Source organism: Heptranchias perlo, chromosome 4 (genome assembly GCF_035084215.1).
Source record: "Heptranchias perlo isolate sHepPer1 chromosome 4, sHepPer1.hap1, whole genome shotgun sequence".
Taxonomy (NCBI): domain Eukaryota; kingdom Metazoa; phylum Chordata; class Chondrichthyes; order Hexanchiformes; family Hexanchidae; genus Heptranchias; species Heptranchias perlo.
Genome location: NC_090328.1, coordinates 104,002,668 through 104,146,846, shown reverse-complemented (window position 1 = coordinate 104,146,846; position 144,179 = coordinate 104,002,668). Strand labels below are relative to the sequence as shown.

Below are 144,179 nucleotides of genomic sequence, written 5' to 3'. Positions count from 1 at the left end.
TAATTTCAAGTCTGAGATTAATAGATGTTTGTTATCCAAGGGGATTAAGGGTTATGGGGCTAAGGCGGGTATATGGAGTTAGGTCACAGATCAGACATGATCTTATTGAATGGCGGAACAGGCTTGAGGGGCTAAATGCCATTGCCACTCACTGCCTCCTGTTACGCGCCACCTTCTCCTGCAAAAAAGCAGGATATGTGTCGGTGAGTGTCCTGCAGGATGTTGGGGTGATGTGACTGTGATTGTTGAATAGCTGCCAGTGCGTGTAACCTGTGAGTTGTGGGTGTGTGGCTTGCAACAGTGGTAATGTGTGAGGGAAAGCATCTGATTGGAAGAGTTGAGTACTGATTGGAAGAGTTTGTCGGTAAGTGGGTGATGGGGGGTGCAGTGCTTTGTGCAGTAGATGAGGCTAGTGGTGCAGTTGGTAGCAGATGCCACTTGTCGGTTGACCTCACTCACCTTGACCACTCATGTCAAAGCATTGAACTTCTTCCTGCACTGCGTCCATGTTCGTGGTGCTATGCGCCTGGCATTGACTTCGTCCCCTACTGCCTCGAGAGCATATGTCTGGAGGGCCTCTTGCGCCCCCCCCCCCCCCCCCCCTACTGCGGATATAGGATGCTCCTCCTGCTGTCCACCTCTTGCACCAAGGCCACTAGTGCATCATCAGAGAACCTTGGTGCACGCTGTCTCGCAGGCCTAGTACAGACTCAGACTGGCAGATTGGTGAGGTCTGGCATGCAGATTGGAGGATGTGGGATTTAGAAGTGCGTAACCTTTATTCAATGTTTTAACATAGCTAAACAGTCTGTAAACATAGGGACGGCACCTGCAACTGTGTTTTACCTGTGCGATGTCTGATCTCCATTTAGACTCCCTTTTCTTATTTTATGCAAATAAGAGGTGCAGCCTGCCTTTAAGAGGAGTGAGCAACTCACCCAAGATTTGGGCCCCTCCCTGTTGGTGAGAAGTGGAGAGAACAGAGAAAATGGAGAGACGAACGCAGCTAGGGCTCCACGGGGCGCATCTGTCAGGTAAACGAAGTTGCAGCGCCAAGCTAACGTACTGGCTGCATTGGTACCTCCAGGAACAGGCTAATTGCGCACCTCAATGCCCGCGCTCGGATACGGGGGTTAACCAATTTAATCCCCCCTGTATTTAGTCTTTTTCTACTGTCACCAGAATGAAGTCTTGGCTGTATTTTTATTAGGATAAACGACACAATCAGCAACTTAATGAAGCTACAATTTTTGCTTTTTTAATTTAAAGGAAGAGAAAAATTAGAAAAACATAAACTTATAAAATGAACAATGTGAAAAATGCTCTCACTCCATCTCCCAGACCTGGTTCGATGGGATGAAAATTTCCTTTCTCTGCTGACTGGAAGGGTCCCAAGTAAAATAAGCTTGATCAGCCAACCCAATTTCTTTATAGGCATGGGACCACATCACAAATGAGTTTATAATTTAGCACTAATTGACTACGTTGGCATTCTTGCTTAGAGGGGTGATAAGGAAGGCTGGTTGCGAGATGGAAAATTATGAACTAGTGCAATAGAGGGTGCTTTTCTGAGGCTAATGCTGAAGTACATTGCTCAGGCAGGCCAAGGGTTTTTTAATCTGCATCTAACCGTGGCATGACTGATCGGGGAGTGCCTGATGCTGACACAGAGTGACAAAAGTGGAAAAAACATTCAATTCCCTTATAAAGACATTCCTCACTTTGATGAACAGAGAACTTCCCCTCCCCCCTTAAAAGAAAGACGAAGACTACAGCAAAAGAAAAAAGCTATAAAGCAAAACAAGAAATGACAGCATGACACATTGGGACTCATTTTTACCTTCACCACTCGGGCTGTGAACTGGCGGAGTGGATTGTCCATGTATTATCGAACCCACATGATTTTCATTACATTAATTTCAACAAAACGAAAATGGGGGGTGTTCTATAACGGGCAGGCGATACACTCTGACAATTTACAGCCCAGGCAGTGAGGTTGTAAATTAACCTCCATCGGATCTGCCAGCGTCTAAAAGCGAATGACAGCTCAATTTTTTGGGTGCAGACGTTCAACAATTACACTTGAAGCGCCGGCCCTGAATTTCCTAGGACGTGCTGTCGCTGCGCCACTGTAACTCCGTCGTAAGTGCGCCGTTTAATTCAGGGCCCTTATCTTTCTCCTTCAGAAGCTGACTGGCCTGTTGTGCCTTTCCAGCACTTTATGACAACAAGTTAGCCTGCCTAAAAAAAATCCCCGATACGGCTGAACCAGCCCAGCAAATCAATGGTCATTTCCCATTGGGATTGATACTGTAAATATACAACGACAACAACTTGCATTTATATAACACCTTTAACATAGTAAAACATCACAAGGTGCTTCACAGGAGTGCAATCAGACAAAAATTGACACCGACCCAAAGAAGGAGACATTAAGACAAGTGACCAAAAGCTTGGGAGGGAATTCCAGAGCTTAGAGCCTCAACAGCTAAAGGCAAGGCCACCAGTGATGGGGCGAAGTGAGTGGGGAATGCACAAAAGACCATAGTCTGAGGAATGCAGAGTTCTCGGAGAGTTGTAGGGTTGGAGGAGGTTACAGACATAGGGAGGGCGAGGCCATGGAGGGATTTGAACATGAGGATGAGATTTTTAAAATCAAGACCTTGGTGGATTGGGAGCCAATGTAGGTGAGTGAGCACAGGGACTTGGTGTGAGTTAGCATACGGGCCGCTGAGTTTTGGATTAGATCAAGTTGGAGAGTGGAAGGTAGGAGGCCGGCCAGATAGGAAACCGGCCAGGGAGCATTGGAATAGTCAAGTCTGGAGTTAACAAAGGCAAAAGGGGTCGGAAGCTCATCTCAGGGTTAAATAGGAATGACTCAGCCTGAGACAATGGTCAGACAGGGGAATGGAATCAGTGCCTAGGGAATGGAGTTTGTAGCGGGGGCCGAAGACAATGGTTTCAGTGTTCCCAATGTTTAATTGGAGGAAATTTCAGCTCATCCAAAACTGGATGTCAGATAAGAAGCCTGATAACACTGAGGCAATGGTGGGGTCGAGAGAGGTGGTGGTGAGATAGAGCTGGGTATTGTCAGCGTACATGTGGAACCTGACGTCATGGGAGCAGGTGAAAAAAAGGAGTGATGACTGCATCTCAGTCATAACATTGGAAAACAGTTGGCTGCCAGGTCACTGACGGATTGCCTGCACTGCCAATAGTCCCGTTCAAAATAGCTGCTGAGCTTTGCACTTACGAAAGATAAAGAGGTTTGAAGTCGTCCTGGGTTTCAAATCCTAGTTGCAGAATCCTGCACCAGCAGGAAACTGGCAAATGTCCAACACGGATTCAACTCATTATTGACTGAACTGAAAAATGGGTTATCTATGAGCGGAGGGATCATTAAATTCAATGAAAGATAATTTGTCAAGAGGCACAAGATGTGTCAAGTGAGATTACCTAGACTCTGTCTCACTTTCAAAAGGAAGATGATGAAAGGCCTAACTGCTGTGAGAAAATAAAGTTGTAGCAGGAAGAGATGCCACGCGAGTAGACAGGCGGCAATGATTACTTTTATCTCTGCTACCTCTAGCCACTGGGGACATTTTACTATTCCTTGCTTGTTCTAACATCAAAGGAGGGAAGAACTGCCTGACCTGGAAGTAGGGCTAGCACTGATTTAAAGGAGAGGCCCAAATGCTAACCCACCATGAAACATCAGAATCTAAAAATAACTGTGGTATTTTTGACTGAAAGTTGTTCTTAAAAATATGCCGATCTTCTCTCCCTAATTAACATTCTACTTTTGAGCTTTTCTTGCAATCAAATTTTTGAATGCAGTCAGAAATACTGTAGATTAATTCTCCTGGTGAGTTAGTAGTTGTATTTTAGAGTAATTTTGCTTTCAGGTGTTGCACAGGTATTTTGAAATCGAAATGTGACATTAACCCCTCGAAAAGTTCGTACTGTTAACTAATGGATCCTATGGTCTAGTTTATCGTATAGGAGTGCCTCTAAAACAACATAGCTATAGCTAACACCTGAGCATTTCCTGATGGTTCGGTAGATAAATAAACTGTCAAGAGTTGAACCAAGTCATGTTTTGATTCCCAGTCTATGCTGAGCTAGCTAGTCTCAATCAAGGCAGTGATGGAGGAGCTGGAATTGTTTTTAAAGTTTGTGATTTTCATTTGGTCTCGCAATGTAGGCGACGCTGGCAAAGTTGTATTCATTCCCCATCTCTGGTTGCCCTGAGAAGGTGATGGTGGGCCTTCTCCTTGAACTTCTGCAGTCCTTGTGGTGATGATGCTCCCCACAATGGTGTTAGATAGGGAATTCCAGGATATTGACCCAGTGATGATGAAGGAACAGCAATATTCATCCAAGTCAGGATGGTGTGCGACTAGGAGGGGAATCTTGGAGGTGACGGTGTTCCCACAACTTGCTGCTCATGTCGTAAGGGAGGGAGGGGCCAGTGAAGTAAGCTTGGTCTCAGTGCCTCCAAAGAGATAAAAAAGAGACAGAATTTCTGCTCCTGATTGCTAACCAGCGAACCCTGCTTGGAATGTGCATGCACCTGGATGTTGGGTGATGACCCATGTGGGTTCAGCTGTAATTGCCTTCCCCCCCTCAATTATTGAATAGCCTCACATTTAAGTGAGATAGCAGAAGGGAGCTGGCACCAATGGATTCATACAGCAGCATTAGTCAACACCCTCAGTAGAACAGAGGAGAAAATTAGGGGGGAGAGCAGAGACCATCTGAAAGGGAGACAGAGAGGTAGGTTTCATTACACTGAAAGAAAATCAAACGAACGTTCTCGAAATTAGATTGGGAATAATTCCTCATTCTGTACGTATATCAGTAGTTTTATTCAGCATGACAGACAAGCAAGCCCAACATTAAGTGTCAACATTGACTAATTACAGACCGTCATTTTGGTTTTTAATCAAAGTGGATTTTGTCAATTTAGCATTATTGCTGTGGGACTGAAACGTTAGCAGAAGCTGATAGCCCATGTAAGAGTTTACGTGCAGCTTCTCGTCGCGCTGTGTGTAGGTACTCACGCAATTGGATGCTTTGCAGAGCGAATCAGACTCTCAGTGCTTTCTGATGGGGGCAGATGGTAATTGCAATATAGATGCCGTCAGTCGTAAAGCAGATCTTTCTCGCTGGACGGTACATGACAATGTTTGTTTAGGAGAAGAATGAGAATCAGATGTGGCTATTGGGTTCCACCACAGATTCCATCAATACTTCCTTGGTGTGAAACACAGTCCCAGTTTTCTAGTTTTTATGGCACCTTTTCATGTTTCAATTGTCATCAGAATGTTTTCTAGTTTATTAAATGAAAGAATGAAGAAATGTTTCCCATTCCCAGCGGTAACTAGTATGTTCTATATACTTTTGTGCAAAAATATCCCACTGGGAGAGAAATTTGCCTTGTGCTCAAAACGGGCGGCAAGTTGGCAGAGCGATTGCTCCACCTGCCGGTCCTGAGGCTCAAGTCAAATTCACCATCTGGCCTCATTTGCTTGGAAGCGGCAAGCTGACGGCGTCAAACTGGAATCCCGATGTAGCTCTCCAGCCAAGCCAGCTCACAGGCAGATCATGGCGGAGCTGAAACCGAGGCAGGGAGGCCAAGCCCGGGCCAACAACGTCCTGCAGTATTTTTGTGGAGCCAGGAGCTCTCCTGAAAATGTTTTGTGATTGTTTTTTGAGCAGCCTCCATCGATCCCTTTAAGGTTAGGCCTTCAAGTTTGGCCACTCAAGACCTAGTTGGCCTTAGGTACAACTAGGCGGCGCCCATTTGTACCTAACTTTTGCATAATGGTCCTACAACCGGCGTTGAACCGCGATTTACATAGTAAAGCAGCCTTATGCCTGTTTCAGGTGGGCAGTCTGCTTGTCAATTTACATGCCCGCCTGAATATTGCACCAGGCGTGACTAGGACGTCAATGGGGTGGTCGAGGTGCCTCACCCTCCCACCCCCCACCCCCGATTTTCAACACCTGGTCGCCCGTCTTTCAGGCACAAAATGGACAGCCGTAAACTAAATTTCTCCCCTATTGTTATTTCCACGATAACAGAACAAAAAACAATCAGAAAACTGACATTTTCGGCTCGATTTTAGCACCCGCAATCGGGTGCGTTCGTGGCGGGGGGGGGGCTGCGAAAATCGGGGATTCCTGGGGCGGGTCTGGAGCCCAGCTCCAAACGGCCCACTTCCGGGTTCCCCAGTGACGCGCTGACATGCGCGCGCAGCCCCCGCAGGTGGGACTCCCGCCAGCAATTAAAGCTGGCGGGGTGCCACTTAAAGTACTTGAACAGGTACTTCAGGTTGTTTACAGACCTGACTGACCTGATATTTTAGGAGGGCTGGGATTTTGCAATGAACTGAGACTGTTTCCCGTACTGGGGGAAACACTCCCAGTTGAAATGAACGTGTTGTAGCCACCAGCCTGTGGCAGCTGCAAAGGTCCATTTGACAGCTGGGGGGGTGGGGGGGGAGACCTTTACTCATTGCAGGAGGCCACTCTGTCACTTTGGACAAAGTTTGGCCTCCACCACCATCCTCCTAACAATAAAATTCACCAACTTGCACACTTACCCCGGGGTCCAGAGACATGTACCTACCTTGCGGACCCCCTCAGATGTACATCTTCCGGATGGGGGCCGCCGTAGCTGCAGTCATGACCTCCTCGGAGGGCGAACAGCATCACCAGCCTCGCCGGCCACGCCACAGAGCTCCACAACACAGTGCTGTGACACATCCACCTGCACAGCAGGAGGGAGGGCAACCGCAGAGAGAGATGGGTCGCAGAGGGCACTACCTTCGGCACAGGGTCTACAGACTAAGGCTCAGCTTCCTGGACCTCTTTGAGCAGCAGTGCACATAGAGGCTCAGTGCACATTCGACATGTAGTCGTGGACATCTGCAGCCTCCTTCATGCCGAACTGCTCCCGGCTGGCCCGAGCACCATCTTCTTACCTGTCGCTGTCAAAGTCACCACTGCCCTCAACAACTTCTCCTCCGCACCCTTCCAGGGTGCCACCGGGGATATCGCCAACGTCTCTCGGTCGTCTGCACAAAAGAGCCCTGCAAATACACCTACACCCACTCTGCAGTGACACAATGGGTGGCATCAGTTGTGAGTCTTCATAGTGATCCTCAGGAAAGGGCATTATTGCACAAACCAGACAAGATTCGCAAAGACGTGGCAGTGGTGGTGCCAATATAATATGTGATGTGAGTTGATCAGAAATTAAATATAAGTAAACACCATGACAAACCCTCAAACACCCTTGTGCATCTCCTTCATGCTCACGACACGTTTGCCTTACGCTTCCTACTGTACATATGTGATGCATGCCCTGTGGCTGCAGCACAGGTAGTGGCAGGTTGAGTGAGGCTGACTGTGAAACAGATGCACGAGAGGGTGAGTATGAGATAGAGCCATGAGATTGTATGAGGATTGGGTTGGGTGGTAGTGGTGGGATGAGTACTGGCGAGGTGAGTAAGTGCAGGTAAGATGAGGATGAGCTTTGAGTGGGTGTGAGGGGTGATGTGATAGAATAGTGTTGGCAGTGCAGAAGGAGATATGGGGTGGGGGCGGTGATGTGTCAGACGGAGGGGAGGGGAATGCGTAAGTGTACTCACTTCGGCTGACCTACTTAGGTGATTGAAGCGCCTCCTGCACTGTATGCAGGTGCGCGATATGTTGGTGGTGTTGGTGACCTCCTCTGCCACCTCGAGCCAGGCCTTCTTGGTGACAGAGGCAAGCCGCTTCCTCCCGCCCGCCGGGGGGAAGATCTCTGTCCTCCCCCTCCTCCTCACCCCATCCAATGATACCTGGAGTGAGGCATCATTAAACTGGGAGCAGCCTTCCCCCTGGGCTGCTCCATGCTGTAATTTTTCCTATTTTCTGCAGCATCAGTCAGTGGAGGACTGCCCCTTTAAATAGAGCTCCTCCAGCTGACAGACCTTGCTGCGCATGCGCAGTCCGCCCGCCACGCAGCGTTCCAGCGGGAAACCCGGAAGCACAGGTAAGTGGCTCCAATTAGCCTGCGATTGCGTCCGGAGCACACTGATTTCACCGGGCACGTTACCCACTGAGAACCCGCCGCCCTGCTAATATCAAGCCCTTTGTTTCAGTAAAGATTATTTTATCCCCTCCTGTTCCCATCTCGAGTTCCTTACATAAGAAAGAAAAAAAGAAAGAACTTGCATTCATATAGCACCTTTCATGACCTCAGGAAGTCCCAAAGCACTTTACACCCAATGAAGTACTTTTGAAACGTAGTCACTGTTGTAATGTAGGAAACGCGGCACCCAATTTGCGCACGGCAAGGTTCCATAAACAGCAATAAAATAACCAGATTATCTGTTTTAGGTATTGGTTGAGGGATAATATTGGCCAGGACACCAGGGAGAATTCTCCTGCAATTCTTCGAATAATGCCGTGGGATTTTTTACGTCCAGAAAGGTGTCCCTGCCAGACTCTATTAGCCTATGCTTTCCTGACATTACTCCTAGTTCACTTTCCGAATACTCTTCTCACATCTTCTTTCTTGACACTTTTTTGCACCTTAATTTAAACTGGAATTACACAATATCTTGAGTCTACCTGCTAAAACTGTAAACTCAACTTTGTCCCGTATTTTCAGCAAAGTATTTCCAAACTCTGTTCAACACTAGCACTTGTAGAGTTTTATTGAGGGGCTGAAACCTGTCACATTTCTGTCACAGAAACTCTACATTCCAAAGTCCATTCACCTGCCACCAGTTTAGTAACAGTGCAAAGGCAGAACCATTTCCTTTTAATACTAAACTTGGAGTGTAAATCAGGCACCCAGGCTTGAACTGAGTCCAAGGTGATGGAAGACAACCTTCCCCAGGGAGTCTAACTCAATTTGGTTCATGCGCCAGGTCGGGCCCTGGAAGTGCGACGAAAACCCCATTTACACGTGTAAAGCAGGGTTACTATCATACCTCCGGTGAGGTTAAGATGGTGGAACGTCAGCAGCTCTACGGGATTTTCTGCCCAATGCCACAATAATTCAATAACACACACACAATGTATGCATACACACATCACACATGCATGCGCGCACATATACATGCAGCATTTTTAAATGCAAAAATACAATTTACCGGAAACCGTGCTGAAAACATCAACAGCGGCAAATGACAAGTGTTTTTTTTCTATTTTACTCTTGTTGCCCTAATATAGATGGTAAGTTGACAACCTATTCAGTTGTTACTCGAGTGCCTGCATGACAGGAGGTATAATCTCTTTACAGCAGTCAAAATGGTTTAATAATGCATGTCTCAAACCTGCATTTTGTCAGATGGTTGATGAGCTTTCTCTCAAGAATTAAAGGAGTTGCTGACAGCCCCTTCATTTGTCAATCGCACATTGTTAATGCGGAGCCAAGCACTGTCCTTTTCTGTCAGAAGTGATTTTATTTTAATTGATATGTTTAAAAACTAAAATACAACCAATTTGTTTTGTGCATTTGGAAAGAAAAAGGGGAGATAGAGCACCTAACAAGCAGCTAGAAGATTCATACAACAGAATGGATGCTTTTTACCAGATTTTCCTCTGTTTATAGTGAAAAGGTCCAAATATACTGAAATGGATTAATTTATCAACCGTTTCAAATCAGGAGTGTTCTTCTGTGTGAAAAAAGGAAGCTGGACCAGAGTGATATCAAGTGAGGATTGCTTCTCAGGGCACGTTTATCTATATCAAATATAAACAGAATGTTACACAAGTTTCCTCTAATAAGCTTGACCAGACACAGAGCAAAATAAGACCGGTCTCTTTGGGCTCGATTTTCCCAGGAAAATGCGGGTGTGTTGGGGGCCGGGGGCTCCAAAAATCACAGAAATCCTGTTCGAGTTCGGAGCCCGACTCCAACCCGCCAACATCCGAGTTCCCCATGGACGCATCTGTGTGCATGCGGGCGTCCTGAGTCCGGAAGTCCCGCCGGCAATTAAAGTCGGCGGGGTGATAGTTAAAGAGCCAAATGTAGCTCATTGAGGTACATAAGGCATTTTACTTGTGACAGATTACGAACTTAGAATGATTTTTAACTTACCTGGACGGCTTTCCCACCGCTTCTGATTCACGCCTGAACGCCCTGATGTCTCCCTCTCCGATCTCCCCTCCTTCACCACCACCCCCCCCCCCCATATCCCCCCGATCTCTCTTTTCCACCCCCTCGATATCCCCCCGATTTCCCCTTCTTCACCCCACCGATCTCCCCTTCACCCTCGCGCTCCCCCCGGATTTCCCCTTCTTCACCACCCCTCCCCCGATCTCCCCTCCTTCACCCCCCCGATATCCCCTGATCTCCCTTTTCCACCCCCCGATATCCCCCGATCTCCCCTTCTTCACCCCCGCTCTTCCCCTGATCTCCCCTTCTTCACCCCCGCTCTCCCCTCCTTCACCCCCCGATCTCTTCAACCCCCCGATCTCCCCTTCTTCAACCCCCTCCCCCGATCTCCCCTTCTTCACCCGCTCCCCCGATCTCCCCTACTTCACCCCACGATCTCCCTTCTCCACCACCCCCCCCGATCTTCCCCTCCCCCCCCAATCTTCCACTCTCTCCCCCACCCCCGATCTTCCATTCCAGCGCCGGATGATGTCTAACTCTCTCTCTTTCTCTCCCCCCGCCCCTCGTGCTGCAGCTCCTGACGGCAGCCAGCCTGTCAATCAGGCTGGTTGCCAGGTGCAAAACCCGGAGAGCACCTTAATCATCATCAATTACGATGCGATTGCATCGGAAATGGTGAGGTTTGTTTATTCGGGTTTGCCACATGCACCTTCAACTGCCCAACCACTGCCAACGCGCCACCATTTCAAAATTGAGCCCTATGACTCCAATTTACAGATATTTTCATTAATAAGTTTGGCTAGCACCAATACCAAGTGAGTCCAATATGCATTGCTGATGGGATACTCTGTTGGGGGCATAATGCTTGTTGCATGCATGCAACAAATAAAATTAAAAAAGAACATACATTTCTATGGCATCTTTCACAACCTCAGGACGTCCCAAAGTGCTTTACAGCCAATTAAGTACTTTTTAAAGTGTAGTCACTGTTGTAATGTAGGAAATTCGGCAGCCAATTTACAGATAGCAAGGTCCCACAAACAACAATGAAATAAATGACCAGATAATCTGTTTTAGGTGTTGGATGAGGGATAAATTTTGGCCAGGACACCAGGAGAACTCCACTGCTCTTCTTTGAAAAGTGCAGTGGGATCTTTTACATTCTTTGGAGTGGGATTGGATCTATGACCTTCTGACTCAGGGCGAGAGTGCTACTACTGAGCCATGGATGACACTTTGGGCAAATGGGCATTCATTTGATTTGAGTTTGCACACTATAGGCATCCATACTCTCACTCAGGTCAGAAAACTTCCTCCTCATCTATTCCTAGATCTATAGATGTGGGTGACTCTGTGGGGAATCTCCTGTCATGCTTGTGGCACATTGGCTCTGACAGGAAAGTTTCCCTCTGCCTCAAAAATGAAATCCTTCCTCTGATGCGCCTTCTCAAGTAACACGTCCACCTTTTCCTGACCGAAGAGGGCAGTTACATAGGAACATAGGAACTGCTGAACGAAAAAGGACCAAGGTCCATCTAGTTCGCCTTCTACCATCCTAGTAGTCGCATGATACAATGATAATGGAGTAGTTCTAACACTTGATCCTTGGTGACACTTAATCTTCTCTGCAGCATTCAGACAAAACAGCATTGTACACTAGGAAGGAACAGCAGCTCTTTAAGAGCTGCTGCACACTTCATTCCCTTATCACTTGCTGCCATAGTGCTTCCTGTGCAGTGAGTGTGTTGAAATGGCCAAATTACCAAATCTAGTGAGATCAGCTCCCCTCTACACCATTGCGAAAGCATTGATGTATACCGCGATCTTGGTGCCATTACAAATTGTCGGGGTAGAGGTATCACAATGGATAGGTTCGGAGCCTGAGAACTTCTATCTCAAGTGCCTCCCTACTGACCACTATCGCTGGCAAACCAGACTGCAGTTCACTAGCCAGGGAGGGGAGATTCATGTCTTAGGCTCGAGAATAGTTAACCACACCAATAAATAGATTAGTTTAAATAATTAATTGTTTATTTAGCATCAGATTTCTCCACATAAATCTCACTTCAGGTGGCTTAGTTCAGCAAAAAGGCAGGCATATAACAGAACAGTTTACATACACAGCAGCAATATAGCCAATAAATATGTAAGCTCACCCACAATCAATCTATTGTCTGCCAAGCAGGCAGCTACAGATCATCGGCAGTTACAGTTCATCTTCCACTAAGGGTTCATCACCCTAGGGATTTGGTTTATATCCCCTTCTGATTCACAGCGAAGTCCTCTCCTCCTGCAATGTCACTTCATTATTATATTTGCCCCTCTTTTCTAAGTAAGCTGTCATTTTCTTTTCTTCCCCTTCCATAACACCTACTTTCTTCTAAGTCGCGTCCCCTTGTGCCTAGAACCGTCTGTTCCCTTCCAGAGGCAATGGCCCATTAAGCAGGAAGGGGCCCCATTTTTCTGCAACAACGTTGCAATAGTAGGGACAGTATTCTGGAAGAGGTGGGGGGGTGGGGTCAAATGATCTGAAGTACCTTCATCAAGATACAAACCTATCTTGTGATCTTGAGTGACATGTCTATGTTTATACACTTGTACCAAGTGTATAACTGACTGCTTGGATGGACAGTCAACAAAAAAGCATTTGGATATAGGAAACTGGCAACAGAGGCCATAGAGGATGTAGGCAAGAGAGAGTTTAGTAGCTTTCGACCATCCCAACGAACTGTCCTCTCTTCCACGTCTTCTTGCTTGGTCTTTAAGCTCAATGATTCAGAAACGTTCTCACACATCCACCCAGCAGCAGCATGCCATTATATTGGCCTTGCCAGTATGCACAGAACCATTTCCTGCATATGCCATGTGAACACATGTTCCTTTTCTTTTTGTGGAGGAGCCTCCCTAGATGATGTCCCTGACAAGAGAGATTGAGAAGGAAGCTGGCACCTCACGCAAGCACCCGTCAAGTGGCACCAGCCCCCCCACCTCATTCCCAGTACTACCTCACATGCATCCACCTTGCTGGGATTTGAAAGAAAAGGTCCCAAGGTATCAACTGGTGAATCATCCTGTACGAATAAGGAGGAGCAAGTCAAGGTGGCAGAAGCAGAAGAAATTAATGAAAAAACAATAATCCAGAACCAGCAGTGAGAAAAGCCAAACAATGAGCCAAATTGCAATGTGGTGCAAATCTGAACAGCATTTATACAGGCGAGCAGTACTGTAAGAGAGGCCAGAAAACTCACAGACTTCAGTGAGGAACCTTATAATGTACCTTAGTCTCAACCTCAGAAGAGCACCCATACTTCATCATTTTCGTGCACCATGCATCCCTGTGGTCATTCTAAATTAGGAGCATGTTTCAGCTTTGGGCAGATTGAGACTGTCTAACTTCACATCATATAAAACCCTCACCACTGGTACTGAGATCAGTCTGGGTTTGATTTGAACTCAGGTCCCAGATGAGGAAGACTAGTAAACTATCTTGCTCTGCCACCCAGGGCCCTCATTATTCTTGTGGCAAGATCATGATCGTACTCTTTCTTACCACCATTAGAGAACAAGTCGGCCTGTGGGCATGCACCTCCCAGATTGCATCTTAAAAATGTCATTGCTGTAGACCTGAGAGTAGGTAATTTCCCCCAAGGGGTGGTGTGTTGGGACTTAAAGCAGGGAGAAAATAACTTGAAGGGATGAGAAAAGGAAAAAAAATCACCAAGGCCCCTTGTAAAGCCAGTGGCCAATGCCTTCTGATCCTTAATTCCAAGTTTCTGATCATCCTGGGCTAAGACTTCGAATGTGTGCCATTCAAAATATATGCAGCCAGCAAAATGAGTTTTACATTCAACCGCCTGAATCGTAAATTATCATTCTGCATGCACAAAGGAATCAGATTTTGTTATAATTCAAATTAAAGTCATAGCCATGTAATTATCACAGTATAATTGCAAACCCTGCAACCTTACCTCTTTGTAACTACACATAGCATTCTGCTGATATGGTTTGCAGAAAAGGCATTCATTGCACAACCAATGCTCATATATAAATGAACAATAGCAGCAAATTACTCAGCTAACATGTAATTACAGGTTGTTTCGCTGCTGCAGCTTCACAACTGTATTTTAGGGCAAATTATCTCCTCAAAGAAACACCCAGAGGTACATGGATAATTAGTCCGAGAACAAGTTGAATAATTCACTGCAGCACTGCTCTCTAAACTAATCCTCTCGCGCTGTCTTGGCAGAGCAACAAAATTTCAGGTCAAATTGTTTGTGAACCACTTCCTTCATCTTTATAATGCACTTATACTCTGTACTCCCACCTTCGCCTATTGCTCAGTTCAATCTTCCATCTGCCTTGGAGAGGGTGCAAAGGAGATTTATCAGAATGATACCAGAGAAGGAAAAAAAGGAGTGGGGGGTGGCAGTATTGAGTAAGGAGAATATTGCAGTGCTGGAGAGAGAGGATGTCCTTGAGGGGGTCAAAGACAGATTCTATTTGGTTAGAGTGGAGAAACAATAGAGGTGCTATTACCCTACTGGGTGTATTCTATAGGCCACCAACTAGTGGGAAGGAGATAGAGGAGCAAATTTACAGGGAATTTACAGAGAGGTGCAAGAACTTTACAGTAGTGATAATGGGGGACTTCAACTATCCTAATATAGACTGGGATAGTAATAATATAAAGGGCAAAGAGGGGGAGGAATTTCTGAAGTGTGTTCAGGAGAACTTTCTTGATCGATATGCTTCTGGCCCAACGAGGAAGAAAGCATTGCTGGATCTAGTTCTAGGGAATGACATGGGTCAAGTGGAGCAAATGTCAGTGGGGGAACATTTAGGGAACAGTGATCACAGTATCATAAGGTTTAGATTAATTATGGAAAAGGACAAGGAGCAATCCAGAGTAAAACTACTTAATTGGAGGAGGGCCAATTTCAGTGAGTTGAGAACGGATCTGGCCCGGGTAAATTGGAATCAAAGATTGGCAGGCAAAACTGTAATCGAACAATGGGCAGCCTTTAAAGAGAAGATGGTTCGGGTACAGTCTAGGTACATTCAAAAAGAAGAAGGAGGCATATGACATGCATAGGCAGCTGGGATCAAGTGGATCCCTTGAAGAGTATAGAGATTGCCGGAGTAGAGTTAAGAGAGAAATCAGGAGGGCAAAAAGGGGATATGAGATTGCTTTGGCAGATCAGGCAAAGGTGAATCCAAAGAGCTTCTACAAATACATAAAGGGCAAAAGGGTAACTAGGGAGAGAGTAGGGCCTCTTAAGGATCAACAAGGTCATCTATGTGCGGAACCACAAGAAATGGGTGAGATCCTGAATGAATATTTCACATCGGTATTTACGGTTGAGAAAGGCATGGATGTTAGGGAACTTGGGGAAATAAATAGTGATGTGTTGAGGAGTGTACATATTACAGAGAGGGAGGTGCTGGAAGTCTTAACGCGCATCAAGGTAGATAAATCTCCGGGACCTGATGAAATGTATCCCAGGACGTTATGGGAGGTTAGGGAGGAAATTGCGGGTCCCCTAGCAGAGATATTTGAATCATCCACCGCTACAGGTGAGGTGCCTGAAGATTGGAGGGTAGCAAATGTTGTGCCTTTGTTTAAGAAGGGCGGCAGGGAAAAGCCTGGGAACTACAGACCAGTGAGCCTGACATCTGTAGTGGGTAAGTTGTTAGAAGGTATTCTGAGGGACAGGATCTACAGGCATTTGGAGAGGCAGGGACTAATTAGGAACAGTCAGCATGGTTTTGTGAGAGGAAAATCATGTCTCACGAATTTGATTGAGTTTTTTGAAGGGGTAACCAAGAAGATAGATGAGGGCTGTGCAGTAGACGTGGTCTACATGGACTTCAGCAAAGCATTTGACAAGGTACCGCATGGTAGGTTGTTACATAAGGTTAAATCTCATGGGATCCAAGGTGAGGTAGCCAATTGGATACAAAATTGGCTTGATGACAGAAGACAGAGGGTGGTTGTAGAGGGTTGTTTTTCAAACTGGATGCCTGTGTCCAGCGGTGTGCCTCAGGGATCGGTGCTGGGTCCGCTGTTATTTGTTATTTATATTAATGATTTGGATGAGAATTTAGTAGGCATGGTTAGTAAGTTTGCAGATGACACCAAGATTGGTGGCATTGTGGACAGTGAAGAAGGTTATCTAGTATTGCAACGGGATCTTCATCAATTGGGCCAGTGGGCCGATGAATGGCAGATGGAGTTTAATTTAGATAAATGTGAGGTGATGCATTTTGGTAGATCGAATCGGGCCAGGACCTACTCCGTTAATGGTAGGGCGTTGGGGAGAGTTATAGAACAAAGAGATCTAGGAGTACAGATTCATAGCTCCTTGAAAGTGGAGTCACAGGTGGATAGGGTGGTGAAGAAGGCATTCGGCATGCTTGGTTTCATTGGTCAGAACATTGAATGCAGGAGTTGGGATGTCTTGTTGAAGTTGTACAGGGCATTGGTGAGGCCACACTTGGAGTACTGTGTACAGTTCTGGTCACCCTATTATAGAAAGGATATTATTAAACTAGAAAGAGTGCAGAAAAGATTTACTAGGATGCTACCGGGACTTGATGGTTTGACTTACAGGGAGAGGTTAGACAGACTGGGACTTTTTTCCCTGGAGAGTAGGAGGTTAAGGGGTGATCTTATAGAAGTCTATAAAATAATGAGGGGCATAGATAAGGTCGATAGTCAAAATCTTTTCCCAAAGGTAGGGGAGTCTATAACGAGGGGGCATAGATTTAAGGTGAGAGGGGAGAGATACAAAAGGGTCCAGAGGGGCAATTTTTTCACTCAAAGGGTGGTGAGTGTCTGGAACGAGCTGCCAGAGGCAGTAGTAGAGGCGGGTACAATTTTGTCTTTTAAAAAGCATTTGGACAGTTACATGGGTAAGATGGGTATAGAGGGATATGGGCCAAGTGCAGGCAATTGGGACTAGCTTAGTGGTATAAACTGGGCGACATGGACATGTGGGCCGAAGGGCCTGTTTCCATGTTGTAACTTCTATGATTCCCACAAGAGGGAAAGGTAGGGCAATCAAAGCCAAAACTCTCTGGATGGCGAAAGAGATAGAGAGTATGATGAAGCAGAAAAAGGGGACGTATGACAGATGTCAGGTTGATAATACAAATGAGAACCAGGCTGAATATAGAAAGTACAGAGGAGAAGTGAAAAAGGAAATAAGAGGGGCAAAGACTGCGGCCAACATAAAAGGGAATCCAAAAGTCTTCTATAGGCATATAAATAGTAAACGGGTAGTAAGAGGAGGGGTGGAACCGATTAGGGACCAAAAAGGAGATTTACACATGGAGGCAGAGGGCATGGCTGAGGTATTAAATGAGTACTTTGCATCTGATTTTACCAAGGAAGATGCTGCCAAGGGCACAGTAAAAGAGATGGTAGTTGAGATATTGGCTGGGCTAAAAATTGGTAAAGAGGAGGTACTAGAAAGACTGGCTGTATTTAAAGTAGATAAGTCACCCGGTCCGGATGGGATGCATCCTAGGTTGCTGAGGGAAGTAAGGGTGGAAATTGCAGAGTTGCTGGTCATAATCGTCCAATCCTCCTTGGATATGGTGCCAGAGGACTGGAGAATTGCAAATGTTACACCCTTGTTCAAAAAAAGGTGTAAAGATAAACCCGGCAACTATAGGCCAGTCAGTTTAACCTCGGCAGTGGGGAAGCTTTTAGAAACAATAATCCAGGACAAAATTAATAGTCACTTGGATAAGTGTGGATTAATAAAGGAAAGCCAGCATGGATTTGCTAAAGGCCAAATCGTGTTTAGCTAACTTGATTGAGTTTTTTGATTAGGTAGCCGAGAGGGTAGATGAGGGCAATGCAGTTAATGTTGCGTATATGGACTTTCAAAAGGCGTTTGATAAAGTGCCACATAATAGGCTCATCAGCAAGATTGAAGCCCATGGAATAAAACGGGCAGTGGCAGCATGGATATGAAATTGGCTAAGTGACAGGAAACAGAGAGTAGTGGTGAACGGTTGTTTTTCGGACTGGAGGAAGCTATACAGTGATGTTCCCCAGTGGTTGGTACTAGGACCATTGCTTTTTTTGATATATATTAATGACTTGGACTTGGGTGTAGAGGACACATTTTCAAAATTTGCAGATGACGCAAAACTTGGAACTGTAGTAAACAGTGAGGAGGATAGTGATAGGCTTAAAGAGGACATAGACAGGCTAGTGGGATGGATGGACACATGATAGATGAAATTTAACGCAGAGAAGTGCAAAGTGATACATTTTGGCAGGAAGAATGGGGAGAAGCAATATAAACAAAATGGTACAATTCTAAAGGGGGTGCAGGAACAGAGAGACCTGGAGATATATGTGCACAAATCTTTGAAGGTGCAGGACAGGTTGAGAAAGCAGTTAAAAATGCACACGGGGCCCTGGGCTTTATAAATAGTGGCATTGAGTACAAAAGCAAGGAAGTTATGTTGAACCTTTATTAAATATTGGTTCAGCCACAACTGGAGTATTGTGTCCAATTCTGGGCACCATGCTTTAGGAAGGATGTGAAAGCCTTAGAGAGGGTGCAGAAAAGATTTACTAGAATGATTCCAGTGATGTGAGAGACTTCAGTTAGATGGGTAGACTGGAGAAGCTGGGGTTGTTCTCTGTAGAGCAGAGAAGGTTTAGAGGAGATTTGATAGAAGTGATCAAAATCATGAAGGGTTTAGATAAAGTAAATAAAGAGAAACTGTTCCCATTGGCTGAAGGGTCGAGAACCAGAGGACACAGATTTAAGGTGATTGGCAAAAGAACTAAAGATGACATGAGGAAAATCTTTTTTACGCAGTGAGTAGTTATGATCTGGAATGTGCTGCCTGAAAGGTGGTGGATGCAGATTCAATCATGACTTTCAAAAAGGAATTGGATAAATACTTGGAGAGAAAACATTTTCAGGGCTACGGGGAAAGAGCAGGGGAATGGGGTTAATTGGATTGCTCTTACAAAGATCCGGTATGGGCTCAATGGGCCAAATAGCCTCCTTCTGTGCTGTAGCCATTCTATGATTATATGTGGAGAGATTGGTGAAGTTAGGATTGTTCTGCTTAGAGTGGCGAAGGTTAAGGAGGGAATTTAATAGAGGTGTTCAAAATTACGATGGGTTTTGATGGAGTAAATAAGGAGAAACTGTTTCCACTGGCAGTTGGGTCAGTAACCAGAGCACACAGATTTAAGATAATTGGCAAAAGAACCAGAGGGGAGATAAGGAGAAGATTTTTTACGCAACGAGTAGTTATGATCTGGAATGCACTGCCTGAAACGGTGGTGGGAGCAGATTCATTAGTAACTTTCAAAAATGAATTGGATAAATACTTGAAAAGAAAAAAATTGCAGGGAAAGAGCAGAGGAGTGGGACTAATTGGACAGCTCTTTCAAAGAACCAGCACTGGCATGATGGGCTGAATGGCCTCCTGTGCTGTATGATTCTATGATTTGTTTGAACTTTGCTACTATATGCCATTTTGTGTTTAAAAATCAAATAAATAAGCATAGCGATAGGTTCCTCACCATGCAAGGGATAGAGCTTTCACCCCTTCTGAGTATTCTAATTCATGAAGCTTTGGTGCCACAAGCAAATTTCATCAGAGAGTGTGTCTATGGGGAACTGCAGCAGTATATCCCAACACTGCCATCACTGCCCACTCAGTCCTCAATAGAGGGGTCAGCACATGGTGATTCAGAGCACAAGTGAGCAGGGACAGGTGCAAGTAGAAAGGACAGCCTATGAAATGACTCATTGGAGGACAAGTTTGGGTCCTTGCTCTACTGAAGAGGACAAAGATGCAGACTTTAGGGGCCCAACCTTTAAACATAGAATTCTTTCTGTGCACCATCAATTGATGAATGTATTGGTCTCTCTGCCAGGGAGCTACCGCAACATGTTAGAGATGGCAGAGGAGTCCACTACCAACTTGTGTGGAGTTCTGGTGCACGGTATTGACACTCTGCAGTCAACCATGGAGAGTGTGGTCACCTCAATGGACACTACCACTGAGCTCTTCTTGCAGGAGTCTGTGGCATTAGTAGTAGCATCTCTCAGGGAAAGGACTATGGATTCCACCATTTCTTCTGCCTTGGACAGGCTGGGAGACTGAATGGATAGAGGCTTCAACGGATCACGGATGTCCTACTGTCTACACTCATACAGATAGCAGGGGGAGTCGTGCAATGGGAGTGGAACGTATTGGCCTCTCTCAGGATGACAGATGCACGTCTGCACCCTGGCCACCTACTCAACCAATGCGCAAACTGGTGCCAGAAAGCCAGCTGGGCTGGTTTGCCCCAGCAGCCACTAAGTTGCTGCAGTCTGCAGCTAAGCCCGCTCAGGCCCGATCTCCTAGAGATCTCTGACCCAGAGCATCTCAAGAGCCCTTGACTGAGCCACAGCAGCTTCCCTCTGCCCATGCTGCAACCACTGGGAGCTTCTCATAGAAGGACTAGAGTAGGTAAGACAGCACTTAAGACAGGCACTTGGGGCTCACACCAGGGTGATAATGAGTGTGTAGGAATTTGTGTAAGCCAGTGAAATAATAAAGCTTTTTGAAATTTTTATGTGCAGAGTGTTCCTGTGGTAGCTGGTGACTGTGCAATGTCAAGTCACATGAATATCAATGTTGGTCTTTGGGCAGATGTAGGTTATTGGCAGTGGAAGAATTGGGACAGATGTTGAACATGACTGTTAATGCAGGAGAGGGATCGTTCAACTGAAGTGCTCTTCAATGAGCTGCTGCCGAAGAGCTCTGGCTACAGGCAGGTGTTGGAGCACTCACCGGCTTCTTCACCATCCTCTATCTCAACAGGGCCCTCTCCGTCCTCTTGCTAAAGGTCCTCCTCCAATGGTGGCTGCATGTATTATCCCTGTTGCAAAGCAGTGTTATACAGCATGCAGCAAACCACTATCATACGGGAATTCTTTCTGGCCTGTATTGCAGGAAGCTATCAGACTGTCCAGGCAGCAGAGTCGTTGGTTAAAGACTCCAATGGTCCACTTGACAAGGGCTCTAGTTGACCCGTGGATCTGATTGTGGCATGTTTCAGTCGCCAAGCATGTCTTCCTGAGAGGCTGCCTTTATCCCCCAGCATCCAACCTCTCACTTGATGTGCAGTGGCAAAGAGTGGGGGTGGGGGGTGGGAGGGGGCGCAGGGAATGGAGGATTGCCACAGTATAAATGCCTCAGGGCAGCTGCCAGGAGAGCAGGAACAGACCCGCACAATACATTGCTGGTCATCACACACAGTTGGACGTTAATGGAATGGAAGCCCTTGCAATCCATGAAAGCAGCAGAATTATCGGAAGGACCCTGGAGGACAACATGGGTGCAGTCAATAAAGCCCTGGACTTGAGGGAAGCCTGTAGTCTGCACGAACTCCAGATCCCTGTCCTGCTATTTCTAGTTGCCCATGGGGAAAGTGATGAAAGTGTTTGCATTAGCGAACATAGCATCAGTCACCTGCTTAATACAAGCATGAGCTGCAGATTGACTGATGCTGCTGATCTCCCCTGTGGCAGCCTGGAAGGAGCTGGGGGCTGCAGTGACCTTGACTGGAACAGGCAGTGCTGTGCTAACTGTGGCAGTTGGTTGCAGGTCTTGGTGCAGGAGGCGACACAATGCTGTGACAGCCTCCCACTAGAGAAGTGCAGCCTTCTTATGCACTGCTCCCCAGAGAACTTCAGGTACATTATTCTGGGCCTATAGACTCTGCTGGGAGAGTAAGGACTCCTGCAAGAACACACCCTAGCTGGCTCCCCTGCATCTGCAGCTCCACATGCTCCTTCCACCTGTTGCTGTTGCTCCTCTTCCTCTAGCTAGTATGGAATTGCGAGAAGGATTCTCATTTTGCTAGTGGCCCCTTGAGATTCCTGAAGATTGTCCCACCACTGCAAGCACTTTAAAATGAGTAACTTTCCAAAAACCACTACAAACTACCAGCAAAATGATTCCCAAACCTTTGCAGTATTTTAGAAATAAGAGCAGGCGAGGATCCCTTTAAGTAGAGCTAAAATGGCTGCCTCCTGACCTGTGCCGCACGTGATTTGTGGGCGGGTTGAGGAAGTAACTGAGGCAGCGCTGATTAACATGAAAATCATGTTGGGGTCGTAACTGCGTCATCTGACTCCTATTTGAATATATTAATTAGGCCCCCGCCTGTTTCCGGCAGGGGCACAGGTCACCTAAATTGAGATCCACCCAAAAATTGGAACAGGCAGATCTGGAGCAATAAGTAGGCTTTTTTTTGTAACCTGATTTTTGTCTCACTGTACACAGCATTAGAGTAAAGATCAAAAATCCGCAGATCACAGGTCTGTCCTAACAGTTCCCTTTACGATAGCACACAGCAACAAGCCTGTGGATTGGTCACTATTGCAAAGATTAGTTTAAAGGTTAAACTCGTGTCATGTAACTAGCTTTATTTCAACGTGTAATTTACAGCCTTTCGCCCGGGACGTGCTGCACAAGAATATTCCAGCTACGGGAGTTCCGACCATGTCAGTTTCTGGCCAGTTTCACAAATTCAGAATCAACCGCCCATTGATCCCCGTACACAAGAGCAGACAACATGAGAGGCAAATCATCCCCGACATCATAACTACACTTTACAGAGAGAAATGAACAGCAAGTCCATCAACTGTGCATCCTGTTATAGATTGCTACTTTTTTAAAGGGCCGTTTCAATGGATTATTTTGGTAATTGAATATTCTATTGATTGTAGTAATGATTTATTGAATTTGGGGGAAAAAAGTAAACCCAGATATAGATGTCAGCTCCCTGTTAAAATGTGCATTCCGGATCTGACGCAGCTGTTCATTGGCAACACACTGGATCCACTCCTTGCTTGTTCAGATGAAATATTTTCATCCCGTGCACTTGTTCGTTGCCTCATGAGCAAATGGAAAGACACAAATCACATTCCAGACTGTTATAAAGTGGAATTGCCCTCAGTTTGTTTTACTCATAGACGTAATCACTTCAGTGCGGTACTGAAGGAGTGCTGCGCTGTCGGAGGTGTCGTCTTTCGGATGAGACGTTAAACTGAGGCCTTGTCTGCCCTCTTAGGTCTATGTAAAACTGGGTACAGTAACGTAGTGCTTATGTTATTAGACTAGTAATCCAGAGGCCTGGACTAATAATCTATGGAATATGAGCTCAAATCCCACCATGCCTGTTTGAGAATTTGAATTCAATTTTAAAAATCTGGAAATAAAAAGCTGGTATCAATAAAAGTGACCATGAAGCTGTTGGATTGTCCTAAAAACCCAACTGGTTCACTAATATCCTTTAGGGAAGGAAACCTGCCATCCTCACTCAGTCTGGCCAATATATGACTCCAGTTCCACACCAACATGGTTGACTCTTAACTCCTATCGGAAATGGCCTAGCAAGCCACTCAGTTGCATCAGAGCAACTAGGGATAGACAATAAATGCCAGTCTTCCCAGCAACGCCCACATCCTGAGACTTAATACAAAAAGACATGGCACCATTCGAAGGAGAGCAGGGAGTTCTTCTGGTGTCCTGACCAATATTTATAGAGCAAAATGGCTGCGTGGGGGAGGTTTCAGAGCACGGTTTGTGCCCACAGAACTGTACGCAGCATGAATCACCACTAGGAGAGGAAGAAGCATTCGGCGCGAAGATGGTGTTTTTATATGTGCAGCAATGAAAATCAGGTTGAGCATTCTGTGATTCTCAGCTAAAGCTGTATTCCTGACCTGAAGTTTACAGTTCATTGAAACTAAATGAGACCAGTCAGGCAGTGGTTAGATATTAAGCAGAATTTTTCCTTTGGTTTATGCAAATAGGATTTGCATAACACTTGCATTGAAGCAGATGGGAGTAAATCAGCACTTTTTTATCCAAGTTACATGCAAAGGGATTAGACTCGTACTATATATGTGTGTGTGTTGCAAGTGTGTGTGTTTGGGGGGGGTGTGTGGGTGTGCGTAAGCATGTACACGTGTGTGCTATTTTATGTGATCGTGTGCTATTTTATGTGTGTGTGTGCCTGCATATGTATATATATCACACATTGTGTAATTCTGAGCACTCACAGTACTTCCAACGACCTCTGTGTGTGGGTTGTAGAGAGAACTCCGGTTGCTGATATGTCTGTTCAAGTGCTTTAGCCTTTAGCGAGGTGGCTGTGTGGCAAATCCTGGACTCAAGGCGCCATCTTCCCCGCATGTCTCCCTCGTTATGCTTTGTCCATTGGATGTTGGTTCTCTGATGCTGTCAGATTATGTCCTGTCCTTTTTCCTCCTCAGATGCTAGAAGAAGCAATTCTTCACCCAGAAACTGAGAAACTTGTGTAGGACGCAAGATGAACCACACCTGAAAATATGAATGTAGGAATTTTGAATGTGTAGGTTTACCATCTACTGAGGGTGTTTTTAAACTGAGATTTTTGAACTCTATTTCCTGTACTTTAGGAACGTAACAAAAGAAGACAAAGAATATTTTATGCGCATCACAATATATTACACAAAGTGAAATGGACAATCAGCTCAAGGCTTTCTGCACTACGTGTTGCTTATATTTATAATAATGAACAAAATACAACAATGTAACTCACCCAGCCCTCAGTAGATATGGGGTTCACCTCTCATGTTAAAAAAATGATTGCTTCTTCCCACTGATAAGCAGGTAATTTTTCAACTCTTGGCATTCTTCTTTAATTATCATCTGTCTTTAATTGCCTTTTTAAGATCATCCAGGCAGCATTACATTCCACAGTCCCATTGGTACTCTCGGAAATGCTCAGATAAATCAGCTGTTTCAAAGCACAGAACACGACTGTACAGTACTTTGCTGGAATGTTCATAATTGTGCACTTGTTATATTTTGTTGGACAACATTTATAGTTCATGAAAGATCACAATTCATTCCTATAACTCAGTTTAGGTGCTATTTTCCACACTTTCATTATGTGCTTACTGTAAACCATACATGTTATCAAATGTTAAATGGCCCTTTAGCAGTTAAGCAATTACAAAATTTCACCTATCTTACCATTGGATATTTTACATTACCGCTGCTGTAAGTTATTGTGGAAACAGTTGGGCACTGATGGCAGAGTGTCATTTATCCACTATCTGCATATAGTTAGTACTAAATTGCTTTGAAATGTTTAATTGTATCATTAACATTGTGCCAAATTTGTTTATTCACACTATTGAGACACATGTGAATTGAGTCATATGTGTAAATATGAGGAAAAGTTTAATGTGCAACTGTAAGATATGTTCTTGTGAGATGTGTTCCTGACCTACATTGGCTCCTGGTCCACCAACGCCTCGATTTTAAAATTCTCATCCTCATGTGCAACTCCTTCCTATCTCTGTAACCTACTCCAGCCCTACAATCCTCTGAGAGTTCTGCGTTCCTCCAGTTCTGGCCTCTTGTACATCCCCCACTCTCTTTGCCACACCATTGGTGGCTGTGCCTTCAGCAGTTTAGGCCCTATGCTCTGGAATTCCCTCCCTAAACCTCTCTGCTTCTCCACTTCTCTCCTCCTTTAAGACGCTTCTTAAAACCTACCTCTTTGACCAAGCTTCTGGTCCCTTTTCCTAATATTTCCTTCTTTGGCTCAGTGTCAATTTTTGTCTGATTACAGTCCTATGAAGCGCATTGGGATGTTTTACTATGTTAAAGGCGCTATCTAAATGCAAATTGTTGCATGAAGTACATTGCAGGCTGCACCCGTGTAAGCCTTGTTCATACTGCCACCTGCTGAAAAGTCAGTGTTAATAACCCTACCTAAATTGAGCCTAGTTTATCATAACAATTTACCTCAGGTACAGTTGTGATTTAACACAAGTCAGGCTCCTTATTATAGCCATTGGGCCAAGTTAATTGCATTTGGTCAGGTTTCTCCTGCATTATTTTGAGGGGGGGGGGGAAACGGTGGGGGGGGGGGAGGAGCATAGTGGAGTTGAGATTTTCTATCCTATTAAAGGTCTATACATGAAGGACATCTACTGTTTCAGCCTGTGATTAAGTTGCTGAAACTGGAGGTTGCCAGTATTTGTCCAGCTTACATACACCTACTTGTTTGTTGATTAAAGTTAATATTGTCACCAAAAGTCAGCTAACCTTTGATTTGCACGATGTTCCGAAATATTCTTGTATCTTGGCATTTAACACTGTAACTAGTCATTAGCTACACAGTGACAGCTTCACTGTCAACCCTGTAAATCTGACTTTTGAAGGGTTGGGGGAGAGCGATGTGCAAACCTACTAAAGGTGACCGGATCTTTTAAACTTTTCATTGTCAGTTAACAGTTCCCTCATATTCTAGGGGGAAACATACTTCTGTGAATAAACTTAAGTCAAATTTACAGGCAGAATAAGCATATATAAATATTAGACTACTGCAGGCATTCACATGACACAGAGGACTAAAAGATTATTTAAAATTATCCAGTAGCACAGCTACACAAACAAAATATGTTTGTCAAGCATTGAGTAATGATTTATTTTCCCAATTACTGTGCAGTTAAAGGTTACACCTAGCCATCTTAGAGAATATGCAATGTATAAGTTATGTCTGTGGTATTTACAGGATTATATACACACAAGCCTTGTATGCTCATCACACCTCAAAGTGTCACAAACTCCCCCTTAGCCTCGAATTGAACTCTGTATGTACCTATTTACATAATTGCTGTAATCCAGCACATGGGTCGGAGCCCCGATTTTAACACAATGCACCCGGCGAGAACACCCGATTTACACCCCACCTGATTTTACGCGCCACTGACTTCGATGGGACCGAAAATCGAGTGGGGTGTAAATCTAGGCAGACACTTCAGTGCGGTATTGAGGGAGCGCTGCATCATCAGAAGTGCCACGTTTTGGACGAGACATTAAACTGCCCTCTCAGGTGGACGTAAAAGATCCCATGGTACTATTTCTCCTTCAGCCAGGATTCAAGGCTGTCCAGTTTCCATTTCCAAAGCTGCTGTCCTCCTATGACTGTCCCACAGAAAAGCTTCTATGGAATTAGACTGCTTCTGACACTTTTTTAATTTTGCCTATTACACAGCTGTCTGCAAGTGTTAGGTAAGTGCTCCACCTGGTGGTCAGTTCAAGTAGTAGCATAATCTACCCAATGAGGATAATGAAGTGAAGGTTGGTGTTCAAACCAACATCCTTTAGCTGAGGCGGGGAAAATTACTGCTGGAAGCACCAGGCAGGACCTACATGTTTTACTAATCATCTTATTGATATTGTGTTTATTGCAAATTACTGATGGTGCTACTTTAATTAGCTGATATTTTGTTAGCAGTGCATGTTGTGATTGTTTAAAAAATGTTTGTGACACATTTTCATATATTTTCTCTCCTGCTCTATATGTTTTACAGCACCGTTCCCCAAACTGAGAGCTTGTAACTAGCTGCTAACAAAACAGGAGAAATCAGTTGTCTCACTCTTAATATTCCTTCCTTCTGAATGAAGATCAAAAATTCCCTACACAGAGAATCACAGAGATAACCCCAATAATTGGTTGGAATGCATTTAAAGTATTAAGAAAAGCTATGATCAGAACTTCATATAACAAGAAAAGTTAAAGTACACCAGCACTAAATCTCAGAGTCTTTGGTCACACTTTGCTTATATCAAGTACACTAACAAGTTGACTCAATTGTGATAAGCTTGTATCATTCTAATACCATTTTATCCAATCCTGTCTAAACATTCAAACTGATGAAAGCGATGACTAGATATATCACTGCTTAAAAGTGAGCCTTAAGCTATTTAAGCAATATTGGTATAAAAATAACAGAATTTACATTACTGATACAAAACAATCATACAATCTTCCTCCCTCAGACTTGGCATAATACAGTTATTCATACAGAGTAAAGTTCTAGGAATTAGACAATGTAAGAAGAGGATAAAGTACACTGGCTCAACCCTTCAGACTTCAACAACCAGGACAGAAGTACATTGACCCATGAAACTTGGTGAGGTTCTTTAATGACTAGATCATAGATATCGGCATACCAAAAACCTGGTGCACACATCTTGCTTGTATTTTCAATGTTGAGCAGTCAAGTAATAAAAGATCACAGCATACAAATCAACAATTTGCCTTTGATCTAGAAAAATCCCAAAACACTTCATAGAGCAAGGGGAACGGGGACATGGAGCCAAGGAGGGAATGATTAGGAGAGGCGACCAATAACTGTTCAAAGAGATGGATTTTGTGAAAGACTTTAAAGGTGGAGAGAGAAATGGAAGGGTGGGAGGAGCTTCAGAGGCAGCAATAGGTTCTGGCACTATTTGACATTTCCATTTCACACACCATTCTAACTAAAATGGCTAATTTAATAGCAGTTTCTGCACTGGTGCATACTCATTGGCATTGAGACCGTCCACATTCATTTCTTGGGGGAAAGTAGGACTTTCATCCTATCGCTCTGAGCTGGATTTATAGCCAAATCCCAGAAGTAAAAAGCTAGGGTCTAATTCCACTCTGTCACAACCAGTCACTTCTTCTCAGGCCTGTCCTTTCAACTAAGAGATCAGGCAAGCAACTTGCTGTAAGACCTCTGCATGCAAGACGGGCACTTGCGTGCATTAAGATCTATTACCACATCATTCTGATTCCCTTTCTATGTTCCAGTCATCAAGTCAAAACTGTGTAGAGTTGATTACACTGAGTAAAATCTACTGACCTCGGTGCACATTTGGAATGTGATTTCTGAGATTCTCTTCAGCCTGCTAGCTTTCTGTACAGTTAATGCTGGATTACATCAGGTTCAGATCATGCTACCAGAAAAGATTCATGTCCGGATAACATCTTAACGTTTATAAAGATTCCACTTAAAATAAAACAAGAAATCAAATACAAAACTCTTCCACATCAGCATCTTGATCAAGTCAAAGATAATTAAAACCAATTATGTACAGGTGGGGTTATTTTATAACTCAAAAGCTAACTTCTTAAATGGAACGTTTACCAAACCTTTGTTAAAAAAGAGATATCTAGAACTTTAATCAGTTTCTTAATTTCAAGCAAACTCCAACCATTGTGAATAAAAGAGACATGTAATTCAAGTCTGTATTTCCAACAGTTATGGCCCATTTGTACAATACTGTGTGTAAAATCATTTAAGGATTGTGTTTGGTGTCAAAATGAGCAAAATCATTTCAAAATGATTTGCCAGTGGTAATTTCTTCCAAATTACATGCACATTATTCAACAAGAAAAACCTTACAATTAAAATGGAGCAGTTGGAAAAAGGAAAGATCTCATTTGAAAAAATGGGTAATAATTAAAATTCATGTGGACAATTTCATCTCTGAGACTAGGGAAGTTATACTGACCTGGTGGATTTAATTGCTTAACAAGGAGGAACCTTTATTTTCAGATTTCTTTTGAGGGCATGTGTGAATCTCTCATGACAGTTAAATACATATTTTCAATTCCAAAGCTTTGAAATCCATTCTAATATCCAACGAGTACAAAATGAATATGTTCATTGTATCTAGACTAACTCCTTTTATACTTCAAGGAATTTCCATTATTTTCCAACCCCTGGAAGATAAGAATGTAATTCAAGGAAAATAAGATTTCTAGTTGCAATTATAGGAAGATGGCTCATTATATGGAAATAATATCACCTTTAATGGTCATTAGGTTTCCTGAGATCTATGAACCTATCAAGAATTCATTAAAAGTTGATAGCTGAATGCACCATGTAGTGTGGTATTGAGTCATACTGATCCCTGTAAGGGGTTTTGTTTCAGGGGCTTATCGTAGGTCAGCCAGTTATGTTTTCCTGAGCTGCCCTGCTCGCTGTGCGGTTTCGAATCGCTTTCCCCTTCCTGATGCTGAGCTCAGGACTTATCGAGTGGTAATAAGGACAGACAAACAGACCAGTGGATTGGTGCAAGGAAAACCAATGTTTATTAATAAGAAAACTAAAACTACTAAGTAAACAGTATTATACAGAAGATAAACTGAATCGCTATGGATGCAATACAGTCTTACACTTAACGGGGTGGAAGAAACGGACACATCGAGGGAAAATTCTAAAATCACAATTTTAGCAATACCCCTTTAACTCCCACCCTTACACCTAGCTAGGTTGTCTTGTGGCGGCCAGAAAAAAAAATAATGCTCACCGTGAAACAGATGAAAAGGCCTGGCCCCTGTGTCCTGCTGCTGCCTTCGACATGTGGTTGCGATGTATACTGGACGGCCTTCCTTCTTGGTTGCTAGCAGGCAAGCAGGACACTGGGCCAAGGCGAAGAGAAAAGAGAGAGAGAGGTTCTGGGATGCCTCCAGTTATACCCTCCCCGGTAATGGGTTAATTTCGCGCCTCATCAGTTTGCTCCATTGTCCGATTTGGCCGTGAAAACGTAAGACAAAAGGGGTCCCAATCTTGGCCCATTTACATTAATGGCCGGTACCTGTACTGATCTGTTCCATAACTGCTTTCCATTGTTCCGAATGTTCCTTGATGGGCTATCTTTAGTCCTGGGATTTCTCCTGCTCGAATTTTGATGTGTAGGCCGGCAACGTTGATGGCTTGCCTCAGGGTGTGAATGCAACTGCATTGTTCAAAGAGCCCTGTCTGAAACACGGAGCCTGCCAAGCTGTTAGAGAATCCAATTTTAAATCTGCCGGCCCTTGGCCATGTGTCTGACCGCAGCCATTTTGAAAGACCCTGGATTTTTTTAAAACACAGTCACACCAGGGTTTCTTTAATAACTCCAATAAATCTTTGGTGGGGGGTGGGGGGGGACATGTGAAATTTTGCGAATCGCTTCATCCCAGGCTAGCTTGTTTAAAACTAACAGTTGCTCCAGGTAAACTGAGCAGTGTAGACTTTATAATGTAAATGAAACTGCAATAATAATCATGGGAGATTTCAACTACCCCCAAATAAACTGGCCAGAAGAGGTAGGGAAAGTGGAAAGGGGAATGGAGGTTTTACAGTGTGTACATGACTTCTTTCTTACCCATGTGAGAAGCCCAACAAGAGAAGAATCACCGCTTGATCCAGTAATGGGAAATGAACCGGAGCGGATAAGAAAAGTAAGCATAGTGGAGTATCTAAGCAATAGCGATCATAACATAATATGGTTTAAAATAATGATTGAGAAATCCATAAGTAAGACAAAGACCAACGGAATAGATTGGATAAAAGCTAATTTTGAGAGGATGAGAATGGAACTAGAGAAGGTAAACTGAAAAAAAATTTTGACAAAGAGATAGAACAACAGTGGGAAATATTTAAAATGATGATCAATAGAGTTCAGGAGAAATATATTCCTCTAAAAAACAAGAACAAACTAGCCAATAATGAAATACCATGGATGAATAGAGATAAGGTAAAATTGAAACTAAAAAAGGCATACTCTAAGTACATAGACAATAAAGGAAAAGATGACAAAAGGGAATACAAAGAGGTTAGGAAGGCTGTCAAAAAAACAATTAGGAAAGCAAAGAGGAACTACGAAATTAAATTATCGTGGAATATAAAAAGAAATAGTAAAGTATTCTGCAGACACATAAATAACAATAGAAAAATCAAGATAGGGATAGGGCCACTAAGGGATACACACAATAAACTCACAGGTAATGACAGCAAAATGGCAGAAATATTGAATAGTTACTTTGCCTCAATATTTACCAGGAAGACCAATATGGTGGGTATGACACTAGAAGAGGAAATCAAAAAAGGTATAAACTCATTTAAGATAGAAAGGGGGAAATAATTGAACAACTAATCAAATTTAGAGAGGATAAAACCCCTGGTCCGGATGGATTGCATCCACGCATATTAAAAGAAGTTAAGGAAGAGATAGCAGAGGCTCTATTACATACATATAAAAATTCATTAGAAACGGGAATAGTGCCAGAGGATTGGCGGACAGCAAATGTGATTCCTATATTTAAAAAGGGAGATAGAACAAGCCCAGGGAACTATAGACCAGTTAGCTTTATGTCAGTGGTAGGAAAGATAATGGAATCTTCACTCAAAGATGTTATAGAAAAATATATAGAAAATGAAAATATAATAAAGAATAGTCAGCACAGATTTCAGAAGGGAAAGTCATGCTTGACCAACCTTAATGAATTCTTTGAAGAAGTAACAGAAAGAGTAGACAAGGGTAATGTAGTAAATGTAATATATTTGGATTTTCAAACGGCCTTCGATAGGGTACCGCATTGTTGACTCATAACTAAGGTTAGAGTAGGTGGAGTCAGGGGACATAGTCAGCACAGATTTCAGAAGGGAAAGTCATGCTTGACCAACCTTAATGAATTCTTTGAAGAAGTAACAGAAAGAGTAGACAAGGGTAATGTAGTAAATGTAATATATTTGGATTTTCAAACGGCCTTCGATAGGGTACCGCATTGTTGACTCATAACTAAGGTTAGAGTAGGTGGAGTCAGGGGACAAGTAGCAGAATGGCTAGCAAGCTGGCTACAAAACAGAAAACAGAAAGTAGGGGTTAAAGGTAGCTACTCAGACTGGCAAAAGATGGGAAGTGGTGTTCCACAAGGATCGATGCTGGGACCACTAATGTTCACAATTTACATCAACGCTTTGGACTCGGAAATCGGAAGTACAATTTCAAAATTTACAGACGACACAAGATTGGAGAGTGTAATTAATACAAAGAATGCGTTGAAGTGCGAGAAGACATTAACAAACTTGCAGAGTGGGCGTGTAATTGGCAAATGAATTTCAATATAGATAACAGTGAGGTGGTGCATTTTGGTAAGAAGAATGAGATCACATACTGCTTGGATAATAAGTCTAAATGGGGTAGAGGAGGAAAGGGATCTCGGGGTACAGATACACAAATCACTAAAAGTAGCGATGCTGATTAATAAGGTAATTAAAAAGGCAAACCAAGCACTGGGGTTCATTTCTAGAGGGATAGAATTGAAAAGCAGAGACGTTATGTTAAACTTGTATAGAACCTTGGTTAGACGATACTTGGGAGAAATGTGCACAGTTCTGGTCTCCATATTACAGAAAGGATATAAGAGACATTGGAGAAGGTGCAACAAAGATTCATGAGGGTGAATCCAGAACTGAGAGGATATACTTATCAGGAAAGACTGACCAGGCTGGGCGCTTTTCTCTAGAAAAGAGAAGGCTGAGGGGTGACCTGATAGAGGTCTTTAAGATAATGAAAGGGTTTAATAGGGTAGATGTGGAGAAAATGTTTCCACTTGTGGGGGAGTCCAAAACTAGAGGTCATCAATATAAGATAGTCACTAATAAATCCAATAGGGAATTCAGGAGAAACTTCTTTACCAAGAGTGGTAAGAATGTGGATCATGTTACCACAATGCAGTTGAGGCAAACAGCATAGGCGCATTGAAATAGGAAATAGGAAGAGGAGCAGTGGGCCATATGGCCCTTCGAGCCTGCTCCACAGGGGAAGCTCGATAAGCACACAAAGGAGAAAGGAATAGAAAGATATGCTGATAGGGGTAGATGAAGTAGGAGGAGGCTTGTGTGGAGCATAAACACCGGCATTGACCAGTTGGGCCGAATGGCCTGTTTCTGTGCAGTAGACGCAATGTAAAATTAATAGTAACATTTTTTTTATTCGTTCACGGGATGTGGGCGTCGCTGGCAAGGCCGGCATTTATTGCCCATGGTCAAATGCTACCACCTCACAGGTTTGATTTGCTTTGCAGCACATTATATGTTCAGTCCACGATAATTATCACTTGTTGCACCCTCATAGACAACCATCAGCCCACTGCTCCCAAACTAAAATCCTCCTACACATCTGTTATATGTTCCTTTAAATCTCTCTCCTTCCCCCTTCCATTTTTTTTCCCTGAAGGTGCTAATTTCTCCTAAGGTACCAGTCCACAGGTCTTGGTAGTGCTCCAGTACTTTGCCATTCTTCATGTATAAACCGAGCCCGTGAGTACAAGCAGGCTTTTTTTTTCAGGGAGGATTTTTTTCCCTGGCTGGGGTGTCCAGAACGAGGGGTCAGTTTCAGGCTTCGGGGTAGGACATTTAGGACTGAGATGAGGAGAAATTTCTTCACTTAGAGGGTGTGCACCTATGGAATTCTCTACCACAGAAGGCTGTGGAGGCCAAGTCACTGAATATATTTAAGAAGGAGCTAGATAAATTTCTAGATACAAAAGGCATCAAGAGGTATGGGGAGAAAGCGGGAATATGGTATTGAGATAGAGGATCAGCCATGATCATATTGAATGGCAGATCAGGCGCGAAGGGCCAAATGGCCTCCTCCTGCTCCTATTTTCTATGTTTCTATGTTTATTCGTTCATGGGATGTGGGCATCGCTGGCAAGGCCAGCATTTATTGCCCATCCCTAATTGCCCTTGAGAAGATGGTGGTGAGCCGCCTTCTTGAACCGCTGCAGTCCGTGTGGTGAAGGTTCTCCCACAGTGCTGTTAGGTAGGGAGTTCCAGGATTTTGACCCAGCGACATCGAAGGAATGGTGATATATTTCCAAGTCGGGATTGTGTGTGACTTGGAGGGGAACGTGCAGGTGCTGTTGTTCCCATGTGCCTGCTGCCCTTGTCCTTATAGGTGGTAGAGGTGACGGGTTTGGGAGATGCTGTTGAAGAAGCCTTGGCGAGTTGCTGCAGTGCATCCGGTGGATGGTACACACTGCAGCCACGGTGCGCCGGTGGTGAAGGGTGTGAATGTTTAGGGTGGTGGATGGGGTGCCGATCAAGCGGGCTGCTTTGTCCTGGATGTTGTCCAGCTTCTTGAGTGTTGTTGGAGTTGCACTCATCCAGGCAAGTGGAGAGTATTCCATCACACTCCTGACTTGTGCCTTGTAGATGGTGGAAAGGCTCTGGGGAGTCAGGAGGTGAGTCACTCGTCGCAGAATACCCAGCCTCTGACCTGCTCTTGTAGCCACAGTATTATGTAGCTGATCCAGTTAAGTTTCTGGTCAATGGTGACCCCCAGGATGTTGATGATGGGGGATTCGGCAATGGTAATGCCGTTGAATGTGAAGGGGAGGTGGTTAGATTCTCTCTTGTTGGAGATGGTCTTTGCCTGGCACTTGTCTGGTGCAAATGTTACTTGCCACTTATCAGCCCAAGCCTGGATGTTGTCCAGGTCTTGCTGTATGCAGGCACGGACTGCTTCATTGTCTGAGGGGTTGCGAATGGAACTGAACACTGCAATCATCAGCAAACATCCCCATTTCTGACCTTATGATGGATGGAAGGTCATTGATGAAGCAGCTGAAGATGATTGGGCCTAGGATACTGCCCTGAGGAACTCCTGCAGCAATATACTGGGGCTGAGATGATTGGCCTCCAACATCCACTACCATCTTCCTTTGTGCTCGGTATGACTCCAGCCACGGGAGAGATTTCCCCCTGATTCCCATTGACTTCAATTTTACTAGGGCTCCTTGGTGCCACACTCGGTCAAATGCTGCCTTGATGTGAAGGGCAGTCACTCTCACCTCACCTCTGGAATTCAGCTCTTTTGTCCATGTTTGGACCAAGGCTGGAATGAGGTCTGGAGCCAAGTGTTTCTGTCGGAACCCAAACTGAGCATCGGTGAGCAGGTTATTGGTGAGTAAGTGCCACTTGATAGCGCTGTCGACGACACCTTCCATCACTTTGCTGATGATTGAGAGTAGACTGATGGGGTGGTAATTGACTGGATTGGATTTGTCCTGCTTTTTGTGGACAGGACATACCTGGGCAATTTTCCACATTGTTGGGTAGATGCCAGTGTTGTCGCTGTACTGGAACAGTTTGGCTAGAGGCGCGGCTAGTTCTGGAGCACAAGTCTTCAGCACTACTTCAGCCGGGATGTTATCGGCACCCATAGCCTATGTTTTATCCAGTGCACTCAGCCGTTTCTTGATATCACTGGAGTGAATCGAATTGGCTGAAGACTGGCTTCTGTGATGGTGGGGATATCGGGAGGAGGCTGAGATGGATCAGCTACTTGGCATTTTTGGCTGAAGATGGTTGCAAACGCTTCAGCCTTGTCTTTTGCACTCACGTGCTGGACTCTGCCATCATTGAGGATGGGGATGTTTGCAGAGCCTCCTCCTCCCGTTAGTTGTTTAATTGTCCACCACCATTCACGACTGGCAGGACTGCACAGCTTTGATCTGATCCGTTGCTTGTGGAATCGCTTAGCTCTGTCTATAGCATGTTGCTTCTGCTGTTTTGCATGCCTGTAGTCCTGTGTTTTAGCTTCACCAGGTTGGCACCTCATTTTTAGGTACGCCTGGTGCTGCTCCTGGTATGCTTTTCCACGTTCCTCATTGAACCAGGGTTGATCCCCTAGCTTGTTGGTAATGGCAGAATGAGGAATATGCCAGGCCATGAGGTTACAGATTGTGCTGGAATACAATTCTGCTGCTGCTGATGGCCTACAGCGCCTCATGGGTGCCCAGTTTTGAGCTGCGAGATCTGCTCTGAATCTATCCCATTAGCACTGTGGTAGTGCCACACAACACGTTGGATGGTGTCCTCAGTGTGAAGACGGGACTTCATCTCCACAAGGACTGTGCGGTGGTCACTCCAATACTGTCATGGACAGATATATCTGCGACAGGTAGATTGGTGAGAACGAGGTCAAGTAGGTTTTTCCCTCGTGTTGGTTCGCTCACCACCTGCTGCAGGCCAGTCTGGCATCTATGTCCTTCAGGACTCGGCCAGCTCAGTCAGTAGTGGTGCTGTCAAGCCACTCTTGACGGACATTGAAGTCCCCCACCCAGAGTACATTCTGTGCCCTTGCTACCTTCAGTGCTTCCCCCAAGTGGTGTTCAACATGGAGGAGGACTGATTCATCAGCTGAGGGAGGGCAGTAGGTGGTAATCACCAGGAGGTTTCCTTGCCCATGTTTGACCTGATGCCATGAGATTTCATGGGGTCCAGAGTCAATGTTGAGGATTCCCAGGGCCACGCCCTCCTGACTGTATATCACTGTACCACCACCTCTGATGGGTCTGTCCTGCCCGTTGGACAGGACATAGCCAGGGATGGTAATGGAAGAGTCTTGGGTGTTGGCTGGAAGGTATGATTCTGTGAGTATGGCTATGTCAGGCTGTTGCTTGACTAGTCTGTGGGACAGCTCTCCCAATTTTGACACATGTCCCCAGATGTTAGTGAGGAGGATTTTGCAGGGTCGACTGGATTTGGTTTGCCTTTGTCGTGTCCAGTGCCGAGTGGTCCGATGCTGGGTGGTCCGTCCGGTTTTATTCTTATGACTTTTTGCAGTGAGATTGTACAACTGAATGGCTTGCTAGGCCATTTCAGAGGGCAATTAAGAATCAACCACATTGCTGTGGGTCTGGAGTCACATATAGGCCAGACCAAGTAAGGACAACAGGTTTCCTTCCCTAAAGGACATTGGTGAATCATTCAATCATGAAGGACTTCACTGCTGATCCCAACTTCCATGTGGCAGTGTCACTGGAAAGCAACAGGTGCCAGAACACTGGCTGGCTCTTTCTTCTCTAGCCATAGGAACTGAGCCAACTGCAATGTCCTCCATCACTCCCCTAGGTGAAATCAATTCATTCATCAAACCGGGATTCTTCTCATCCAGTAGTTCGTGTAATGCGGAAGGCAGCCGCCATTATGCTGAAGTGCGTGGGGTGATATTACCTACAATTGGTAAAAAAGCAGTTGAAACTGCATCCAACAACAAAATTAAATATGCCTTGGTTACGTAGATCCATTTAATCTAGTGCTGTGGCAATTGAGATGTCACATTACAAAGTGAAGAGAAATTTATCACCCAATGTATCATCACATCTAAAACTCCATCTCCTGGAAACTCAGCAGTGCCCCCTGCAACATTACAGGTGTCATCATCGCTTAATTCAATCAGCCATCATATTCAGTCAGCTCTTCCACCAATACTGGATAGCTGCTACATTGCACCCGTTTATAGATGTGATTTCGTGAGGGGGAAGAAAACTAAAATTTTAAATCTTTGCACCTATTTATTCCAACAAAGCACTTCTGGTCAGATTTTTAAGAATTAGGTAGTATGATAGCACAGTAAAATGGGGCTGAAACATACTTTTGCAGTGTGTGAGAATACTAACCAATGCTTGCAGTTCTGCACAAGGTGCATTTCCATTAACATAGAATCACACAGCACAGAAGGAGGCCATTCAGGCCACTGCCTGTACGGGCTCTTTTGAAAAAGCTAGCCAATTAGTCCCACTCCCGTTCTTTCCCCATTGTCCTGCAATTTTTTCCTTTTCAAGTATATATCCAATTGCCTTTTGAAAGTTATGATTGAATCTGCTTCCATCACCCTTTCAGGCAGTGCATTCCGTTTCATAACTCGCTGCATTAAAAAAACCTCATCTCCTCTGGTTTTTTTGCCAATTATCTTAAATTTGTATAGTCTGGTTACCAACCCTCCTGCCAGTGGAAACAGTTTCTCCTTTTTTACTCTATCAAAGTCCCACATAATTTTGAACACCTCTATTAAATCTCCCCTTAACCTTCTCTGCTTTAAGGACAGCAATCCCAGTTGTGCAATTTAGAAGAGGTGCTCAAAACAATCAGAAACTTCACCCTCAGGAAGCCAAACTTGGACTGCAAGTCACCGCAGGCCATGATGGGCATCCTACTATACAGGACCAAAATCAGCCCAGGCAGATGACTGACAATAGATTACCTGACTGCCCCTTCAGTCAGCAAGTGGCATAAAAAAACAAGGATGGGGAAAAATAAAATTGAACGAGACACAAAAATATTTAACTACCTCAATACTTCCATTGCTGTTTCCCACAAGCAGACACCACTGTTCTAAAGTTCACATTATGCCATGGAGCAATTTCCAGCTGTAAGGGAGGCTAAGCAATCTGCTCCAAAGCTTCCACCATTGCCAGTCCAGGTAGGAAATGGCACAGTAAAACAGCCCAAGGTGATGACCTGTGCTCCAGTACCTGTCCATGACAGCGCACAGTGAGAACCCAATACGGGAACACCTATGCCCTACTACAGCATGTCAGCAATGCAGTATGGCACCATACTCTGCTGGTGAGTGGGGAAGAACTAAGTGCAGGCATCCAATCTTCAAGGAAAAAAATAAAATCCTAGATAAAATCCTGGCATGTAAAATTCAATGACATGATTAACTGGAGCACTTTGAATTAGGAGGGATTAAAAAAAAACTTAGCTACACTAGAGGAGATACAATAGCAAAATGTCTTCAACTGAATAGAGGATGAATGGTGAGGCTTCATGGGTTGAAACTGGACAAATCCTGAGCAGACCGTATCCCACTGCCAGAGCCACAGCTGCCGATGAAGGAAGCTGCTCAATGAGTAAGCTTATTAAGTAGTTTGAGCCTGGGGGAGATTATGATTCCCAAGTGACATCACAGAATTTAAACCTCTTTATAAAGTATTTGCAGTCAATTTTCAAAACAAAAGCTAAGGAAAGAAATTCATGGTACATGACAAAGATTCCATCATGATGCAAGATCACAAAAAGAAGAAAATAATTCTGGAGTTCAGCAGAGAAATCACATAATCCTTTATTTCCAAATGTAGAAGTTACTTTTTTAGGCAAAGTACTTAGAAAAATGGTAGCCCCTGCAATTATTCTGTAGGTGGGTTAAACTCATTTTGTACATATATACTTCAGCATCTTTTTACTTTGTTTAAGTGCTTGCATATCAAACAACCATTTTTTCAAATAAACAATTTTTTTTAATAAAACAGAAACAAATTTACTAGTTGTTGCAAGTAAGTACTGGTTTACAAACATTTTCTGCATGGAATTTCTGCTTTACATTTGACAGAACTCAATTACAACGGGTGAGATGAAGGAAAATACTGGGTTATGTTTTTTTCCTGTTCAGTGGATACTAAATGGGGAACATAGTACAGAATTTATTCCATGAGTGGCAAAGAACTAAGAAGCGCAGTTATATTAATTGTGTGAGAGATAAAAACAGAAAGGAGGCAAAGAGAAACAGAGAGAGTAATAGAGAGAAGGAACTTACATTAATATATTGCTTCACCACGTCCTCAGGACGTCCCAAAGCACTTCTAAACCAATGAATTACTTTTGAAGGTACTGTTGTTACCTAAGCAATGTTGCAGCCAGTATGCACTACTCTGGATGTATAAACGCCTCTTGCAGTTAGAATGGCTCAGTTGGCAGCAGTGATGGAATGTAAATCTCTACTTTCCCTTACTGTGAGGCTGCTACGTAACATGAATTTGGGCAGTCTTAACCCATGGACAGCGCTCCAAAACACAAAACTATCCTAATTCAGCATTAAATGGGCACTCACTCGGAAGGAACACATCTGTCTGTGCGAGAAATGGAAGCAACACAGCTGTCCAGCACAGGTCACACTTCGGAGCTTGGGAGTTAAAGCATTGTTTGGTTAGTTTTACTCTGCAGCTAATTGTTCTAAACCTGAACCGGGAGCACCTGAATTGGGGAAGTGTTTCCATTTTTGAATATGAGCATTCCTTCATTGTGATAAACACTCAAACATTCACCAAAACAATTGCCAATCTGATGCCAAATTTTGGATCATTTACTGCTGCAGTTTGATGCCTGGTAGGAACTGGGTTGAATCTGCCCAAACTCTTCACATGCAATCCACACAGCTAATGGACAAAAGAAATCTTTGTTCCATTAGGCTGGATCAAACTCAATCCCAAGTCCCAGAAGTGAAAGGATATTTTCATTTTCACTCAGTTTTCTACTCTCTCCTTTCACTAGCTGCCTACCCGATAGCTTAACTAAGATCAAGAGCTCCAATATAGTTAAACATAGTCATGAACATGCATACTTCCATGCCGCTTAAGTCAAGACATTGTACGAGCAAGGATTTATCGTTTGTTTGGCATATATTATCCTTATTACCATAAACAAATATACCTTACAATGAAGGTACACTTAAGACGATTTAGACTCGCATTTCCTCTTCTATTCCTGTACTTTTTCCGAGTTTCTCGAGGTTTTTGCTGAAATTGGATTATATTCTGTATTCCAATTTCCTCCCCTTTGTTTACAGAAATTTTGGGCCCTAAAACACTGAATTACATAAATGAAGGATAAGTTTCATCACATAATTATGTTTATCAGTCTTTATGCCCCAAAGTCAATTATACAGATAAAAATTTTCAAAGCAGAGCACGTTGGTAACAGCACAGTAATTCATTAGAGACAACTAACATTTTAACTATTCCAAAAAAACTCTTAAATTATTCTAACAAATGGTAAAAACTAGAAAAGTTTTATTGCATGTGAAAAGGTTTATCAAGCTGTGTGTCCAGATACATCAACTGCACTGGATACAAATTTTCAAAGCAGGATACTTTTAATATATTTCAAAAACAGAATAGCACTAGTGGTGCATAAAAAAGCAGGTTAATGTTCCAACTATTCCAAAATGCTCTAAACTATTATGAAAAATACAGTACAAATGTACAAAAAACACTACTGGCACAAAAATTGCTCCTCACAAATACCGTTTTCTCATCAAGCTGTTTAATCCATTTTGGCTCCTTTCAACTGTGTAAAAAGCAGAACAGCCTCAGTATCCAGAAGATTTGTAACATTGTACGTGTTACCTGCAAAAGAGGAAACAAAGATTATTCAGGCAGTAGACTAATTTTTCACATTCTAAGTGTAAAGACGTTAGATTTTGAAAATTTACTTTTGAAAATTACAAAAAACCCTGCTCTGGCTAGATCTGTCGGCCATCTTGTGGCCTGTCCTTCATCTTTTAATTACTGGAGCAATTTAATCAAGTAGTAAGCAGCTTTTGAAATCTTGTGCACTAATGCATGCCAGCAATCGGTTGGCATAATCAAACAGTGCTGAGGTGCTCAATTAACTTGGCTACTGATTCAACTTCTGGCAAATCTCACGTGCGATTACAATCCCACAAAATCAATTTTGTGCCTCAGTGACTCAGCTGCTGTTTCAGCTCCTTGGTGAAATATGTAACCCCTTCAATCTGCAGAGGTAGGATTTGTGCGGGCATATGTTTCATTTAGCTGTGAATCTAGGGGGTACTGTAGTGTGCATACTGACCAGGATTGTCAATGTGTGTATATTTTGATTGACTGGCATTTAGATGATTCTAAAATGAAACATGGTAGCTCTTTGTAAGGCACAAATTTTTAAAAAATCAAAAGAAAAAAGATCATTTACCTGAAGGCACGAAGAAGTAATCCCCTTCTTTGAGATGGTATGTGGTACGGTATATTGTAATACCTAGGTCTCCTTTTAGGATATGAAATATCTGTAATACAATTAACATGTATCAAAAAAAAAAGCTAGGTTCGAGCACAAAAGCCACACCCAGAATTCTTGCAATGCTAAAAATCTGCTGATGTGATATTATGGCAGCTTCATCAATCCAATAAAGAACCAATTTGTGATTCTGGAAACAGATTGCGTGCAGATCCTGTGCACGCAGACTGAAAGTTTGTAATCTAGAGACCATGTACTGAACTGTAGTTGAACCTCAAAGTACTGCATTTTCACACAGCTTAAATAGAATCAATGCTTTCAAAAAGTGCCACTAGAGATTTTAATGTTTAATAAAGTTTGATACAAAATTTGGAAAACAATATAGCTCCATTGTATAGTATAATTATCTATTTAAGTAACCACTAGCAGTCAAAAGGCTGGGGACATCTTAAATATTGGATCCAGAATTGAAATTTGGGAGGTTCAAAAACTGGATCTTAAAAGATCAGCAAGGTTCTGTTTGCCACTGGCCCTGGCAAATTCAAACAGGTGAACCCACTGCTGAATGTTCAAATTCCTACTTTCACACTGACTAAGTAGACTGAGTAGGAGACCGACGCTGACGAACAGGCAGCTACCACAACACTTATGCTAGGCCTTATTAGGTAAGCTTTTGTGTGCTTGTTTCAGCAAAATAAAAATCAATCAGATTGGCATAGTACCCAGCTAATCAAAAACCTCGACATGTTGACTGGGAGATTGGAAAATCCAGAATAGATAGGAGAGTAGGATTGGGCTAGAAGCAGGTAAATGCAGCTTGAAGACAGAGTCACATCAACTGGATCATCTCCTTTCCTGAAGGTGTTTAGTATCGACGCAGCTGGTCAGTAATATGACTTCTGATATCCTGGCAGAGCCCATGAACGCTAACTACATAATACAAAAATGGCCATGTAGTTAACAGGAACCAATCCGTTTTGAGATTTAAGTCATGTGGTTCACACAAATCAATAGGTCAGCAATGATGGATACTAAATATGCTCACATTGGAATATTTTTTTCAGTTCTATGTGAACAAACAGCAGCATTTGTATTGCAGCTCATATAAAAGAACTTTATAAAGAGAAGAGCTTTAAGGAGGCTTCTAAAGTAAGGGAGAAAGATGGGAAGGTCTTGGAAGACATTTCTGAAGGATGGGTTTCTGATGGTTATGTGGAGTATGAGAAGGAGATCGAGTCAGAGGACTGGAGAGTGCAGGCTGGGACATACAATTATAAAAGATCACTCAAATAAGGCAAAGCAAGACCTTGAAGTCGATATACTGGGAAACAGGCATCTACTGGAGTTCGGCATGGGTGGGAGCGTGAGGTGCATGGGGCTTTATGCCCAAGAGGATTCAAGTCAGAGTGGAGTGGTAAATTGGGGATTGGGCAGGAAATCGGAGTTGAGGTCAAAGATCAGCCTTGGCCTGATTGAATGGCGGAGCAGGTTCGAGGGGCCTTATGGCCTATTCCTGCTCCTATTTCTTATGTTCTTAATTAATAAAAATGTTAATAATACAACACACCCAAGGTTTCTATGAAGAATAAATCATTACAAGCAAAAACTTACTCACCATGGTATCTTTATAAACCATCTGACAGCCCTTTTCTTTGTAAGGTCCCAACACCAGTTTGCCACAAGAAAATGTCTTCCAATTTAAGCTCTTGCATATGGCAATGGACCTATTATCCTCATACTCTGTCTTTAAGGGATAGAAGAAATTACACATTTCTGAGGTTCTAACGCAGTCTGAAAGTCCAAAAAAAAACATGATTAGAAGATGTACAATACATTGACACCAAATTCAAAATGGTGATTACTGGGCACAAGAAAAGAAACACTGACACATTATTGCCTGAGCCTATTTGTTGTACATTTTAATTTATTAATTTAAACAGCAATCATCTGCTTTCTACTTCCACTCTTTTTATGGTTTCTCTCATGCACACTACAACCGACAAGGCCAAAAGGAGATGACCAGAGTGAAAGAATTGACCAAAATAACGCAGCTCTCAAATCAAGTGACTTGAATGTGACAGCAATAACATGCATTCCAAGACCAGAAGTTGACTATCAGCGAGACTAAAACAAATGTGTAATTTTTTTTAAATATAAGACTGGTAACATGAAACATAATGTATTAAAAAGGAAACTGTTTTAAACAGTTAATGGAACTTGAAGTTAGTAAGTTAGTAAGTCAACAGGCCCCGAGGGATCCTCTGAAGAATATTTAGAGAGGTTGGTGATGAAATAGCAGCACTAATCAGAAGTTATCAAAATTCTCTGGAACAAGAATTGTTCCAAAGGACTGGCTATGAGTGTTATACCCATTCAAAAATGGGGGAAGGACTAAGCCAGCTAACAAGTTAGTAGCAAAAATAATGAAGGATGACATTAACGAATCCTTGCAACAGTATGGGCTAATCGAGGAAAAACAGCACAGAGACTTGTAAAGGGCATGTCACCTTTGACTAGCTTACATAGAATGTACAGCACAGAATCAGGACATTCAGCCCAACAGGTCCATGCCGGTGTTTATGCTCCACATGAGCCTCCTCCCTCCCTACTTCATCTAACCCTATCAGCATATCCTTCTATTCCTTTCTCCCTCGTGTTTTTTTTTTAATTCGTTCATGGGATGTGGGCGTCACTGGCAAAACCAGCATTTATTGCCCATCCCTAATTGCCCTTGAGAAGGTGGTGGTGAGCCGCCTTCTTGAACCGCTGCAGTCCGTGTGGTGAAGATTCTCCCACGGCGTTGTTAGGAAGGGAGTTCCAGGATTTTGACCCAGTGACGATGAAGGAACAGCGATACATTTCCAAGTCGGGATGGTGTGCGACTTGGAGGGGAATGTGCAGGTGGTGTTGTTCCCATGTGCCTGCTGCCCTTGTCCTTCCAGGTGGTAGAGGTCGTGGGTTTGGGAGGTGCTGTCGAAGAAGCCTTGGCGAGTTGCTGCAGTGCATCCTGTGGATGGTACACACTGCAGCCAGTGTGCGCCAGTGGTGAAGGGAGTGAGTGTTTAGGGTGGTGGATGGGGTGCCAGTCAAGCGGGCTGCTTTGTCTTAGATGGTGTCGATCTTCTTGAGTGTTGTTGGAGCTGCACTCATCCAGGCAAGTGGAGAGTATTCCATCACACTCCAGATTTGTGCCTTGTAGATGGTGGAAAGGCTTTGGGGAGTCAGGAGGTGAGTCACTCACTGTGCAGAATATCCAGCATCTGACCTGCTCTTGTAGCCACAGTATTTATGTGGCTGGTCCAGTTAAGTTTCTGGTCAATGGTGACCCCCAGGATGTTGATGGTGGGGGATTCGGCGATGGTAATGCTGTTGAATGTCATGGGGAGGTGGTTAGACTCTCTCTTGTTGGAGATGGTCATTGCCTGACACTTGTCTGGTGCAAATGTTACTTGTCAGGTGCAAATGTTACTTGTCACTTATCAGCCCAAGCCTGGATGTTGTCCAGGCCTTGCTGCATGCGGGCACGGACTGCTTCATTATCTGAGGGGCTGCGAATGGAACTGAACACTGTGAAATCATCAGCAAACATCCCCATTTCTGACCTTATGATGGAGGGAAGGTCATTGATGAAGCAGCTGAAGATGGTTGGGCCTAGGCCACTGCCCTGAGGAACTCCTGCAGCAATGACCTGGGGCTTCCCCTTAAATGCATCTATCCTACTAGTTGCCTCAACTACTCCCTGTGACAGCGAGTTCTACATTCTAACCACTCTCTGGGTAAAGAAGTTTCTCCTGAATTCCTTATTAGATTCATTAGTGACTCTTATATTTATGGCCTCTAGTTCTGATCTCCCCCACAAGTCGAAACGTCTTAACTGAATTCCTTTTGGAAATTAGCAGGTGCAGAGGTAAAGAGAATGTAGTGGACATGGTATAGTTGGACTTTCAAAATCTATTTAATAAAGTGCCACATAAAACAGACTTATTGAAAAGATTAAGGCCCATAACATTAAAGTTGAAGTGGCAGCATGGTTAGAGGGATAGCTGAAGGATGGCAAACAGAGAGTAAGAATAAATAGTTTCGCAGATTGGCAAGATTCAGCTAATGATGTGCCCCATGGATCTGTGTTGAAATCTCTTGTTCTCCATATACTTAAATTTGACATGCATTTGGAAGGAATATCAAAATTTGCTGATTACATCAAATAGGAGGAATGGCAAACTGTGAGAACAATGTAGGGGGATACAAGTTAGGAGAATGGCAAATATAGTTCAATGTAGATATATATGAAATAGTATACTTGGAAAAAAACAGAATGGGAAATAAAAATAATAGTTTAATGCAAAAGGTTATTAGAATATAGAACGCATAACCGAAAGTGGCTATTGAAGCAGAGTCAATCATGACATTAAGAGGTAATATATTAAAAAGGGTACAGAGAAAGAGCAAGGAAATTGGATTAGACTAAGTAGCTCCAATATGGAGCTAATACAAGCACACTGGGACAAATGGCCTCCCCGTGCTGAAACCGCTACCATTTTATCAAGATTAACTTCATCCTTATGCTCCAACAGAATGTACTACTGCAAATGATAAAGCAAAAAAAAAGGTGCATCCCTAGAATGGACTATGGGGTAAGAGAAGGACACATGACCAATTATGGGCCCAGTATTTTAAATAAGAAATTGCCCCAGTGATGCCCTATTGTTTCAATGATGGGCTATTCAATTTTATGTGGAGGTTGAATACATGAGCAAAAATAGATAAAAGTGCTCAAGGGTAAGTGAAACCATGGAAACTTGGTAAATACTTGCTTCTGTTCATCAGACCTGACTGCAATTAGATTAAGAAAACCATAGAAACAAACACTCCATCTGCCGTCATTGCTCAATCTCCTGCTACTCAAAATATGAACAAGTACAAAATGTAGAATGTGTTCTTGAATCTACAAACTTTGCATGTACTGCTTTATAGAGTTTCTGTAAAGGCACTAACCTACAAGTATTTCCCTGCTTTCCTTTACATTCCACACACAGGTAGGTTTCAAACTTTCTTGTACATCTACTTCAGATGGCTCCTTCTCACAGTTACAACCTATTCAAATAATAGAACAGATTGAAGTTATTAGAAAGTACTTGAAATTTCATAATGTCGTTATCATAGTATAATATTTTTGGTATATTTAATACACTATTGAAACTGGTAAATAATATTGATTATAGGCCAGAGTTAATCCACAACTATACCCAAGGCAGACATTGGTCTCCGAATGAGGATCTACTGCACATGCCACAGATCAGCTCGTCGAAGGCCACAGAAACCAATGCATTCTTACCCCTTTTTAAAAAGCTGCTGTCTAATTTCTGTTATGAGTAATTTTATTAATGGATTCACTAATCATTCAGGTACAAGGAAAGAAGAGCCAGTTCTGGGATTAAAAGGCATTTAATCAAGTCACTCAACATCTGATCAGTAAGAATGTATAGCAAGATTTTCTAGGATTCAAAGACAAGAAACAGGGCAGGCACATGGGATTAGGACTATTGCGCACATGGAGGATAAATACCAACACGAAGCAGCTCGACCCAATGACCTGTTTCCATGTTGTAATTTCTACATAATTCTATGACTTGGTCAATACAGAATTCAAAATATATTCAGGAAGAACTGACATCGACAAGTTGTCTCTCCTACATTTTTGAACAATCCAAATTTTGCACCCTTTCTGGAAAAAAATCAGAGGCATTCCCACAAAAATGAGACACAATTGAAAAGTTGCCCAATGTAACTCAACAGTAATAATAGACTCTGCACTCTGTAGAAAAAATAAACACCGCACCTACAATTCTAAACTGAAGATCCGTACTCCAACTCCCACAAGAAATATAAAGCCTAGCCTGTCTTGTTTCAATTCCGTTTTGTGTGGAGCTCATACATGCTTCATTTCCCCTTTTCAACATAGAAGAGGATATGGTGGAGACCTTCACTCAGAAAGCAAGGCCTCAGCAGCTGGTAAGTTAACTCATCCCCCAACCCATTTAGTCTCTTATCCACACCGTAAGTCAATCAGTAAAGAAACTTCTGAGCAATGGCTTATGGTGTGGATAATAGACTGGAACTGAGGAGGCAGGTTTATATTAAGTAAGCTAACTAGGTCCTCTTAAGTAAGAGGAACTGGTTTTATGAGCGAGTTGGCTCAAAGCCATACCCTAAAGGATTGTACTCATTATTCAGAGATTAATGAATACTATCCACTAAGTATTCTAAGTTTTAAAGTGGATGTTTTTTGCCACAACTGCGGGAGGAAACCATTTTTATCAAATGAAGGCTGAGGCATGCAGTACAATATCTAATGCTCCATCTGTAAAAATCCTATCCGCATGGAATTAGCATGTGAAAATCAGCACAGTTCCAACATCCAAAGAACTCTTAGCCACCACAAAGTAACTGAGATTACTAATGTCCCTATATTTGGATCGGCTCAAGATGTCACTGTTATCAATAGAGAAAAAGTACTTATAAAACTAATGGGACTAAAAGCCGATAAGTCTCCTGGACCTGATGGCCTACATCCGAGGATTCTAAAAGATGTGGCTGCAGAGGTAATGCATTGGTTATGATCTTCCAAAATTCCCTAGATTCTAGAACGGTCCCAGTGGACTGGAAGGTAGCAAATGTAAATACCGCTATTCAAGAAAGGAGGGAGAGAGAAAACAAGGAACTACTAGCCAGTTTGCCTGACATCAGTCGTCAGGAAAACATTGGAATCCATTATTGAGGAAGTGATAACAGGGCACTTAGAAAATCATAATGTGATTAGGCAGAGTCAACATGGTTTTATGAAAGGGAAATCATGTTTGACAAATTTATTAGTTTTTTGAGGATGTAACTAGCAGAGTAGATAAAGGGGAACCAGGGGATGTGGTATATTTGGATTTTTAAAAAGGCATTCGATAAGGTACCATATGAACGGTTGTTACACAAGGTAAGGGCTCATGGGATTGGGGGTAACATATTAGCATGGATAGAGGATTGGTTAATGGACAGAAAACAGAGAATAGGGATTAACAGGTCATTTTCAGGTTGGCAGACTGTAACTAGTAGGGTACCGCAAGGATCGGTGCTTGGCCTCAGCTATTTACAATCTATATTAATGAATTAGATGAAGAGACCGAGTGTAATCTATACAATTTTGCTGATGATATAAAGCTAGATGGGATAGTAAACTGTGAGGAGGATGCAAAGAGGCTGCAAATGGATATAGTCAGGTTAAGTGAGTGGGAAAGACGGTGGTAGGTGGAGTATAATGTGGGGAAATGTGAGGTTATTCACTTTGGTAGAAAGAATAGAAAAACAATTTTTATTTTAAATGATGAGAAACTATTAAATGTTGGTGTCCAGAGAGACTTGGGTGTCCTGGTACAAGAAAGTTAGCATGCAGGTACAGCAAGCAATTAGGAAGGCAAATGACATGTTGGCCTTTATTGCAAGGGAGTAGGAGTACAAGAGTAAGGAAGTCTTCTACAATTGTCCAGGGCTTTGGTGAGACCTCACCTGGAGTACTGTGTACAGTTTTAGCCTCCTTATCTAAGGAAGGACATACTTGCCTTAGAGGCGGTGCAACGAAGGTTCACTAGATTAATTCCTGGGATGAGAAGGTTGTCCTATAAAGAGAGGTTGGGTAGAATGGGCCTATACTTCCTGGAGTTTAGAAGAATGAGAGGGGATCTCATTGAAACATATAATAATCTGAGGGGGCTCGACAGGGTAGATGCTGAGAGGTTGTTTCCCCTGGCTGTAGAGTCTAGAACTAGAGGGCACAGTCGCAGGATAAGAGGTCGGCCATTTAAGACTGAGATGAGGAGGCATTTATTCACTCAGAGGGTTGTTAATCTTTGGAATTCTCCACCCCAGAGGGCTGTGGATGCTGAGTCATTGAGTATATTCAAGGCCGAGATAGATAAATTTCCAGACTCCAGGGGAATCAAGGGATATGGGGATCGGGCAGGAAAGTGGAGTTGAGGTTGAAGATCAGCCATGATCTGATTGAATGGCGGAGCAGGCTCAAGGGGCCGTATGGCCTCCTATTTTTTATGTTCTTATGTGACATTCTACACCAATTCAAAGTTTTCTGAGACCCAGACAAATCTAAAAAGCTTCCATACATGGATTTAAAACACCAAAACGTGGCCTTTTGAAAATGGCTGTACTGCTTAATAAATAAATGCGTTTCCACTTCACTGACATGGATTAGACAGATCAGAGGCTTATTTAGATATACATGCCTTGTTTTACCTCTGTGAAGCACCATGGTGTTTTTTTTAAATGTTAAGGGCACTATACAAATGCAAATTGTTGAATCCATTTCTTGCACAATGTCAATCACCAAGTAATCTTACAAGGTCTAACTGTTACAAAGTTATAGAACATTTTCAGCCCATTATACAATAATCCACAAGTGTCTCTAAACTGTATGAAGGTGTAAGAATATGGTTTAAATCCAAGCATGGTCAATATCCCATCTCACATTGCTCATATAAAGCTCCCAAGCACCTTAGCAAGAGGGCGGTGCTAATAGGAAGGGGGGCGAAGTCGTGTCACGATGTGTGCGTGAAAGAGACAGAGAATGCTGAAACTTCTGAACTATAAACACCCAAAGGTCAAGAGATGGCCCATTTCTAGATGCTATAATGTCAGAAGGTGATTTACACCAAAACAAGAGATGTGGTTGCTAAGAAACCACATACTGTAAAGAACAGAGGTTGCAGGAGCCATGTTCAAGGCTGACGTGGAACAAAATGTTTATGCAGCAGAGATAAGGTAGCCACTCTAACCAAGGATTGTTTATACTGAGAGTCAGCAAAGTGGGATGGTTTGCGGCCATGAGATAAGACCAGCGGTGCTTAGGTACAGAACAACACAGCCTAGTATAGAGATAGGGCATACTCCCTCAAAAGTTAGGGCTCTCAAGAGGGGACGATCGAAAGTCCACTGCCACAGGCAGTCCGCGAAGATCATGTCTGATCATCCTGAATTCACGGACAGATCAGACTGTATTGATTGATTGTCATTAATGTAATCTGTAGACAGTTGTATTATAACTATAATACTGTTGAATGTAAGGTTGAAGACAGCTGTGGTGCAATGCTGTGTATGTCAATCTATTAACCCACAGAAGGATTAACAACCCACAGTTGTGACGGTAACGGGAGAAATCCGCTAACAGACGGTAAATACCATAGTGTGCTTTCCATTTGGAAAACCAAAGCATCCCAAACAATCTAAAATCACTGAGGTGTTTTTGGTTTAAAAAACCTTAATATATCTTGAGGTCTATGAATTGAAATTCCTATTACGATAGTGACACTGAGTGCCTTGGCTGCGTGCAATCAAAGGGTTTGCAAACTGAATGATATACATTAGTACATTTGCTTTATTCTTTAATTAACCAACTCCCTCCTTTATTCCTTACCCGGTCTAGCCTATATTTGACTCCAGTCCCACACCAACATGGATGACTCTCAACTTCCCTTGAAAGTAGGCTAGCAAGCCATTCAGTTGTATCAAACCATTACTCAGTGGTTCAAGAAGGAGGCCCACCAAAACCATCTCAGGGGGTACTAGGGATAGGCAGTAAATACCACCCTCACCAGCAGCACCCACATCCCTAGAATGAATAAATAAAACATCTGAAGATGCTTCATTAGATTTAGAACAAACATGGATGTTTTAGTCCAGTGTTGGGATGTGATGATAGCTATTTAAAGGTTGTCAGTCATTTTTGTTTCTAGGATTCCCTATGAGCAAAGTTGCTCTAAAGCCCTTTGTCTTTTGGGCAACATGACATTACAAAACTGAGTTTCCCTGGCCTTCTCTGTTAGACCTTAAACGCACACCATACTAATTGAAATCCATCGATTCAAATATGCTCAGTCATCGAACCCAAGAAACAATGACTCATTACAGACTTCAGATACAGCGACAAGGGTGGCAGAAAAACACCATATAAAGGCCTGCTATGCTTTTGGAGTTCTATAAATGATAAATGATGCAGATGTTATCAATACTTTTTTTTAAAAAGAGGGTAAAGAGGAAGAACAGCTTAATGTGGTGCAAGTCTGTCATGACCTTTTTATGTTTTATTATGTTTTGATAATATGGAGCCAATTCCGGTCTCCCAGGGAGCAAATTGTCAAAAATGAGGGCAAGGGTAAACACAGTGTCAATGACTGTACAGAAGTTAAAACCCTGAAAATTGTAAAATTTGAAAAAAAACTTACAAAAGACCAAAGGTTCTAAACAATAATTAATGTGAAAAGATTAAGTAAAATAGTGAAGGAAGAACACCTTTCCAGACATGCAAGCAACAGAACAAATTGCTGCTGACAAGACAAAAAGAACAGAAACACACCAGAACAAAGGTGGCCGGCCTTTGGTCAAGATGCGTTTACATGGCTCTTGTATGACGGCAAACTCAAAAGGAACAATGTCCCAGTGAATCCCTCACCCCAGTTTGGATAACAGCCTATATAGAAGTTGGAAGGTCAAACAGCCACCCAAATTATGTTCCATTTGATTTTGAATCTTTAGCTCCACTGATGGTAGTCTTCAGTTTCTGTAACTGAAGATTTTGACTACACCATACTACCACACAGTCCATGAAATCAAAGGGAACACCAATTAACATCAAGCGTAAATTTTGAAGCTTAGTCATCATCAATGCTAGATATGCTGTACAATGCAGTGAAATTAACTGTGCTGCCGCCATTTATCCCACAAATAGTTTAGAATTTTAACTACATGTCAGCAGTTTTCTCCCAACCTACCTGTCCTGTCCCACCCAAACCATGGGCTTCAGAAAAACTGCAGCAATTTAACGAAAAGCTTAGTTTATCTGTGCAACATAGCTGCTAGTGCTCAATGCTATCTACAACCAATTTCAGTTTTGAAAGGAGCTAATGGCATAAGAAACAAGTGATCTGATCTGCCTCACCGACTTAGTATAAGTGCAGATGAACACCATATTTATACTCTACCCTTCACTTTTAGGGATTAGACAGTGTTAATGAATTAGACAGGGATTAGACAGTAAGTTGAGAAAATCAAGTTACTGTAACAGTAATGTTACAGTATGACAATTATTGTTCTAATTGTATAAGATGCAATTGTTGGCAGCAACTTACTATCTTCTGGTCCAGAGTTGCCTGGATCTGCATCAGTTTGAACAATGTTGCTAACTGCAATAGAAGTGGGAAGAAATTGGTTAGCATAAATCCAATTAATTTTTTTTTTAAAGTTCTCACCATTGAATTATTGAACCACAAGTCATGTACAGCATTAGTTCTGTTAAGGACAATTAAACCTGTACAGCTTATCGCCCTGAATAAATTTTGAAAAGTAAAATGATTTGCCACACATGGTGCAAATACTAGCAAGATTCTCATACATTTCCAATGTCTACTTCCAATGGAAATCATTACCTAAGCTTAACATCAAATATTTCCATTAAATCCACTCAGTAGAAATAAGTACTCAAGCATTTACCTGAAAAAATGGGTTTTAAACACCTGATAAACGCGAAAAAACACCCGAAAATCTACTAAATTGCAGGCTGACTAAGGATTAAGTGGTGCCTAATGCCCCATTTCAAACCCAAAACACAGGGTTTAAAAGAAGACGGAAACCACTGTCTTCAGCCCTCACCATGAACTCTGTAACTTTGCCATCAATTCCAAGCCCTGTCCAGCCACTGTCATGGATTGAACTGGACAGTTTGCGACCTTGGCATCCTAGTCAACCCCGAGTTGAGTTTCTGATACCATATCCTCTCCATCACAAATTTCCACCTCTGGAACATTGCCCGCCTCGACTACTGCCTCAGCCCATCTGCTGCTGAAACCCTCAGCTATGCCATTGCCAGCTCCAAACTTGACTATTCCAATGCTCTCCTGGCTGTCCTCCCATTCTCCATCTTCCGTAAACTTTAGATCATCTTAAACTCTGCTGCCCGTATCCCATCTCACACCAGGTCCTACTCATCAAATTTTAAATTCTCATCCTCATGTTTAAATCCCTTCATGGCTTTGTGCATCCCATCTCTTTAAACTCCTCCACCAACCCTCCACCCCCCTGCCCCTCCTCTGGCCTCTTGTGCCTCTCTCCTCCCTTCGCCCCATCACTGGCTCAGCGTCCATTTTGTGAGCATCTTGTGACATTTTTCTACATTAAAGGGGCTATATAAATGTACGTTGTTGTTGAAAAACGGAGCGGGGAATAGTAATCACTTTTTAAAAAAAAAACTCTTCTACATGCCAGCTAATGGCCACAGCCTGCAATTGTAACCATTGACATAGCAAGGTTGAATATTAAAAGTTGACACAAAATTGTGACCAAAAATTCATAACAATAGAAACTAATCTTTTGTGTACAGGAAAAGCATGTCTTGCATAGGATTTATAATATAATATAGATTTATCAGTGGATCTGAATGATCAAGTTCAGTGAATCAAAGCCCAAGAGTCAGCACATCAGGGCTGTGATCTGGTACAGAATTACTATCAGGCCAATCATGTCAAACAGCTACTCAGGAGACTGTTATAAGTGAATAGCATCTAGCCATTAGAGCATCTACAAAAGGGAAGAAGTAATCCCATGGCGGAATCTTCAGAACAGTAGCCAATTATACCTGAAAATGTTTTTTTTTGAAGGACCTTACACAAATGTGCATTCAAAGTTAAAAACAAATACATAACAAGTAAACAATAAAATAATTTATTCAACCTGAGGAATACCTGTAGACAACTGTGACTTGCAGTTTCAGATTATATTTTGCAAACATTTGAAGACTGTTGAAGAAGCAAACTAATGGTAAAATTAGTACGCTCTCGACCTCTCTTCAGCAGCACTGACTCACTCTATTTCAGAGTTGTCCTGGTCTGCAGTTCCATTTCATCCTTCACCTCATCCGGCTTGTAACAAAAAACCTTTTTTCTTCCTTTCAGGTGTCAAGGACTGCAAGCTTCAACAACTCTTAGATACCAATGCCCCTCCTGATCCTTCTTTTCTTCCACTTTTCTCTGACCCAATCCCTCCTTCCAATCTCACCCGTTGTCGTGTTTTCACCATCCCCTCTGACCCCGAACGCTCAGTCTTCAGCAAAGGCCTCAGCTTCATCCCGACGCGCCCAACTCAATGAATTTTGAGCTCAACACGACGTTGAGTTCTTCTTCCGCCGCCTTCACGCCCACTTCTTTGGCCAGGAGTCTTCCTCCCACAGCAGACCTTTCCCCAGTCTTCAGAATTCTCGTTCCACCTGGACCCCTTCCTCTGGACTCTTACCCTCTCGATCTTTTCATTGGGAACTACCGGCGTGACATCAGCCGTCTCAACTTCTCTACTCCCCTCGCTCACTCTATCCTACCTCCCTCTGAACTTGCAGCACTCCATTCTCTCAGGTCTAACCTGATATAGTCATTAAACTCGTTGACAAAGGGTGGCACTGTTGTTGTTTGGCAAACGGACCTATACCTTGTGGAAGCTGAACGCCAATTCCCTGACACCTCCTCCTACCTCCCCCTGGACCACGATCCCACCGCTGAACATCAAGCCAGTTTCCCAGACCGTCAATGACCTCATCACCTCTGGAGATCTTCCCTCCATGGTCTCCTTTTCACCATGGACATCCAGTCTCTCTCTACCTCCATTCCCCACAGGATGGCCTGCAGGCCCTCCGCTTCTTCCTTGAACGAAGGTCCAACCAGTCCCCATCCACCACCACCCTCTTCTGCCTGGCTGAACTTGTTCTTACGTTGAACTTCTCCTTTGACTCTAATCACTTCTTCCAAATAAAAGGTATCGCTATGGAATCCCGTGAAAGTCCTGGCTATGCCTGCCTTTTTGTGGGATGTGTGGAATATTCTTTGTTCCAGTCTTACTCAGGTACCTGCCCTCACCTCTTTTCTCGGTACATTGATAATTGTATCATTGCCATTACCTGCTCTCACCCCAAATTGGAAAATAACAACTTTGCTTCCAATTTCCACCCTTCCCTCGTCTTCACATGGTCCATCGCCGACTCTTCCCTACCTCGACTTCTGTCTCCATTTCTGGGGATAGGCAGATAACCCGTATCTACTATAAGCCCACCGACTCCCACAGCTACCTTAATTACACTTTCTCCCAGTCCGCTCCCTGTAAGGATTCTATTCCATTCTCCCAGTTTCTCCGTCTCATCTGTTCTGACGATGCCACCTTCCACACCAATGCTTCTGATGTCTTCCTTTTTCCTCAACCGAAGATTCTCCTCCACTGTAGTTGACAGGGCCCTCGACTGTGTCTGTCCCATTTCCTGCACTTCTGCCCTCATCCCTTCCCCTCCCACCCAGAACCATCATAGGGTCCACATGACCTCACCTTCCACCCCACCAACATCCACATTCAACAGATCATCTTCCGCCATTTCCGCCACCTCCAGTGTGACGCCACCACCAAACACATCTTCCCCTCCCCTTTCAGCATTCTGATGAGGACGTTCCCTCCGCGACACCCTGGTCCACTCTTCTATCACCTCCAACACCCGCTCTCCTACCCACAGCACCTTCCTGTGTGAGCGCAGAAGATGCAACACCTGCTCTTTCACCTCCTCCCTTCCAACCATCCAGAGCCCCACACACTCCTTCCAGATGAAGCAGCGATTTACTTGTACCTCTTTCAATTTAGTATACTGTACCCGCTGCTCAAAATGTGGTCTCCTCTACACTGGGTGGACCAAACGCAGATTGGGCGATCACTTTGCTGAACAGCTCCACTCAGTCTGCAAGCGTCACTTGCCATTTCAATTTTCTGTCCCACTCCCACTCCAACCTCGGCCTCCTACACTGTTCCAATAAAGCTCAACAGAAGCTCAAGGAACAGCACCTCATCTTTCGATTAGGCACTTTACAACCTTCTGGACTCAACACTGATCTTAATAACTTCAGATCATAACCACTGCTCCCATTTTTTCAAGACAGCAGGTACTGGTAATGGATCTGCTGTTGCTATTTACAGCTCCTCTAGACCCATCTTTTGTTTCTTTACTTGTCCCATTACCACCCTCCTTGCCTTGCACTATCATCTCTTTTGTCATTTAATCACTCTTGCCCTCTAACCTATTACAGACCTTCCCTTTTGCTCTTTCCTCCTCCCTCGCGCCCTCCCCCCACCACCACCACCTTTGCCTGGCTCTGTACTTGCTTAAAAACTGTTAAATATTTAACTTCTTCCAGTTCTGACAACAGGTCATCGACTTGAAACATTAACTCTGTTTGTTTCTCCACAGATGCTGCCTGACTTGCTGAGTATTTCCAGCATTTTCTGTTTTTATTATAATAGTAAAATAATCCCTTTCTGGTGCAGTAGCAACAGAATTAACTATATACATAGAATTTACAGACAGAAACTGGCCACTCAGCCCAACTGGTTTATGCCAGTGTTTATGCTCCACACGAGCCTTCTCCCACCCCATCTTCATCTAACTATCAGCATAACCTTCTATTCCTTTCGCCTTCATGTGTTTATCTAGCTTTCCCTGAAATACATCTATGCTATTCGCCTCAATGACTCCTTGTGGTAGTAAGTGCCACATTCTAACCACTCTCTGGGCAAAGAAGTTTCTCCTGAATTCCCTACTGGATTTATTGGTGACAATATCTTATTAAAAAAATATAAGATAAAGAGGAACGGATAGGGTGGATAGAGAGAAACTATTTCCACTGGTTGGGGATTCTAGGAGTAGGGGGCATAGTCTAAAAATTAGAGCCAGACCTTTCAGGAGGGAGATTAGAAAACATTTCTACACACAAAGGGTGGTAGAAGTTTGGAACTCTCTTCCGCAAACGGCAATTGATACTAGCTCAATTGCTAAATTTAAATGTGAGATAGATAGGTTTTTGGCAACCAAAGGTATTAAGGGATATGGGCCAAAGGCAGGTATATGGAGCTAGATCACAGATCAGCCATGATCTTATCAAATGGCGGAGCAGGCACGAGGGGCTGAATGGCCAACTCCTGTTCCTATGTTCCTATTTTTGGCCCCTAATTTTAGACTTCCCCATAACTGGAAACATTTTGACTACGTTTACCCTATCAAACCCGTAAAATCTTAAAAGACCTGTATCAGGTCACTCCTCAGCCTTCTCTTTTGTAGAAGCCTGTTCAGTCTTTCCTGCTAGGTACAATCTCTCAGTTCTAATACCATCCTTGTAAATCTTTTTTTCACCTTCTCCAGTGCCTCTATATCCTTTTTGCAAAATGGAGACCAGAACTGTGCAGAGTACTCCAAGTATGGTCTAACTAAGGTTCTATATAAGTTTAACATAACTTCTCTGCTTTTCAATTCTATCCCTCTAGAAGTGAACCCCTGTACTTTGCTTTTTTTAATGAGTCACTAGTTTTAATGATTTGTGTATCTGTCCCCCGAGATCCCTTTGCTCCTCTACCCTATTTAGACTCTTATTTTCCAACGAGTATGTGGCCTCCTTATTTTTTTTACGAAATTGCACCACCTCACACTTATCTATATTGAAATTCATTTGCCAATTACATGCCCGTTCTGCAAATTTATTGATGTCTTCTTGTAATTTGTCGCAGTCTTCCTCAGTATCGACAATACCTCCCAATTTGGTGTCGTCCACAAATATTGAAACTGCACTTCTGATTCCTGAGTCCAAATCATTGATGTAAATGGTGAACAGCACCGATCCTTGTGGAACACTACGTCCCACCTTTTATCAATCTGAGTACTTCAGAAGAACCAAGCTGCATTATCAGAGCACAGTCTCATATACAGAAGGGCTGAAGAAAGACCATATGCTTTAATGGCACCAAACCTTTAAATGGAGTGTGTCTTCATGCACTGTTGTCCAACAGAAATCGCTGACTAGCCACAGCTGTGGCTACAGCAATGCCATTTTAGCCATAGGCACATGCACTAAATTTGCTGGTGTTTCCGCCCCTGTTACATAGCATTTTAGCAAATAACCAATAGGCAATAAACAAGGAATTAAAGCACTCATCAAAAAACATTCGTAAACGCTGCTTTACATCATACCATTTTACCAACAAAAGCAAAATACTGTGGATGCTGGAAATCTGTAATAAAAACAGAAAATGCTGGAAAAGCTCAGCAAGTGAGGCAGCATCTGTGGAGAAAGAAAGAGTTAGCGTTTTACTAACAAACGGACAAAAAGGTTAAAGTACACATGCATACGCCGTGCAAATGAGTATTGATATTACATGACCAACGGAGTCTATTACTCATTTTTTATTTAATCAGAAATGTGATTTTCCACATCTGAATTCCCAATTCGCCATATGTGTCTAATGGCTAATGTATTGGACAACACAGTCTTAGTGGCCCATCACACCTTTCCCCTAAATTGAAGGATAACAATCATTTGTAAATGATAGGTTAATAGTATCTACCCAGAGTTGACCTCATTAAGCCATACCTGATTCTTCTGTTTCATAAATCACACGTTCTCCCAACCTGTACTTCACAGGCTTCACTTTGGTTCTTTTCGAACGTCCAACAATAGGTGTATGTTTGGGATAGACTATTGACAAAAATATAATATCACAAGGGATCTTCAGTATCCCAAACAATGGTCTTCAGTTTTACAAGAGTTTCTAGACCCAAAGAACATATTACAAAAAATGAAGAATTCTGGACACCTACACACTCTAACGTCATATTTTGAAGTTAAGACCCCAAATGTGAATGAATTCTCAAGTCAGATCAGGACCAGTGGTCTTCTAAATGGATAAGATTTTTTTCTTCAACTGTCTCCTGCTTATTTAATGCCTGTGTTACAGCAAGTACATTAAGGCTGATCCCCCTGACATTAAATCACGAGACTAAGAGAACAACCATTATATAATTGGATTTCTTTCCATTGCCAATGATAGAAAGCCAGTTACATTGTTTTCTTTTGTATGAAGCTGTTTAATTGTATTCCATCTCATGCATCTTCAGATTGCACACAAATTTATACAAACTAGCCAGTTTAAAAAAAAAATCAGCAAGTTCCAATAGCTAGCTAGTGGCTTTTAATAAGTATTTTGCTGGAGAGATTATTTAACATCGAAGAGAATATTGTCATTATTTCATATTGTACCTCAAGAACTTAAAATAACAGGGCATTCACACAGTGAAATTGATGTTCTTTCCTCGGCTTGTAATATACAAGCCAGTACTGTTGTTTCATGTCCCAAGTGGATAACTTTTAAGCAGAACTGCTCTACTCTTATGTTGCATACAATGTAGGATGGCTCAACACAAAGCTCACTTAGTCAATGAGCTATGCCTCGAGCCAACTGTGCTGCTACTTTCCAATACAATAACCTGAGGTTTATGATGGCAAGCTGTTCAAAAGAAGTTTGTGTACTAATAGGCAATGGTACCATAAAATGGCAATTATTTGAAGCTATTAGACCGTTCTTCTAAACTGGAAAATAATGTACTGCTCCCCCAAGAATCTCATGACCTATCAAAAGCAGAAATGATTGCTGAGTTTACTCAAGTGAAAATGTGCTCAAGCCGTCCATCAAGTAGAGCAAGTAAGTAATTCATCATTTCTGCCAAGTTGCATGTGATTGCACCTACGTTTGGACCTTAGCACTATTGTGTGAATGACTTCTATATGTAGTCTGATAAAAGCAAACCGAATATTAAATCGCATGGATAAACTTAATCCAGAATACTACATCAAGGCAATACTACAATAAGGGGGCATAGGTTAAGTGAGTGATGGGAAATTTAGGACAGATGCCAGGAATAACTCTTTCTACATCTCTCTCTACATGTATTAAATATCAAGTCATCTTTTAGTTTCTGCGGTAAAACCTTTCACATTCTAGTTTCTGACATAATTTCCATTTTCAAAATCACATTTAGAAGTGCTTTGTCTTCAGAACCATTTGCCCATCACGGTTATGTTCTCCAATCTGCAAACTATTCTTAATATTTTCCAACAATCAATTTAACTGCAAGAACAGGGAGACATCCATTTATATAACATCTTATCACAATTTTTTTTTAAACTGCTTCAGATATACAATGAGAATAGATTCAGAAATGCAGTGAATTTTATGTAGGAGAATACAGCAGCCATTTTGCAGACAGCTAGATCCCACAAATAAGAATGAGATAAATGACCAATTAATCTGTTTTGTTGATGGAGGGAAGAGCAATGACCAGAACACCAGACTAGTCTCTGTTCCTGTTTGAAAGGTGCCATGGCACCTTCCAACATTCACCTGAACCATCAGAAACAAAGTAGACTGACTCATCCAAAAAAACAGCACCTTGGACAATGCAGTACTTCCTCAGTATTGCATTCGTATCAGCATCGATTATGTGGTCAAGTCCTGGAGTGGGGCTTAAACCCACTGCCTTCTGACTCAGAGGCAAGAGTGCTACCAATTAAGTCAAATTGATACCAGTAGCACTAGTAACTCAATGCATTTCTGCTGTTTTACACCCAGTGCTTTAAACCTGTGTTGAATTGATCATTTTCCTCACTGATACTCTCTTTTGTATAACGGACATCCTCATTAGCATCACCGAAGTCTGGAAGGGAAAAAAAGAGTATAAATAGATACGCACTACAGATGTAGTCTTCCTCATTCTTTGAAAGTAGTGCAACTTCTAATAACAAATCATGCAATCAAACATGGTCCTCCTATCTCAACTTGTCAGATACAGTCCCCCACCGAAGTTTCCACCAGAACCAGAAGGCCAGCAACTGAATCAATGTTGGAGAGAGGAGGATTTTTTCCTACCCCTCTGCTGTCCGACCTGCCTAGGTTGTTTGGATCCTGGGATGAGACTCCCCTTACACCCAGAAGGGCCCATATATTATTTAACAGGCACATTGGATCTGCTAGCTTAAAGTACATTTCTAGTCTGTCCTGGACATAATTTTAGAGAAGGAATCCAAAGTCTATCTATTCCATGGTGGAACTATTACAAACTGGCCTTCTTGTGAAAATGATCATACTTCTGAAAGTCATGTAACTTTGGAAGACAGCATAAACAAATTTCAATTCTGGAAATCACTGGGAAAAATCTGTTATATTCAACTTTTAAAACTGGAAACTGCTACTGACCAAAAGTTGAGGAGTCCAGCAGAGCCACACCCACTGACATAGGCAGCAGTGGACAACATGGAGGTGCAATGAAGTGTTAGCCAAGGAAACTGCCGTTAACAAACAAGGAAAAAGGAAACTTCTCCAAAAAAACAATAAACTTTCAAAAAGACTTCACAGCCCCTCCCAAAGGCTCAGTTGGTAAAGCAAGCAGGGAGCTGAGCCATACAGAACAGATGATCCCAGGTCTGATTCATGGTTTGTACAGGATGATCTATCTATCCATTAGGGTGGTAGTAGCAACCATTACAAGTGGCCTCTGCTCCTCCAGCCAGCAAGGAAAAAGAAATCAGGCAGTTTCCACTCCTGATTGCTATCCAGTGATCCCTGCTGCAAAGTACACTTGAGTAAACATCAGATGAGGATAAAGTTGGGTTCAGCTGTAATGTTCCTTTCCCTTCCCCCGCCCCTCCAAAAAAAGATGGAACAATCTACCAAAAATCACTTCCTATCCTCACACACAAAGAATGATAATTTGGGCAAGATAGTAGAGGGCTAAGAGAGAAATCACTTAACCAAAATGACAGCATAATGGCAAGAATTTGTTTGAAACACTGTTCTTAGGTTCCTTCTCACATTTAAACGAGGCGATATTTTCTGCAGATTATTTTATTCATACCCATTGTTTCTTCGTGATGATCAAAGTTTCCACTGTCACCTGCATCTGAAGATGCATCTTCATAATTCACACATGGCCCAGGCCCACTCTTATTAAAAACAGGTCTAAAAATAAAAAACACATCCTTGAACTTATTACTGTTGAAATACTCAAATTAGAAATTATGAGCAGACTACAAATTGTTTTTATGTAGGAATGTTAAGTAGTACATATGTAAAAATTGTAGTTCTCAACTCTACCTGAGTGCATAGCTTAAAACTCTCTAAAGGCCTGCATGAAAGAGGTGTATATTATATGAATTATTTACTGAAAACACCGCCTGCCGACACACAACCACCACCACCCCCCGCCCCCTCCTGCTAATGAAACACAAGTAACATACCTCTGTATGCAGATGTACATGTAAACATTACTAATTCCTACAAATTTTCTTTAAACCATTAATGCATATTTATCAAATGTAAAAGCACTGTAGATCAATATCCACAGTTCTACAGCTATTTTCCCATTGCTGGTTAAGTGCTAGGTAATACCCACAAGCTGAATGATCGAAGGTTCATTCATTACAATATCCAAGTCCTTGAACAAAGTTAGCCTACTTACAAAGCACTGCAGGGAAGTCCTTGCTTTAAAATTCCCTTGCTTTGCACAGAAGTGCTGGGTTCTGGTTCGTCATCCTCCTCACTCTCATCCGATGTCTGTTCACAAAGCTGAGAAGGGAAAATTTTATCTTGGTACTTCATGGTGTCAGATTTTCTGGGGCGCATTACAACTCGATTTGGAGTACCTGCGGACACCTTGGTATTTGCTGGCAGTCGATCAGCAGATTTGGTGATGGACTTTCTGGGGCTCATTACAACCCGATTTGGAGTACCTGCAGACACCTTGGCAATTGCAGGAAGTCTGTCAGCAGGTTTTTGTGGAGTCTTTTTGTCAACATAAGCTGCACCAAACGATGCTAAAGATTCTCGAAAGGGTTTTTGTGATGTTGGCTTGGATGATAAAGAGATATAGTCCTTAGTTTGCCTTGAGGTTGTACAAACATGAGCAGGTCTTGAAAGTGGACAGTACTCCTCCTCCTCTTCCAATTCAATTTTATCTTGCACATCGAAATTGTGAACCTTAAGCTTCAGTATAGATTTTTGTTTTTTGGGCGAGTGCATGTCAGAGGGTTTTGCCTTTTCTTCTTCAGCCTCCGAAAACAATCGCTTTTTTGGCAAAGATGATGCAGAAGAATACTTTCGTTGTCTACTAACTGATACACTACCAGAATGATTGTCCCCTTGATTAGCTGTCTCCCGTTGCCTTGGGGGTTTTGACTGGCTATGTGGTGGGCTACCCGGCGAACAATCATTTTCAAAAACATCCTCCTCAAAATTTTGCTCCTCTGAACTACACACGTCAGTCTCTAATGGCTTTGTTTGAGCACGTGAAGATCTTCTTTTCAAAACCATCTGCTTTTTCTTCATTTGTGATCTTGAAGATTTTGCCTTTACCATCCTGTCTTGTAAACTGTCATTCAGTGCTGACAAATAATCTGTCTTCAATCTCTTTTGCGGATGATTGCCATCGTGCTGTACAACCCACCACTTCGGTGGCGGTCTGGTAAGACGTCGGCTCCTTGTATATACATCCAAAGCATTACCTTGGGGAAGACTCTCATCAAGCTCATAGGGAGAAGGGATGCATTTCTTAGAATAGCCAGGTTTCTTCAGTCGAGTTCCCTTTTTTGACATTTCTTTTTCTTTTACTGAAATAAAAAGGCAGTATTCAATCAAAGCAACTTTGAAAAGAAAGAAATTGCCTTTATATAGATCCTTTCATGATCTCAAGACATCCCAAAGCTCTTTAAAGACAATGAAGTACTTTTGAGATGTAGTCACTATTGTAATGTAGGTAAACCCTGCAGCCAAGGTCGCACAAATGGATGAGATAATAATCAGATAATCTGCTTTAGTGATATTGGTTGAGGGATAAATATTGGCCAAGACACTGGACTCCCTTGCTCTTCTTCAAATAGTGCTATGGGATCTTTTACATCCACCTGAGTGGGCAGACAAGTCTCATCTGAAAGACGACACCTCCGGTAGTGCAGCACTCCCTCAGTACTGCACTGAAGTGCCAGCCTAGATTATGTGCTCAAGTCTCTGGAGTGGGGCTTGAACCCATGACCTGACTCAGAGGCAAAAGTGCTATCACTGAGCCAAAGCTGCCACCTTGGAGGGGGAAAAAAAAACATATTATTGGACTAGAAAAAGTTGTTTCTCTTTTTACTAACTACCCACTTAACAGTTACATCCACCTATCTCAGTATCTGGATTAAATACACTAAAAACACATTTTAGATTCAGATAGGTTTTATACTGAATTAAGGGAGGGGAGAAAGAGAGCGAACAGAATGGAGGAACACATTAGCGTAAGGTCCACTATGATCAAAACCGGTTGGATATATTTTTACCCATCAGCATTTGGTTGAAGTGTTGTATTAACATGCTTATTTTTTCCATGCAGTTTTATCTTCTATATACCCATGATTGGTCCATTGTCCAGGCAGTGGAGAAAGTTAATGGGGACAGGATGGCTTAAAAGATTCATACAGGAGTACCCTCACACTTGATATATCACAGCTCCCATAACCATGCCATCCAAATACCAACCCCTATGGGGACAAACTCTATCACTGAATGGGAGCTGAACAGTACCATACAAAGAAAAATTAACCAAAATCATGTATATATGTTCCAAAACTCATGGTGAAGAAAGCAGAGTGGGAGCTTAGCATCCTTAGAATAAAGCTACATTCAAACTATGAGGACCAAACTAAAAGGGAAGAAAAGTATGATTAAACAACCTGTAGAGTCTTCATCATTGTTTGAATGATACTAAACACAAACTATTGTTTTGGGGAATCACTTTTTTTTGTCCTGATGTCAATGGGACTGGCCACTGTGACTCACTTTTTAAAAAATTCGTTCATGGGATGTGGGTGTCGCTGGCAAGGCTAGCATTTATTGTCCATCCATAATTGCCCTTGAGAAGGTGGTGGTGAGCCGCCTTCTTGAACCGCTGCAGTCCGTGTGGTGAAGGTTCTCCCACAGTGCTGTTAGGTATGGAGTTCCAGGATTATGACCCAGCGACAATGAAGTTCCAGGACTCTACACCAGTGGCCTTGACTACAACTGTATCTAGTGTTTTTCTGCCAGTCGGTTGCCACTAAAGCAAAATATATTTTGCAGTTCATTTAGCAACATAGTGTTGAAATGGGTTTACCTAAAGTCTTAATATTACGAGAAGGAAACAAATTGTTCAGAACATTTGAGTACTCATTTAGTTTGAATGTAGGTCCACATATCAACAATGTTTGTGAGCAGAGTTCGGAGTTGATGTTACACCTTAAATTATTCAGCCTTCACCATTATACAAGGAAAGGCACAGTGAGACCAATACTGCACCTGTCAATTTACTCAAACCCAAGACAACACAGAAGTTGGCATGGACTTTTAGTTTGAGAGTGCATTAGCATGATGCAGTAAATTCATGTTGCTAATGGTATAAGGCATAACAATGCACAACAGTAATGTTTTACATTACCATGATCAACTGTAAACTCAGTACCAATGTTACATCATGAGGGAAGGAAAATAATTTTTAAAAGGAGAGATTTCTTTTAAAATAAAAGCTGCTGTTGTGCTATTATATATTTTTGCCCAGTTGTGAGACCATCCTCCCCAACATAATTTTTTTTCTTAAAAAGTTTGAACCACACTTGTGTAGTTAAATCAGTTCTTTGTGCAATGATTGCTACTGTATCAGCATTCTAAATGTATTCAGTACAGTGAAGCAGCCGCCTGGTTGGTGGTTAAATTTTAAAAATTGTAAAGATATGGCCCTAGCTTTACTACAAACATAATGTACTACATATATAAAAGTTGCAAAAGTAATGCAAGCACAAGGGTCAAGGAACAGTCGCCACATGTTGTGGTTTGGATGCAAGTGATTTATAGTCAGAACGTGGTCCACCATTTGAGTAGTCCCAATCTAAATCAAATAGAAAGGCAGTGAAACTTGTGTCATGTTAGCATCCAAGAGATGTGGCGGCAGATAACATTTCTGCACCATAATCTCTTCAGAGAGATGAAATTCTGAGGCTAACTTAAAAAAGAATTTTGAAGATTCTGGCAATATTATGCTACACTAGAAGTTAATTCTGAAATTTATTTTGGCTCTGGTTTTTAAAGCACTTAAGTTTATTACCCCTTACTGCCTAACAATATCAAGTGGTAAAAAACAGAAAACAAAACTTAACCAACTTTCTCACTTGGGATTGACGCTATACCAGAGACCCTGCCCTCCAACTCACCCACCTCACTGGACCCTGAGGACGCTATTCCCATTAGTGTAAATTTATCGGTCATCATACTGCTGCTTCACAGACCTCAGTGGTCTTGTTACCATTCAGGCTCCTCCAAATACCTTTTATTATGATGAACAGAAAAGTCAGCTCCTATAGGGAAGCCCGTACTTCATACGGAGGGGCCTTGCATGCAAGTAATCTGGGATGGAAACCCTGAGTAAACAATAGAATTATTTTTAATCTCTTGTTTATACGTAGGAATTCTACTACAGGCCCATGTCATTACAGAAGACAATTAGTATCAGTCACACCAGACACTTGCAACATACTAAACTACGATACAAGTTTATTCACAAATACAGAAGCAAGCAGTAATAACAAGATGAAATCAGTCCAAATCATACAACAGTTTTCAGCAGTTTGAGATGAAAGGGTGAGTTCTTTTAATCAGCTTTCTTTGCAGATATTTTAAAAAGAAATACGCTTCTTGACATGTAAATAGGTGAATAAACTTGTATAGTAGTTTACTATGTGACAATGTCTACTGGATGCAGTTTTTCTCAGAATTATTTTCTACAGAACTGCCTCCACATCTGTTTCAGTCATGTCAAAATGGAAACTAACCAGCCTCATCTTGGAGAAGCCAGTCTGCAAGAGGTACTTTACCCAAACAATGGACAGCAAACACCTCAGCGTAAAAATAAAGATTTTTAAAGTCAGGTGTTTTTTCCAATTTAGAAACACGGTCATGACACTGGATTTTTTGACCATTTGTTCACAGTAAAGATTTTGAAAAAGAGTTACTTTTAAAGTGTTTTCAAAGCATATCATATTACTGCAAGTTTTTTTTTTAAATGGTAGGTAAAGATCTTCATGAGTTATCCTAGATGTTGTTTACTCAGTATGAATAATGACTCCATAATTGATAAAACACCTCACATCCATTGTGTTGGAAAGTTTTTGATCCTTTTTTGACCATGAACACTCAGAATAAATAATAATAATGTCAGACACTTAAAAAGCAGTCTGGCTTTTGCAGCAGAAGCTGCAGCTGAAGCAGAAGCAGAAAGGCCCCAGAAAAGACAGGCTCAAAAAAGGCAGACTGCAGAGGAGTTGGTCTGTTTAAGTCAAGCAGGATGACCCACCGAGGTGGAGGTAGCAGAGCATGTACATTATTTTCATTTTATTACCCGTACGTAAGTTGTAATGATTGAGCAGAGTGAATCTCATTATAACAATTGCTCTGTACGTTCACATTACTGTGGAATAAAGGAGCTTAACAATTCAAACCAAACTTCACCTCATCCAAGGGTTGAGTTTCCACTTGTTATCAGTGCAATCCAAGCAGAATCAGCCGAACCAGTGCAAAAGACAGTGTAATTTTAAACGCAAGTGAGTTATGCTCAAGACCAATTACATTTATGTTTTCTGCGATCTTTTACGCTGGTTCAAGATTCAATTTACCCAAATCAAGCCCCACCCACAAAACTGGCCACGCCCCCAGGTCAAAGCTGCGAGATTCCGCTGGTACAGGATAGCTCGTCAAATTGTGCTCATTTTCTTATGAAAAACCTTTTAAAACATGTGCCTATCAAAAAATATTTAATTTACTAAGAAACTGACTAGTGTACACCGGTGAAACTATTAAATGGTTCAGTATAGTTTTTTTTAAAAAGTCATTTTCAGTAATTTTAAATCAGGTTACTCAGCCTTATTAAAAATGATTTTAGTTTTGCTGATAAACCCATTTTCAGCTGTATTAATAAAACTGCACCAGGTTACCACTCTTAAATACATCAAAGAATACCTTTTAATATAAAGAAAAAAAAGAAACAATTACCTTCTATCACACGGCCTGACTGCATTGGTTCATGGAAGATTACACATTTGTGATTATACAAATGAATTTTAGCAGAAACTTGAAGCCTAACAAGTGCCATTTAAAGTGCACTTTGGGCACAATTTCCCGATTGTGCCCAACGTGGAAAGCTTGCCCCCTAATGTTAACTTGTTCCACCTTTGGAGAGATTGAAGGAATACACAGGTATTCAGTTTAGATTACAAGAGGAGGTTCATTTGTTACACCCCTGTATCCTGCTATCATGGAAGTAGATATAGGGCAGTGTGAGTCAACTCCCATAAAAGAACACAAAACACTTAAAGAAGCAACTGACCACTGAACTCAGGGACGTAGCTACAATAGACCCAAATTCATAACATCCAGGTTTATTCTGATTTTTTTTACACTAAAAATGGGAGAAAAATCAAGGTAATTTAAGAAATTTTTATCTTGAATGTCACTAAACTTCAAAAAAACAAGACAAATAAGGCACAGTTAATCTAAATGATAAAGAACAATTATTTACAAAGATCATGGACATCATTTTTATGAGCCTCAATGGCCGTTCCGAAAGTATTTTGTGATCATATCGCAGCATTACTGTCAATGTATTTTACTGCTAAAATATCTTAACAATATTTGTGAATGGACCGTGCGATGCAATGGGCCCGATATTAGGAGGGAGGCGGGTTGGCAGCGGGGGTTCGACTGGGTGCGTGGCTAATGCGCCCAGTGAAATCGGGGTGCTCCACACGCAATCCCAGCTCGATTGAAGGTACTTACCTTTGCTTCCGGGTTTCGCACTAGAAAGCTGCGCAGCGAGCGGACTGCACAGGCGCATCATAGGCTGTCAGCTGGAGGAGCCCTATTTAAAAGGGGCAGTCCTCCACTGACTGATGCTGCAGAAAATAGGCAAAATTAAAGCATGGAGCAGCCCAGGGGGAAGGCTGCTCCCAGGTTTAATGATGCCTCACTCCAGCTCTTATTGGATGGGGTGAGGAGGAGGGGGAGGATAGAGATCTTCTACCCGGCAGGCGGGAGGAAGTGGCCTGCCTCGGTCACCAAGAAGGCCTGGCTCGAGGTGGCAGAGGAGGTCACCTGCACCACCAACATATCGCACACCTGCATACAGTGCAGGAGGCGCTTCAATCACCTAAGTAGGTCAGCCGAAGTGAGTACACTTACTCATTCCCCTACACTTAGTCTACCACATCACCGCCCCCACCCCACATCTCGTTCTGCACTGCCAACACTACTCAAAGCTCATCCTCATCTTACCTGCACTTACTCACCTCGCCAGTACGCATCCCACCACTACCACTCAACCCAATCCTCATACAATCTCATGGCTCTCTCTCATACTCACCCTCTCATGCATCTTTCACGGTCAGCCTCGCTCAAGCTGCCACGACCTGTGCTGCAGCCACAGAGTATGCATCACATATGTGCAGTAGGAAGCGTAAAGCAAACGTGTCGTGAGCATGAAGGAGATGCACAAGGGTGTTTGAGGGTTTGTCATGGTTTGTACTTATATTTAATTTCTGATCAACTCACATTACATATTATATTGTCACCACTACTGCCATGTCTTTGTGAATCTTGTCTGGTTTGTGCAATAATGCCCTTTCCTGAGGATCACTATGAAGACCCACAACTGATGCCACCCATTGTGTCACTGCAGAGTGGGTGTAGGTGTATTTGCAGGGCTCTTTTGTGCAGACGACTGAGAGACAGCAGCGATGTCCCCGGTGGCACCCTGGAAGGAGAAGTTGTTGAGGGCAGTGGTGACTTTGACAGCGTCTGGTAAGATGATGGTGCTGGGGCCAGCCGGGAGCAGTTCGGCATGAAGGAGGCTGCAGATGTCCACGATTACATGTCGAGTGACTCTGAGCCTCCATGTGCACTGCTGCTCAGAGAGGTCCATGAAGCTGAGCCTCTGTCTGTAGACCTTGTGGCGAGGGTAGTGCCTTCTGCGACGCATCTCTCTCTGTGGTTGCCCTCCCTCCTGCTGTGCAGGTGAGTGTGTCACAGCACTGTGTTGTGGACGTGTCAGAGGTGGACGGCGTGGCTGGTGATGCTGTTCGTCCTCAGAGGTCATGACTCCAGCTCCGGCGGCCCCCATCCGGAAGATGTACGTTTGAGGGGGTCCGCAAGGTAGGTAAATGTGTCTGCACACCGGGGTAAGTGTGCAAGTTGGTGAATTTTATTGTTAGGAGGAGGGTGTTGGAGGCCAAACTTTGTCCAAAGTGACAGAGTGGCCTCCTGCAATGAGTGAGGGTCTCCCCCCTCACCTGTCAAATGGACCTTTGCAGCTGCCACAGGCTGATGGCTGCAACACGTCCATTTCAACTGGGAGTGTTTCCCCCAGTATGGGAATCAGTCTCAGTTGAGATGAAAATCCCACCCCTCCTAAAATATCACGTCAATCAGGTCTGCTAACAACCTGAAGTATCAAAATAATTACCTTAAGTAGCATCCCGCCGGCTTTAATTGCCAGCAGGAGTCCCGCATGCGGGGGCTGTGCGCGCATGTAAGCGCGTCACTGGGGAACCCGGAAGTGGGCAGGTTGGAGCCAGGCTCCGGACCCGCCCCGGGAATCCCCGATTTTCGGAGCCCCCCCCCCCGCCACGAACCCGCCGGCTCGGAGGTCCGAAAATCGAGCCCAATATGTTGATTGCTAGTTTAAAGTAGGTATCACCACCGTAGCATTGTGAAGCACAAATATTGCTCAAAACTGACTAAAATATGAAATAGTTGACGCTAAATTTTAATTTTGTAGTATGTGCTAGGAATGGTTTATTATCATTGGTCAGTATATCCCTTTTATAACATATAATACAGTCACCATCGATGCTCTTAAGCATAGGCCTTGACAGTACAGATGCAATACATGCATATCTCTGGACCTGAGTTTTGGTAAGAAAACAATAGGAAATTTCAAGTGAGAGGAGGGTTTCCTCATATTCAGGAAGAAATCAGTTCTAAATTAAAATCTGGGAATTTATCGGTGGAAATTGGTATGAACTGATTTTAAATGTCCCTATGTATGACCCGAGTCAGTCTTTGATTGATGACCTCCATCTTCAGCCAATTATCCGTGTGCTAACTCTGTCAGTGCACTGCTGTCCTTGCTCCATAACTAACCAGGAATGGCATACCAATATTTGCTGTAGTATAAAAAATACTCTCACTGGAGTACCTAGGTCCCCTTAAAAAATACCCTCACTGCAGTACCTAGGTCCCCTTAAAAAAAAATCCAACTTGCATAACCTCTGTTTCTCTTCCTGCCAAGATTAGCTCCAGAGATGTGTGCAAATCAGCGTATGCACAAATGTCAGATGCAATGCATCCGTATCTCCGGACACGATTTTTGGTAAAAAAAAGTGGAAAATTTAATTTTTCTCCCCCCTCAAATTCAGAAGGAAGATTTTTTTTTCGATTTGCCACCTGAATGAAGAATCCATTCTTAAAAAATTAAAAAGTCTGTGCACATAAAAGCATGTTAATGGTCAACTGTGAAGTTTTACCAATGCCCTCTGTTAGGGTAGTATGGATTAAATTATATCACTGATTAACACAGCAGTGGTACATGTTAATTATATCTAACACTTGGTGACTGCCCGCATACTTGTGTACTAATCAACTGCATTGCCTTTTTTGTGTATACATTACACACATGCTTCATGCAAAGTAAAAAGAGTCATACATGCTAAACTAGAAAGCTAACAACACTTGATAGATAGCTTTTAAAAAAAACTGACAACTTGAAAAACAGCCCCAGCATACGTCTTTGACTGGGGCCACTGATTTACAGTGACTGAGTGAAATTCTGTTTTTATTACTCGAGATTCCAGAATTTTTTTTTTAAAACTAGATCACATTCCACAATTTGGTCAGTTTTTTTTGTGAAATCCTATAATGGCCTTGGTTGTGAAATATAGTTATACGGAGAGTGCAGTGGGACATGAAGTTGTCAGAACTTGAGCTGCAAGTTATATTCAATATCCCATCACTTGTATAAATTACAGGAAAAAGTGTGTGTTTTTTTGCAGTATCAGGTTTAGAAATTTCTGAAAAGGGATGCAAAACTTTGCAAGCTTGATTTTTTTTTTAAAAACAGGGTTAGAGCGGGAAGGGGAGTCTGTGACGATTGCACACTCAGGAAATGCTAAATAGATTAAAAACACTGGGCCAGAAATCACGCTGAGAAGCATGGCAATGCTCTCTGCAGCGAATTAAAACAACGAATGTCGCAGAGTACATCGACTTGCTTGATTTTGAAGTTTTGTGAAATTGTGCACTATCAATTCAACCTCTCAGCAACGTAAGATGATTTGCATGGAACAGTCTGTGGGAATGGAAGACACGTCCACAAAATCAGTCAGGAAGAGAAGTTACACCCACAAGCAGGCAAGCAGGCTTCATTCATTTAAAGTTAGCATTCTGGAAGTCATTGTAAACAAAATTGTAAATAAAAAGGTCAAAGAAATAATTGAATTAAATTAAAGAGACAGAAGGGAAAGTTAAAAAAAGTTAATTTTAAAATTTTTTATTTAATGACCAAAAACTATTAAAATAAGAAGTAATATGACACTCCACATTTTTTAAAATTTAATTTTTAGTTGTTTGGTATCATTAAGAGTTATCACGCTTTTAAAACTTAGTTTAGACCTGGTATTTTTAGGTGTACCTATTGGTCGCATAATTAGTTACGTTCCAGCTGGACAGATGAGCAAGTTTGCAATTTTTCAGTGATTTTCTGTAGCGTGTTATGGCCCTTTAATTCGAAGCTGTCAAATCGCCTGCAAACCAGAGCAAGTTTACGATTTCCGCGTTTTAGTGTGCATGTAAAAACGCGGGAACTTGCTCCTTCGATTTGCCGTAAAAAACTGAGCGCGCTGTTAAACTCCTCAGGAGCAATTTGTGCCTCAATATTTCTGCATTTATTTGCTCGCATCTCCCAGTGTTGAGTCTTTACCCAGTACAGGATTATACGCTGAGCAAATGACAGTATTAACCTAGCCCAGCTTTCTAAAACGTTGACCTATCTTGAGGCTAAATTTGCTGCTACTAGGCGAAAGCAAGAGAATCATCACGCATCTGCGCACAAGTTTCGTGCATGCACTCGAGATTTGTCACGCGTTCTGGGGTTGACAAGGCAGCATGTTTAAATATAAAGCAGATTTTCGTTAGTAAGCTCCGACAACCAAACACAGCACCAAAAAAATTGCTCAGGGTTGTTATGCAAGTGCAGAAGCCATTCTCTCAGCTTGCAGTTGCAGAAGCAGTTTGAGACTAAAACCTTACTTAAAGTAATCCAATTCAAACTAAGAAATGCAGTAAAAAGTAAGAAAAAACATATAAGCTATGGGAAAATATTCTCCAGTTATTTTCCACAGACTTCCATACGGTCTGATATCACCTGGATAAAAGAATCTGCTGAAGCTGCGAGGCCTGGCTCTTTGAAGCGAGTTTGAGCGGGAAAAAGCCTTGCCCTGCCGATCTGGATTATCGATTGCCACGAGTTACTTAGTGATGTGTCCCAGCTTGTGGTGCTCAAATGAAGTGTCCTGGGTGCAAAAGTGTTTGATATTTTATGCCCTATTCAGTTCATCTGAAAATAACGGTCTCTTACCTGCTCATATATACGGAGAGGAGGTCGTCTGGGGAACAAATGCAACCAAATCAACCGGCCACCTCACTCCAATAGGTATGTGTCTACCGGACATCGGAAGTAGGTTCCTTGCAGCAGAAAAAAACTTCTCTAAAGTATCCTTTTTAAAATAAAATCCTCCAACCGCAGGCTCCAACCAGGCTGAACTTACCCTTATACGGAATCTTGATTCTGATTGACAGCCCGCCTGTTTGTTGTCTGGCACACGATGTACTTTTTATAAATTTAGATTTGCGGATTGTTATTTTTTTCAGATGAATTTGCAAACTAGACAGAGGGATTTTTGCTTTATGAATCCTTACTCGAAACTCCCAATCTTTAATTTGACCGACGGAGTTAATATTAATGCTTACATTTATTTTGCATCTGATGACTCCGATAAATGGATTCTTATGTTGTTCAGCAATTTGTCATTTACATTGTTTGATTAAATGAAATGTTCCCGCACAAGAGTATAAATAACTGAATTTTATTAACAACCATCTAGGGTGTCTTTTGTAATTCCCCCAACTCAAGTGTTTTTGTCCTACTATTTTTAAAAGGAGGTTCTGGACTATTGTGCATGTAACATTTTTAGTCACTTTGTATCTAAATTTATCCTAGCAGGAATCCAATGTACTTTTTAGGACTATTCGTAAGCATTATCGGAGGTAGCAATTTGATGTATAGATGGGAATGTATTTCTGCCTTGCAGATACTTCAGATTTATCGAAATGCCATTGCACATCATTCTGGGCTTGTTTATTTACATCGTTAGTTAAATTTTCTTGGTTTTGGTGGGAGAAGCAATGTCTACAATTTGTTGTTTGGTTCGGCAGTCGATCATAGAATCATGGGCTTATATAAATTGGTGGCAATTGTTTTGAACACGGCGACCAGCTCTTAATACTAAAAGTAGATTTTTGGTACCCGAAATTGTTCTGTTACATTGATTAACGGCTGCTTTAGTGCCTATCACATTAAAAATTCACACAATTAATTACTTTGAAGTGAATGATTCGTTACCTTGACAAAGGTGGCAGTCATCCTGTACCAGCAATGTCCGGTATATACTAATCAAATGTAAGGTAACTTTTTTTCCTGCTATTAGTTGAGGGAGGAACATTCGTTGGGACTCAAAAAAACCTCACAGTTCTTCGAATAGAATCGTGGATGTTTAATATCCACCTGAAACACCAGGGCAGGCAGACAGCTTTGGTCTGAAAAAACAGGACCCCCGACACTATTGCACTGCAGTGCCAAACTAGTTTAGCTCAAAGCCCACGGGAGCTCCAACCCACAATCCTCTGGGCCAGATGCAAAAGTACTACAACTGGGCAAAGCTGACAGCATGATATGCACTCTAATATTTTCCTCCTTTTTTGCCTTCTGCTTAAACCCATATTATTCATTATATGTAAGTTGATTATTGAACTCCTGGATGTGGTAAGAGAAAAGAAAGGCAGCAAAGGGTGGGAGAGAAAGAAAGTACATTTGCTTAAAGCAGAGGTTCCCAAACTGGGGGGAGGGCGACTATATTATTGGGGGCACGAGGAAAACAGGCTGGCTCACAGCATCGATCAGAAGAACGTGCTGCTGGAAGAGACAGAACGGGTGGACATTGACGATTTGCTCTTAGCTTAGAAGAAAAAGCAAAAATGTAATGGGAGAATGCAGCAATAATGTGCAGAGTACAGGAAATGCCTGATTATGTTGTAGGGGCCCGGAAAGTGTGACCTTTACAGTTACTGTTGCTTGCAATGCCTGTTTGATGGGTGCTCGCAGCCCACACCCTGCACCACTGGAGATAACTCAATCCTGGAGTTCAAAGATCAAGGAAAAAGCTCACCAGTAATAAAAGCCACCCACTTCCAGGCCCTGAAATCAAACCCTGCCCTCAATATGTTATCATTCATTACCTTTCATGTGTAAACCAAAGAATACAAATGTTTACTTTTCCCATAAGCAGTACAGATAAAAATACAGATAGTACTATAAGTTTGGTAAATGTGCCTTATGCCATAGGCTGCACTGTTAATGTCCTTTGAGAATGATTGTCACAGTGCAAGGTTTGTTCTTTATGTTGGCATTCCAGAATGTGGTGAATTCAGCTGTAACAAGACTGAAATTGGATCGTCATCGCAAGAAATCGTATTGCTAAGTTATTACAGGCGATATAACCACCATTTATAAAAATATAATGGCAACACTGGCAACAAAGAGAGAGAAAGAAAACAAAATGGCCACCATCCAAATATTTTCACACTACTTCTACATGACACACATGAATCTGAATTAGGAACTGTGGGTCCTCAGTAATGCAGATGTTGAAGCACAATTTGAGAGACCACCCAGGGAGGTGGGATAACAAAGAGGCCTTCTGGCACATGATTGAATAACCAGATTGAATTTGTGTCCGAAATCTAAGGACAGTTGAAATAACTATGCATTATGGGTAACTAACACATCAAGGGTAATGGAAATGGTCAAGAGAAGATGATCAGAAATTAAAGGTGGAGGATTGGCATTTTCATTTGAAGTGGGATACACCACCCAGCTGGCCAAGCAGTGAGAATCCCATCCATACCCAATGAAGCTTCTTGTACTCTTCAGAGCTCAGGTTTATTGCCTTTAAAAAGACTATCAGCCTTCGCTTTTCAAAAGAGGAGTACAATTTTCTGTCTCTTGATGTGTATATTGTACTAGTTTGACAGTACCCATTACATCATATTCAAGGAAGGAAATTAAATCAGCAGCACTCAAACCACCCCGAATGGATGCTTATCGTGCATTCCACTGCTTCTTGCTCAAAGTTACTTCCCTTCAGCAGCAAAACAAATGCAAGACATACACAATGGATGGTGAGCTGCCTCCAAGTTGGGAACTATTTTAATAAATAAATGCAGATCTCCAATATCTCAAGAAACATAGGAGCAAAACCTTAACATGTAAATGAGGTAAAATGGCAGTCATGTAATCCCCTAATCTGAGGCCTTCTCCTGTTCCCCCCACCCTCTCTCCCCCTTGCACTTAAGACATTAGGCCTCCTCATCCTATATATCTTGATTGGACAGAGGCAGGTGTGCAATGCCCTGTGTGCAATACAGTTGACCCCTATTCTATAACCAATGGAGTACACAGCTCTACATCCAAGTTTCTACACACCTAGTTAAAAGTGCAGTCAGTCTTTCCCAAAATCATTTTACTACACCTTGGAGCTACTCTAGCAAAGATAAGGGAGTAACATTCTCCAAGAGTCTCACTCACCCATGTTAAAGTTTCTAATCTTTATTACAAAAATGCAGGTTTATAGATTGCTTCTGGAATGGCTGACCTCACTATGAGAGAAAACCATGTGCTACACCACAAACTGTGTCCATCAAGTTACTTAAAGGGCCTTGACAAGCCTGAGCCAACCATGAGAATAAACTTTAGTTAAAAGGTTAATCCAAGATAGAACTTTGTTTTCCCAAAAGGATATGCATTTTGGGGAGTCAGAAAGTGTTTTTTTTAAATTGTTAAAGCAATTCTAAATCGTGCATGAATCGAAGATGTTGTCTAACTCTAATGTCGATTTTCTAGTATGTAATAAATGATTGGTTTATGTCTGAAGTTTCTTTAGGAAAAAGAGCCCATTAAGTTAAACATGAAATTAAATCATGTGGAGATAGTACGGCATTTCTCCAAATTAAATAACAACACATTGTACCATTTGTCTCTACATAGTTTCGCTGGTAATTCTCTCAGTATTGCTGGGTGTAATGACAATAAATCAGTCGTTATTGGGAGCATGGAGGCAGTAGGCGAGAGCATTTTTTCTGGGCCGTCATTGTCCTCGTCTGATTCTTTCAAACTCAGGTTACGAAGCCTCCTCTTTTGGAATTCTACTTTAATCACATGGAGCTTCAAAGCTCACCTATTGTTTTTGAAAACTCTTCAGTGTCTCTTCAACTATAGAGATGTTTACTTACTTGCCCATAAAGATATTTCCCAGAAAGAAATTTGCAACAGCGCTGCCAAAATTTCCTAGGGGAATTTGAAATTCTACTCCAGGCATGCCGGCATAACAAAATTGTCTGGTTGCAGTCCACATTGGCATTTCATAGAGAGACTGTTACAAGTGTTTTGTGGTCTGTATTATTTTAGTCATATTGGAAAGAAGGTTGCCTGAAATGGAGCCTGAGCCACCACATTGACTTGTGGCAATGGCTTGTACAGGAGTCATTAAAGTTAGCTTGCAGGTGCAAAAAGTGATTAAAAAAAAGAGTAATGGGATGCTGGGCTTCATCACAGAATATCAAAGCAAAAGTGCTAGAGCAATTACTGGTAATGCCCTGAATTACCTTCTTCCCTAAAACATGCATATTTATGATCCTTTTTCCAAGTATAGGATTTAGCGACAACGTTCACATACATATAGATACTATTTCAAAGTAATTATACACTCAGGGTACGCTGAGTGCAAGCATTATATATGATGAAACAAAATCTGACTAGGATCTGAAATATAGGAAACATGGCTGTCCTCTTCCTCACATTCAGTTCTTCCTGAAAATTGAAGATGTTCGCTAATCATTGTGGATTTAGAGTAGCCACTTACATCAACCTACTGGCAATTAATATGTAGAACAGTAACTCTACTGATATAGCTAGTGACTGGCGAAATCTCAGCAAAGTAGCCGATCACAATATCTGTATTTTAATTTTAAACATATAAATAAAGCGAGGATCCGAATTACTGTTGGAAAAACTGAAATAGTCAAATGAAAAAAAACAAGTTACCTGTTGGTTTGTGTTTCTGTCTTTTCTTTGCTCTCTTTTTGTTTTGAATTCCTGGTTTTGCAAATGAAGTTAGCTTCGATTTTACTTCATCAATATGTAGCCCCCTGGGCAAATTTACTGAACTTCCAGATTCTGGGAACTTCTTATAATTCATTTCACTGTGCTCGGACACTTCAGACTTTTCAGTTCTGTTTTCATTTTCCTCAACACGGAAAGAATGTTCTTCTTGAAATTCCTCTTGTTCTTCAGCTCGGTCAGACTCACCTAGAGTTTTTTTTCTTGGTTTTCCTTGTTTTTTATTCCCTAACTTTGTTTGCTTGGGAGTCAACAAATGTTTAGAGTGGGATAAAGGCATATTAACTGAACTTCCAGATTCCGGGAGCTTCTTAGAAGTAATCATACCCTGCTCAGACAGTCTGGACTTTTCAGTTCTGTTTGCTTTTTCCTCAACACGGAAAGAAGGTTCTTTGTGTAATTCCTCTCGTCGTTCTTGTAATTCCTCTTGCTCTTCATCTCCGTCAGATTTAACTATAGATTTTTTCCTTGGTCTTCCTCGTTTTAGTTTTCCTAATTTTCTTTGTTTGGGAGATAACAAACGTTTAGAGTGGAATAAAGATTCATTTTGTATTTGCCGTTGCTCTTTCTCAATATTGACAACAGCTTTATTCTTTTTCAACAGACATACAGCAGATCTCTTCCCAGATTCTTTTGGTTGATTTTCATTTTTTGCCTTGTTTTTTTTGTTCCGAGCCAATTGTTTTTCATCATTGTTCTTTTTTGATTGAATGGTAACTTCTTTTCTTGTTGTTTCTGTCTTCTGTATTCTTTCTTTCTTTTTCATTTCCTTTGCATCCAAGACAGATTTATTTTCCTGTTCAGTTGGGTCCTGGTTTAGTACAATGGCTTTCTTCGGTATTGTAATCCATGACTCAAAACAGAAGCTCTCCTCTTCCTCCAATTCAAATTCAAACTCACGGTTAGGTGCTGAAGTAATGGGAATTGCTTGTTTTGGTTGTGGTAATGCAGAAACAGCTGGCCTGTGAAGTAAATATTTTTCAAAAAGTTATCAATTCATATTCTAGACTAGGCATTAAGCCTAAGCAAATATGTAATAGTGGCCAGTAATGTTGGGAATATGGTATAATGCTCTCTTACCATCCATTTTAAAATTGCTGTGGGAAGACATTTTGATCAATTTATACAAAAGGTCAATTATATTGGCAGGTTAGGTGCTCAAGAGCCCCATTTTGCAAACTAAAGTATTGTTCATTTATTGTGTGCATCACTCACTTGGGATAGGCATTATTGGAAAGGCTGCAGTAAGAAAACTGAAGCCTACATTTAAAGGTGAGCTGCTTTAAAATTTCTTTCCACTTTCTAGATTTTTGCACATTATAGGGATGTCCTGTCCACAAAAGCACAACAAATCTAATCCGGCCAATTACCGCCCTATCAGTCTACTCTCGATCAGCAGCAAAGTGATGGAAGGTGTCGTCGACAGTGCTATCAAGCGGCACTTACTCACCAATAACCTGCTCGCTGATGCTCAGTTTGGGTTCCGCCAGGACCACTCGGGTACAGACCTCATTACAGCCTTGGTCCAAACATGGACAAAAGAGCTGAATTCCAGAGGTGAGGTGAGAGTGACTGCCCTTGACATCAAGGCAGCATTTGACCGAGTGTGGCATCAAGGAGCCCTAGTAAAATTGAAATCAACGGGAATCAGGGGGAAAACTCTCCAGTGGCTGGAGTCATACCGAGCAGAAAGGAAAATGGTAGTAGTTGTTGGAGGCCAATCATCTCAGTCCCAGGATATTGCTGCAAGAGTTACTCAGGGCAGTGTCCTAGGCCCAACCGTCTTCAGCTGCTTCATCAATGACCTTCACTCCATCATAAGGTCAGAAGTGGGGAATGTTCGCTGATGATTGTACAGTGTTCAGTTCCATTTGCAACCCCTCAGATAATGAAGTAATCCGTGCCCGCATGCAGCAAGACCTGGACAACATTCAGGCTTGCATTGATAAGTGGCAAGTAACATTCGTGCCAGACAAGAGCCAGGCAATGACCATCTCCAACAAGAGAGAGAGTCTAATCACCTCCCCTTGACATTCAACGGCATTACTATCACCAACATCCTGGGGGTCACCACTGACCAGAAACTTAACTGGACTAGCCACATAAATACTATGGCTACAAGAGGTCAGAGGCTGGGTTATTCTGCAGCAAGTGACTCACCTCCTGACTCCCCAAGCCTATCCACCATCTACAAAAGGCACAGGTCAGGGGTGTGATGGAATACTCTCCACTTGCCTGGATGAGTGCAGCTCCAACAACAAGAAGCTCGACACTATCCAGGACAAAGCAGCCTGCTTGATTGGCACCCCATCCTCCTCTTTAAACATTCACTCCCTCCACCAACGGCGCACCGTGGCTGCAGTGTGTACCATCTACAAGATGCACTGCAGCAACTCGCCAAGGCTTCTTCGACAGCACCTCCCAAACCTGCGAACTCTACCGCCTAGAAGGACAAGGACAACGGGCACATGGGAAGAACACCACCCGCACGTTCCCCTCCAAGTCACACACCATCCTGACTTGGAAATATATCGCCGTTCCTTCATCGTCGCTGGGTCAAAATCCTGGAACTCCCTACCTAATAGCTCTGTGGGAGTACCTTTAACACACGGACTGCAGCGGTTCAAAAAGGCGGCTCACCACCACCTTCTCAAGGGCAATTAGGGATGGGCAATAATGCTGGCCTTGCCAGTGACACCCACATCCCAAGAATGAATATAATAAAAGAGAATGGTACTGAAATTGGCAAAGGAGGACCACCAACAGCTGGAAAAGGCTACCAGGTACATAACGCGTAGCATCAAATCCCACCACTCCACTACTGTAGCAGGGAGTTATCTGGTAATGGAAATAGGGATGTGCCTAAGGAGCTAAGGTTTAACAGGGAAGCAGTGACAATAGCGGTGCCATCTCCTTTACGAAAACCTCCAGACAACATGCAACGGCTGTATAGCACTGACCTTGCCCAAAGTCAGCATGGCCCTTGGTTTTTATGCATCAAGCTCTCCCCTGGCTAGCAGAGAGGACATCTGCAGTGTTAGCTGTATCAAGGTGGTGACAGATGTATAATTTAGCAGAGACAATGATATCACCACTTTTACCACTGTCCAACATCAAATAACGCAAGGCGGCAACACAGTTCTACAGAATTGCTTTCCCACAGCCCAGGGTGTCATCTGCACCATGTCGTGCTTCAGACGTCTACACAAATCTGTGCCCTAATGACCCAAAGGGATTTTAGTCTCTTAATGTGGCCACCAGCAGAGAACCAGCAGGTCAATACCTACTTCCTCAAAAGCACTCAAGATGTCTTAATTTGAAGTCAGACATCTGTGCCACCCTTTATTTGAAGAGAAATGAAGAATGGAGGGATGGCAGCTAATGCTACAACTATAACGATCAAATATACCATTGGGATCTTGAGGCAACACTTCAGATAGCTGAACTCATCTGTAGCATCCTTTCAATACAACCCACCTTCCCAAGAGTGCTTCATTCTGAAATGACCAGGATGGCAAAGCAAGACCATGAAAATGCCACTGAGGAATCAGCAGCAGTACTAGCAATCCAACAGCATAGACTAATGAGCCAGACATTAATTCCACAATTCCAGATGCCTTCCCATGAGTGTCACAGCTATACTATTTCTTAAAAAGCCAAATCATATCTGCAAACTAATTGTACCCAAACCACCTTGTCCTCCATTTTCATGCTCAGTTTTTCAAATACTATCTTTTGCCATCTCGTTGTTGGCTCCTAATGTACTGGATTACAATTACAAATAAATACTTAGCGCAATATTTTATATTTTGTGTGAATGTTGACATCTTGAGTTGGTAGTGTTTCCCCTTACCACTCCTTCTGAGGTGATTACGTTATAGAAGGAGTAAGTGTGCTGGCTTCAGGTTTTACTGACTGCCGGATTGGATCCTGGTGGCCCGAGAACTCCATGGGTTGTACATTATGAAGGCCTGGTACATGAATCTGTCACATCTGGGAATGCTGTGGCCGATTGATGCTGTCTGCTTCCTGGCACCTCCTCCTATGCCTAATGCACCAGGCACTTCAGAGTAGGATTTGGCCAGTTGTGAAGTGCTTGACTCCTCTCCCTGATTCCTTGCTGTCGGGTTGCTAATGCCTGTCCAGTAAACTTGTCTTCCCTAAATCTAATGTTCGATACTTAGCAAAATGGCTGCAGAAAACATCTGCGTGTATCTTCACACTACTAATTCAGCAGTCTTAATGCAGTCCACAGCAGAATAAAAGATTTAGTGCCTCGCCCTTGTCATTTTCCAGCCTGCTGTGTGGTAGGTACATCCCACATTAGCCCACTGACTAGAAACAGCAACAATGTGTGTAAACCAGTAGGCTTGTTACTCCCAAAAACTGATAATAACCCACAGCCAACCCCCACATAGCACATTAACAGCAATTTCTAAGTTTCTACATTAAATGTACTCACTTTTTCACCTAATAAATATATAGTTTTCATAACTCAGTACTGAAAGAACATTTATTGATCTAGGAAGACACAAGGTGGTAATATCAAGGTGATATTGAGACATTTAAGATAGATACGAGGGAGATAATTGATAAACCAGTCAAACCAAGTGAGGATAAAACCCCGCCTCCGGATGGATTGCATCCATGCATACTCAAAGAAGCTAAGGAAGAGATAGCAGAGGCAATATTTATATATATTTATATTCAAGAGAGAAGGGAATAGTGCCGGAGACTGGCGGACAGCTAATGTCCTATATTCACGAAGGGAGATAGAACAAATCCACGGAACTATACACTAGTTAGTTTAAAGTCGATGGTAGGAAAGATATTGGAATCCAGTACAGTAGGAGCCAACGAGATGGCAAAAGATAGTATTTGAAAAACTGAGCATGAAAATGGAGGACAAGGTGGTTTGGGTACAATTAGTTTGCAGATATGATTTGGCTTTTTAAGAAATGGTATAGCTGTGACACTCGTGGGAAGAAATCTAGAATTGTGAAATTAACATCTGGCTCATCAGTCTATGCTGTTGGATTGCTAGTACTACTGATTCCTCAGTGGCATTTTCATGGTCTTGCTTTGCCATCCTAGTAATTTCAGAATGAAGCACTTCTGGGAAGGTGGGTTGTACCGAAAGGATGCTACAGATGAGTTCAGCTATCTGAAGTGTTGCCTCAAGATCCCAATGGTATATTTGATCATGATGTATCACGATCATGATACTCAAAGGTGTAATAGAAAAATATCTAGAAATGAAAATATAATAAAGAACAGTCAGCACAAATTCTAAAAGGGAAGATCATGCTTGACCAATCTTAATGAATTCTTTGAAGAAGCAACAGAAAGAATAGACAAGGGTAATACAGTGGATGGGATATACATGGACTTTCAAAAGACCTTCGACAAGGTAACACATAGTAGACTCATGACTAACTTCAGAGCATATGGAGTCAGGGGACCAAGTAGCAGAATGATTCAGAAGGCTTTTGATAAGGTCCCACACAAGAGGTTAGTGTGCAAAATTAAAGCACATGGGATTGGGGGGGAATATACTGGCATGGATTGAGAATTGGTTGACAGACAGGAAACAGAGAGTAGGAATAAAAGGGTCTTTTTCCAGGTGGCAGGCAGTGACTAGTGGGGTACCGCAGGGATCAGTGCTTGGGTCCCAGCTATTCACAATATATATCAATGATTTGGATGAGGGAACTAAATATAGCATTTCCAAGTTTGAAAACAACACAAAGCTGGGGTTGAATGTGAGCTGTGAGGAGGATGCAAAGAGGCTCCAATGTGATTTAGAAAAGTTGGGTGAGTGAGCAAGAACATGGCAGATGCAGTGTAATGTGGATAAATGTGAGGTTATCCACTTTGGTTGTAAAAACAGAAAGGTAGATTATCTGAATGGTGATAGATTGGGAAAAGGGGAGGTGCAACGAGACCTGGGTGTCCTTGTACACCAGTCGCTGAAAGCGAGCATTCAGGTGCAGCAAGCACTTAGGAAGGCGAATGGCATGTTGGCCTTCATTGCAAGAGGATTTGAGTACAGGAGCAAGGATATCTTACTGCAGTTATACAGGGCCTTGGTGAGACCACATCTGGAGTATTGTGTGCAGTTTTGGTCTCCTTATCTGAAGAAGGATGTCCTCGCCATGGAGGGAGTGCAACAAAGGTTTATCAGACTGATTCCTGGGATGGCAGGACTGACGTATGAGGAGAGATTGGGTCGACTAGGCCTATATTGACTAGAGGTTAGAAGAATGAGAGGTGATCTCATTGAAACATATAAAATTCTAACAGGACTAGACAGACTAGATGCAAAGAGCACGTTCCCGATGGCTGGGGAGTCCAGAACCAGGGGTCACAGTCTCAGGATACGGGGTATGCCATTTAGAACAGAGATGAGGAGAAATTTCTTCACTTAGAGGGTGGGGAACCTGTGGAATTCTCTACCACAGAAGACAGTGGAGGCCAAGTCATTAGATGTATTCAAGGAGATAGATATATTTCTTAATGCTAAAGGGATCAAGGAATATGGGGAAAAAGTGGGAACAGGGTACTGAGTTAGACGATCAGCCATGATCATTTTGAATGGCGGAGCAGGTCCGAAGGGCCAAATGGCCTACCCTTGCTCCTATTTTCTATGTTTCTATGTTTGCAAACTGGCTACAAAACAGAAAATAGAGAGTAGGTGTTAAAGGTAGTTACTCAGACTAGCGGAAGGTGGGAAGTGGTGTTCCACGGGGATCGGTCCTGGGACCACTGTTGCTCATAAATGATTTGGACTCTGGAATTGGAAGTACAATATCAAAATTTACACTTGACACCAAATTGGGGGGTATAGTCAATACTGAGGAAGACTGCGACAAAATACAAGACGACATTAACTAAAATGCAGAATGGGCATGGGAATGGCAAATGAATTTCAATATCGCTAAATGTGAGGTGATGCATTTTAGTAGAATGAATAAAGAGGCCACCTACTCATTGGAAAAGAAGAGTCTAAATGGGGTAGAAGCACAAAGGGATCTCGGGGCACAGATTCACAAATCATTAAAAGAATCAACACAGGTTAACAAAGCCATAAAAAGTGCAAACAAAGCACTGGGGTTCATTTCTACAGGAATAGAATTTAAAGGAAAATAAGTTATGTTAAACTTATATAGAACCTTGGTTAGTCCACACTTGAAGTACAGTGTACAGTTCTGGTCTCCATATTACAAAAAGGTAATAGAAGCACTGGAGAAAGTGCAAAAATGATTTACAAGGATGATACCAGAACTCAGAGGATACAACTATCAGGAAAGACTGAACAGGCTGGGGCTCTTTTCTTTAGAAAAGAGAACACCGAGAAGTGACCTGATAAAGAATTATGAAGGGGTTCGATAGGTTAGACGTAGAGAAGATGTTTCCACTTGTGGGGGCGTCCAAAACTACGGGCCATAAATATAAGATAGCGGCTCACCACCACCTTCTCAAGGGCAATTAGGGATGGGCAATAAATGCTGGTCTTGCCAGCAACGCCCACTTCCCATGAACAAATGAAAAAAACCTAATAAATCCAATAGGGAATTCAGGAGGAACTTTACCCAGAGAGTGGTTAGAATGTGGAACTCACTACCACAAGGAGTAGTTGAGGCAAGTAGCATAGATGCATTTAAGGGAAAGCTGGACAAGTACATGAGGGAGAAAGGAATAGAAGGATGTGTTGATAGGGTGAGATGAAGTATGGTGGGAGGAGGCTTGTGTGGAGCATCAACACTGGCATAGACCCATTGGGCCAAATGGCCAGTTTCTGTGCTGTAAAATTCTATGTAATAGATTAAACATGTATACTTTCAGACAGAAGCAACTGAGAACACATCAGCACTGAATAATAAATATCAACTTCAATAAAATTTAACATTTGTAACAGTTATGCATACGTTCAAATCCTGGTCTGAATTTTACAAATGTGAAAACACAAAGTTAAAGGCTCATACAAGGAATATTCTAATTACCTACCTTTGGGGTCCCTTCCTCAAATCATTGAATGTAGTTTCCACATATAAATGTCCAAACAGGAGAAATGCCAGGACACTATCCCTCTAAGACTTCTCTCAAGAGCCTCACAATTCATGTAAATTCCCCCAGCATGCACTGAACATATGCTTTCATTCTGGTTCCTTCCCTAACAGCAGCAGAAACCAAGTTGACAATAATAAGAAGTTATATACTCAGTAGCAAGGATGGGGGTGGGGTGGAGGGAGAAGACAAAATGAAATTATAGTGCATTATATAGGAAGTAACAAAGATAAAGCTTTATATTTGCAGGATTAACCACATTCACAAAACAGGGAAGACTAAGCCCAGATATGCAATGATAAATCATCTATATAGGTATAATCTCCATGGTTCTTTGAAAGAAGTTCAACCTCCAGATAAGAGTATGAACTGGTATCGTCCAACAATTAAAAAAAAGCACCCGGGATATTAAACTTAAGAAGTTTCACATATTGGATGGTCAGGTAACTGTGCCCCACTCCGCTACATCGCAACCTCAATTTGAGGCAGGCCTTTAGCTCTTTGCCTGGAGGAGGCCTCAATGAAATCAAAAGGTACCAACAAGAGCACTGAAATACAATAAGTAAAACCTGTTAGAGAATATGTACCGTATACTTACAGTAGGCTTACAATGCCAAGTCAAAGCATTTTGCCCACCGGTAGCATGACTATCATTTTAGTATTATGCAGAAGCAATTCATTTGTGTTTACAAAAACTGCTGGATGAGGGAGTCTCTCATGGTTCAGGATTTTTTGGCCATTTTTCCACAGAAAGGATTTCGAAAAAAAGTTACTTTAAATGTTGTATTTTAAAACCTAGTAGATTCCTGAAAGTAAAAGAAAAGGGGGTCTAAGATGGTTGGTAGTTGAGATGCTAATCAACTAGCTCTAATGTTGTTGCTTCAAAGATCACAAATAAGCAATTTGTTAGCTTTTCTCAGTAATTGATAAACGCCTCACACCCACTGTTTTGGAAGGCTTCTGATTTCTTTCTGGATGCGAACAGCCAGAAAATAAAGCATAAGGGAGGCTGGCTTTCAGAAACAGGATGCTACACAGGCTGCAAAAAGGATGGAGGACAGGTGAGAAATTTAAAAATTAGCTTTAATCAAACAACTGAAGTAGGGTAGTGCAGCGTATTCACTACTTTTACATTACGCAAAGACAAGTTGTATTGATGAAAATAAGTGAATGCGATCATGTGATTCTGTATCCTCATCAGATGGGAAATAAAGCAGATTACTGATTCATATCAAGTCTTGTCTTACCAAGCTTGGTACACCTTTGAAGAGATTAAAGAAATACACGTGCGAAAGGCATAAGTATCCGTCACAATCACAAAGGGATTGTTGGCCAGGAGCTGCAGAAACTACTGAGTTTATTCCAAACTGCTGACACACAGGCAAAAGCAACTTTTGAACTGAAGTAACCTGAGATTCCCAGCTGCTGACACACAGGCAAAAGCAACTTTTGAACTGAAGTAACCTGAGTTCAGTCACTGGTCTGAGCTGGCTGGAACCGGTTTGAATTAGCTAAGTTTTGTGAAAGACAAAGAAGATGTGATAAGACACAAGTCCTTATTTAGAAAAGGAGTAATGAGGTAATGCTACCTAAGTCCTTGGGACAGAGCCAATGAGGAGAAGACATGGACTAGGCGAGCAAGCCTAAACCAACGGGAAAGAGACAGCACAGCTTGAAGAGATAAGATTCGGAATAAGAATGAAGAATCTGGGGCGTGGAGCCAGAGCGAAGACTCCGGAGACCAACCATCACGGAAGTGGAAGAACCTACGTCAGGGACGTAGAGACGACGTCGAAAGAGAGAGAGAAGGAACGCCTGGCCAGCGTCAGCTCTCCTTTTCGGGTATTATCTTTTATATTCTGTGACCACTCAGGGAGTGTCAGAGAAACCTAGTGGGTGTGCGTTTAGATCCTAGTTTGGGTATAAAACTGTATAACCTGGTGCAAACTGCATGTCTATATCTAACCAGACGTTTAAGCTATATGTATATGATCGAACGATGTGAATAAAGCGAATTGAGAGTTAAGAGAGAATTGACTCTTCTCCTCTTTGTACTAAGCCAATAACCGTAACCGGTGACCTCCGGTCAACAGGATACAACTGTTACATCCTTGGGTTATGGTAGTATACAAGTAGATATAGGGCTGCACGAATCAACTCCTCTAAAAGTAAGGCCCTCAGACCACTTAAGAGAGGGACTAACACTACTGAATCTGAGAAGATATATACAGCAGACCCAAATTCATATCAGACTTAGTCCAAGCGCTTGCTGCCTGATTGTGGAACTTATTAGAAATGGCAACAAGAATCACCCCATGGTGTTTCATTTAATAAAACTTGGACCATCATCATGTATTTAGCCTATTCCTTCATCATGGTCCTATGTAATTGGTCCCTCAAATGAATCAGGGCCAGTTAATACACTTTTGAGCTTACGTCTGTTTTTATGCCTCGAATCAAAGGCAAGATACTTGTGCCTAGGTATCCTCTAAATTAGCTCACCATTCTATAAATTTTTTAAAAATTTGTTCATGGGATGTGAGCGTCGCTGGCAAGGCCAGCATTTATTGCCCATCCCTAATTGCCCTTGAGAAGATGGTGGTGAGCCGCCGCCTTGAACCGCTGCAGTCCAAGTGGTGAAGGTTCTCCCACAGTGCTGTTAGGAAGGGAGTTCCAGGATTTTGACCCAGCGACGATGAAGGAACGGCGATATATTTCCAAGTCGGGATGGTGTGTGACATGGAGGGGAACATGCAGGTGGTGCTGTTCCCATGTGCCTGCTGCCCTTGTCCTTCTAGGTGGTAGAGGTCGCGGGTTTGGGAGGTGCTGTCGAAGAAACCTTGGCGAGTTGCTGCAGTGCATCCTGTAGATGGTACACACTGCAGCCACGGTGTGCCGGTGCTGAAGGGAGTAAATGTTTAGGGTGGTGGATGGGGTGCCAATCAAGCGGGCTGCTTTTCCTAGATAGTGTCGAGCTTCTTGAATGTTGTTGGAGCTGCACTCAGCCAGGCAAGTGGAGAGTATTCCATCACACTCCTGACTTGTGCCTTGTAGATGGTGGAATGGCTTTGGGGAGTCAAGAGATGAGTCACTCGCCGCAGAATACCCAGCCTCTGATCTGCTCTTGTAGCCACACTATTTTTGTGGCTGGTCCAGTTAAGTTTCTGGTCAATGGTGACCCCCAGGATGTTGATGGTGGGGGATTTGGTGATGGTAATGCTGTTGAATGTCAAGGGGAGGTGTTCAGACTCTCTCTTTTTGGAGATGGTCATTGCCTGGCATTTGTCTGGCGCGAATGTTACTTGTCACTTATCAGCCCAAGCCTGGATGTTGTCCAGGTCTTGCTGCATGTGGGCACGGACTGCTTCATTATCTGAGGGGTTGCGAGTGGAACTGAACGCTGTGCAATCATCAGCGAACATCCCCATTTAATGATGGAGGGAAGGGAGGCAGTCACCAATATAAATGCTGCAAGAGTTGCAGCTTGCTCAGTACATTGGTGCTCTGTGTCCACTAATAGAGGATATTAGCAACTATATGTTGGTACCATAACCAGCTCAGTGTTGAATGGGTTTGCTTAACTATTTCAGCAGCAAAGACAACTGCTCTTGACTGTGCCAGAGGCTCAGCCATTAGAATTTAAAACTAATTAGCAAAATCAAAATGGAACTTTCTCTGATGTGGGAGACAACAGTCTTGCTGCCTTGACAGAAAGATATAAGGGCTTGCCTCAGAGTATGGCTGCATATGCCAGAGTAGATCATGTGACAAACTAGGGCAGAAAATTTCTTGGACTGTATCCCATGTGATTCTCCCATGAATTATAGCAAATTTGTATTCATATGTGGAAGTCCACGGCACTTCCAATGAAAAATAGTTATGGACTACAAAACTCAACCATACTGCTCTGGCAAAAAGACACAGACACATTGAGCCAAATGGCTTCCTTCTGTGGTATAAACATATGAGGGTAGAGCTTCCGCTTGTTTACGTCAGTAGAATCAGCACAATTCAGGAGGTATCGGACGAACCAGCACAAGAGGTCAGGGAATTTTAAGCGTGAGTTTAGTCCAAGACCACTGATGTTCGTGTTTTCCGCAATCTTTTACGTTAGCTTAAAGGTTCAATTCACCGGATCAGGACCCGCCCACAAAACCGGCCATGCTCCCAGGTCGAAATTGCGAGATTGGGCTGGAGGTTCTTCAAATTGCGCACATTTTCTTAGGCGCACAGGCACTAGTAGGCACATTCTAAAAATCTTTTCATATCAAAAATATTTAATCTACCAAGAAACTGACTAATGTATATCAATGAAACTAATAAATGGTTCAGTATAGTTATTTAAAGTCATTTTCAGTGATTTTATATCAGGTTACTCAAAGGTGGACAACTGGACACTATGAAAAATGTTGATTTTTGGTGATGAACCCAATTTCAGCTGTATTAATAAAACTACATCAGGTTACCACTCTTAAATACATCAAGGAATACTTTTTAATGGAAGGAGAAAAAAGAAACAATTACTTTCTATTATGCTGCCCAAATGCGCTGGTTCATGGACGATTTTACATTTGTGATTATGCAAATAAATTTTAGCAGAAACTTGAACAGTAACCTAACCAGCACAATTTCCGGATTGCGATGGTTCTATGCTTGGCAAACTAATTCTGTGACTATTCTTTACTAGATCAGAACTTAAATCATTTTAAAGGTATTCAGAAAAATAAAAGTAAGCCATATTGAGAGATCATCATCATAAAATTCCTATTAAGAAGGTATGAAGACTTACCTTATCCCAAAACTGTAAAATGACGGCTTAGGAAACAGAGATGCTTGTTCTTTCTTTTGTTTTTCAAATCCAGAGGTGGACGGGACAACATTCTCAGTTGGATACCCCTTTTGTTTGTTATCCACACATATGCTGTTCAAGACAGCAGGTGTTTCACTTGCATTCAAGCTCGGTCTGCAACATAGTTAACGAGCACAACTTATCAGTGACAACACAAAAGAAAAATCTAGCTTTTAAGGAGGTAAGGAGAGTTTTTAAGGACGAACCTATAAAAGAATGCAAATTTCTTGAACTATAATTTATCAAGTAGAAGTTGCTTCAGCTTTCTACAGAAATGTGATACAATAACAGCTGGTGATTACCAAGTATACAACATTGCCCAAACTGCAACTGTCAATATGTTAAATTTCATTGAATCATATAGCACAGGAGGCCATTCAACACATCATGCCTGTTCCAGCTCTTTGAAAGAGCTATCCAATTAGTCCCACTCCCCTGCCCTTTCCCCATAGCCCTGCAATTTTTTTTGCATTTCAAATATATATCCAATTCCCTTTTGAAAATTACTATTGAATCTGCTTCCATCACCCTTTCAGCAGTGCATTCCAGATCATAATAACTCACTGAGTAAAAAAAATTCTCCTCATCTCCCTGCTGGTTCCTTTGCCGATTATCTTAAATCTGTGTCCTCTGGTTACCGACCCTCCTGGAAACAGTTTCTCCTTATTTACTCTATCCAAACCCTTCATAATTTTGAGCACCTCTATTAAATCTCACCTTAACCATCTCTGCTCCAAGAAGAATAATCCCAGCTTCTCTAGTCTCTACACATAACTGAAATCCCTCATCCCTGATACCATTCTAGTAAATTGCCTCTGCACCCTCTCCAAGGCCTTGACATCCTTCCTAAAGTGCGATGCCCAGAATTGGACACAATACTCCAGCTGAGGCCTAACCAGTGATTTATAAAGGTTTATAAAAGTTTCCCCAAGGTTTTTGCAAATACTGTTACAGAGGACCTCCTAATCTTAATCTCTTGTGGATAAGTTCGACAACATTCCTCTCCAAGCCAAAAAGATAATAGAACAGTTTTCAAACCTTTCATCTTGGGGACCACTTCCTGATCACAACTTTCGAAAGGAAGTGTTGGCTACCCAAAGAAAAATGGTGCCATCCATCATTGCAGAAAACTTATTCGTGTACTAACTGATCTCCCTGGGCATTGCTCATCATTGGTCTGAGATCTGCAGTGCATTTGCAATATTTAGCATGGCCCTATTCTAAATTGGAGAGTGCAGTACAGATTTAAAAAGTGACGCCACGGCATGTTGAGAGTGTTGAATCTGGTTATGGTTTTCCTTCAGGTCACTATTTCAAACAAACTGGTAACTCACCACAACCAATTCTGAAAAATCTCCATGCAGTTATTACCCAGAATGTTCCAAAACATTTCCCCAAGCAGGGCCCATATTAGTAAGATAGCTTCTGTCTGTGAGTCAATTATATTATAGCACCTACTTGTTGGGAACTGGCAAACTGTGATGACCGCTGTACTGAGGTAATTACCTCCCCTGCAACTGAAGGCTGTATCTGGGAGACCATTTGTTTTGTTCTTGCAATCTGAAAATTGGGATACGTCTTTAAATCACGAACTCTTTTTTTAAAAATATACTTGATAGCAAGGCTGTTTATTAATAAAGTATGACATGACTTCCTGTTTGCAAGCCCCATCCTCCTTGTCTAGTATTAGTACCAGTAATTTGCAGATTTAAGTTGATACTGTAGACTAGTGACATGCACAGTGACACTGGTGCAATATGGGAGGTGTAATCCACTAATGCAAATGCACAGGACAAGACTGGTGCACTTTAGGAGTCGACTACAAGGTTAAGTATCTTCATTCAGGCTCAGCCTAAGTACAGAGTGGAAGCTGGAAAATGCAGTGGAATTCAAGCTCCAAGCCACAGAAACATTGCATGTGTCAGGAGCTTGGTTATCCTGTCTTGGTGCATGCAGATACATTAAATTCCCTACCAGCACATATACTTAAGCAGCAGTTTATCTGAAAATCAGTAAGAAAAACACTCAAGGGACAAGTCTGGCTGTTTTAACCCAGTCCCCAGAACCTTGTTACTGTTATGCTGCTGCTTAATACCTCACCTACATTACCTGTTTCTCCAGTTTATAAACAAGTCTGATTAATAAATTAGTCAGTCACCAAAAAAGTGTCCTCCAAAATGACACAAGATGTGGTGGAATCCTACTACCATCCAGTGGCAAGTTTATAGCAAAAATGTAAATTGCCTGCCTGGTGGTTTGTATAGCCCATATTTTTAAACACATGATGGTTAAGTTTCAGTTTATAGGAAATATACTTGCTTGTAGGAGGTGCCTGTTGTGGTGAGCATGAGTGGGGAGTATTGGGAAAGAGAACCTGAATCAAAATATTCAAAATGTTTTGACAATATCTAAATTTGGAGGGACCATCTGCCATTGGCATACAGTATGGTAGCAGACTTCGGGAGACTCTTGTAGAAAGCAATTTGTGCATCAATTTTAAAAAAAATCCTAGTTTCAGAGTTCAAATCTCAATGGTCAGCCTGGTCTGGAACAGGAGTGAACAGCAGTGAACAGCAGCATCTGTCTGTGTCCATTGACCCACAGCAAACAACGGGGCGATTCTCTTAAATTTGAGACCGCTGACTTTAAGATGCCCGCGCTGCTGTTAACTGAGAAATCTTGCTGGGGGCTGACAATCTCTGATGCTTTTCAATTTGAAGAGGCAGCAACTGTACAATGGAGAACATCAACTGAAGTAGGAAAAAAATGTCAAAATGCAAAAGTTAACTTCCATACATTTTGCCTCCAGGAACTGGGGCTGCAAAAACAGTTTAAACAACTTTGATATGTCAAGGCTCTGCTTCATGTTTTTTTCAGAGCGATATATTTCCTTTCTGCATCACTTTAAATGATCTAAAAAATTTTGCATCACTTTAAATGATCTAAAAAATTTACAAGCTTCTATTTTATTTAGTTCTCCTTCCAACCTAACCCTACCACAACTTTTCTTATAACCCAAATTTTGTTCTAAAATCATTCACATCCAGTGTTATTTTAGGTCATAACCTTTATTTCAATATCAAATCTAACCGTACAATGACCACCCAGTCAAGATCAATTGATATATTTAAAGGGGAGCTAGATCAATATCTGTTGAGAAGAGAGAGAAGATGGAATTGAAGGTTGTAGAGATATCAACAGCATTGCTCGATTTCCTGCTCCGTCCCCATGGAAGGCAGGTAAAGGAACTTGGTGTTTCTCAAAGTAGGGAATCAACAGGCGATGGTGGGAAAGTGCATGATAAAATGATCATACGAGACTTTGGATGGAGCGGACAGAGATACTTCTATGATTCTATAAGTGCAGGCAATTGGGACTAGCTTGGTGGTATAAACTGGGCGACATGGACATGTTGGGCCGAAGGGCCTGTTTCCATGTTGTAACTTCTATGATTCTATGATTCTATACCCAGGAAGAATTCGTATAATAGCACAATCAGTTCTGTGGCTATTTTCCCTCTGTAAAATGTTAGGAGTGTACTCAACCATCCATTCAGCTATCTGTTGCTTAGTCACAGTTTTCCATTATGTTTTTGCACCATTATAAGCAAACAGCTGCCTTTTAAGTTTCGAAACTGCTCTGTGCAAGAGACAATAAATTAATGCTCTACCTAATGGAAGTGTCATTCCAATTCTGACTTGTGTGGCAGCTGATAAAACAGTGGGGCAATTTCATGGCCCAAATGAAACTGGGAAGGAACTTAGGTAAAAACTCCGGTTGAGTCATAAGGATCACGCGGTGAGAATTCCAACTTAAACACAGCTGGGTTACATTGTGCCCACTTGGACATCAAAGAGGGACATATAAGAAGGCCCGTGTGTTATCTACTTTGCTGTAGCATGTCATGAGCTAAAAGGACCTCTGTGAGGAATTACTTTCAAACTGATAAGGTAAAGTTAAGTACTGCATTGTTAATTTTATCTACTGATTTAATATGCTCCTGTATAACTTTTTTTGAAATAAACAATTCACAGTTTAGCCTGAAATATATGGTTTGAGCATGGTGATTTTCCACCCATTAGATCAGGAGTACGTTGTGGACAATCAATTCTATGACCGATATAACCCAACTGCAAAAACATAGATTGCTAGCCCTGTAGCAGTCTACATCGCATTCATAAGTTTTACTTTATAAGAGGCACAGCTGCTTATCAAAGCAGCCTTACATAATGAGTACAAGCGTGTTGGCAGCTAGCCCAATTTGTAACACCACTAATGATTCAAATGCAATTGGGAGATGAAGGACTGAAACACTACATGATCTAGGTTTTAGACCAATGTCTAACAGATACTCCAGAATGTGTGGGACGTCACATCAGGGAACACCAGTGCACAAATCTTTGCCGTTTTATGCCACAAGTTCAATTAGCGGAAGGCTTGTAAAAATTAATCAGTTTAGACCAGAGATGGGAGGCCCTGCTCTAATAGTCGTCATCTTTCAATAACCAGGCCTTCCTATTTGCTTGCAGTATTGATCACCCAACTGTGAAAGGAGATCTCTTCGGCAAGGAAGTGGGATCCTGCCTTTGCTCATTGCCAAGATGTCCGAGATCTATCGTTTGCAGGGCCAATGAGGAGTCCGACTCTGTCTGCTCTCATCTATTAAACTAAAGATGGGGGTAAACGGGAAGTGCACATAGAAGCTTTTGCCTGTAGGAGACCCCACTCCAGGCTGACATGGCCTCTATCTTCAAGCATTGATATAAGTAGGACCTGTGTTACTCCAGAGAGGAGAACAGATCTAATTCCTGAAAATGTTTCTAAGTTACTCACAGTGCAGCTTCCACTTGTGAGGGTGAAATGTGAGACGAGCATCTGCAGCTATGTTGTCTACCCCGAGCAAAGAGAGTAATCTTATGACTCAGTCAGTCTCATTGTAGTAGGATTGCAACCTGAAAAAGGAAGCAGAGGACAGTTCCTCCTCCATTACTGACCTAATGGACCATCATGTTGCCTCACATACACTGTACTGTTCCAGAGATCACCTTACTTCCCTTAATTCCAGTTATTTGTCGTGTCAAGTGGACTGCTCCATTGACTGGATTTGAGCTTACTGACCTACATTGGCTCCAACTCCACCAACGCCTCAGTTTTAAAATTCTTATCCTTGTGTTCAAATTCCTCCATGGTCTCGCCCCTCCCCATCCCTACAGTCCTCAGAGAACTCTGTGTTCCTCCAAATCTGGCCACTTGTGCATCCCCCGCTTCCTTCATCCCACCATTGGGGGCTGTGCCTTCAGCCATCCAGGCCATAAGCTCTGGAATTCCCTCCCCAAACTTCTTTGCCTCTCCACCTCTCTCCTCCTTTAAGACGCTGCTTAAAACCTTCCTCTTTGACCCAGCATTTGTTCTCCAGTCCTAATGTCTACTTCTTTGGCTCGGTGTCAATTTTTTGTCTGATTATACTCCTGTGAAGCACCTTGGAACATTTTGCTACGTTAAAGACGCTATATGTTTGCAAGTTGTCGTTGTTGTTGAAACTAAAGCCTCACTTTTAACCCGTCGCCCAACGAGAATGATGTGTGCGAGGAGTTAAGATTAGGCTGAGTTGACTTACTGGACTGGGGTCGCTCTGCATGCCAGAACTCACTTTCTGGACTTACACATTAAGAAAAGCCACTTGCAGAAGGCTGCCAGAACTTGTGGAACCATGTACCAGCAAGAGTCAGCTCACTTTTGAGAGAGGAAACTGGAAGAAGCCAAAAAGCAAAATCAGTATTTATTTTACTTGTACTGCCCTATTAGCTTTCGTACCCTTTTGATTTAATTCTTTGTGGAAGTCTTGAATTTACACCGGCATTCACATTGGTTGCTTCCTTGTTCTTCCCACTGAACAGGCTGGTCCTTGATTGTTGTGTTTCCGACCCAGCTAATTTGTCATTTTCATCAACATCTGCTATGGTTTCAGTCAGTGGCATAGATACCGGATTCACACATTTAGTGAAACTGTAATGATCTGTAATGAAAGTAGGGCAGAAAATGAGATTATGTAGTCGCTGTAAAGCTATTATCAAAGTGCTCTGGATAAACCTTAAAAAAAACATTTCAGTTTCCACATTGAACTGAGAGATAAGCAATGGGACACTGTTTGACAGTTTGAAATAACATAGGAACTACATTGTTAAAGTGGTCCTTCCTCAACCCTTTCTGGAAGTGTACCTCAGTTCTTTTGAAAGCATACAGCAAATTAAATCAAAAAACCAGTTAAGCACCAGTTGCGCTGACCAATGATATGGCCTTTCATGAGCCTTAAGAAGCCTTCATGAGCCTGAAGGAATACTGGGGGAGGGGAAAGAGAATCCCCTTACTAAAAATATACTTTCCTCAGAAAAGATGGAATAGACTTCCAAAAGTTCTGGATCGAATCCTACTAATTCAAGACACCCAAACAGCCTCAGGTAAGACACTGGTGTTGGAACTACTACTAATCCTGTGCATTAACATTAGAGCTAAGGGGGCTGCCACTGAAGCAAATTAGGCAAACTCAGCCATTTACCTGATAAGGGTTTGACAGCTGTTGTCAGGAGGCTACATGATTCTCTCAGGAGTTTTCTGATCAAAGATCCTTTGAAATATTGCTGCATTTAAGGGAGATATCACCAGCTGATGTTCCTCTCAACAATACGATCGGTACCAATTGGGACCAGATTCTCCCAATTTTCCAAAAGTAAGAACAAAAATGGATATAGAGAAAAGACAGGCAAAGGGGTAAGAATAGATAGCTCCAGTTGAAGAGCTTGCACTGGAAAAGGCTTGATGGGCCAAATGGCCTCCTTCATTACTGTAATTTCTATGATTCTATCTGGAAATGGTTGATTTGACAACATCTCTATTTGTAAGGATGATAACTTGCATTAATTAGGCTTTTCTTTGTTCATGGTCTTTGCATGGCCAGGAAAGACACAGTTAACAGATTATAGATCTAATAAAAATGTATTTTGCAGCTTACACATACACTTGATAAAAAAAATGCTGGAAAAGGATTAGTATATAATTACTAACACATTTAAATGATGTTTATAAATTTATATTTAGCCTCCATTGAGCGATTATAATGCACATTTTATACATTACATATAAACTATTTCTGTATAGCTTGTTATGTACATTAGTTTATATTACACATTTGTACATTTACATTTATTGTGTCCTTACAGTCACACAATTGTGATACTGACAGTGATCACTGAGTGCTTTATTTGCTATGCTAAGTGTCCAGGATAGCGGTGAAGAGCTACTGATACTTGTCCCAACAGAGTTAGTGCTGGATGTGCCCAGCCCCGACCCACTGCCAGCAAACAAACGTGGAGCCAAGGACAGTAGAGTCTGATTCACTGTGAATGGAGGCAGATAAAGGGGATCCATGTGTATGGTTGAAGAGGAAAACCCGGCATGAGCTTCAAGAGCATGAAGAGATAGAGCTGAACATTTCTTCTAAGCAGGGAGATCTTGGACAGGGGAGGGGGGGTGCTGGAAGAAGGGAGGATAACTAGTCCCGAGTCCCGTGATTTTCAGGATTTTCTTTTAATGCTCACCGTTCATATGGGAAATTTAACCCCGTCAAAAACTGTGTTTAATCATGAGGATTAAAATAACTTCTGCAAATTGCAGCTCTAAGTGTGAGCAATTCTGGGCCTGCAACTGCTGCTCAACACCACAGTGCCCCAAATGCATTCCCCTATCCTTCTCAGTGCTCAACCACTTCAAACTGACTTCTGATTTTAGAGAGGAATAAATCTGATTTTTTTTTTAAAAACAAGTCATTCACCACAAGTTTGCATTTCAAATTTCAAGATGCAAATTCACAGGCCACCAAGATTATTCTTTAAAAAAAGTTAAATAAAAAATGGTCACAAACAAATTATGCAGGTTTCCATAACTAAAGTATAAGATAGATATTGGAAAACTCCCACATATGTGCCAAAAAAATGGACAACTTTTGAGTAGTATAAAACCCGTAAACAAAGTTGTATGTTATGACTGAAGATTTTTTGTTCAATAAGTAGAAGACTACAAGGGGCATCACAGAATGCATCCAGCAGTCATCATTAACCCTTCTAGTTTGTTCAAGGAGTATGCAGCAAAGTAGCTTGTTTCCTGATTAGTAGGACTTGGCTTTGGTGTGGAAATGAATTTGCTTCTATTTTGTTTAGATGATGTTTGTGCAAGTTTTTTGTGGGTTATAGTTTTTTTTACTCTGTCAGCTATGTAGCATGAACAGATGTTTGTGTACTGAAGCTTCAGAATGCTTGGACCAGGTGAGGCATCTGCTACTGATCGAGCTGGTTCACTGATGAGGTGTGTGAGCACACAGCGGCTTGAATTTTAAACAGCCAAAGGCTCACAGTAAAGTAATTCTGATCAGTTACTTCACATACTTGAATCACTTCTATGCAGGAGATAACCATCATTAATCAATCATATGCTGTTTTAAAGTACATATAAAATTATTTACCTGATGACATTGGTCCTTTGACAACTTTATTTTTGTTTGGAGTTTCAGGTCCCGTACACAAAATTATTTTGAGTCTTTTTCTGTTACTTGCTACTGCTTTGGGCAAATTGACCGAACTACCAGATTCTGCAGAGTTCTTAGAATTTACTGCACCCTGCTCAGACACTCTGAACTTTTCTGTTCCGCTTGCTTTTTCTGCATCACATAAAGGTAGTTCTTCCTGGAAGGCCTCTTGTTCATCTCTGTTGCTCTGAATTATAGCACATTTTTTTCCTGATTTTCCTTGTTTTTGATATCCTAATTTTGTTTTTTGTTTGGGAGTCAAAGATAGTTTAGAGGAGGATGAAGGTTCAGTTTGTAATTCCTCCTGTTCTCCCTCCACATTATTCCTCAAGAGAGGTACAGCAGACCTTTTGCCAGCTTCTTCTGGTTTAATTAGTTTATTCAGTTTGGGAGTTTTTTTGCCCTCCAACTGTTTAGGAAGGGACAAGGGCTCATGTAGTAATTTCTCTTGTTTTTCATATGTGGCAGCAACTTCCTTTCTTGCTGTTTTCTGGTGTTTTTCTTTCTTTTTTATTTCCGTTATGTTTGACACAGATTTATTTTCCTGCTCATCTGGCTTCTGGCTTAATACTTGGGTCTTCCTTGGTATAATAATCCGTGACTCAAAACTGAAGCTCTCCTCTTCCATCAATTCAAACTCAAAGTCATTACACTTGGGAGCTGAAATACTAGGCACAACTTGTGCTGGTGGTGGCAGTGCAGAAACAGCTGGTCTGTGAAAGGAACGTGATAAACAGATTTAAATTAGAGACTGCAACCTAGTTCTTTTATAAATGCTCATCTCACTGCCTCAAAAAAAAATCCATACTTTTTAGCTCACTGTCTATTAAACTCACCAGTGTCTTTTTTTGTGTGCAGAAAGATTATGAAGCTTAAATTGCTGGTTTTATTTTACTTAATTTTCAGGCACTAGTTTTTGATTAGAATTAGCATTAGGATTCTTTCACAAGGTAATGGGGGGCATTTGGCCAGTGAAAGACATATTTTATTCTAGGTTCCAGTTTGTGCGTGTGAAACAATCATGCAAATTGTTCTCCATCAAGAGATACATCATCGCTCTGGGTCAATTGTTTCTCCACTGTCAACTTTATATTTGAATGTAAATGTCACAAAAATTATGTATTTGTTTCTGCTCTCTTAACCTTTCCTTAAAACCCAATTCTTTGACCAAGCTTTTAATCACTCCACCTAATGTCTCCTTCTTTGGCTTGGTTTTTGTCTGATTATGCTTCTGTGAAGCACCTTGGAATGTTTTTCTATGTTAAAGGCACTATATAAAAATGCAAGTTGTTGCTGTTGTTGTAGCATTATTGTGGTAGCTGTCCCTTTAAGGGAGGGTCTTTGTACAGCGGGATTTTAACAGCTAGTCATGCACCTGGTCTAACCCAATACAATGTTGAGGTATTATAGTCTCCCTGCTAGCAGGCTTGAGAAAGTGCAACACTATTTTCAAATATATGCAGACTTCAGAAATGGTTAGTTTGTATTTGACTGACAGCTGCTTTTCAAATCCGAGAGGTCAACTATCCAAAATACAGAATATCCTGGCTTACTCTCTTCTGGGACATAAAAGGAAGGTTAGGTTTAAATCAAGAGTTTTAGAAGGTTCTCTTGAAGGGCAGTTGGATACAGTCTATGGGTAAACTCTGGGTGCTCTGAGAATCGAGGCTTAGAGGGAGAAATTTCTGAAGAAGAAACTGGTGACAGTTTGAAATTGCAGGTTTAATAAGAAATATGATTATGTTTAAAAGTATTATAGATGAAATTCATTTTTTTTTAAAACTGAGTTGCATTCATTTGTTTTTATCTATCCAAGCAAAGACAAAAAATGTTCTGCTGAAATTATATAAATATTTATATCCCTGTTAGATTATTTGCATATTTATTGTTTGTTTAATAAATTTGTTTAAACTCTGAACAAGGTTTTGCATTGCTCTACTGCTTTCCAATTATGAGGGTATAAGACAATCTAGTACCAACTGTAATAGGGTTTGCTGTTCATTTTCCAGGCACATTATCAAAACCATTCACGGCAAGGACAGACACTCTCAAAGGTTTGAGGAGATGAGACTTGCTTGAGAGTGATGTGAAAAATATGACCGCTTAAGTAATCCAGAATAAGGTAGCTTAAAAAGACCCAAAAACTTAACAGTAATAATATCTGAAAACCCCTACTTCAAAGAATTCAGAGTTTAAAAATGTGAGGTTCAGGAGTTCTTCCGAAATTCTAGTGATTGATTCAGACGATGACTTGCTTTAAATTCCCTACTTAAGAGATATAGCATAATGTACAGAAAGTGTTACAAGAAGACAGAACCAACTGAATTAACTGCAGCAGTGTCTGAATCCGTACCTCACTTGGCATTGGGAAGTGAAAACTTATACAGTGTTCAACCGTCTTATCTCCATGTTCCTAAAGGATATGACACGGTCACAGCTTAAAGTAGTTCACGACAGAAGCTCTACTAATGCAGCTAACAGATAAAAATTTAATTTCTCCAAAAATAGAGCAGGTTGGGCTGTGGAAGGTCATGGGCTACCATAGAAGACTAATCCACAATTTATTTATTTTCATATAAAAACAGTCCCATACATCACAAAATACAAAAAATGAATACCTATCACATCAGCACATTTAATTCAGTATTAAAATCAAATATATGAAATTAAAGTTAGAAGGGAGGGAATGGAATTCATTTCTTTTTCAGGTCAGCTTAAGGTTCCCAAGCCGCCCGGTTTCAGCTGGACTCTCCCGAATGCTGCTGCTGGCAACTTGGGAGAAAAGTTTGTTGTATTGCCAGTTTGCGTACTCAAGTCGGTGCTGCAGTCTGTCCTTGTGCAGACACTATGGTTAATGGACAGAAAACAGAGAGTAGGAATAAATGGGTCATTTTCGGTTTGACAGGTTGCAACCAGTGGGGCTCCGGAGGGATCTGTGCTTGGGTCTCAACTATTTACAATCTATATTAATGACTTGGATGAAGGGACCGAGTGTAATATATCCAAGTTTGCTGATGATACAAAGCTAGGTGGGAAAGTAAGCTGTGAGGAGGGCGCAAAAAGTCTGCAAAGGGATATAGGCAGGTTAAGCAAATAGGCAAGAAGGTGGCAGATGGAATATAATGTGGGGAAATGTGAGGTTATTCACTTTGGTAGGAAAAACAGAAACACAGAATATTTTTTAAAATGGTGAGAAACTATTAAATGTTGGTGTTCAGATGGATTTGGGTGTCCTTGTAAGCAAAATACAGAAAGTTAGTTTGCAGGTACAGCAAGCAATTAGGAAGGCAAATGGTATGTTGGCCTTTATTGCAAGGGGGTTGGAGTACAAGAGTAAGGAAGTCTTGCTGCAATTGTACAGGGCTTTGGTGAGACCACACCTGGAGTACCGTGTACAGTTTTGGCCTCCTTACCTAAGGAAGGATATACTTGGCTTAGAGGGGGGCAATGAAGGCTCCTTAGATTGATTCCTGGGATGAGAGGGTTGGTCTATGAGGAAAGATTGAGTAGAATGGGCCTAAACTCGCTGGAGTTTGGAAGAATGAGAGGTGATCACATTGAAACATATAAGATGCTGAGAGGCTGTTTAACCCTGGCTGGAGAGTCTAGAACTAGGGGGCATAGACTCGGGATAAGGGGTCGGCCATTTAGGACTGAGATGAGGAGAAATTTCTTCACTCAGAGGGTGGTGAATCTTTGGAATTCTCAACACCAGAGGGCTGTGGATGCTCAGTCATTGAGTATATTCAAAACTGAGATTGATAAATTTTTGGAATCTAAGGGAGTCAAGGTGATCAGGCGGGAAAGTGGAGTGGACGACAGCCATGATCTTGTTGAATGGTGGAGCGGGGGGGGGGGGGGGGGCGGATAAAGAGGACCCCCCCCGGCAGCCACGGGGGCGGGGCGGACCCCTCCGCAGCCACGGGGGCGGGGCGGACCCCTCCGCAGCCACGGGGGCGGGGCGGACCCCTCCGCAGCCACGGGGGCGGGGCGGACCCCTCCGCAGCCACGGGGGCGGGGCGGACCCCTCCGCAGCCACGGGGGCGGGGCGGACCCCTCCGCAGCCACGGGGGCGGGGCGGACCCCTCCGCAGCCACGGGGGCGGGGCGGACCCCTCCGCAGCCACGGGGGCGGGGCGGACCCCTCCGCAGCCACGGGGGCGGGGCGGACCCCTCCGCAGCCACGGGGGCGGGGCGGACCCCTCCGCAGCCACGGGGGCGGGGCGGACCCCTCCGCAGCCACGGGGGCGGGGCGGACCCCTCCGCAGCCACGGGGGCGGGGCGGACCCCTCCGCAGCCACGGGGGCGGGGCGGACCCCTCCGCAGCCACGGGGGCGGGGCGGACCCCTCCGCAGCCACGGGGGCGGGGCGGACCCCTCCGCAGCCACGGGGGCGGGGCGGACCCCTCCGCAGCCACGGGGGCGAGGCGGACCCCTCCGCAGCCACGGGGGCGAGGCGGACCCCTCCGCAGCCACGGGGGCGAGGCGGACCCCTCCGCAGCCACGGGGGCGAGGCGGACCCCTCCGCAGCCACGGGGGCGAGGCGGACCCCTCCGCAGCCACGGGGGCGAGGCGGACCCCTCCGCAGCCACGGGGGCGAGGCGGACCCCTCCGCAGCCACGGGGGCGAGGCGGACCCCTCCGCAGCCACGGGGGCGAGGCGGACCCCTCCGCAGCCACGGGGGCGAGGCGGACCCCTCCGCAGCCACGGGGGCGAGGCGGACCCCTCCGCAGCCACGGGGGCGAGGCGGACCCCTCCGCAGCCACGGGGGCGAGGCGGACCCCTCCGCAGCCACGGGGGCGAGGCGGACCCCTCCGCAGCCACGGGGGCGAGGCGGACCCCTCCGCAGCCACGGGGGCGAGGCGGACCCCTCCGCAGCCACGGGGGCGAGGCGGACCCCTCCGCAGCCACGGGGGCGAGGCGGACCCCTCCGCAGCCACGGGGGCGAGGCGGACCCCTCCGCAGCCACGGGGGCGAGGCGGACCCCTCCGCAGCCACGGGGGCGAGGCGGACCCCTCCGCAGCCACGGGGGCGAGGCGGACCCCTCCGCAGCCACGGGGGCGAGGCGGACCCCTCCGCAGCCACGGGGGCGAGGCGGACCCCTCCGCAGCCACGGGGGCGAGGCGGACCCCTCCGCAGCCACGGGGGCGAGGCGGACCCCTCCGCAGCCACGGGGGCGAGGCGGACCCCTCCGCAGCCACGGGGGCGAGGCGGACCCCTCCGCAGCCACGGGGGCGAGGCGGACCCCTCCGCAGCCACGGGGGCGAGGCGGACCCCTCCGCAGCCACGGGGGCGAGGCGGACCCCTCCGCAGCCACGGGGGCGAGGCGGACCCCTCCGCAGCCACGGGGGCGAGGCGGACCCCTCCGCAGCCACGGGGGCGAGGCGGACCCCTCCGCAGCCACGGGGGCGAGGCGGACCCCTCCGCAGCCACGGGGGCGAGGCGGACCCCTCCGCAGCCACGGGGGCGAGGCGGACCCCTCCGCAGCCACGGGGGCGAGGCGGACCCCTCCGCAGCCACGGGGGCGAGGCGGACCCCTCCGCAGCCACGGGGGCGAGGCGGACCCCTCCGCAGCCACGGGGGCGAGGCGGACCCCTCCGCAGCCACGGGGGCGAGGCGGACCCCTCCGCAGCCACGGGGGCGAGGCGGACCCCTCCGCAGCCACGGGGGCGAGGCGGACCCCTCCGCAGCCACGGGGGCGAGGCGGACCCCTCCGCAGCCACGGGGGCGAGGCGGACCCCTCCGCAGCCACGGGGGCGAGGCGGACCCCTCCGCAGCCACGGGGGCGAGGCGGACCCCTCCGCAGCCACGGGGGCGAGGCGGACCCCTCCGCAGCCACGGGGGCGAGGCGGACCCCTCCGCAGCCACGGGGGCGAGGCGGACCCCTCCGCAGCCACGGGGGCGAGGCGGACCCCTCCGCAGCCACGGGGGCGAGGCGGACCCCTCCGCAGCCACGGGGGCGAGGCGGACCCCTCCGCAGCCACGGGGGCGAGGCGGACCCCTCCGCAGCCACGGGGGCGAGGCGGACCCCTCCGCAGCCACGGGGGCGAGGCGGACCCCTCCGCAGCCACGGGGGCGAGGCGGACCCCTCCGCAGCCACGGGGGCGAGGCGGACCCCTCCGCAGCCACGGGGGCGAGGCGGACCCCTCCGCAGCCACGGGGGCGAGGCGGACCCCTCCGCAGCCACGGGGGCGAGGCGGACCCCTCCGCAGCCACGGGGGCGAGGCGGACCCCTCCGCAGCCACGGGGGCGAGGCGGACCCCTCCGCAGCCACGGGGGCGAGGCGGACCCCTCCGCAGCCACGGGGGCGAGGCGGACCCCTCCGCAGCCACGGGGGCGAGGCGGACCCCTCCGCAGCCACGGGGGCGAGGCGGACCCCTCCGCAGCCACGGGGGCGAGGCGGACCCCTCCGCAGCCACGGGGGCGAGGCGGACCCCTCCGCAGCCACGGGGGCGAGGCGGACCCCTCCGCAGCCACGGGGGCGAGGCGGACCCCTCCGCAGCCACGGGGGCGAGGCGGACCCCTCCGCAGCCACGGGGGCGAGGCGGACCCCTCCGCAGCCACGGGGGCGAGGCGGACCCCTCCGCAGCCACGGGGGCGAGGCGGACCCCTCCGCAGCCACGGGGGCGAGGCGGACCCCTCCGCAGCCACGGGGGCGAGGCGGACCCCTCCGCAGCCACGGGGGCGAGGCGGACCCCTCCGCAGCCACGGGGGCGAGGCGGACCCCTCCGCAGCCACGGGGGCGAGGCGGACCCCTCCGCAGCCACGGGGGCGAGGCGGACCCCTCCGCAGCCACGGGGGCGAGGCGGACCCCTCCGCAGCCACGGGGGCGAGGCGGACCCCTCCGCAGCCACGGGGGCGAGGCGGACCCCTCCGCAGCCACGGGGGCGAGGCGGACCCCTCCGCAGCCACGGGGGCGAGGCGGACCCCTCCGCAGCCACGGGGGCGAGGCGGACCCCTCCGCAGCCACGGGGGCGAGGCGGACCCCTCCGCAGCCACGGGGGCGAGGCGGACCCCTCCGCAGCCACGGGGGCGAGGCGGACCCCTCCGCAGCCACGGGGGCGAGGCGGACCCCTCCGCAGCCACGGGGGCGAGGCGGACCCCTCCGCAGCCACGGGGGCGAGGCGGACCCCTCCGCAGCCACGGGGGCGAGGCGGACCCCTCCGCAGCCACGGGGGCGAGGCGGACCCCTCCGCAGCCACGGGGGCGAGGCGGACCCCTCCGCAGCCACGGGGGCGAGGCGGACCCCTCCGCAGCCACGGGGGCGAGGCGGACCCCTCCGCAGCCACGGGGGCGAGGCGGACCCCTCCGCAGCCACGGGGGCGAGGCGGACCCCTCCGCAGCCACGGGGGCGAGGCGGACCCCTCCGCAGCCACGGGGGCGAGGCGGACCCCTCCGCAGCCACGGGGGCGAGGCGGACCCCTCCGCAGCCACGGGGGCGAGGCGGACCCCTCCGCAGCCACGGGGGCGAGGCGGACCCCTCCGCAGCCACGGGGGCGAGGCGGACCCCTCCGCAGCCACGGGGGCGAGGCGGACCCCTCCGCAGCCACGGGGGCGAGGCGGACCCCTCCGCAGCCACGGGGGCGAGGCGGACCCCTCCGCAGCCACGGGGGCGAGGCGGACCCCTCCGCAGCCACGGGGGCGAGGCGGACCCCTCCGCAGCCACGGGGGCGAGGCGGACCCCTCCGCAGCCACGGGGGCGAGGCGGACCCCTCCGCAGCCACGGGGGCGAGGCGGACCCCTCCGCAGCCACGGGGGCGAGGCGGACCCCTCCGCAGCCACGGGGGCGAGGCGGACCCCTCCGCAGCCACGGGGGCGAGGCGGACCCCTCCGCAGCCACGGGGGCGAGGCGGACCCCTCCGCAGCCACGGGGGCGAGGCGGACCCCTCCGCAGCCACGGGGGCGAGGCGGACCCCTCCGCAGCCACGGGGGCGAGGCGGACCCCTCCGCAGCCACGGGGGCGAGGCGGACCCCTCCGCAGCCACGGGGGCGAGGCGGACCCCTCCGCAGCCACGGGGGCGAGGCGGACCCCTCCGCAGCCACGGGGGCGAGGCGGACCCCTCCGCAGCCACGGGGGCGAGGCGGACCCCTCCGCAGCCACGGGGGCGAGGCGGACCCCTCCGCAGCCACGGGGGCGAGGCGGACCCCTCCGCAGCCACGGGGGCGAGGCGGACCCCTCCGCAGCCACGGGGGCGAGGCGGACCCCTCCGCAGCCACGGGGGCGAGGCGGACCCCTCCGCAGCCACGGGGGCGAGGCGGACCCCTCCGCAGCCACGGGGGCGAGGCGGACCCCTCCGCAGCCACGGGGGCGAGGCGGACCCCTCCGCAGCCACGGGGGCGAGGCGGACCCCTCCGCAGCCACGGGGGCGAGGCGGACCCCTCCGCAGCCACGGGGGCGAGGCGGACCCCTCCGCAGCCACGGGGGCGAGGCGGACCCCTCCGCAGCCACGGGGGCGAGGCGGACCCCTCCGCAGCCACGGGGGCGAGGCGGACCCCTCCGCAGCCACGGGGGCGAGGCGGACCCCTCCGCAGCCACGGGGGCGAGGCGGACCCCTCCGCAGCCACGGGGGCGAGGCGGACCCCTCCGCAGCCACGGGGGCGAGGCGGACCCCTCCGCAGCCACGGGGGCGAGGCGGACCCCTCCGCAGCCACGGGGGCGAGGCGGACCCCTCCGCAGCCACGGGGGCGAGGCGGACCCCTCCGCAGCCACGGGGGCGAGGCGGACCCCTCCGCAGCCACGGGGGCGAGGCGGACCCCTCCGCAGCCACGGGGGCGAGGCGGACCCCTCCGCAGCCACGGGGGCGAGGCGGACCCCTCCGCAGCCACGGGGGCGAGGCGGACCCCTCCGCAGCCACGGGGGCGAGGCGGACCCCTCCGCAGCCACGGGGGCGAGGCGGACCCCTCCGCAGCCACGGGGGCGAGGCGGACCCCTCCGCAGCCACGGGGGCGAGGCGGACCCCTCCGCAGCCACGGGGGCGAGGCGGACCCCTCCGCAGCCACGGGGGCGAGGCGGGGGGGGACCCCTCCGCAGCCACGGGGGCGAGGCGGACCCCTCCGCAGCCACGGGGGCGAGGCGGGGGGGGGACCCCTCCGCAGCCACGGGGGCGAGGCGGACCCCTCCGCAGCCACGGGGGCGAGGCGGGGGGGGGACCCCTCCGCAGCCACGGGGGAGAGGCGGGGGGGGACCCCTCCGCAGCCACGGGGGCGGGGCGGACCCCTCCGCAGCCACGGGGGCGGGGCGGACCCCTCCGCAGCCACGGGGGCGAGGCGGACCCCTCCGCAGCCACGGGGGCGAGGCGGGGGGGGGACCCCTCCGCAGCCACGGGGGCGAGGCGGACCCCTCCGCAGCCACGGGGGCGAGGCGGGGGGGGGACCCCTCCGCAGCCACGGGGGCGAGGCGGACCCCTCCGCAGCCACGGGGGCGAGGCGGGGGGGGGACCCCTCCGCAGCCACGGGGGCGAGGCGGACCCCTCCGCAGCCACGGGGGCGAGGCGGGGGGGGGACCCCTCCGCAGCCACGGGGGAGAGGCGGGGGGGGGACCCCTCCGCAGCCACGGGGGCGAGGCGGGGGGGGGACCCCTCCGCAGCCACGGGGGCGAGGCGGACCCCTCCGCAGCCACGGGGGCGAGGCGGGGGGGGGACCCCTCCGCAGCCACGGGGGCGAGGCGGACCCCTCCGCAGCCACGGGGGCGAGGCGGACCCCTCCGCAGCCACGGGGGCGAGGCGGGGGGGGGACCCCTCCGCAGCCACGGGGGAGAGGCGGGGGGGGGACCCCTCCGCAGCCACGGGGGCGGGGCGGACCCCTCCGCAGCCACGGGGGCGGGGCGGACCCCTCCGCAGCCACGGGGGCGAGGCGGACCCCTCCGCAGCCACGGGGGCGAGGCGGGGGGGGGACCCCTCCGCAGCCACGGGGGCGAGGCGGACCCCTCCGCAGCCACGGGGGCGAGGCGGGGGGGGGACCCCTCCGCAGCCACGGGGGCGAGGCGGACCCCTCCGCAGCCACGGGGGCGAGGCGGGGGGGGGACCCCTCCGCAGCCACGGGGGCGAGGCGGACCCCTCCGCAGCCACGGGGGCGAGGCGGGGGGGGGACCCCTCCGCAGCCACGGGGGAGAGGCGGGGGGGGGACCCCTCCGCAGCCACGGGGGCGAGGCGGGGGGGGGACCCCTCCGCAGCCACGGGGGCGAGGCGGACCCCTCCGCAGCCACGGGGGCGAGGCGGGGGGGGGACCCCTCCGCAGCCACGGGGGCGAGGCGGGGGGGGGACCCCTCCGCAGCCACGGGGGCGAGGCGGGGGGGGGACCCCTCCGCAGCCACGGGGGAGAGGCGGGGGGGGGACCCCTCCGCAGCCACGGGGGAGAGGCGGGGGGGGGACCCCTCCGCAGCCACGGGGGCGAGGCGGGGGGGGGACCCCTCCGCAGCCACGGGGGCGAGGCGGGGGGGGGACCCCTCCGCAGCCACGGGGGCGAGGCGGGGGGGGGACCCCTCCGCAGCCACGGGGGCGGGGAGGGGACCCCTCCGCAGCCACGGGGGCGGGGAGGGGACCCCTCCGCAGCCACGGGGGCGGGGCGGACCCCTCCGCAGCCACGGGGGCGGGGCGGACCCCTCCGCAGCCACGGGGGCGGGGCGGACCCCTCCGCAGCCACGGGGGCGGGGCGGACCCCTCCGCAGCCACGGGGGCGGGGCGGACCCCTCCGCAGCCACGGGGGCGGGGCGGACCCCTCCGCAGCCACGGGGGCGGGGCGGACCCCTCCGCAGCCACGGGGGCGGGGCGGACCCCTCCGCAGCCACGGGGGCGAGGCGGGGGGGGGACCCCTCCGCAGCCACGGGGGCGAGGCGGGGGGGGGACCCCTCCGCAGCCACGGGGGCGAGGCGGGGGGGGGACCCCTCCGCAGCCACGGGGGCGAGGCGGACCCCTCCGCAGCCACGGGGGCGAGGCGGGGGGGGGACCCCTCCGCAGCCACGGGGGCGAGGCGGACCCCTCCGCAGCCACGGGGGAGAGGCGGACCCCTCCGCAGCCACGGGGGCGAGGCGGACCCCTCCGCAGCCACGGGGGCGAGGCGGACCCCTCCGCAGCCACGGGGGCGAGGCGGACCCCTCCGCAGCCACGGGGGCGAGGCGGACCCCTCCGCAGCCACGGGGGCGAGGCGGACCCCTCCGCAGCCACGGGGGCGAGGCGGACCCCTCCGCAGCCACGGGGGCGAGGCGGACCCCTCCGCAGCCACGGGGGCGAGGCGGACCCCTCCGCAGCCACGGGGGCGAGGCGGACCCCTCCGCAGCCACGGGGGCGAGGCGGACCCCTCCGCAGCCACGGGGGCGAGGCGGACCCCTCCGCAGCCACGGGGGCGAGGCGGGGGGGGGACCCCTCCGCAGCCACGGGGGCGAGGCGGGGGGGGGACCCCTCCGCAGCCACGGGGGCGAGGCGGGGGGGGGACCCCTCCGCAGCCACGGGGGAGAGGCGGACCCCTCCGCAGCCACGGGGGAGAGGCGGGGGGGGGACCCCTCCGCAGCCACGGGGGCGAGGCGGGGGGGGGACCCCTCCGCAGCCACGGGGGCGGGGGGGGGACCCCTCCGCAGCCACGGGGGCGGGGAGGGGACCCCTCCGCAGCCACGGGGGCGGGGAGGGGACCCCTCCGCAGCCACGGGGGCGGGGAGGGGACCCCTCCGCAGCCACGGGGGCGGGGAGGGGACCCCTCCGCAGCCACGGGGGCGGGGAGGGGACCCCTCCGCAGCCACGGGGGCGGGGAGGGGACCCCTCCGCAGCCACGGGGGCGGGGAGGGGACCCCTCCGCAGCCACGGGGGCGGGGAGGGGACCCCTCCGCAGCCACGGGGGCGGGGAGGGGACCCCTCCGCAGCCACGGGGGCGGGGAGGGGACCCCTCCGCAGCCACGGGGGCGGGGAGGGGACCCCTCCGCAGCCACGGGGGCGGGGAGGGGACCCCTCCGCAGCCACGGGGGCGGGGAGGGGACCCCTCCGCAGCCACGGGGGCGGGGAGGGGACCCCTCCGCAGCCACGGGGGCGGGGAGGGGACCCCTCCGCAGCCACGGGGGCGGGGAGGGGACCCCTCCGCAGCCACGGGGGCGGGGAGGGGACCCCTCCGCAGCCACGGGGGCGGGGAGGGGACCCCTCCGCAGCCACGGGGGCGGGGAGGGGACCCCTCCGCAGCCACGGGGGCGGGGAGGGGACCCCTCCGCAGCCACGGGGGCGGGGAGGGGACCCCTCCGCAGCCACGGGGGCGGGGAGGGGACCCCTCCGCAGCCACGGGGGCGGGGAGGGGACCCCTCCGCAGCCACGGGGGCGGGGAGGGGACCCCTCCGCAGCCACGGGGGCGGGGAGGGGACCCCTCCGCAGCCACGGGGGCGGGGAGGGGACCCCTCCGCAGCCACGGGGGCGGGGAGGGGACCCCTCCGCAGCCACGGGGGCGGGGAGGGGACCCCTCCGCAGCCACGGGGGCGGGGAGGGGACCCCTCCGCAGCCACGGGGGCGGGGAGGGGACCCCTCCGCAGCCACGGGGGCGGGGAGGGGACCCCTCCGCAGCCACGGGGGCGGGGAGGGGACCCCTCCGCAGCCACGGGGGCGGGGAGGGGACCCCTCCGCAGCCACGGGGGCGGGGAGGGGACCCCTCCGCAGCCACGGGGGCGGGGAGGGGACCCCTCCGCAGCCACGGGGGCGGGGAGGGGACCCCTCCGCAGCCACGGGGGCGGGGAGGGGACCCCTCCGCAGCCACGGGGGCGGGGAGGGGACCCCTCCGCAGCCACGGGGGCGGGGAGGGGACCCCTCCGCAGCCACGGGGGCGGGGAGGGGACCCCTCCGCAGCCACGGGGGCGGGGAGGGGACCCCTCCGCAGCCACGGGGGCGGGGCGGACCCCTCCGCAGCCACGGGGGCGGGGCGGACCCCTCCGCAGCCACGGGGGCGGGGCGGACCCCTCCGCAGCCACGGGGGCGGGGCGGACCCCTCCGCAGCCACGGGGGCGGGGCGGACCCCTCCGCAGCCACGGGGGCGGGGCGGACCCCTCCGCAGCCACGGGGGCGGGGCGGACCCCTCCGCAGCCACGGGGGCGAGGCGGGGGGGGGACCCCTCCGCAGCCACGGGGGCGAGGCGGGGGGGGGACCCCTCCGCAGCCACGGGGGCGAGGCGGGGGGGGGACCCCTCCGCAGCCACGGGGGCGAGGCGGGGGGGGGACCCCTCCGCAGCCACGGGGGCGAGGCGGGGGGGGGAACCCCTCCGCAGCCACGGGGGCGAGGCGGGGGGGGGACCCCTCCGCAGCCACGGGGGCGAGGCGGGGGGGGGACCCCTCCGCAGCCACGGGGGCGAGGCGGGGGGGGGACCCCTCCGCAGCCACGGGGGCGAGGCGGGGGGGGGACCCCTCCGCAGCCACGGGGGCGAGGCGGGGGGGGGACCCCTCCGCAGCCACGGGGGCGAGGCGGGGGGGGGACCCCTCCGCAGCCACGGGGGCGAGGCGGGGGGGGGACCCCTCCGCAGCCACGGGGGCGAGGCGGGGGGGGGACCCCTCCGCAGCCACGGGGGCGAGGCGGGGGGGGGACCCCTCCGCAGCCACGGGGGCGAGGCGGGGGGGGGACCCCTCCGCAGCCACGGGGGCGAGGCGGGGGGGGGACCCCTCCGCAGCCACGGGGGCGAGGCGGGGGGGGGACCCCTCCGCAGCCACGGGGGCGAGGCGGGGGGGGGACCCCTCCGCAGCCACGGGGGCGAGGCGGGGGGGGGACCCCTCCGCAGCCACGGGGGCGAGGCGGGGGGGGGACCCCTCCGCAGCCACGGGGGCGAGGCGGGGGGGGGACCCCTCCGCAGCCACGGGGGCGAGGCGGGGGGGGGACCCCTCCGCAGCCACGGGGGCGAGGCGGGGGGGGGACCCCTCCGCAGCCACGGGGGCGAGGCGGGGGGGGGACCCCTCCGCAGCCACGGGGGCGAGGCGGGGGGGGGACCCCTCCGCAGCCACGGGGGCGAGGCGGGGGGGGGACCCCTCCGCAGCCACGGGGCGAGGCGGGGCGGGGACCCCTCCGCAGCCACGGGGCGAGGCGGGGGGGACCCCTCCGGAGTCAGGGATGTGGGAGCAGAACATCACATGATCAAACCTCCAGGAATGCCTCGAACCAGAGTTGGCATGAACCTCCAGCTAATTAATTTTCATTCAAAACCTGCACAGGATGTCCAAGAACGAAGCTTTGTGAGCCAAAAAGTGGTTCTCTCTGAACCCCAAATTATTGCATATATATATATGAAATCATGGGCTGCACCTGCCATATACTTCCTACAAGTGCTGCATCTGACTGGTAGCGCCTGATCAAAGAATCATCCCCCTGTTGGATGAGCCTTTCATGAATGGAAAATGACAAGCTACAAGAGCACAGATCGCCACTGGTAACATCAGATTGTGCAAGCCTGGCCTAAAACCTCCTACTGTAACTCATTCATTCCCAGGACCTCAACTGTGGAACTTCTGATCTCGCTCAGTCTTTCTTTCCTCATAAATTGTTCATGCCTTTGAAACCCAAGCTTGGTGTCATCCAATCATCAATTTCCTGATTTACCTTATTTTCTCTTTTATCCTTTTCAACCATGATGGTGTTCTGGCCCTCCACCTTGATTTCTCAATAATTTTTTTAAAAAAGCAACTCTGGTTTTTAATTAATGTTTATCTGATAAAGAAATAAATGAATACTATAATGATTTTGATAATGCAGCATATGTAGCTATTTTTAAAATGGTTATGTTATTTTTAAAATTCAACAATGGCTCCTCTATGGCTCAGCTGTTCACTATCTGAACTACATCAGGAAGTTTGATTGCCAGTCTGTGCCATTACCTCATCTCAGTCAGCTCAGTGACCTCGATACCTCTGGATTAGGGATGGGAAAATAATAAGCAACAGTTCCTGTCCTAATCACTATTCAGCGACCCCTGCGCAAGTCAAGGGAGAATAGGACTGGGCTTAGCTGTAACGGTCCTCAAAGTTGAATAGCCTACTGATACTCACTGCTTAGGCAACACAGGCAAAGATCCAAAGGGCACCTGGTGCCCATGGAACCATACCCCTGCAAGAAGCCAATGCCTTTCGGAAGAGGAAGAGATAAAAATGATGAGAAAAATGTTGTAATGTTGTCATATTGTGAAACTCTAAACAGAATGGTCCTTTAAACATTTAAAGACGTACTTACTTCTTTCCAAAATAGTTGGACAAAATCTTCTGTTTTTCAAGTCCTGAAGTAGATGAGGCAATATTCTTTCCTTTGATTCCCACAAGTGGACTCTTCAAGACTATGGGTGTTACACTGGTGTTGAAACTCAGCCTGCAAAACATAATTTAGTAAATCGAGCTCAGTGGTGATGACACAAACATTAGCAAACGTGCAAAAGAAAATGTGAGCTTTAAAAAGAATTGCCCTTTGAGTTACCAGATTTATAGAGCTATATAAATGGTATGAAGTAAAGTTGGCACTGTCCCAAAAAGTTAATATAAAAACATACATAATTTGTAAGCTGTTTGAATTTCTACCCTGCAAAATAAAAATACATCTACACTTTTTCAGAAGAATGAGTTGACATTAGGAAGGTTAGAGGTTTACTGCTACTGTTAACATCTGCCGAAGTCCAAGAACTATCATTTAACTCTACTTATATAAAAGCTGGTGGCTTAGTACCTCATTTTTGGTTTAGCTTCTCGTTTTAGCTTTGAAGGTTTAGGAGTTGAGTTTACAATTGATGTTTCTGCATTATAAGTGATCCCGAATTTTTCCACAGTGGACATGTCTGCTTGTGGCACTAGGGCCTCTACATCAATGAGGATGGGCTCTTCTGCTTCATCAGCAAAGTCTCCTTCATCACCACCACCACCACCCACATTGGCTTGGTCATCAACAACAGCTACTGATAGAGCCTCAGCTACTATGTGTTTACTTGAACTGCAGTAGCCTTCAAAGAGAAAAGAAAGAAAATTATCATCCTTGTAAAACTAATAGAAACAGCCGTTTTAAAAAACAATTTCCAGATTTAATTTAAAAATAAATTCCACTTCAATTTTCACCAAACAATTTAGGCTACCAATTTTTTTTTGATCTGGAAAGCACAAAGACTAACTAGTAGATGCAAAAAAGCACATGACACACAGCAACAGCCACCTGTCATTACCAGTAGTCACTAAAGACCACAGCATCAGCACACTATTACCAGCAGTGTGCGTGAGGCAATGACTTCAATTGTGATTTAAAGACGACCATGACAAACAACAAATGACAGGTTCAACAGAGAAATAGCAAAACTTACATGGGTTTATGTAATGTCACCGCTTCTTAAAAAGTAAGAAAAGTCGGATGAAAAATGTTTCATTCAGCACATTGAAGATCATCCCTCATATTTTAACTCTTTCCAGCTAATGTTTACCCTCTTATTTGAATTTGAATTATCTGCCTTCTCAATTCTCCACATTTTTATAGGAAAGTGCTTTATGAGACATCTCCACATTATACAGTTCCCTAATTTTTCTTTGGTTATTTGTATTTCATCTCCTTTTCTTGGTGAATAAAACTACATGATGTTTCCTTTCTTATTTATTGTTATATTTGTCTTCATTCCCATACCAAGGGTATTACTGCACCATATGCACAAGACCAGATTTTAGGGACTCTCAATTATCTGTCAATTCCCACCATCAATTCGGAGTACCTCATTTTATTTGGTGTAACTTTCCCGTTCTTGCAATAAGTACCTTGTTTGTTATGTGTGACAAAAATGTATCTTTTGTCTGTATTCAATGATTGATTTAAGTGTCTTATTATTAGAAACAGTAAACTGAGTCAATTGTGGTTTTCTGCAAGTCACAGATAACACTTTAAATTATGGCAAATGAAGGTCAATTAATATGCAGTGGTTTCTGTAAAACAAAGATGTTTTCATATGTTAGCACAGGTTGAATGCAGAGGCATTGTGTGGTACCTGTGTTATAATATCTCAAATGGCATGACGGAAGAAAAGTTAAATTCCAGCTATCACAGATCTCAACTAGAGGACAAACATCCAATGCTTGTCAAAGGATGGCAGCTCCATCCTAAGTAATCAAAGATGCTAATGTGTTTTGAGTTTTTTGTTCTGACATGTCTATAGAGGTAGTGCAATGTGCCCCGACCCAGATCAAAGAATCATTGGGATGGTGTCTTTGATTGGCAGTGATGTCTGGGATAGAACATCACCTGCGAGAAGGGGGCAAGATCAATGACTGGCTGTAATCCCTTTTGACAGACAGCTTTAGCCAGGGATCTCCAATTACTGGGTTATATTGGATTTCATGCACTTAACTCGTTAGTCTACATTCAATCTGGGCTGTAGCTGGGAGTCGCAGTCCACAGCTTCAGCCAGCTGGAAAAGCTTTGTTAGTTTGATTACAAGGTACGTTTCACCATGTAAAAATGAACATCGGTTTTCAAGGTTCAAAATATGTTGATAGCCTTGGGGAAAGGTCTATTATTTTGATATTCACTGAAGAGACTAATAAAATTTAATATATTCACTGGATGTGCCGGGTTATGTTCATTTACCTGCTTTATTTAACATTTTATTTAGAGCCCAAATTTAGGTATGACAAAGTGTATATTCAATCCAACCATTGAAGAGAAGGGAATCATGTGGCAGCGCGCGATACATTCAAATAAGCTAGGGCAGTGACAAAGGTTCTCTGTTCTATCCCTAGATCTCACTATCATTGACCCACATATTGGGCAGGTTAAGGCAGACTCTGGATCCTAGGGGGCATGAACTCCACTTATAGGAGTGGTGGATGACACTGAACCAGAGAAAAATGTCTAACATAAAAATCCAAAAATGTGACAGTATGTTATTCTAAACATTCTTTGCCTTTTTTTTCCTGTGTCGATCTATTCTAAATTCACTTTTCACTAATCTTCAATTATGTCCTCTGGCCCTACTTTCTTGATGGGTTTTACGCTTTTGGATCTTCTAATCCCCTTTATCCTGGATTATTTCTGCTCTCATATCTAAGACCACTCTCATGCACGAGTCCCAACTCCTTATATCTTACAGGATATCTATCTAAGCAAGCTTTTGGTAATGTATTCAAGACACAAACAGCAAGCCCTGTCTAGTCATTTATGTTAGCTACTCAGCTTATATCTCTATAAGCTCTCACTCCGGTCTTCAAAAATGGTAGAGCATTGCATTGGATCTAATTTTAAATTTAAAATATCAAGCAAATTTATTTTACAAAAAGATGAATAAGCACCAATCACGGTTGACATCCTTTCACCTAACTCCTTAGGTAGGCAAAATAATAAGAGGATTGCAACACAAAGAATTAAGTTAACTCTTGAATTTCTTTCCATTGCTAGAACCTACTTAATCTATACTTTTTTCCCCTCTCTTTCAGACATTTCAAACTGACTCCTCAAACAGTACTTTTGATTTGAACAGAACAGCTCTTTTTTATATTCTGGAAAAGAAGAGTTACTAGGACTTCCTGGATTTTGAATATCTGACCATTCAAATTTAAAAAGAACTGTCAGTCATATGCAAACTGAACCTCTTACACAGCATTGTTTAAGTTTCTCTAGTCTGTATCTGACAAAACCTGCAACATTTTCTGTTAAAACTACACCCATCAATCCTGCAAAAGCAATAAGCTGCTGAGGCAACATCACCACAAAAGGACAAATGAAGCAAGTGATACAAACCATTATTTTCCGTTATCTTGTCTGTGAACAATTCTGCCACCTGATGAGATTGGTTATTTTCAGGTAGTTGTAACGGTAATCTGGCAACAGACGATTTCTAGGAGGAAAAAAAAATGAAGTTTTGTTTTAAAAAGATAACATTTTCTTTTAACATTTATTTATTTAAATATAGACATTGGGGATTACCGTAAACAAGTACTTTCCCTGGACTTTCCATCTTTGTTAAGTAAGTGTCCCAAGTATCCGGGCCTTCAATTTTTAATCGTAATTGGACCACACTTAACCTGATCTTGAGGAAAGCAAATTGGGTTTTGTTTTGTACACTGACAGAAGATGGTTCTCATTACATCTGGACTAAACTGGCAAGTAGCTACAGACATGAATCCATCCTTTCACCTCTGGGATCTGGGCTTAAATCCAGCCCAAACTGATGGGATGAAGGTCCTGTTACATTGCCGGCTAAAAGGGTCCTAATTGAAAAGAGTCTGGGTATCAATGCAATTCAGAGTAGGCACAGCACACAACAGAAATTATACAGGTGGCTATAAGTTTGGATGCTGCAGGAAACCTATCACAAGGTTGGAGCTAAGGCACACTGGAAGCTATAAAATGCAGTTAGCTCATGCCATACCTGACCTGAAAGTCCTGGATGTTGACACTATGAGGGGAATTTTAATCCCCAAGAACGGGTGGGTGGGAAGTTAGAAATAGTTGTTTTTTGGGTCGTGACCGCAACATTTTCTGACTTTGCATTCCCAGTACTTTCACGCACCCACGTTAAACCCAGAAGTGGAGCCAGGTTGCACTCCCACCCACCTGTTCTTGGGGGTTAAAATTCCCCCAAGAACGGGTGAGTGGGAGTGCAACTGGGTGCCTGAAAACATGTTCGTTCCCCAACAGAAAAAAAAATCCACTATCGACTAAGAAAATAGCAATTCTAAACATAATCTAGAACTTTACTATAATGGAAAAATATTGCAGCAATTTTACAATGTAGAACTCCAACAAAAGACTAGAAAGAGGTTAAAGAAAAATCAGAAAGTAGTGATGTAGAAACCAATTAAGATAACATAAAAGTAATGAGTTTGATCACCTTTTTACCCTGGAGATCCTTTGTAGATTCTTTCACTAAATTTTTCTCTTTTGAAAACTGGACTTCTAAGTGGGATGCAGAATCCAGCAGTGAGCCACTATTATTAATACTGTCTGAAAAAGGATTAAGAATTAATACCTGTAAATCACTCCTTGTTCAGTCCTTCCTAACAAGCCACACTTTCAAACCTGATGAATTATAACAGCAGCCAGCTATTTCAGCAATGTGGCTACAGAATTAACTAAAGCAAACTTCTCAACTCAATACATTGTACTAAATATGTAGTGCAGCATTCAGATATTTTAATCTTTGATGGTCATAACTGGAACATGGCGGCACTATCATAACATGCCTCAATGGATATAACTGGCAGGATTAGGATTCTACAAATTAATTTTTTTTTGGAAAGAAAAAGTCCTTTAGGACAAAAGCAGGAATGATGGTGATTAGTGTGCAAAAGTTACACCATGCCAGGATAGGATTCAATAGAGCAGCTGGTCCTATCCTATCCTATCATCCTTTTTCAATGTTTATTCAGAGGTCTTTTTGGCTGAGATATATACTGGAGGTTTCCCGCAATATGTTTAATTCAGTTCGGTTCAGTTTCTGGATTTGGGCCAAGGTTTTCCAATTGTAATGTTGACAGTTACCCATTTAAAATGAATGGCTTACGATTGGAAAACCTAGATCTAGGCTAATTGGGTTTTGTTTTGTAAACTGGCCTAGAATATCTTGGGCCAATCTACGAATTGCATCACTCACATACAAAACTTCACATCAGGTTGTCTCCTCCTAAAGACATCCAGATTATGAGACTGTATAAGAAATATATTCTAAAGAGGATATTTCAGGCCCAGGTGGAATGGTTCAATCTTTATCATTTCCTGAGTATTTGTACCATCCGTTCTTGCTATATATTTCAATATCTGTGCAATTATCTTACTTGTCCTAGCAGAATGCTATTTACCACCTTTCAGAGTAGACAGGACAACACGTTGGTCATCCTATAGAATCTCTAGTACTTTATACATAATTAAAGGGTAATTAGCCTATGGTACAGTATTCCACTCATTATGTATATAAATGCACAGGTTTCAGTTCATATGAGACTATCTGCTTATAGAAGCTGTCTTTGCGAGCACATTGAAGTATCGAGAAGAAGCTAAATGATAACACCCTGCACTGTCATTTATCGCATGGAAAAACTGAGCAGACAGCAGCTATATGTTTTTGGCCATCTACTGTTTATTATCCTTTTACAGGAAGCCCAAGGTCCAGAAACAGATGCAATAGGATTACTATCCCATCTGCCATTCCTGCTGTTAGGGACAGGCTTAAAAAAAAAGTACTCTCCAAAGGGATAACTGCAAACTTTACTCTCGAGCTCCTTTGAATATTAAATATTCAACACAAGACAAACCAGTCTTTTACAGCTCTAAGTTTACTTGTCTGGGCTCCATCAGGTTGCGAAGAGTAGTTAATTATCAGGAATATTTTTGCAAAGATTGACTACATGCACTTGTCTTAGAAAAAAAACTGTTTAGTTTGGATCGTGGGAGCAGAAAGACAGAAGTAAACGAACATAATGGGGCCGATACCATCTCATGAAGACTAACTGCCCTCTCTGTCTGTCTTTCTTTCTTTCTCTCTCCCCCCCTCAAAGTTTTTTCCCCTTACTGTTCTCAGCTCACAGCTCAGAAGTCAGGTGAGCACCATGCTTGTAGGACAATGCCAAATCCTTCCTTGACCACTGCTGAATACCTCTTAACGACACTTCATCCAACTTTCCTTCACCCTAACCTCCATTAGTTGCAGCTGAGATCAGGTACTCGACAAGCATGGAAATCAAATCCACATATTACAATTCAGCTCATTTGTGCTGAATCATGCATTGCCACTATGTAGAGTTTAATGTATCCCATTTAAATTGGGTATTTAAGTAAACTTCACCTAGTCCAGCCAAGAAGTTATTTAGAATGGTTGATGCATTGGCATTTTTCTGTGAGATGATGGTGATAGGTTTTCCTGTCAGCCTAGAAAGTTTGAAAGAAAGATGTAAAATGAGAAATACTTCGGACACATTTTAATGCAATTATAAACACCTATACTTCAAATCTATCAAATCCAAATAAGTGCTGCACGAGACAATTTGACAAGTTACATTTACATGAAACCTGAAGACTTAGGTATTATAAAATTCTGCTACAACTTATAGGGCTTTAACCAAATTAGCATGTTAAATACCTATGCAGCATGTAACATCCATGTTACTATTAAAGAACACACACACACACACACACACACACACAGGCCACATCAACCTCACTCCTTCTGACAGGATCAGTACAACATGTACCATCACAAACTCTTCCCAAATTATTCAGTCTTGAGGAAAGTAAACAATTACACATGAAACTACCAAGACGATAAAGCCATATTAACAGTTCTCCATGGCACGCAAGGTACTGGAACAAGAACTTCAGATGAGTTAAACATTACACCCGACAACTCTGGCCATTATATTTCACAGATGATAGTTCCATGGTCTAAGGATTAATAGAACCAGTGTCCCATACAGCCTATATTTTTAAATTTCAGCTTTCTAGTGAGTCCATAAGGTTAGATTACTTTCCACTTGGGCATGGGTATTGCACACAATGCCAGCACAGCATCTCAGAACTCTTTATTCTATATCATTTCTCTATATCTTACCGTACTAGCATATTATATCTATTATTGTACTAATAATTGCTGCACTAAATATTGCTGCACTAATAACACTGCATTCCTTTCCTAACATTGTTTCAGAGGCTAAGGCACATGGTCTCAGGAGTAAATCAATCTTTACAACAGAAAAGTTTAAAAACCACTGTGGAGTTTTGACTATTTCCATCTAGCCTTTGAAGCCTTTAATTCCCTTCTTAACCAGATATTTATCCAGAATCTGAGACAACATTTACTATTTTTAATGGGAATTAAAGAGGGGTTCTTCTCATCTCACTTGAGGCTCAAAAATTAACAGGTCCTCTGGTTCTGCAATCTAAATCCAAATTAAATAACCTGCTTATATCAACTTATTTCAACATTTAAAGAGCTGGAGCATGTACCTTCTCAGTTATCAGTGCAAGTGGATTTTTAAAAAAAAATCCCACTGCACTGCACCTACATAGCAACACGGACTGCACTTGAATGTAATTAAATGTACGTGACGAACTTGGAGCATCTGAGACATGATACGGTGCTGTATAAACTGTTGCTTTCTTTTTATCCTTCTGCCAATGAAATAGGATTCAATTCTGCAAGTCTTTTATCAACAATACTTCAAATGCTTTAACCACGACTCATTTTTCTCTGCACACTCAATACACAAATATCCTTTGAAGGTAGGGTGTCCAAAATTGTACATGATATTCTGAATGTGGTCTTACTAATAATAAAAGATTAAAATAATCTGTGTCAATTGATCAGATACCCTCAAAATGGATCCCAGTGCATGATCGGCCTCATTAACAGCTTTCAGTGGCTGGTCAACAACCATATCCAAATCCATTGCCCAGATATCTCTCCATTATAAGAACATACGAAATAGGAGTAGGAGTAGCCCATACGGTCCCTCGAGCCTGCTCCGCCATTCAATCAGATCATGGCTGATCTTCAACCTCAACTCCACTTTCCTGCCCGATCCCCATATCCCTTGATTCCCCTAGAGTCCAAAAATCTATCCATCTCAGCCTTGAATATATTCAATGACTCAGCATCCACAGCCCTCTGGGGTAGAGAATTACAAAGATTCACAACCCTCTGAGTGAAGAAATTCCTCCTCATCTCAGTCTTGAATGGCCAACCCCTTATCCTGTGACTATGCTCCCTAGTTCTAGACTCTCTAGTCGGGGAAACAATCTCTCACCATCTACCCTGTCAAGCCTCCTAATAATCTTATGTTTCAATGAGATCATCTCTCATTCTTCTAAACTCCAAAGAGTATAGGCCCATTCTACTCAACCCTCTCATCCCAGGAATTAATCTAGTGAACCTATGTTGTACCACCCCCTAGGCAAGTATGTCCTTCCTTAGATAAGGAGACCAAAACTGTACTCAGTATTCCAGGTGGGATCTCACTAAAGCCCTGTATAACTGTAGTAGGACTTCCTTACTCTTGTACTCCAACCCCCTTGCAATAAAGGCCAACATGCCATTTGCTTTCCTAATTGCCTGCTGTACCTGGATAATAACTTTTTGTGTTTCTTGTACAAGGACACCCAAGTCTCTCTGAACACCAACATTTAATAGTTTCTCATCATTTAAAAAATATTCTGTTTTTCTATTCTTCCTACCAAAGTGAATAATGTCACATTTCCCCACATTATACTCCATCTGCCACCTTCTTGACCTCTCACTTAATCTGTAGATATCCCTTTGCAGACACTTTGTGTCCTCTCACAGCTTACTTTCTCACCTAGCTTTGTATCATCAGCAAACTTGGATACATTACACTCGGTCCCTTCATCTAAGTCATTAATATAGATTGTAAACAGTTGAGGTCCCCCGTTAGTTACAGCCTGCCAACCTGAGAATATCCCTACTTTCTGTTTTCTGTCCTTTAACCAATCCTCTATCCATGCTAATATATTACCCCCAACCACATGAGTCCTCACCTTGTGTTACAACGTTTTATGTGGCACCTTATCGAATGCCTTTTGAAAATCCAAATATACTACATCCACTGGTTCCCCTATCTACCCTGCTAGTTACATCCTCAAAAAACTCTAATAGATTTGTCATACATGATTTCCCTTTCATAAAACCATGTTGACTCTGCCTAATCATGTTATCATTTTCTAAGTGCTCTGTTACCACTTCCTTAATAATAGATTCCAGTATTTTCCCGACAACTGACGTCAGGCTAATAGGCCTGTAGTTCCCTATAGTGGGGTAACATTTGCTACCTTCCGGTCGACTGGGACCGTTCCAGAATCTAGCGGATTTTGGAAGATCATAACCAATGCATCCGCTATCTCTGCAGCCACCTCTGTTGGAACCCTAGAATGTAGGCCAACAGGTCCAGGGAATTTGTCGGCTTTTAGTCCCATTAGTTTGTCCAGTACTTTTTCTCTACTGATATTAATTGTTTTAAGTTCCTCACTCTCATTTATCCCTTGATTCCCCACTATTTTTGGTATGCTTTTTGTGACTTCTACCGTGAAGACAGATACAAAATATTTGTTTAACGCACCTGCCATTTCCTGATTCCCCATTACAATTTCTCCTGTCTCAGCCTCTAAGGGACCAACGTTTACTTTTGCTCCTCTCTTCCTTTTTATATATTTGTAGAAACTCTTACAATCAGTTTTTAGATTTCTTGCTAGTTTACTTTCATATTCTATTTTCTCCCTTTTTATCAATTTTTTCGTCGTCCTTTGTTGATTTCAAAAACTCTCCCAATCCCCAGGCTTATTACTCTTCTTGGCAACATTATAGGCCTCTTCTTTCAATCTAATACTCTCCTTAACTTCTTTAGTTAGCCATGGGTGGATCACTTTTCCCGTGGAGTTTTTATTTCTCAATGGAATGTATACTGGTTGAGAATATTAAAATATTTCTTTAAATGTTTGCCATTGCTTTTCAACTGTCAAACCCTTCAATTTAATTTCCCAATCTACCTTTGACAACTCGCCACTATGTTCACCTATCAATCTAAGTTATCTACATTAAAACCATTTGCCATTCTTCAGCTTAGCTACTTAATATGTCCAAATCTTTCATTGCTAATAATCTCCTTTATGTAGCAGGTAGTCAACTGCAAATCTGATAATTCAGAAATATCCTCTTCCATTTTGGTTACACAGTGTTAACAGCAAGAGTCCCAGCACTGATTCCTATGGAGCTTCACTAGTCATCAAACCCCAGGCACAGTTAGCATATGCATACACGGCCAGATTTGCTGGAGTGGGACATCTCACAGCGTACCCCGTTAGTTAGACTTATTCGTGCACATTTATACAGAGTAGAGCCCACAGCACAGAAACAAGCCATTCAGCACAACTTGTCCATGCCAGCGTCTATGCGCCACACGAGCCTCTTCCCACTCCTTTTCATCTAACCCGATCAGCGTATTAATCATTCATCATTCCTTTCTCCCTCATGTGCTTACCTAGCTTCCCCTTAAATTGATCTATTCGCCTCAACCACTCCATGTGGTAGTGTGGTCCACATTCTTTCCACTCTCTAGCTAAAGAAATTTCTCCTGAATTCCCTATTGGATTTATTAGTGATTATCTTATACTTATGATCTCTAGTTTTGGACACCCCCACAAGTGGAAACATCTTCTCTACATCTACCCAATCAAACCCTTTCATTATCTTAATGACTTCTATCAGGTCATCCCTCAGCCTTCTCTTTTCCAGAGAAATGAGCCCCAGCCTGGTCAGTCTTTCCTGATAAGTATATCCTCTCAGTTCTGATATCATCCTTGTGAATCTTTTTTGCACCTTCTCCAATGCTTCTATATCCGTTTTGTAATATGAAGACCTGAACTGCACACAGTACTCCAAGTGTGGTCTAACCAAGGTTCTATATAAGTTTAACATAACTTCTCTTCTTTTCAATTCTATCCCTCTAGAAATGAGTCTCAGTGCTTGGTTTGCTTTTTTTATGGCCTTATTAAACTGCAGTGCTACTTTTAGTGATTTGTATATCTATACCCCAGATCTATTTGCTCCTCTACCCCATTTACACTCTTATTATCCAAGCAGTATGTGGCCATCTTATTCTTACTATAAAAATGCACCACTTCACACTTTTCTATATTGAAATTCATTTGCTATTTACTTATCCATTCTGCACGTTTATTAATGTCTTCCTGTATTTTGTCGCATTCTTCCTTTGTATTAAGTACACCTCCCAATTTGGTGTCTTCCTCAAATTTTGAAATTGTACTTCCGAGTCCTATTCTTAATGTAAATTGTGAACAGCAATGGCCCCAGCACCAATCCCTGTGGAACACCACTTCCCATCTTTTGCCAATCTGAGTAGCTACCCTTAACCCCACTCTGTTTTCTGTTTTGTAGCCAGCTCGCTATCCATTCTGCTACCTGTCCCCTGACTCCACATGCACTGACCTTAGTCATGAGTCTACTATGCGGCACCTTATCAAAGGCCTTTTGAAAATCCAAACATATCACATCTACTGCATTATCCTGTCTGCTCTGTTATTGAATTCTTTGAAGAAGTAAGGTTGGTCAAGCATGACTTTCCCTTCTGAAATCTGTGCTGACTACTCTTTATTATATTTTTGTTTTCTAGATGTTTTTCTATTACATCTTTGAGTGAAGATTCCATTAGCTTTCCTACCAGCGACGTTGAGCTAACTGGTCTACAGTTCCCTGGACTTGTTCTATCTCCCTTTTTAAATATAGGAATAACATTAGCTGTCCGCCAGTCTTCTGGCACTATTTCCTTTTCTAATGAATTTTTATATATCTGTAATAGTGCCTCTGCTATCTCCTCCTGAACTTTTTTTTAATATGCGTGGTTTGATTAGTTTATCAATTATCTCCCCTCTTTCTATCTTTAGATTTTAAAATTTTTTGCCCACAAAGTTGCTGGAAGTGCGAGCTGAAAACGAGTACAGTGGGACCTTAGTGCATAACGGGACAAACAGCATATCTCCTTAGCCAATGAGATTTAAGAATTAAGAAATAAACAGAAGGAGGGTGAATTAGAGTGGTGGATTCAATGTCAAATCAGGTACAGAAAGAAAAATAAAGAGAGGAAAAGAAAGATTGGATTGAGAGAGAGGGAAAAAAAGAGGCAGAAATGAAAAGAAAAATTTTAAATCTCCTAAAACAACCTGATGAAATGAGACTCCACACTTTTAATTGTTCACTTTCTGGGCAAGAAAGGTTGATTGGCAGTCATTAACAATTATCACGTTGTTAAAAGGATACTTATGCTATTAACTATTAGACTTAACTTTGTGGCGAGTTTAATGGGCAATTAACACGTAAATGTAGCAACTTCAAGAAAATCACAGGGCGGTTAAGGGCAAGATGCCGTCTTCGTGAAGCTAACGGCAGAGCGGCACAAATCGGCCAGCAACGTGTGGCGATTTGTAATTCACAGGGTATCTCTTCCTCGTTACAAGTTGCTGGTCGATTTGCACATTAATAACGACGTGCGTCATTCAGCCATTGATACCTTTTTCAGCAAAATCTGGGCCAATATATTGAACCACCTTTAGCCTTGAAGCAGGGCTTGAAGTGGAAAAATTTGCAGGGCTATGGGGAAAGAGCAGGGGCATGGGTCTAATTGGATAGTTCCTACAAAGAGCTGGCATGAGCACAATGGGCCGAATGGCCTCCTTCTGTGCTGTGTCATTCTATGTACTACACTCCAGATCTATGTTGGTATCTTTGTAACAGGCTCACGTTTTCACCCACATGAAAAGAGGGCGAAGGATCATTTTTGGAATATTTTGTTGAAAGCAATTCCAAATAAGAGACCGATCAATCATTTAGGTGTGATTTGTTTCATTTATACTTTGACCACTTCTTTTATTAGTAAAGCAGTCCCGAATCTGGTTTTAGAAAAACTAAAATATTTTTTAAATCATCTGAACAAACATGGATATTTTGAAAGCTGAGGTTTCCTACTCAAAGTATAATCAGCTTGAAGCCCAAGTTTAAATAAATTACAGATTCCATTAGATAATATAATATTGCTACATTATTTTTGAATTAGGTTACGTGTTTTGGTTAATCCCATGTTATTCTATGTCAGGTGAAATTGGCTTTGAGGAGTTTAAGCTGACACACAAAAGCACAAGACCAAACCCATATACTGAAAAAATATCAACTGTTCCTGTTACAAATGATTTTGGAATCTGATTCAAATATGGGTCACTAAAAGTTATAATCAGGCTGAGTATGCTTTTGATCTTTCTAATGACTTTTGAATAGAGAATGCTGATAACATGATTGGGAGAACTAAGAGGAGTTACTAAGCCCAACAGCGTGAGGGAACTGAAAGAGATAGTTCTTTTCAACTGCTCGGTTGTTAGAAGTACCGAATACCGAGTAGAATTTAAAAGTTACTGGACAGTTGTTTTGCTGCTGCTTTCACTTTAGCTGTTTAAAATATCTTTAAAAACAAGCAGTTCAAAGAAATTTAATTTGTTTTCAATGAATAATAAATTAATTTACTCCAAAGGCACTTAGTTCTCACCATGGAGATCACAAATGAAATGGTGAATGTGTAACCTGTACTCAACATGATTGGGTGCCTCCAAACCCAACAGGCAAGCTAACCTTCCCCCACACCCAGTGCTTCTTGGTTCTACATTCTCTCGCAGAGAATAGAGATTCTAGGAATATTACTGAGATACAGGGCTATTGAACACTTGCTCAAAAGAACATGAAGGAAAAGTAAACATTACAATCTACCTACAACTCTACTCCGGTGAAAAAAAAATTGGATGTAGGTTCTGATCCCTTAATAATCTTAAAATTGCAAAGCTATAGCAAGAGCTGCAAAACAAAAAAAAGTAGGAATAAAATTCTACTCCGCAATATCACCAGCCGAATCAATTTTTAAAAATTGGGATGATTTTCCAGAACCACTCATTTTGATATATACTAATCTATTTCATTAAAATAAATAAATTGGTCAACAGCTTTAAGTAAATGAGAATTTAATCTGTACCAGCACAAATACCCTCAACCAAGTATATACATTCTAGTTAAAAACAAAACAAACTTGACTGAATACATTTCACAGACTCTACAAATGCAAGGTTTTATTACCTCCCAATTGCTTGGTCTCTGTAGTATCTACTTCTATAGGGCTGTTTTGGCAATTCCTGCAAAACAAAAAGACACATGTAAAAAAACTAACATTTTGTCACTGCGACATCTGTTAACACTAACTTTCAGCATTTCTGAAAATTTTCTAAGCATATAAATTCCCCCCCTCCCGTCTCAGTGGTAGCACTCTCACTTCAGTCAGAAGGTTGTGGGTTCAAGTCCCACTCCAGAGACTTGAGCACACAATCTAGGCTCACACTTCAGTGCAGCACCGAAGGAGTGCTGCAATGTCGGAAGTGTCATCTTTTGGATGAGATGTTAAAACGAGGCCCCGTCTGCCCTCAGGTGGACGTACTAAAAGAGCCCATGATACTATTCGAAGAAGAGCAGGCGAGTTCTCCCTGGTGTCTTGGCCAATATTTATACCTCAACCATCACCACTAAAAAACAGATTATCTTGTCGTTATCACGTTACTGTTTGTAGGACCTTGCTGTGTGCAAATTAGCTGCCACGTTTCCTACATTACAATAGTGACCACATTTCAAAAGTACTTCATTGATTGTAAAGCACTATGGGTCGGCCTGAGGTTGTGAAAGGCGCTATATAAATGCAAGACTTTCTTTTTCTTTTCACAGAAAATCTTCAAAATGCATCTTACATGAACGTTCATGCTACTGATCAGTTACTGTCAAATGATCCTACACAATATTGAGTACACTTCCCAAGGACCTGAAAGGTGATATATAAAAGCAGATACCTAACAATGTACTCTTTATACTTAACAGCTTGATTGGAATAAAATAGTGACAAAGTAAGTTATGAGGAAAATAACTTCTCGGGAGAGTTTGTGTTAATGCTCAATAAATAATTTGCACCACAATCTTTCCCGCCAAATGAACTTTTCCATGTGAAAAAAATTTAGCATTAAAGTTCCCTATTCTTAATGAATTTTCACAGGTTGACACCACACTGTCAAAAGGGCGGGGTGTGGGGAGGCAAGAGAAAGATTTAGTAGATACTTGGGTTTCATTCCAGAACGGCTCAGTGAGTTTATGAAGCTTTGCATAAAATTCTGCATGTCAGAGTGAACATACATGGTCCATATGATTCATTTTTTCTCTCGACAAAATATATAAATTAATGAAGTTAATCCATCATTAAGAAAAGCATGATTGTAGCATTTTAGAAGTCTGTGCTGGAGCAATCCGTTATGGATGAAAACAATAAAAGTTTTTTTAATACAAAGTACTAAGAAAGTGGTAGAGCTATTTTTGGTTTCAAATTAGTGATTACATGCGTATTTCCATGGAAATTGTAATTCAGTGGCCTTTATTATTATTGTATGTTTAACTATGTGCTCATTTTATTACAGCCCAAGGCTTACAGGAAAAAGGAGTAAGAAAGATGTTTTAAGTAGGTAGGCAGCGTGTGGCAGTACTGGGGAGCGGGAGGATTATATGGTTTAGTAATGCAGCAGGGTGACCTTGGCGTCTAAGAGAAGGAAGGTGACGTAGGGGAGGGGCGGAGGCGTGCTGGGGTCTGCGAGTACTGGTGAGAGGTTCTTGGATCTGGGAATTGTGGGACATTTAAGTTCTTTAAAGCACTGTCCTCACTTAATGGACTCGATTTTCAAACGGCGGAGGGATGGGATGGGGCAAACCCAGATCATAAAATCTCACCATTTCCCAGGTGATCTTGAGGTAATTGATACTCATTAATCTTCTTTCCCGGTTTCGAGCCCGTCAACCAGCCTGATTGACAAGCTGGCTGCCGACAGGAGCTGCATCACCGGAGGGGGGAGGGGGAAGGGGAAGAGAAAGAGAAATATATATCTCTATCTATCACCCGGCACTGCAAGGGAGAGTGGGGGGATTGGAGAAGACCTTGGAGAGACAGGGGAGGGGGGAGACATCAGAGCAGGGGGGTGCAAGTGCGATCGTTTCAAAGGTAGATTTATTTTTTTATATGTTGCAAAATGTTATTTTATTTCATTTCATTTATGTACTTTATTCTTGACTGATCCAGCCCCGTGAATCGGAAGCCACGGGAAAGCCGCCCAGGTACACTGAAAATTGTTCTAGCTACCTAATATATAACAAATAAAGTACCTTAAGTACCTCAGTGAAGTACATTTGCTTCTTTAAATATCGTTCCGCTGGCTTTAATTACCGGCGGGACTTCCGGATTCCAGAACCCCGTGAACACACAGGTACGCCTGTGTGAGACGCAGAAGTCAGCGGGTTGAAGCCAGGTTCCTTACCCGCTCCAGATTTTCGCTTCCTCCCACCCCCCGGAGTTTAATTTGAAAATCGAGCCCAATATCTTAGTAAAAGCACAGTAAAAAGAACTTAATAGAGGCTCCCAGTGCTGCCAAAACCCATGGTTGTCCCCACCCCCCAGTAATATTACGAGCAAGCTATCCATCTCTAACCTGTATCAGGTTAGAGGTAGGTATCTGGCTCAGTGGTAGCACTTTCACCTTGAAGTCCGAAGGCTGTGGGTTCAAGCCCCACTACAGAGATTTGAGCACAAAATCTAGGTTGACACTCCAGTGCAGTACTGAGGGAGTGCTGCACTGTCAGAGGTGCCGTCTTTCAGATGAGATGTTAAACAGAGACCCCATCTGCCCTCTCAGGTGGATGTAAAAGATCCTATTTCAAAAGATGATCAGGGGAATTTTCCCCAGTGTCCTGGCCAATATCCCTCAACATCACAAACAGATTATCTAGTCATTATCACATGGCTGTCTGTGGGGCCTTGTGCGCAAATTGGCTACCGCATTTCCTACATTACAGCAATGGTTTCTCTTCAAAAGTACTTCAATGGCTGTAAAGCGCTTTAGGACGTCCCAAGATCATGAAAGGTGCTTTATAAATACAAGTTTTTCTTTCCTTCTTTATATCCTGCCTACCACCTTGCCCAAGTTGGACTTTAAAAAAGGGAAGTGATAAACATTGAGTATATAAATTGAAAAAACATCCACTTTTTAATTTTAAAAAGCAGCCACTGAATTACATTTTCACATAAATATGAACAGTCACACAATTCATTAACAATTAATAACAGTTTTACAATGGTAAAAGTTCCAGGTAATACAGAATCTGACATGGTCACCATAAATCACCGGCTTGATAATGCACTGTGCATTACAATCTACTCTTGGTAAGTCACAGTTATTTTTGCACAAAATAATTTGAAATATCCAGTAATTTAAATTAAGGAATTGAAATGAACAGCACAGGAAGCTTTTTCAGCGCTGAAATAAATGAATTATCTGGTCATTTGAACTAAACCCCAATATCATTAGGTTTAGAGTAGTTATGGAAAAGGACAAGGAACAATCAAGCATAAAAATACTCAACTGGAGGAGGGCGAATTTTGGTGATTTGAAAGGGGATCTGGCCCAGGTGGATTGGAATCAAAGATTGGCAGGGAAAACAGTAAATGAGCAATGGGAGGCCTTCAAAAAGGAGATAGTTCAGGTACAGACTAGACCTATTCCCCGAGATGGAAAGGATGGGCATCGAAAGCTGGAGGTCCCTGGATTTCCAAAAGTATAGAGATTAAAATGAAACATAAAAAGGCTTATGTCAAATGTAAGGCAGGTGCACCAGCACTTCCAAGAACGGGGGAGATTGTGGGCTGAAGCTTAGGATGGGGATTCCCCCACACATCTAGTGGGGTGGTCTGCACCTCTGGTGTCCATCTGCCGCCTTCTTCCACCACACTCCTGGGTCACTGAAGCCTTCTCCGTTCTGCCAGTTAGTCCATGCTTCCCTCCACCTCTACCATTTTGCCATAACCATTCACAAATCCTCTGGGTCTCAGGCATATATTTTATTTCTCTAATTTCTTTCATTATTGCCTCTATTTCTTACACCATTATCACTTCTCATTTGATCATCTCCTGTCCTCCACCTAATCACAGACCATTTTGTTTTCCTCCCCACCCACCCCCCCCTTTTTTCCCTGGCTCTGTTCCTACCTACAAGTTGTTCACCTGTAACATGGCCTGGTTTTGACGAATCAGCTGAAATGTTAACGCTACCTTCCTCTCCAGAAATGTTGTCTGACCTGCTGAGCGTATCCTGCATTTTCTAATTTCCAAATAACTTAGGGTCCTATACATGACCTTAACCCTGTCAGTGAGTGGATGATGCTTCCACATCATCAGTGTTGTCAACGGGCTTATTTAGTATCTTTGTGCCAACACGTTATTGGGGGGGGGGGGGCGGGGGGAAGCTATTACGCACTTTAATACCGTGCAGTACACTCTTACTTAAGATACTCTTAATTCATCCCGCCACAAATTGCTCCGACCAGCAGTGACAGATCTATAACGGCCAGTGCTTCAGCCGGGTGTTTTGTAACTAAAATGGACGCAGGGGGGGGGGGGGGGGTGACTCGGGTTTCAGGGGCGACCGGTTGCGGAGTCCCGATCCCCTTCCTCAAACGGTCTCACATCTCACCACAAGTGATCCGCCAACCGGATCAACGAAGGTGGCCCCTGCCTCAGTTCAGTTCAGTTCACTCACCAGTCTGGGCAGTGCCGCCTCCCCGCTCATCCTAGCCTGCTGCCGGCCCACCCGCCGCCCTCGAGCTCCGTCTGTTATTTTCCTTCCGCCCGCGGTCTTGATTTTCACGTCGTCCTTTCGTTAATTTCAAATCCGTCGCGCGGACAAGCGTCATTCGCGTGCGGACACCCGTCAGCCAATCGCAGCTCAACGTGTCCGGTCGGATCGCGCGCGCGCGCGCCCCCCCCCCCCCCCCCCAACAAAAACAGCGGCGACGTCATGGGAACGTGACCAGACGAGCGGAAGGATATGCGAGAGTGTTAATGGAAAAAGCTGGCGGCAGGTACCTGCAGTGAGGAGATTCTTACTATATTACTAATCGATCCGCATTGGTGTTGAACAGGAAGAAAATGTTATGTCTCTTACCTGTCGTCTTCATGTTGCTGTTTCTCTGCCTTTATCCTCTTTCCTAGTCAGAAAGTTGTACATACAAGTCCCACTGTAGAAACTTGAGTACATAGTCTAGGCTGACACTCGAGTGCAGTATTTTCAAATGAGATGTTAAACTGAGGCCCCGTCTACCTGCTCAGATGGTCATAAAAGGTCCCATGGCACTATTTGAAGAAAAGCCCCAATTATGCCTCAACCTCTTTCCTTCATCCCTTTGCCCTCTCCTGTTCCTATCAAAGAGGCATTATTTGCTTTCAAAATTCATCTTGTATTTTTAAAGAAATCAAGTTAGAATGAGGAAAGACAATGTTTCTCTACCTCTCTATTTCATGATGTGGAGATGCCGGTGATGGACTGGGGTTGACAATTGTAAACAATTTTACGACACCAAGTTATAGTCCAGCAATTTTATTTTAAATTCACAAGCTTTCGGAGGCTACCTCCTTCCTCCTCCTTCCTTTTCCACATCGTTCACCTGAGGAAGGAGGTAGCCTCCGAAAGCTTGTGAATTTAAAATAAAATTGCTGGACTATAACTTGGTGTCGTAAAATTGTTTACAATTGTCAACCCCAGTCCATCACCAGCATCTCCACATTTTCCACATCGTTCACCTGAGGAAGGAGGTAGCCTCCGAAAGCTTGTGAATTTAAAATAAAATTGCTGGACTATAACTTGGTGTCGTAAAATTGTTTACAATTGTCAACCCCAGTCCATCACCAGCATCTCCACATTTTCCACATCGTTCACCTGAGGAAGGAGGTAGCCTCCGAAAGCTTGTGAATTTAAAATAAAATTGCTGGACTATAACTTGGTGTCGTAAAATTGTTTACAATTCTCTATTTCATGATGTGGAGATGCTGGTGATGGACTGGGGTGGACAAATGTAAGGAATCTTACAACACCAGGTTATAGTCCAACAGCCATAAGCTATCCATAAGATATGCGATTTGAGAACCTCTCATTCACTCACTCACCTGACGAAGGAGATAATCTCCGAAAGCTTGTGATTTTCAAATAAAACTGTTGGACTATAACCTGGTGTTGTAAGATTCCTTACATTTCTCTATTTCATGGCTGCTAACAGTTAGATCCTGTCTCACAGTTGTAAGCAATTAACAACTATCTTTACTCACTGTCATCAAAACACAAGTGAGAATTAATTGACTTCAAATATCAACTGGTATTTTTTTGAAAATTGAACTAACAGCCTGAAGAAAAATTATCTCTCAATGACTCCAGTCTCTCTCCCTCAGCTTAATACACTTTTGGAAATTTATAAAATACTACAACAGGTATGTAATTAATAATCAGTTTTCTCACTGACATAGACTCATTCTGTTTTTTTTTAAAAACTCAATATAAACTTTCTCAGTATAGCTTTTGAAATTCATCCCCTTGTTTTTCAAAGTTATTTGAAGAAATGCTACTCCACAGAAACTGCTAGAAGAGAAATAAGAGAATTCCAGCGATACAGCTGACTCTGGTACTGATGCATCCTGGGAAATTAGGCAGACCGCACGTGCTCAGACTTCACAATCCAAATTCAGTCAAAGTGCTGGGCAAAAATATCCAATCTAAGCCAAGGCTTTGGGGAGAGTCAAAGGCTTCAAATAAAAGGCATTAAAAGATCATTAATTATATAAATGTTAACTATGTTATGAAATAAGTTTAAAGTTTTGAAGAGGAGAAATTTCATTACTGAGGAAAATGGTAGATTTCTTTTTCAGAAGGCATTTCAAGTAATTTGTGGGGAAAATATATCAATGAATACCCTACAGAACATTCACTGAAACAGAGGGTGAAATGTTAAATGCAGTGGTGTGTGACAGGTAGGAGTTTTGTGACAGCTCTAACATTGAAAATCCTATTAGTATCGTCTACAGGCATAACAGTATTGCAGGAAAATGTGGACACTTATGGGTTTTCCCATTAAGAGCAGGTTGACATACGCGTTTTCAATGGAACATTATAAATGTGGAGACAGGAAATTATAATGGGAAAAGAATTGCCTGTATAAACATCTCATTGTAATTATACCCTTCTGGCAGTGGTAGCGCTGTAGCACCTTGTTTTACATTTCCCAGCACCTCAGTCTATACTGCAGAGAAACTCCTATGTTGCAACTGACTCGACTTCTGTGCCTTCTCAATTGCCAGGAGTTTTGTCAAAGTATTATATAAAATAAGGACAGAATGTGTGACTTTAAAATAGGGATTGAATTATATCTGCATGCCCTAGTCCAATTATCTCCCTTCCTCAAATCTGTCATCTGAAAACAATCCCAATGTGCAATGTCATGGAGATCGACTAATAAATTAATTTTGTTACATGCTTTTGTGTTTGCAGTAAAATTTTGATCCACGATTATGCTATATTCACAATGCACTTTGCTTTTCTTTTTTCTTTTTGCTGCTTATTACTTTCCATTTTTCTACTTGCTGTTTCACTCCCCATCTTTTCACGTTGTTGTTCCTTTTTTTCCTCTTTCATAAGCTATTTTTGAAATTTAACAAAATCTTGTTCTGATGAAGAGTCACCCCCAAAACAATAACCTTTCATTGTATAGATCTGCTTTGTGTTTCCAGCATTTTCTGTTTTTATTGGAACTATTTTTGAAGTTTACTGGATATAAGAAGCCCCTAATCCCATCCTTTTGTAGAAGGCCCTACCCAGTCCATATTTCTCCCAGGCTTCCTTTAAAGTATGCAATTGGCAGGCTTACCAGGATAGCACTGGATCAGTCCTCATATTACATACACTGGCTCTGGCTCTGTGGTAAGACTCTTGCCTCTGAGTGAGAAGTTTGTGGATTTAAGCTTCACTGTAGGACTTGAGCATGTAAACTAGGCTCAAAAATTACAACAGTGACTAAATTTTTAAAAATGCTTCAATGACTGTAAGGCGGTCATGAAAGGTGCTATATAAATGCAAGTTCTTTAGAACTCTGCACTATTGAAGATGCTTCCTCTCAGATGAGATGTTGAAGCGAGATCCCGTCAGCCTGCTCAGGTGGATGTAAAAGGTTCCGTGGCACTCCTCAACGAAGAGCAGGAGAACATAAGAATATAAGAAATAGGAGAAGGAGTAGGCCATATGGCCCCTCGAGCCTGCTCCGCCATTTAATAAGATCATGGCTGATCTTCAACCTCAACTCCACTTTCCCACCCGATCCCCATATTCTTTGATTCCCCTAGAGTCCAAAAATCTATCGATCTCAGTCTTGAATATACTTAATGACTGAGCATCCAACCCTCTGAGTGGAAATTCCTCCTCATCTCAGTCCTAAATCGCCCACCCCTTATCCTGAGACTATGCCCCCTAGTTCTAGACTCTCCAGCCAGGGGAAACAGCCTCTCCACATCTATCCTGTCAAGCCCTCTAAGAATTTTATAACTTTCAATGAGATCGCCTCTCATTCTTCTAAACGCCAGAGAATATAGGCCCATTCTTCTCAATCTCTCATAGGACAACCCTCTCATCCCAGGAATCAATCTAGTGAACCTTTGTTGCACCCCCTCTAAGGTAAGTATATCCTTCCTTAGGTAAGGAGACCAAAACTGTACACAGTACTCCAGGTGTGGTCTCACCAAAGCCCTGTACAATTGTAGCAACTCTTTTTAGTCTGGTACTGCAACCCCCTTGCAACAAAGGCCAACATACCGTTTGCCTTCCTAATTGCTTGCTGTACCTGCATGTTAACTTTCTGTGTTTCATGAACAAGGACACCCAAATCTCTTTGAACATCAACATTTAATAGTTTCTCACCATTTAAAAAATACACTTTTTCTATTCTCTCTACCAAAGTAGATAATTTCACATTTCCTCACATTATACTCCATCTACCTCCTTCTCGCCCACTTACTTAACTTGTCTATATCCCTTTGCAGACTGTTTGTGTCTTCCACACAGCTTACTTTTCCACCTAGCTTTGTATCGTCAGCAAACTTGGATACATTCCACTCGGTCCTTTCATCTAAGTCATTAATATAGATTGTAAATAGCTCAGGCCCAAGCACCGATCCTTGCGGCACCCCACTAGTTACAGCCTGCCAACCTGAAAATGATCCGTTTATTCCTACCCTCTGTTCTCTGTCCATTAACCAATCCTCTATCCATGCTAATATATTACTCCCAACCCCATGAGACCTTATCTTGTGTAACAACCTTTTGTGTGGCACTTTATCGAATGCCTTTTGAAAATCCAAATATATTAAATCCACTGGTTCCCTTTTATCTACCCTGCTAGTTACATCCTCAAAAAACTCTTAATAGATTTGTCATAAATGATTTCCCTTTCATGAAACCATGTTGACTCTGCCTAATCATATGATTTTCTAAGTGCCCTGTTACCACTTCCTTAATAATGGATCCAGCATTTTCCTGACTACTGATGGCAGGCCTACTGGCCTGTAGTTCCCTATTTTATCTTTCCCTCCTTTCTTGAATAGCGGTGTTACACTTGCTACCTTCCAATCCATTGGGACCATTCTAGAATCTAGGGAATTTTGGAAGATCAAAACCAATGCATCCACTATCTCTGCAGCCACCTCTTTTAGAACCCTAGAATGTAGGCCATCGGGTCCAGGGGATTTGTCAGCTTTTAGTCCCCTTAACTTCTCCAATGCTTTTTCTTTACTAATATTAATTATTTTAAGTTCCTCACTGTCATTAGACCCTTGGTTCTGCACTATTTCTGGTATTTTTTTGTGTTTTCTACTGTTAAGATAGATACAAAATATTTGTTCAATGTCCCTCCCATTTCCTTATTCCCCATTATAATTTTTCCTGTCTCAGCCTCTAACAGACCCACATTTACTTTCGCTACTCTCTTCCTTTTTACATACTTGTAGAAGCTCTTACAATCTGTTTTTATATTTCTTGCTAGTTTACTCTCATTCTACTTTAAGAACATACGAAATAGGAGCTGGAGTAGGCCATACGGCCCCTTGAGCCTGTTCCACCATTCAATAAGATCATGGCTGATCTTCAACCTCAGCTCCACTTTCCTGCCCAATCCCCATATCCTTTGATTCCCCTAGAATCCAAAAATCTATTCATCTCAGCCTTGAATATACTCAAATACTCAGCATCCACAGCCCTTTGGGGTAGAGAATTTCAAAGATCCACAACCCCCGAATGAAGAAATTCCAACTCATCTCAGTCTTAAATGTCCGACCCATCAGCTGGGGCAGCAGAACAGAGGAGAGGGAGCGGCCCATAAAAAGGCGGGAGTCGGAGGCCCGAGAGGAGCGGAGGAGAGGGAGCGGCCCATAAAAAGGCGGGAGTCGGAGGCCCGAGAGGAGAGGGAGCAGCCCATAAAAAGGCGGGAGTCGGAGTGCAAGCGTCAGGGTGAGAGAGAAAAAAAAACAAAGTGACGTCAGCACAGGAGAAGGAGCTGATTGGTGGGTAGCTGGTGAGTTTTTTTCAAGTCTTTAGTTTATTTTTGTTAAGTTTAGTTAATAATATAATAAATCGAGGCATGGCAGGGCACCTCACTCCCGCGGAATGCACATCTTGTGCCACATGGGAACTCCAGGATGCTTCCCAGTCCTGGACAACCATTGGTGCAGGAAGTGTTGCCAGCTGGAGGAGCTCGAGCTCCGGGTTTTGGAGCTTGAGCAGCAGCTGGCTTCACTGAACTGCATCCGCGAGGCTCAGAGTTTCGTGGATAGCACGTTTCAGGAGATGGTCACCACACAGTTAAGAAAGTCCAGGCAACACGGGACGGGGTGACCGCCAGACAGGCAAGGAGGACCAGGCAGGTAGTGCAGGAGTACCCTGAGGGCATCTCACTCTCTAACCAGTATTCAGTTCTGAATACTGGTTGGAGAGAGAGGGTTCCCCTAGGAAGTGCAGCCAGAGCCAAGACCATAGCACCATGGGTGGCTCAGCTGTATGGGGGGAGGAGAAAGGTCAGGAGAGCAATAGTGATAGGGGATTCTATAGTTAGGGGAGCAGACAGGCGTTTGTGCGGCTGCAGACGTGATTCCAGGATGATATTTTGCCTCCCTGGTGCCAGGGTCAAGGATGTCACTGAAAGGCTGCAGAACATTCTGGAGGACAAGAGTGAACAGCCAGAGGTCGTGGTCCATATTGGTACCAACGACATAGGTAGAAAGAAGGATGAGGTCCTGCAGGCAGATTTCAAGCAGTTAGGAACGAGATTAAGAAGCAGGACCTCAAAAGTAGTAATTTCCGGATTACTGCCGGTGCCACGTGCTAGCGAGAATAGAAATAGGAGGATACAGCAGATGAATGCGTGGCTAGAGAGATGGTGCAAGTGGGTGGGCTTTAGATTCCTGGAGCATTGGGACCAGTTCTGGGGGAGGTGGGACCTGTACAGGCCAATGTCCTCGTGGGGAGGTTCGCTAATGCTATTGGAGGGGGTTTAAACTAATTTGGCAGAGGGATGGGCACCAGAAGGTAGAATTGGAAAGGAGAAACAAGATGCACAAAGGATTGGGAGAGAAAGATCGCACTAGAGTAAGAAATAGTACGGTAGTAGATGGGGCCAGACTCCGAGAGAGTACAAGAAAGTCAAAGACTGGTTTGCAGTGCACGTATGTAAACGCACGAAGCATGTTAAACAAGATTGGTGAGCTGCAGGCGCAAGTAGCCACATGGGAATACGATGTTGTGGCGATAATGGAGACCTGGCTCAAAAAAGGGCAGGATTGGATACTAAATATTCCTGGATACAAGGTGTTCAGGAAAGATAGGGAAGGGAAGAAAGGTGGGGGGTGGTGGTGGTGGTGGCAGTATTGTTTAAGGAGAATATTGCAGTGCTAGAGAGAAAGGATGTCCTGGAGGGGTCAAGGACAGAATCTATTTGATTAGAGTTAAAGAACAATAGAGGTGCCATTACACTCCTGGGTGTATTCTATAGGCCACCAACTAGTGGGAAGGATATAGAAGAGGAAATTTGCAGGGAAATTACAGAGAGGTGCAAAAGCTATAGAGTAGTGATGACAGGGGACTTCAACTATCCTAATATAGACTGGGATAACAATAATAACATAAGGTGCAAACAGGGGGAGGAATTTTTGAAGTGTGTTCAGGAGAACTTTCTTGACCAGTACGTCAACAAGGAAAGAGGCATTGTTGGATTTGGTTCTAGGGAATGAGACGGGCCAAGTGGAGCAAGTGTCAGTGGGGGAGCATTTAGGGAACAGCGATCATAGTATCATAAGATTTAAAATAGCTATGGAAAAGGACATGGACCACTCTAAAGTAAAATCCTCCATTGGAGGAGGGCCAATTTCAGTGGGATGAGAACAGATCTGGCCCGGGTAAACTGGAATCAAAGATTGGCAGCCAAAACTGTAATTGAACAATGGGCGGCCTTTAAGGAGAAAATGGTTCGGGTACAGTCTAAATACATTCCCATGAGGGAGAAAGGTAGGGCAACTAAAGCCAGAGCTCTGTGGATGACAAAAGAGATAGAGAGTAAGATGAAGCAGAAAAAAGGGGCATATGACAGATTTCAGGTTGATAACACAAGTGAGAACCAGGCTGAATATAGAAAGCTCAGAGGGGAAATGAAAAAGGAAATAAGAGGGGTAAAGAGGGATTATGAGAATAGCCTGGTGCCAAACATAAAAGGGAACCCAAAAGTTTTCTATAGGCATGTAAATAGTTAACGGGTAGTAAGAGGAGGGGTAAGGCCGATCAGGGACCAAAAAGGAGATTTACTCATGGAGGCAGAGGGCATAGCTGAGGAACTAAATGAGTACATACTAACATACAAACATACGAATTAAGAGCAGAAGTAGGCCAGTCGGCCCCTCAAGCCTGCTCTGTCATTTGATAAGATCATGGCTGATCTGATTGTGACCTTAACCCTACTTTCCCGTCTACCTACTATAACCTTTGACTCCCTTGTTAATCAGGAATCTATCTAACTCAGCCTTAAAAATATTCAATGACCCTGCCTCCACCGCTCTCTGGGGAAGGGAGTTCCACAGACTCACCACCCACAGAGAGAAAAAATTCCTCTTCATCTCCGTCTTAATTGGGAGACCCCTTATTTTTAAACTGTGGCCCCTAGTTCTAGTGTCTCCCACAAGGAGAAACATCCTCTCAGCATCTACCTGTTCAAATCACCTCAGGATCTTATATGTTTCAATAAGATCACCTCTCATTCTTCTAAACTCCAATGTATACAGGCCCAACTTGTCCAACCTTTCCTCATTAGATAACCCCCTCATCCCAGGAATCAGCCGAGTGAACCTTCTCTGAACCGCCTCCAAAGCAATTA

At 44.7% G+C, this 144,179-nt stretch overlaps 1 protein-coding gene across 3 annotated transcripts; it reads right to left on the bottom strand.

Annotated features, from left to right (window-relative positions):
* Positions 1-39,657: 39,657 nt before the first annotated feature.
* LOC137321172 (uro-adherence factor A-like) lies at positions 39,658-135,614 on the bottom strand. 3 transcript variants are annotated; one of them, XM_067983435.1, is made up of 21 exons: positions 135,494-135,614; positions 130,958-131,013; positions 123,107-123,189; positions 121,157-121,269; positions 120,064-120,160; positions 117,025-117,295; positions 116,542-116,673; positions 101,311-102,086; positions 98,610-98,811; positions 92,736-92,909; positions 79,805-80,841; positions 63,779-64,925; positions 63,176-63,279; positions 61,904-61,978; positions 59,859-59,963; positions 53,553-53,606; positions 47,365-47,463; positions 43,985-44,160; positions 42,328-42,418; positions 41,640-41,741; positions 39,658-41,202 (listed from the first exon to the last, which is right to left on the bottom strand). In XM_067983435.1, the coding sequence occupies exons 1-20, from the start codon at positions 135,521-135,523 to the stop codon at positions 41,659-41,661; spliced, it is 4,905 nt and encodes a 1,634-aa protein (XP_067839536.1). In that variant the 5' UTR covers positions 135,524-135,614; the 3' UTR covers positions 39,658-41,202; positions 41,640-41,658. The 3 variants fall into 3 exon arrangements, with proteins under 3 accessions (XP_067839536.1, XP_067839535.1, XP_067839537.1); XM_067983434.1 differs by having other exon boundaries at positions 39,658-41,741; XM_067983436.1 differs by having other exon boundaries at positions 39,658-41,741; positions 61,931-61,978.
* Positions 135,615-144,179: the final 8,565 nt, after the last annotated feature.

What these genes read in the sequence shown, in the direction of transcription:
- LOC137321172 (XM_067983434.1), bottom strand. Translation starts at nt 135,523, where the DNA reads ATGAGCGGGGAGGCGGCACTGCCCAGACTG. An exon ending in CAAAGAATTAAATCAAAAGG is followed by an intron (nt 92,910 to 98,609) that starts GTACGAAAGCTA and finishes ACTATGTTGCAG; the next exon opens with ACCGAGCTTGAATGCAAGTG. An exon ending in AAATGATCAATTCAACACAG is followed by an intron (nt 59,964 to 61,903) that starts GTTTAAAGCACT and finishes TTTTGTCAATAG; the next exon opens with TCTATCCCAAACATACACCT.